The sequence below is a fragment of the Euprymna scolopes genome, unplaced genomic scaffold, assembly GCF_053919585.1.
Source record: "Euprymna scolopes isolate OS-2025 unplaced genomic scaffold, ASM5391958v1 sca18, whole genome shotgun sequence".
Taxonomy (NCBI): Eukaryota; Metazoa; Mollusca; class Cephalopoda; order Sepiida; family Sepiolidae; genus Euprymna; species Euprymna scolopes.
The window spans coordinates 135,732-238,231 of record NW_027633191.1 but is presented as its reverse complement, the minus strand read 5'-3'; the positions used below and the strand labels follow the sequence as shown (position 1 = coordinate 238,231).

The window sequence follows — 102,500 nt, the reverse complement described above, 5'->3', positions numbered from 1 at the left end:
GAATAATGTATGACCATTATTAAATCGGGCATGCTTTGACGAATTGATACCAAAAAAGAAAATTTATAAATATTGTGCCCTTTATGTTAAAAATAGCATCATTTTTTTTATCCCGTTTGAAAACCTTTGCCGCCTTTCGACTACGGTGGACCAAACCCGCTGAAATAATTTTTTTTTATTCTGCTTTAAATTGCCCCCCCCCCATTTTGAGGAGCCTGGCCCCACACACATACACATTAAAAACCAAACTCATACAAATGGTCACCCATCTGGTACTGGCCAGCCTCAGCTTAATAATACATTGAAATTTTCGTCACTGAAAAATAAGTTTTTTTGGCCTGTTTGGTCTTCCATAGTTTGTTTCTTATCAAACGCAAACGTAAACAGTGTCGATCTAGACTCTAGATTGACGCGAAATAACTGGTTACATATATGAATAAGTGGAATTATTTAAAATCCAGGTACTTATATTATAATATTTTTGCATATTCTCTTAGAAAATCATCCTAAATCTTAGTTAGACAATAAATAAATAAATTAATTATTTCAAAAACCTTTTTTTTTTAAATATTTATGTACGTTTTTTGTGCAAGACAAAAAATGTCAATTAACTTTTTGGGAAAATTTAACATTTAAAATTTAATTAAAAATAGTAGAAAAAGTTTTACATTATTCTGTTTTCTTTATGATAAAATTCAGGGTTTTATTTTTCTGGAAAAAAAAAGTTACTCAGAAATAATGGATTTTAATAAATGTAATTTCGTTTTAAAAAACAACAACTTGATTTTGCGGCCATTTTTGGCAGTGCCTAATATATATATATTTGTAGAACACCCCATGTTGCTCCTCCAACGACGACGTAACTGCAGAAATCAAGGCTGCATCATCTGGGAGATGCTTTTCTTTTAAAAACAACTTCATTGCTAGCAAGAGGTGAAGGTCAGAGGGTTCATGTCAGGAGAGTAGGGAAGATTGGGAAGGATTTCATAACCACACACCCGTGCTTCTGATCTGACGACATGCTAGTTGTGGACAGGAGTGTTGTCCCGCAGAAGGAGGGTACCTTTGCTGATCTTTCCCCGCCTCTTGATTTTGTTTGATTCCTGTAATTTGCTCAAAAGTGAAGCATAATAGGCTCCTGTAATTGTGGTACCCTTTGCTGTCGTCACTACTCCGTCCTTGTCCCAGGAGACTGTGAGCATGACCTTGCCAGCAGAAGGCTGCACCCTTGCCTTTGGAGGTGGTTAGTCAAAGTGATTGCACTGCATTGACTGGGCTTTGGTCTCTGGATCATAATGATTGACCCACGTGTCATCCTGTGTAATCAGTCTTTTGAAAAACTTTGACTCACTTCTTGGCACATCTCGAAATTCATCCTCGAGCACTCGACTCGTTCTCACTTTGTGAATGGGGTGAGCAATCTGGGAATCCATCTGGCAGACACGTTATGCATATACAAATGGTCATGAATGATAGTTTCCACAGCCTCTGTACTAATCTTGACATCTTGGGCTATTTGGCGAATAGTAATGCGCCAATCTTCCAAAGTGGCAGTCTCAATTGACGGATGGCAGAAGGGGGGTGGGACCAGGTCTGGGAGCTGTTTCCACAGACTTCCGGCCATGTTTGAATTCATGATGCCAGCGTTTTACAAGGTCATATGATGGGGCATTATCACTATAAGTTTCTTTCATTTCATCAAAAGTCTCCTGTGGTGTGCGTCCTTTCAAATACAAAAACTGGATCACTGCTCGACATTCAACAGGCTCCATTTCACACCTGACTTAGTTCAAGGACCTGTAATACAGAAACCACAATTAGTTCAGAGCTGTAATTTGCCACATAACCCATACAGATATAAATCATTGCACATGCAAAATTTCAGCTAGATCAGACAACTGGAACAACTTATTGCACGCCCCTTATAATAATTTTGTGCATATTTAGAACATTATTTGAGAATGATTTAAATAATTTTATATATAAATGTTTCATCTCCAACAGTGTAGGTCTTTTGTTTTTTGTTTTTCTTTATCTCATTAATACCCATTTCTAAGCTTTGTTTTTTGTGTTTTTTTTTTTTACATATTCTAAGCTTTTAATCTTAAATACCGAATTTTTCAGTACATGCATCGATTTGCTGCCTACTTTCAACAAGGCGATATGGAGAGCAATGGAAAATATGTTACTCGCAGTGGTGAACGTGTGCAGTATTCAACTGGACCGATTGTGTGGGGAGAACCTGGCACAAATGGACAACATGCTTTTTATCAACTCATCCATCAGGGTACTTATTACTTAACTATTTTATCGATGATACATAGGTGCAATTTTTAATCTAAACAATACTTTTCCCAAGAGATAGATAAAAAAAAGAACTAGAATCCTACCTAGTATTAATAAATCCTATTATGTTTTAACAATCGATTAAAATATTCACACATGTCAAATATTAGAAGTCAAACTTACCAATCAGTGCAGGCTCACATCAATGGTATGGATGAAACAATAACTGATTGCATGTTGTTTCTAACATATAGCGACAGAATTCATCTTGAAAAGAGAAACAATTGGTCACGTAGCTTGTTTGGATTAAATAAAACAATAAAAACAAAATGCCACTTGGAAAAGAAGAAAAATTAATCAAAACTTATATCGGAGGAATCTTCTAGAATGTTTTGATATAGCACTAAATTAACTGTCTTATCTGTAACATCTTGGATTATCCAACAACTTGACATCATTCTGTACTTGAATTCCATGAAGAAATTTACTCTTTCACATACCAAGACAAACTTCAGAACATCATGGATCTTAACTGCTTCAGCGTCTTCATAAATGGCTCAAGATTTATGAAGGCTGCATTCACAGTTCTACATAAACAGGAGATGCTTAGTGCTGAGGTTTGTGTTATTGATATGGCACTTAACATAATCTTGAAGAGCCAAAATTAAAATAAAATTCATTATACTCTGCGACTTCCTCTCATCTTATTATTTTTAAAAAGTAAGAAACTTGAACGTTTTCTGATACTTAAGTTATTAAATAAAATTACCTTCTTACAAACATCTAAAAGTGTTGGACACATTGTTATATGAGAATAAGAAGTAATGATTGAGCTGACAACTATGCTTTGTGACCTAGGATTATTTTTAAATATATACGCAGATCTAAAGATAAAGATCAATAATTTAACCCACAAAGATGGCAAGAATTTTGGAGTCACAACATAAGCAACAAGTTATTCTCTATTAAGTTCAACTGAGGATAATAGAAACAATGCTTAAAAAGTAATATTTTACATATACACCACACACAATAAACACATTCATTTAGCCTAAAATAAAAGGAACATATAGAGTGTCATGTCAAGTACTATAAACCATTAAGCGCTTAATGATAGAATGAAATGTGCTGATTTCAATCTGACTAGGCAACTATTTTTTTTTATGCTGATAGCATGAAAGATATATTTGAACTTTTAGTCAATATGGAGAAAATTTTATCATTCTTGAGAACTATCAGAATTATAAGTTGCAAATAAAAAAAATTTTGTCCTGTGGATGACATAAAATTGCATCCTATTTGGAGAGTGTGAAATTGTCACTTAGTTATCACTGTTCCTAGGTCTGTTCTAGCCCAGGGTCCCATCTATGGATTAACTATAACTAGTATCTGCTCAGAGAATGATGTGAAATTGTGATCAGCAATATAATATCCTAAATATATAATAAAATTGAACTCCATGAATATATATTTGGAAAAAAGAATTAAGCTGATTGAATTTGGCATTTAATAACTCTAGTTTGATAAACTGGTTATTAAAAGCATCAATAACACTGGCAAAACTTCAAAGATATGACTCTTCAATAAAATGTAACTTACACAATCTTGAAAGAATATATAATTAAAAATAATTCTTTCCCCTATACGATATTAGCTGTTAATTTGATTTGACTAATGGATCATGGATCTTAACTGCTTCAGTTATCCATATATATATATATATATATATATATATATATATATATATATATATATATTATTAAAACCCATTGATGTTTGATATACAATAAAATAAATTTTAAGCAGGTAAATTTTTTCAATTTATTTTTATAAAATTAACATTTGTAGTGTCCATAAAAATCAGTAATGTTGCAAAGATCAGATAATTCCAAATTCAATAATTATGAATTTGGAATTATCTGATCTTGACAACATTACTGTAGTCGTCGGTCACAATTTGAATTTGAAGAAAACTTTCCTTTAAGTGTAGACTTGAGGCATGTCACTTATGCCTTTTTCATCCTTTCTCGACTGATTGTACTAACCTTGTCTGCGAACTGCCATTTGATTTTCTCACACTTGCTTTTCTTGGTGTTTTGGAATAGAGGAAAACTGCATGTCTTTAAACAGATCTGTACCTAACATCCAAGCATGTTTGCTGCATAGACATATAGATATAGCACACATGATCCTGGGTTCTACAGACCTCATCCCTCAATAGAGTAATTGGGTTTATTTTATGTATTTTTTGTACTAAAAATTCTCTGAACTCAATGGATGCAAACTTCAAATTAGTGTCACGCAAATACCTTCTTACCAAATTCTATGCAATGTAATTTCCTCCAATCTGATCTTCATTTTAAGTTGGTGTTTAATGTAGATAACTGGATTCCAATTGGAAGTGGTTATTTCAAAGCATGAAATCTATGTCATCATTCTCACAATGACTAGAAAACAAAACATTCTTTTCTCCTTAGGCTACAGCAGGGCTATGTTGTGGATGACCAATGTTCATTTAGGACCATCAGGTGCTTGGCATCGATGCAAGATATTACCTTACTAACATACTCCTAAAGTTGCCGAAATTTGCAAAAGACATGCTTAGCTATTTCTCCTTATTACCCTCACAATGTTGGCAGTAAGAATCCATCCCCACTCCATCTCTGGTCAGCTGTTCCTAAAGGGAATGACACATTTCATTTGTTCCCCTCTCTGTCTATGGCTGGATTAGTTCTAAATGTGGGATAAACCTCACCCATACCAAATAATGAACCAAAAACATTAAAGTTACTTTTTTGTTGTTGTTTTCAATATTAGATGTGATCATGTCTTTTATTGTTTTTACTAAAGAATTGGATTCTGTTAACACTTTGATATAAAGTTAGTGGTAGGGAGAAGGGAGGTGTTGCCACCGGGATTTAGGGTTAAGCGAGATTTTTTTTAACCCCCACAAAATAAAAATTACAATATTTATTTCCCTTATCTACTTTTTGATGAAGATATAATTTTCTTTCTAATTTGATAAACTTATCAATGTTTTCCCATTTATCCAAAACCTTTCATTGTAAAATTTTCATTTATGTGTTTACAATTTTCTTGTGCTATTTTTACTTAAATTTGTTATTTTAGTTTCACTGATAGTTTTAAATCAATAAATATTATTTCCTCATTAGTATCAGCAATAAAAAATGTTTTTAAAAAAATTAAAAGAATTTATTCTTAAATCTGAAATTTGGCACCAATTTTAAGAATTTTCTAAAAAGTTCTGATTCACAATTCTCATTAATAATCCCAACACTAGTTTACTCTATAATTTTATTATACAAATATTTTTTATTAATGCTTGGTATGATAATGTCGTTTTTTGAAAACAAATTTTGAAAGCATATTTTTATTTTAACAGGAACCCGTTTGATTCCTTGTGACTTTTTAATGCCAGTAAAGACTCACAATCCAATTCAAAATGGTTTACATCATGAGGTAAAAAAAATTTAATTTCATCTTATTCCAAACAATGCTATCATATAATTGCCTACACATGTTGCTACATAAAATATATACTCATAATAATGAGACAGTGTGTGTATATATATATATATATATATACATGTTTATAAAAGTAAAAAGTATTTTCGTATGATCATTTTTTTTTTTTTTTTGTATTTGAAGATTCTTCAAGCAAACTTCTTGGCTCAAACAAAGGCTCTGATGAAAGGAAAAACCCAAGCTGAAGTTTTGGAAGAATTGAAAAAAAGTGGAACATCTGAAGAGAAGATGAATCAGATTTCACCTCATAAGGTTAGGGAATTCTTGATGTTTTCTAGAAATCTTTACAATCAGCAATGATTCAGTTTCTGACATTCTTGATTGATATTTTTTCCCACTTACCTGACTGTCAGTTTGATTAATTTTTCAGGTATTTGAAGGCAACAAACCAACCAACTCCTTTTTATTTACTCAACTAAATCCATTTATGCTGGGAGTTTTAATAGGTAAGACATGTTCTTTGTATCATTTTAAAACCTTAAATGTGATTAATTTTGAATTCAATTAAACTGATGATAAATGATCAAGAAAGTTGGAGAAAAAGCTTTTGAAGAGCATTTATAATAGTTAAATATATGAAAGGATTATCTCTCCAAGCCTTGAGACTGCAGCTGTTGATTTTTTTACCAAGGAGGGAAGTTTTTCATGTAAGCTTAGAAATAGAATTAATTTTTGCATGTAATCTTACACCATCTTACAAAGAATGTTAATTCTTCAGATAACTTTTCTGTTGGCATCAGAATCTCTGGTTTGACTACTAAAAATAGACTTCTATAGCATTTCAAAGTGGTCAAAAATCTATCAAAATTCCCCACTTAAGTCTTTTTATCAATAGCCTCCACCATCTTCCACTCTACAAAAATAGTGTAAATTTAAGTGGATCTAATTTATCACACAATTATTTCTTTATCTTCTACTCCTTTCATGGTCTTATATATATTATATATTAGCAGAGAGACTCAACAATGATCAAGGAATGTTACAAACATATTTTTATTATCATAAAAATCGGTGAAACCACCCATTTTTTCAATTAAATTAATTATATGCTCTTATTGGGGGCCCATCATGGTGTACCAGGAGTAAGCTTCACATGTCTTGCTGCAATGACTTAGTTCACAATACATTCCAATCTGTATTACACTGTAGAGAATCTACTGTTGATATTATAAAACAATTTTAAAATATGACAGATTGAATTCAAGTTTAAAATGCAAAAGTCAAGTATCATGGTTCAACTATGCTCTAACCAGAAACATCCATTTCAAATGCTGGCCTGTCATATCAAAGAACATATTGTTGATTCTATGTCTGACCATCTTCCTTATGTAGTAATAAAACTTCTGAAATGCACTGAGCAACTAAAATAATTATACAACCAAATAGATCTCAACCATAGAACATCGCTGGCACATGTTTGTGCATACAGTATCATTGGGAAATATCTATGCATACAGTATCATTGGGAAATATCTATGCATACAGTATCATTGGGAAATATCTATGCATACAGTATCATTGGGAAATATCTATGCATACAGTATCATTGTGCAATATCTATGCATACTGTAACACATGCGACAAAAGGTGGGGATTTAAGCAACAACTAAGCATAGGGGTATGATAAGATTTTCGGGAAAGCAAGCTCCCAGTATCTTATCGCACATGTGACACAGACAAAATAAAGGCATGAGACACTTGAACCGAAGACGACAACACACGAGAAGGAATGAAGCAACAACGCCAGTAGTGATATTTTTTAATTTAAATTTTATTATACAACAATGAACTAACTATGGTAGGGGAGGAATAATGTAATGAAATGAAAAGAAAAAAAAAACAAATTATAAACACGGGGAGGGGTATTTCATCTACTATTCGAAAATGCCAACGAGGAATATATCAAAACAAAAAGTGTATCCTTAGTGCAAACAAATGATGACAAAATTAATTCAATGTCTTAATACACGAGAGAGGGAAATATTCACGGAGATGACTTACTGAGTTTATTCCCTTTTTTTTTTATATTTTCTTTCTTTTCATTCCAAGCGGTTGGTCAAAATGTCTTTAATATCCGTCCCTCCAGATTAAAACGCACTTGTGTAAAGTTCGCCATTTATTTATCGCATCCTCTCGCTGCTGGTATGGAGTTTCTCTCAGGTATTACTTCATTTCTTTTGCCATTGGTGGAGTTTCTCCTTTTGCTGTTGACGGGGAGGGGGGGGGGGTCGATACCTTCTATCTCAACGGCATCGCTGCCTCTGTCGCTGGGGTGGGACTTCCGCACATTTGTCTGGCAGCGGAGACTGTTTTTGCCAAAAAGGCCTTTTCTCTTTTTTTTTCCTTTTCTCTCTCTCTCTCTGCCTCTTCTCAGTATCTTTCTCATCTCCTTTCTTTCCTTCATTTTTTGTTGCCTTGCAATCCGCACGGGTCGATGGGTTTCTGGTCAAATGACCCGGTTATCTCGCTAGCTTGTGTATTAAAAGGCTTTTCTCACCTCTCTCTCCTTCTTTCCTATATTCACTCTCTCTCTCTCTCTCTCTCTCTCTCTCTCTCTCTTGAAACTATGTTCATTTGCCTCGGTAATAAGATAAATAAAATAACAAAAAACGATACATTTCTCGTTGGCCCGAAATTAAATATTTCGATTTTTAATTAATTACGTAATTCAAGTCATGGATTACGTCACAATAGATATCATTGTGAAGTATCTATGCATACTGTAACACATGCGACAAAAGGTGGGGATTTAAGCAACAACTAAACATAGTGCATTCCGTATCATTGTGAAATATCTTTGCATATAGTATAATCTGGAAATAACTATGCATATAATATACTCAGGAAATATCTATGTATACAGTAACATTGGAAAATATCTATGCATACAGTAGCATTGTGAAATATCTATGCATACTGTATCATTGTGAAATATCTATGCATACCGTATCATTGTGAAATATCTATGCATACAGTATCATTGTAAAATAAATGCATACTGTATAATCAGGAAATATCTTTGCATACCATATCATTGTGAAATATTCGGCATACAGTATCATTGTGATATATCCAGCATACATATTGTTGTGATATATCTATGCATACAGAATCATTGGGAAATATCTAAGCATACAGTATTATTATGAAATATCTATGCATACAGTATTATTATGAAATATCTATGCATACAGTATTATTAGGAAATATCTATGCATACCGTATCATTGTGAAATATTCGGCATATATATCGTTGTGATATATCTATGCATACTGTATCATTGTGAAATATCTGTGCGTACAATATTATGAAATATCTATGCATAAAGTATCATTATGAAATATCTATGCATAAAGTATCATTATGAAATATCTATGCATACAGTATCATTATGAAATATCTATGCATAAAGTATCATTATGAAATATCTATGCATAAAGTATCATTATGAAATATCTATGCATACAGTATCATTATGAAATATCTATGCATACAGTATCATTATGAAATATCTATGCATACAGTATCATTATGAAATATCTATGCATACAGTATCATTATGAAATATCTATGCATACAGTATCATTATGAAATATCTATGCATACAGTATCATTATGAAATATCTATGCATACAGTGTCATTGTGAAATATCTATGTATACAGTATCATTGTGAAATATCTATGTATACAGTATCATTGTGAAATTTCTATGCGTACAGTTATCACAGTGATATATCTATGCGTACAGTATAATTGTGAAATATCTATGTATACAGTATCATTGTGAAATATCCATGCATACACTATCATTGTGATATTTCTATGCGTACAGTATCATAGTGATATATCTATGCATACAGTATCATTGTGAAATATCTATGCGTACAGTATCATTGTGATATGTCTACGCGTACAGTATCATTGTGATATATCTATGCGTACAGTATCATTGTGATATATCTATGCGTACAGTATGATTGTGAAATATCTATGCATTCAGTATGATTGTGAAATATCTATGCATTCAGTATGATTGTGAAATATCTATGCATTCAGTATGATTGTGAAATATCTATGCATTCAGTATGATTGTGAAATATCTATGCATTCAGTATGATTGTGAAATATCTATGCATTCAGTATGATTGTGAAATATCTATGCATTCAGTATGATTGTGAAATATCTATGCATTCAGTATGATTGTGAAATATCTATGCATTCAGTATGATTGTGAAATATCTATGCATTCAGTATCATTGTGAAATATCTATGCATGCAGTATCATTGTTAAATCTCTTTGCATACACTATCATTGTGAAATACCTATGTATACAGGATAATCTGATCATATATATGCATATAGTATCCTCAGGAAATATCTATGCATACAGTATCATTGTGAAATATCTATGCATTCAGTATCATCAGGAAATATGTATGCATACAGTATAATTGGGATATCTATGCATACTGTATAATTGGGATATCTATACATACAGTATAATTGGGATATCTATGCATACTGTATGATTGTGAAATACCTATGCATACAGTATCATTGTGAAACATCTATGCATACACTATCCTCGGGAAATGTCTACGCATGTATTATCATTGTGCAATATCTATGCATATAGTATCATTGTGCAATATCTATGCAGACAGTATCATTGTGCAATATCTATTCATACAGTATCATTGTGCAACTGTTATGTAACGGATGTCTGGGACCATCCGATACATAACGCTTAAAAAAAAACTTTTTAAGAAACTCGAAAGGAGGGCATCGAATATTGATTGTCCACCAGACAAAGTGACAAAAGTAATTACGGCGTAAACAGAAAAATCGGACGACGATTTTTTGTTTACAAAGTAAAGTGATTGTGGGGGAGATCGCATATTTTTCTGGAATGGGACATTCCTTTGCAAGAACAAAGAAAGATTGGAATGTCCTGGAAAAAACAATTATGGTCAAGGCTGGAACGTGTTGTAAAGACACGTGCAATAAATAAAAACAATAGTCGCCCGACTAAGAAAAAATGGGTTACTGGAGATTGTGGTCAAATGCAAGCAATGCATTTGTAAACAAAGCTAAAACTTGCCTGGGAATTGAAGAATCAATTAACGACAATAAATGAATTAACAAATCAAATGCAAGCCAGCGGAGACGGTAATAGTGAAAAAATACGGGAACAAAAAAATCCTGTGAATATAATGATGTGATTTTTGGAGTCAGAGAGCAGAAGTAGGTCTGAGGACCGCCGAAGGACGTGCGATTGTCGAAGTGAAATCGCGTTCTCCCCCCTCCGATTGCTCAATGAAAGGAAAGCTAAGCCGCAGAAATTAACTATTTGATAAAATGCATGTAAGGCTTTAGTTAAAAATACATTTTTATACGAAAAGCAATCGTGACTTACATCTTTCCTTTATGTTCTGAGTTACGCCTGATCGTTATGTGCATGTCAAAACTTTGTTTCAGATACCGTCATTGTTATGACAAAGCTGGACAATTGATAAGTCAGCTCGAATGAAAAATGCCCGGTCAAGGGGGAAATAACCATGCTGTCTTAGCAGTTGCCATGACAACCGTTTAGCTCGGATCGTAAACAAGTTACACTAGCGGACGATCAAGGAAATTGATGGCTACTACGTTTTTGTTACAAACCTACTAACTACGACCGTTCCCAACCTGGTGTCCTGCGCAACGTAATAAAAGCTAATTGGCGCCGTATGACCAGTTCACTCCTCAAGAGTGATAAGTAAGAACTTTTTTTTTTGTTTTTAAAAACAACAAAAAGAACTCTAACACAAAAGAACTTGGGTACCACACAAACAAAAACAACGTGAACTATTCGACGAAGAGGAAACGCGCACGCAGGCAGAAAGGAAGGAAGGACACGGGACCTGAAGAAAAGGCAAAGTCAGTTGATTTTCCAATATTTTTCTAAACCTCGGCTCTAAAAAGTTGTGTTGAAAAAAAAAAAAAAAAAAAACATTTTCTGGGGGTAACGAGTAAATATAATTTTAGAAGATGGAACAGCAGTTCTTCACAAATTTTGCTCAGATCCTAGGGGCTGAACTACACAACGTAGGTAAGGCCATTTTGAACTCTCTGAGGGGGGAGGCGTTATTAGCAAAGATAAGAACATTAGACTCTCGACAAGTGCACGAATATAGAAGATGGCTTAGCGATTTAGATAAATATACGAAAATAGTTAGACAAACAGATGAGGAAAAATGCCAAATAGCATTAATAACGACGGCTGGCCCAATAGCACAGTTTGTTTCAAGACTACTAGCCAACAATGCGAGTTTGCCATGGGTAGACTTGAAACGAGCTTTAGTTATTTTGGAGTCCAGGCAGATCCTACCAAGTTTGTTAGGGTAGGAGCGAAACTCTGCAGGACTACATGCAGAGGTTAGTGTGCTTGGTTGAAGATGCGTATGGTAGCTTAGATACGAACAATGTAGTAATAAAAAGCCAAGTGATAGGTTTCTTCATCGAAGGGCTATATGACAGAGAAGTCAAAATCACTGTCATAAGGGAGGAACCATCGGACCCTAATCGAGGAACGGTGGCAAACCCGTATAAGAGTCAATGATCAAGAAGAAGAACCTACGGAGATTAATTATAGTAGGCGCCAGAGAAACATAGAAGCAATAAGGAAAAAGAGATTCCCAGAGCCAGATAGGGGGCATGGGAATTATAGAGGATTTAATAGGGGACCCGACTTCAAGACAAGAGAAACAGAGGGCCCTTGGCCGGGGATTAAGTGTTTCAATTGCGGCAGAAAAGGCCATATAGCCAGGAACTGCACCTTCCCTAAGTCGGGAAATGAGCCGACCCCACTCGCAAGACGCCCAGCGAGAGGGAGAGGGGTGAACAGTCGAAGATAATAGGACATATGGGCGCCGCTAATTGCATCCCTATTAAAATAGAGAAAAACAAGTTTAGAGCATTAGTAGATACTGGCGCAGAAATTTCGGTAATAAAAAGAAGCCTGAGATAAAGAAAATAGAGATTAGTTTAAGGACTGCAAACGGGTCACCTCTCTTAGTGCAAGGAGTGGCGTGTTTGCGGATTATAGTAGGAAGCCAGTACATTCGACATGATTTTGTAGTGACGGAAAACCTTAATAGGAACGTCATATTGGGCCAAGACTTGCTCAAGCAAAATGGTGTTAGAATGTACTTTGATTTAGGAGCAATTCGATTAGGCGGCGAGTATATAGCACTGCAAGAAGAGGCTCATATTTCTAGTATAGTTAGATTAAGACACGATGTCACCCTAAAACCGCAGCATTTACATGTGTGCACAGCTCGTGCCGGAATGAGAAACGGTCAGGGTTTAGACTACAAAGTAGTACAGATAGATAAGGGCTTCCTAAGTGATTTAAGTGGTGTATCAGTAGCGAACACAGTAGTTAAAATAAAAGGTAGGAAAAGCTTTCCCTTGCTAATCATGAATAGCACAAACCAGACAGTGAAATTAAGGAAAGGTTACAAGATAGGTAGATGTAGAAGAACCGAGGTAGTAATGGCGATATCAAAGCCAAATAAACAAAGGAAGTCGGAAAACAAGAGTAACCTCAACGGCATAAAGGTGCCAGAGGAATTGAGGAAAGATTTAGATAAAGTCCTGCGACGAAATACGGATTTATTCGTCACAGAGGATAAATACTTAGGCCGGACTGACACAGTAGAGATGAGGATCGATACAGGAAAAAACGATCCCATAGAGAAAAACCCTTACAGAACACCTCTCAAGCAGCGGGAAGAAGTTAATGTAGCACTAGAGGAAATGCTACAGTCAGGGGTTATAGAGAGGTCAAACAGTCCGTGGAGTTTCCCGATAGTATTAGTAAAAAAGAAGGACAGAACGAAGAGGTTCTGCGTAGATTTTAGGGCCCTGAACAAGATAACAAAGAAGTATGCCCGAGCGCTACCAGTAATTGATGATATACTAGCCTCGCTTGGGTCAGCAAAATACTTCTCAAAGTTGGACTTGAAATCAGGGTATTGGCAGGTAAAGTTGAATGAAAAGGATAAAGAGAAAACTGCATTCACCTGTCATAGAGGACTGTTCCAATTTAATGTAATGCCATTCGGACTTGCTAACGCTCCAGGAGTGTTCCAGGAGCTAATGTCCGTAGTATTACAGGGACAGGAAGAATTCGCCATGCCTTATTTGGATGATATTTTAATATTCTCCAAAACAAAGGAGGAACATGTTAGGCATATAGAAAAGGTGCTAGGTAGCTTACGTAAGCATAACTTAAGGTTAAAGGCAGCGAAGTGTGAGTTTTTCAGCAAGGAAGTGCAATATCTGGGATTCCGAGTAGGTGAGAAAGGAATCCAGCCGGATGGGGACAAAGTTAAAGCGATTCAGGTAATTTCGACCCCAACCACTGTGAAGCAGGTTCGATCCTTTATAGGCATGACATCCTATTACAGGCGGTTTATCAAGAATTTTTCCGTAATCGCCGAACCGTTAATTCGGTTAACTAGGAAGCATGCACGTTTCTGTTGGGACGATGCATGTCAGTCTGCTTTTAATCGATTGAAATCGAAGCTTGCAGAGATGGTGACGCTGGCATACCCGGACACTAGCAAAGGATACAGATTATACACAGATGCCTCAGATTATGCGATCGGAGCATCCTTGTCTCAAATGGTCTACGACCCAGAGGAGGGTCGGGAGATAGAGAAACCCATTTATTTTCTATCTCATAAGTTGTCAGATACCCAGACTAGATGGTCAACGATAGAGAAGGAAGCATATGCGATTCACTATGCCTTAAACAAGTTGAATCACTACTTGCACAGTGCTACGTTCACCATCTACATGAATCACAGACCATTGGAGTACTTGCTGAAATCTCCGATACACAATAGAAAAATACAGGTGAGTATGGCTGGCTACGATTGCACCATACAGTACCTGAAAGGAAAGGATAACGTCTGTGCGGATCTCTTATCTCGTGCGGTAAATGCGAGTCAGGATGAAGACGATCCTCCAGTAGAGATAGACGATAGGAATTATACAGTGAGTGCGATAAACTCGAATCGTTTTGAACCAAGAGAGTTTGTATCACATAGGGATGACGAAGACTCACCAGTAGAAAGCGAGCGTCCTACACTATCAGGTTTGGATATGTGTAAAGAACAAAACGCCGATAGTCAGATCATTGAATTAAAGAAACGGATGAGGAGCGGTAAAACGTCCAAGATGGAAAAAAAAAAAGTACATCATAATGGACGATATCGTATATTATTTATTGCAACCCGACGACAATCCAGTAGTTAGATTATATATCCTGTCACATTTGAGGATGAAGGTACTGAATCAATACCATGATGAGAATGGTCATATGGTCGTGGAGAAAACGTTCCACGCCATTAAACAGAAGTATTTCTGGCCTGGTTTGTTCAAGAAGGTGAATGAACACATAGGGAAATGCGTCCCATGCCAGACCAGAAATTTGAGAAGGCAACAACCTCAAATGCAGGAGACCAACATGCCTTCTTTTCCTTTTGCTAAGATTACATTGGATATTTCCGGACCCTATCCGAGGACTTTGTCAGGCAGTCAATACATAGTCACGTTCATCGACATGTATAGTGGTTGGCCTGAGGCTTTTGCTGTGCCTAATAAAAAAGCAGAGACAGTGGTGCATCTCTTAATTGAGGAGATATTTCCCAGATTTGGTGCACCATTGCAGTTACTTACGGATAACGGACCGGAGAATGTTAATGGAATCATGAAAAGGGCTTTAGAAGAGCTTAATGTCGATCACGTGACCACCTCATTTTACCACCCGCAAAGTAACGGGAAAATAGAAAGATTCCATAGAACGATGCATGACGTACTAGCAAAGAAAATAGGGGACAATGACCGTTTGTGGGACATGTACTTGAACCAGATGCTGGCTTCTGTAAGGTTTCATGTCAACGAAACAACGAAGTACTCCCCCTATTACTTGCTTTATAATAGAGACGTTGTCTTGCCGTTAGACAACATACTGAGGCCTCGTAGAATTTACTACGGGGAAGAGGATCACGAGATCGCTCTGCAGGATATGCATCGGACCTTTACATTAGTCAGAAACAATGTAAAGAGAGCTAGGAAGAAAATAGTAGATAGGGCCAACGAGAAAACAAAAGCAGTTGATTTTCAAGTTGGCGATTTAGTTTATTGTAGAAATCATAGGAAAAAGGGAAAGCTAGACGTAAGATGGTCTCCATATTATGTAGTAATAGAGAAGACGGGGCCAGTCTCGTATAGGATTAGAAGTCAACTAACAGGGGCAGTAACAAAAGCCCATGGGGAGCACCTTCAAAAAGCAGAACTGGAGGAATGGAATATCCCCAACGAGCAAGAGGGCTGTAGAAAAACTACCCTGTCAGCACCGGTAGAGGAAAGTAGTTCTGATACTGAATCCTCTAGTGGGAAGGAAGAAAATTATCGCCAACAGAGCTGTCGCCATCAACGGAAATCCCCAAGTCAGGAAAACAGGGTCCCGTTGATGGAACGGAAAATAATAACACGCACCATGACGGCTGAAAGGGCTAAGGAAGTTAACGAAATATCTAAGGATGATATATTAAACTTGGTGCCCAGGTCGTGCGGTGTTGATTATGATAATAGGGACCAGCCAACCGTAGCTAGGGCTAGCACGGGGGTTGGGAACTCAGATTATAATCAGGCTGCGGGTCGGGAGCACAAAACAGGATGTTTAGACTGGGTAAGGAAGTTACTCTGTGGACTTCAGGCTAAATCCTTATTATTAACCTACTAACAGGGGGAGGGGGGGTTCTCGTTGCAGGAAAATGGGAAAAATTATAGGGTGGTTGGTGTGGCTTCCAATATTAGGGTGTTTGAAGTTGCTACCAACATTTAGGATCCTGGCGTTCTGGTCGAAATTTTGTACTATATGCTGCCCACATTTTAAAAAGGTAATTAAAATGTTAGACTCATATTTAATTAAGTAGTCATTATTAATTAAAGGGCCGAGGTAGTGAAGAATATTGGACAAATCGACCACTTCGATAAAATTCATAAATTTGCAGCGTATATTTCGCTGTTAAGTGCGGCCGATGCATTTATACCGAAGAAAGACCTTATGCTTTCTTGTATTGCTGTTTTATTATTATTTTTTTTTTTTTTTTCCCGTATGGAATCCATCGGAAAAATTTGTGACATTTGTAAAAGAATGTTGTATTGTGAAAAAAAAAAATTTAAAAAAAAAAAAATAAATAAATGATAATAAGGGAGGAATGTTATGTAACGGATGTCTGGGACCATCCGATACATAACGGTTAAAATAAACCTTTTTAAGAAACTCGAAAGGAGGGCATCGAATATCGATTGTCCACCAGACAAAGTGACAAAAGTAATTACGGCGTAAACAGAAAAATCGGACGACGATTTTTTGTTTACAAAGTAAAATGATTGTGGGGGAGATCGCATATTTTTCTGGAATGGGACATTCCTTTGCAAGAACAAAGAAAGATTGGAATGTCCTGGAAAAAAACAATTATGGTCAAGGCTGGAACATGTTGTAAAGACACATGCAATAAATAAAAACAATAGTCGCCCGACTAAGAAAAAATGGGTTACTGGAGATTGTGGTCAAATGCAAGCAATGCATTTGTAAACAAAGCTAAAACTTGCCTGGGAATTGAAGAATCACTTAACGACAATAAATGAATTAACCAATCAAATGCAAGCCAACGGAGACCGTAATAGTGGAAAAATACGGGAACAAAAAAATCCTGTGAATATAACGATGTGATTTTTGGAGTCAGAGAGCAGAAGTAGGTCTGAGGATCGCCGAAGGACGTGCGATTGTCGAAGTGAAATCACGTTCTCCCCGCTCCGATCGCTCAATGAAAGGAAAGCCAAGCCGCAGAAATTAACTATTTGATAAAATGCATGTAAGGCTTTAGTTAAAAATACATTTTTATACGAAAAGCAATCGTGACTTACATCTTTCCTTTATGTTCTGAGTTACGCCTGATCGTTATGTGCAAGTTCAGATCGTAAACAAGTTACACTAGCGGACGATCAAGGAAATTGACGGCTACTACGTTTTTGTTACAAACCTACTAACTACGACCGTTCCCAACCTGGGTTCCAGCACAACGTAACACAGCATCTATGCATAAAGTATCATTGTGAAATATCTATGCATACTGTAACACATGCGACAAAAGGTGGGGATTTAAGCAACAACTAAACATAGGGGTATGATAAGATTTTCGGGAAAGCAAGCTCCCAGTATTTTATCGCACATGTGACACAGACAAAATAAAGGCATGAGACACGGGAACCGAAGACGACAACACACGAGAAGGAATGAAGCAACAACACCAGTAGTGATATTTTTTAATTTAAATTTTATTATACAACAATGAACTAACTATGGTAGGGGAGGAATGATGTAATGAAGTGAAAACAAAAAAAAAAAACAAATTATAAAGACGGGGAGGGGTATTTCATCTACTATTCGAAAATGCCAACGAGGAATATATCAAAACAAAAAGCTGCCTGTGTCGCTGGGGTGGGACTGCTGCACATCTGTCTGGCAACATGGCCAGCGGAGACTGTTTTTGCCAAAAAGGCCTTTTCTCTTTTTTTTCCTTTTCTCTCTTTCTCCCTCTTCTCAGTATCTTTCTCATCCCCTTTCTTTCCTTCATTTTTTGTTGCCTAGCAATCCGCACGGGTTGATGGGTTTCTGGTCAAATGACCCGGTTATCTCGCTAGCTTGCGTATTAAAAGGCTTTTCTCACCTCTCTCTCCTTCTTTCCTATACTCACTGTCTCTCTCTCTCTCTCTCTTTAGGTTAAGCCTCTCCCTCTTTTTTTCCTATACTCTCTTTTTCTTTCTCTCTTGAAACTATGTTCATTTGCCTCGGTAACAAAAAAAAGGATACATTTTTCGTTGGCCCAAAATTAAATATTTCAATTTTTAATTAATTATGTAATTCAAGTCATGGATTACGTCACAATAGATATCATTGTGAAGTATCTATGCATACTGTAACACATGCAACGAAAAGTGGGGATTTAAGCAACAACTAAACATAGTGCATTCCGTATCATTGTGAAATATCTTTGCATACAGTATAATCTGGAAATAACTAAGCATATAATATACTCAGGAAATATCTATGTATACAGTAACATTGGAAAATATCTATGCATACAGTAAAATTGTGAAATATCTATGCATACCGTATCATTGTGAAATATCTATGCATAAAGTATCATTGTGAAAAATAAATGCAGACTGTATAATCAGGAAATATCTTTGCATACCGTATCACTGTGAAATATTCGGCATACTACTGTATTATTGTGATATATCCAGCATACATATCGTTGTGATATATCTATGCATACCATATCATTGGGAAATATATTGGGAATACAGTATCATTATGAAATATCTATGCATAAAGTATCATTATGAAATATCTATGCATAAAGTATCATTATGAAATATCTATGCATAAAGTATCATTATGAAATATCTATGCATAAAGTATCATTATGAAATATCTATGCATAAAGTATCATTATGAAATATCTATGCATAAAGTATCATTATGAAATATCTATGCATAAAGTATCATTATGAAATATCTATGCATAAAGTATCATTATGAAATATCTATGCATAAAGTATCATTATGAAATATCTATGCATAAAGTATCATTATGAAATATCTATGCATAAAGTATCATTATGAAATATCTATGCATAAAGTATCATTATGAAATATCTATGCATAAAGTATCATTATGAAATATCTATGCATAAAGTATCATTATGAAATATCTATGCATAAAGTATCATTGTGAAATATCTATGCCTACAGTATCATTGTGACATATCTATACATACATTATCATTGTGAAATATCTTTGCATACAGTATAATCTGGAAATATCTATGCATATAGTATACTCTGGAAATATCTATGTATAGAGTAACATTGGAAAATATCTATGCATACAGTAGCATTGTGAAATGTCTATGCATACAGTAGCATTGTGAAATATCTATGCATAACGTATTATAGTGCAATATCTATGCACACAGTATCATCGTGAAAAATAAATGCATACTGTATAATCAAGAAATATATATGCATACCGTATCATTGTGATATATCTATGCATACAGTATGATTAGGGAATATCTATGCATACAGTATCATTGTGCAATATCCATGCATAAAGTATCATTGTGCAATATCTATGCTGAAGCAAATTAGCAGTAGCCAAAATGAGAAATAGAGAGTTTACCTCGGATACGTCTGTTTTGGGCTGAGCAAAAGAGAGAGTTCCAAGATGGCGTCCATGGGCTTTTATTAGCTTTTACCCAATGTAATTATCGTTGAATCACGTCTGCTCTCACGCATTTATGCAAATATGTCGTTCCCGTCCGCTATAAAGGCAGGACACTGGAAAGGAGGGGGAGCGTTCTGCAGATTGTGGGTAGGTGATTCTGGCGAGTAGATTGTGCTTGTTACGACCCACGTGTCTTCGAGAAGCGAATTTTTGTTCCGTCTGTTTTTAGTTGTATTTGTTTTTGCTTGTTTTGCCTATTACATTGTTTTTCATATGCATAATGTATCATTGTGCAATATCTATGCATACAGTATCATTGTGCAATATCTATGCATACAGTATCATTGTGCAATATCTATGCATACAGTATCATTGTGAAATATCTATGCATACAGTATCATTGTGCAATATCTATGCATACAGTATCATTGTGCAATATCTATGCATACAGTATCATTGTGCAATATCTATGCATACAGTATCATTGTGCAATGTCTATGCATACAGTATCATTGTGCAATATCTATGCATACAGTATCATTGTGCAATATCTATGCATACAGTATCATTGTGCAATATCTATGCATACAGTATCATTGTGCAATATCTATGCATACAGTATCATTGTGCAATGTCTATGCATACAGTATCATTGTGCAATGTCTATGCATACAGTATCATTGTGCAATGTCTATGCATACAGTATCATTGTGCAATGTCTATGCATACAGTATCATTGTGCAATGTCTATGCATACAGTATCATTGTGCAATGTCTATGCATACAGTATCATTGTGCAATGTCTATGCATACAGTATCATTGTGCAATGTCTATGCATACACTATAATTGTGCAATGTCTATGCATACACTATAATTGTGCAATGTCTATGCATACACTATAATTGTGCAATGTCTATGCATACACTATAATTGTGCAATGTCTATGCATACACTATAATTGTGCAATATCTATGCATACACTATAATTGTGCAATATCTATGTGTTATATAGTTCATTATTATTATTGTTGTTTGTTATTATCATTGTTCGTTGTTAAGTCTTATTAAAAGAGAGTCTTAGAGAGAGTTTTATTAAGTGGGATGTTGTGAGAGAGATTGTTTGTGTTATGATGTAATTCATATATATTAAATGTTCATACTTAGATGTGTTGAAGAAGGAAGCTCTTTGAGTGAGGAGACAGTCTTAGTGTTCATATTGTGTATGTAAGATGTGTATGTCAAGACATTTTATAACACAGATATATAGACATATAATAACAATTTTTACTTTACCTTTTGGTAGAATTACAACACAAAGTCGACGTTTATAAAAACACATGATGGGTTTATTTCTTCTCACGACCGGCCGTGGTTTTCTGAGTCAAGAATTCAAAGCTTCAAATTCTAAGTTTCAAAAGTGACCGTCTCGCTTCTAGACGTTCGAATGTCCATGTCTGGACTGTCATCTGTCGTCCTCAGATTCTCTCTGACTCTCCCCAGTTTCTCTCAGTTCTCTCAAGTTTCTACCTATATCTAGAACTTCCCATTTTCCATGATGTCATACGCATGTTAAAACATGTGTCTTCTTTCACGTGTTCTGGACATGCGTGTCCAAAACTTTTTCCTTTGTTTACAAAAGGAATTTTAACCTATATTCCCAGTAACCTATATTTCCAATATGTTAAAAACATGTTCATTAAATTATTCTATAGTTGCATTCCTCAATTGAATTTTCCATAACAGAATTAACAACGCACATTCTTTTCTTGAAACTATTTTATCTCTAAGCTAAACAATGGTTTGTTTTACATTCCATTTTCTAATTCTGTCGCGTAATCTATTTCTAAACCTAATTTACGAGGTTCAAATTTCGTCTATTCTATTTCATTTTCATTTTAACTAAATCTCTCTATTTTTATACTTACATGAAAAGGAGACAGCCCTTATCATGTAATATATGCATACACTATAATTGTGAAATATCTATGCATACAGTATAATTGTGAAATATCTATGCATACAGTATAATTGTGAAATATCTATGCATACAGTATAATTGTGAAATATCACTGTATACAGTATAATTGTGAAATATCTTTGTATACAGTATAATTGTGAAATATCTCTGTATACAGTATAATTGTGAAATATCTCTGTATACAGTATAATTGTGAAATATCTCTGTATACAGTATAATTGTGAAATATCTCTGTATACAGTATAATTGTGAAATATCTCTGTATACAGTATAATTGTGAAATATCTCTGTATACAGTATAATTGTCAAATATCTATGTATACACTATCATTGGGAAATATCTATGTATATATAAACATTGTGAACTATCTAGGCATAGAGTTATCATTGTTAAATATTTATGCATACATATCATTGTTAAATATCTGTGCATACATATCATTGTTAAATATCTGTTCATACAGTATCATTGTGAAATATCTTTGCATACAGTATAATCTGGAAATAACTATGCGTATAGTATACTCAGGAAATATCTATGTAAACAGTAACATAGGAAAATATCTATGCATAGAGTAGCATTGTGAAATATCTATGCATACCGTATCATTGTGATTTATCCAGCATACATATCGTTGTGATATATCTATGCATACAGTATCATTATGAAATATCTATGCATAAAGAATCATTTTGAAATATCTATGCATAAAGAATCATTTTGAAATATCTATGCATAAAGAATCATTTTGAAATATCTATGCATAAAGAATCATTTTGAAATATCTATGCATAAAGTATCATTGGGAAATATCTATGCATAATGTATAATTGTGAAATATCTTTGCATAGAGTATAATCTGGAAATATCTATGCACATAGTATACTCAGGAAATATCTATGTATAGAGTAACATTGGAAAACATCTACGCGTACAGTATCATTGGGAAATATCAATGCAAACAATATCATTGTGAAATATGTATGCATACAGTATCATGGTGAAATATCTATGCATACAGTATAATCGTGTAATATGTATGCATATAGTTTCCCCAGGAAATATCTATGCATCCAGTATCGTTGTGAAATATCTATGCATACAGTATCATTGTGAAATATCTATGCATACAGTATCATTGTGAAATATCTATGCATACAGTATCATTGTGAAATATCTATGCATACAGTATCATTGTGAAATATCTATGCATACAGTATCATTGTGAAATATCTATGCATACAGTATCATTGGGAAATATCTATGCATACAGTATCATTGTGAAATATCTATGCATACAGTATCATTGTGAAATATCTATGCATACAGTATCATTGTGAAATATCTATGCATACAGTATCATTGTGAAATATCTATGCATACAATATCATTGTGAAATATTTATCCATACAGTATAATCGTGTATGTACGCATATAGTTTCCCCAGGAAATATCTATGCATCCAGTATCGTTGTGAAATATCTATGCATCCAGTATCATTGTAAAATATCTATGCATACAGTATCATTGTGAAATATCTATGCATATAGTATCATTGTGAAATATCTATGCATACAGTATCTTTTTGAAATGTCTGTATACAGTATCATTGTTAAATGTCTATGTGTACGGTATCATTGTTAAATGTCTATGTATACGGTATCATTGTTAAATGTCTATGTGTACGGTATCATTGTTAAATGTCTATGTATACGGTATCATTGTTAAATGTCTATGTATACGGTATCATTGTTAAATGTCTATGTATACGGTATCATTGTTAAATGTCTATGTATACGGTATCATTGTTAAATGTCTATGTATACGGTATCATTGTTAAATGTCTATGTATACGGTATCATTGTTAAATGTCTATGTATACGGTATCATTGTTAAATGTCTATGTATACGGTATCATTGTTAAATGTCTATGTATACGGTATCATTGTTAAATGTCTATGTATACGGTATCATTGTTAAATGTCTATGTATACGGTATCATTGTTAAATGTCTATGTATACGGTATCATTGTTAATTGTCTATGTATACGGTATCATTGTTAAATGTCTATGTATACGGTATCATTGTTAAATGTCTATGTATACGGTATCATTGTTAAATGTCTATGTATACGGTATCATTGTTAAATGTCTATGTATACGGTATCATTGTTAAATGTCTATGTATACGGTATCATTGTTAAATGTCTATGTATACGGTATCATTGTTAAATGTCTATGTATACGGTATCATTGTTAAATGTCTATGTATACGGTATCATTGTTAAATGTCTATGTATACGGTATCATTGTTAAATGTCTATGTATACGGTATCATTGTTAAATGTCTATGTATACGGTATCATTGTTAAATGTCAATGTATACGATATCATTGTGATATATCTATGCGTGCAGTATCATTGTGATATATCTATGCGTACAGTATCATTGTGATATATCTATGCGTACAGTATCATTGTGATATATCTATGCGTACAGTATCATTGTGATATATCTTTGCGTACAGTATCATTGTGATATATCTATGCGTACAGTATCATTGTGATATACCTCTGCGTACAGTATCATTGTGATATACCTCTGCGTACAGTATCATTGTGATATACCTCTGCGTACAGTATCATTGTGATATACCTCTGCGTACAGTATCATTGTGATATACCTCTGCGTACAGTATCATTGTGATATACCTCTGCATACAGTATCATGGTGATATATCTCTGCATACAGTATCATGGTGATATATCTCTGCGTACAGTATCATTGTGATATATCTCTGCGTACAGTATCATTGTGATATATCTCTGCGTACAGTATCATTGTGATATATCTCTGCGTACAGTATCATTGTGATATATCTCTGCGTACAGTATCATTGTTATATATCTATGCATACGGTGATATTGCAAAATACCTGTGCATGCAGTATCATTGTGAAATATCTATGCATACAGTATCATTGTGAAATGTCTATGCATACGGTATCATTGTGAAATGTCTATGCATACGGTATCATTGTGAAATGTCTATGCATACGGTATCATTGTGAAATGTCTATGCATACGGTATCATTGTGAAATGTCTATGCATACGGTATCATTGTGAAATGTCTATGTATACGGTATCATTGTGAAATGTCTATGTATACGGTATCATTGTGAAATGTCTATGTATACGGTATCATTGTGAAGTGTCTATGTATACGGTATCATTGTGAAGTGTCTATGTATACGGTGTCATTGTGAAGTGTCTATGTATACGGTGTCATTGTGAAGTGTCTATGTATACGGTGTCATTGTGAAGTGTCTATGTATACGGTGTCATTGTGAAGTGTCTATGTATACGGTGTCATTGTGAAGTGTCTATGTATACGGTGTCATTGTGAAGTGTCTATGTATACGGTGTCATTGTGAAGTGTCTATGTATACGGTGTCATTGTGAAGTGTCTATGTATACGGTGTCATTGTGAAGTGTCTATGTATACGGTGTCATTGTGAAGTGTCTATGTATACGGTGTCATTGTGAAGTGTCTATGTTTACGGTGTCATTGTTTAATGTCTATGTATACGGTATCATTGTGAAGTGTCTATGTATACGGTATAATTGTGAAATATCTGTGTATACAGTATCATTGTGAAATATCTATGTATGCAGTATCATTGGGGAATATCTAATAATATAGTATCATTGTGCAATATCTATGCATACAATATCATTGGGAAATTTTAATGTATACAATATCATTGTGAAATATCTGTGTATACAATATCGTTGTGAAATATCTGTGTATACAATATCGTTGTGAAATATCTGTGTATACAGTATCGTTGTGAAATATCTGTGTATACAGTATCATTGTGAAATATCTGTGTATACAATATCGTTGTGAAATATCTGTGTATACAATATCGTTGTGAAATATCTGTGTATACAATATCGTTGTGAAATATTTCTGTATACATTATTTTTGTGAAACATCCATGACTACATTATCATTAGGAAATATCTATGTATGCATTATGATTTTGAAACATCTATGCATACATTATCATTGTGGAACATCTGTGCATACATTATCATTGTGAAACATCTATGCATACATTATCATTGTGAAACATCTATGCATACATTATCATTGTGAAATATCTAAGCATGCGGTATCATTGTGAAATATCAATGCATTCGGTATCATTTTGAAATATCTATGCTTTCAGTATCATTGTGAAATATCTATGCATACAGTATCATTGTGAAATATCTATGCATACAGTATAATCTTGTAATATCCATGCATACAGTATCATTATGAAATATCTGTGTATACAATATCATTGTGAAATATCTATGCATACAGTATCATTGTGAAATATGTTTGCATACAGTATAATTTTTAAATATGTATGCATACAGTATAATTGGGAAATATGTATGCATACAGTATCAGGAGGGTATGCTTCCGCTTATCCTCTGATCGGGGAAGGGCATTATGTATCCGGATCGACTATCATAGAGGTGGGGCGGAGGCGGGGATCTGCCTACACTATCATCGGCAGACAATGTATAGTATTTAGATAAGATAATATATAATTATGCTCAGGGTTGTTACATATTTTGCTGAATATTTGGAAGTTGCTTCAATTTGACTTATGGATGTTGACAAACTTTGTGTGAGTACTCACTCCTTATAACACAAGTAGTTTTCTTGCTGATTCATACAATTTACTTTAATCTGGTTTTGGTAAAATGAATGCAAAATATGGTTAAATAGAATAGTAAAAGTGTCAAAATTGCAATTGCTTGTTTTTAAGCAAATTGCTGCTAGCTTGAAATTGGTTTAATTCAATAATGTATCATTTTTCTCTAGTTTTCATCTGAAAATTTTGTTTCTTTCAGCTATGTATGAACACAAGATTTTTGTCCAAGGTACAATTTGGGATATTAACAGCTATGATCAGTGGGGGTAAGTATTTTTGTTGAAATTTGCATTTTACTTGAACTCCTGTTTTAAGACATATTTTTGAAGGCCAGTTCTTTGTTTGTTTGTTTTTTTTATATAACATGTTAGTTCTCTATTCATTTTTTAATTGTATGATTTGAATGGTCTTTTGTTTGTTGTTTTATGTTAATTTCAACAGATATTTCACCAAAAATTTTACTAAGAAATTAATATTTCTCATGTAGGCTTCATTATACAAAACAAACTTTTATTTGTTGTTCTTTCTTTTTTCAAGTATGCCTTCTTGTAACAATTTATTTTTTGCCAAATTTAAAAGAAGAAAAGATTTCAGCAATTAAATTAAATTATTAAAGTCACTAAATTATTTGAACTTAAATGTAATAAAATCTATATATCTATAAAAGTGAAAGTGTCTGGCTGTGTGTGTCTATCTGTGTACATTTCCCTACACAATAACTCTGCCAATTTTCAGTTTACAGACTCGAAATTTGATATACAGGGTAGTGAGATTTGGGAAAATCTTTGTAATCCATTTTCGGCCAGAAATTTGGCTATTAAGGGGTCAAAGTTCAACGATTTGACGTTTGAGAACTCTACTAAACTCCTGACAATTTTTGGTCTAAACACTTGAAATTTTAGATATAGGTTCCTTGGACATGGATCTAACTTTATAACTTGATTTGAGTCCAAAACAATAAATGTTAAAGGGTCATAATAGGGGTCAAAGTTTAAAAAAAATTTGACCTCTGCGGTCAAATTACTCAGACAATTTCTGGTCTAAACATTTGAAATTTTACATAAAGAGTATTCAGAGATAGGGAAAACTTTTTAATCAGTTTGGGTCGAAAATTTGAGCTACCAATATATAAATGTATGTATGTTTGCATGTCTGCCTAAAACTTTCGACAGAAGCAACAAATTTTCACAAGATTAGTATTGTTTTGAAGCTCAACCCTTCAGACAACAAATATCGAAAAATTGGCTAAAAACATTCATTTCTTCACCCTCAACTGGGCACTTTTCTACAGGGAGGGATCGCTTTTTTCACCAATATTTTCGAAAGTCATCCCCTCTTTTCGATTGTCTAGCCTTAATTAAAACCTATGTCACTTCTGGGTTGGTGGTGGTCGTAACAGCGAAGATGTCACGTTTTTTTCGCGTTCTTTTCCTCCTTTGCGGTATGGGTTCGAGCCTGCCTTCCTACTACCACTTTTTTTTTTTTTTTGCTCAACACATACCTCCAAACATTCGAGCAACGTCGGGCACCTATGCTAGTTATAAACTAATTTTGTGATGCCATGAGAATTTAAGAATTTGAAATCGGAAATTATTTACTTTTTAAATGTTTCCAAATTTCATTCATATTTCAAATGGTCATAAAGTAATTCAGTGTTTTTATTATTAACAAAAGATTAAAAAGCCTTGTTTACAAAGAAACCTAAATGTATTATGATGAATTAAATTTCATTTTTTTTATTTAAATATTTTTATAAATTTCTCTATTACATTATTAATTTCAATAAAAATATTTGATTAGTAGTGAACAAAAAATAATGTATAATGTTTTTATTGTTGACACCAAAAATACATACATGAGAAGTATTATTATAGAGATGATGTGACTACTCATGACTTAAGAAAGACCCTCAATAGAGCTGTGACTGCCACAAAGGCAGCCCACATTTAATTGACCTTGTGTAAAACTGTAGAAAGAAAACATGATAAAATTGAGGAACTTTGCATTTAAATATTTGATTAATATTCATCATACAATCTTTCTTTTTAATTAAATATTTAATATACTTAATAAGAAAATGCAGTAAAATTGGAATCTATTTGCCAAACCAATTTTAATATTTCCATTGTTTCATAGGCAAGTACACAATCACCAACATACAGCATTTTTTCATATAGGAAACGAAAGTCCTATCATCTACCTTGCCATGCTGTTTAAAATTGTGTTTTTATCACAATTTATATGCCTGAAAGAAAAAAAATAAATAGAGCACTTCCAACTCTTATAAGAGAAATCGATGATACAATTAAATAACTTTCAGAATTTATCAAATGACATTGTAAATGTTAGGCACAAAAAGGTTTATGTCATAGTGAAACTAGCATCAGCAGGTTTTCATTGCTTCTAATCAACTTGTTTTTAGTAAACACATTTAGTGACAGATTTAAGTAGGAGTATGTCAGGGTTATCTACTAAGTTTGTTTGTTGACTTTCATTTGTGTCTTAGTTGTCCAATAAGTTGTCCAATGGATTTTGAGAAAAAAAATGCTGTATGCTGGTGATTTTGTACTTGAAACAATGGAAATTCTACTCATGCTAGACTTCTAAGGTTCCTATCAGATGTTCATTTTTAAAATTTTGAATCTTTTCAGTTGACTTATACTTTAATAGCATTTGTATTTCCCTTTTGCTTAGAATAAAAAAAAGAACAGATCTGCAGGTTTTTCCAAAAAAAAAGCATTGATTTTACTGATAATTCAGTTCAAGTGTCAATTTGTAAACATTCTCATCACTTCTCACATGTTGAGTAATGTACTGATATTCATTTGTATGAATGGACGAAATGAAATTATTTGTTGCATGCAATGGTTAACATTAACTTTAGTGGAATCCTAAAAATGCTGCTCAGCATTTTTTAAAAACACCTTAAAGCATTATATTTAATGTTTTTTTGTGTAATGTAATGTTCATCCACTGCTTGTTAAAATGGCTATGATTATACAATTGTTCTGTGCGTTTGGAGATGGCTTGTTAGACCGATTTGAGTTCTGAAGTATCTTACGCGTGTGGAATATCTGTGGGATGATTCTGTAGCAGAGGTACTGCCGGCTCTGTATTTTCTGATTCTATGTTTTGTCTTGGGTTATTCAATGCATGCAGATACAGCATTTGTAGTCCCTTTGTGGCTTGCCATACACCAGAAACATCTGTCCTGGGTTAGTTTTTCCCATGAGTTAGAATAATAACCAAACTGTTTGAGGGAGACCTTCAGGCTGTTCTTGAATCTGACATATCAACATATACGACCTGCCCAACAAATCTGGCAGTTTTAACATAGTGTGTACTGACCAGGGTTGCGGTGTTGGAGTCGGAAGGAGTCAAAGGTTTTAGCTGGAGTCGGAGTCAAATTTCTAAAAGTACAAGGAGTCGGAGTCAGAATTTTTTTTTTTATCCGACTCCGACTCCAATGAATTTATTTTTTTACATGGTTTTCCTGTTCGGTTTTAGCAGTGTTTTTTTTTTTTTTTATTATTACATTTTCTAACCAAACAAGGCACATTGCCACTTTGTTGTAGGGGGCTACTATCAGGGATCTAAGTTTTCAAGGGTATTTTCATCGAGGGGGGTACAAGAGCTTGTAGTTCGTCAGAGCATCCACCATTAAAATACTTGTAAAACAAGCAGAGGTTTACAACATTTCATCGATGTGACAGGGGCTGAAGCTTAAATAACAGTTAAGGGCCTATCAGGTTGGCGACTCTCTTTAGAACACTGTCCAGGAGTGAGAGACTAGTAACAGATGCACCAGCCCAAATGTGACAGCAGTACTCGATACATGGGCGAATGGTAACTTTGTAGAGGTACAGGATACTTTCAGGCGTAAGTAACTTTCTAGCACGGTAGAAAGAGCCCACCTTCATCGCAGCAGCTTTGGCAATTATCTCAATGTATTTATTCCAACTCATGTTCCCTGTGAATGTTAAGCCGAGGAGTTTGAACGAAGTACTTTCAGGTAATGTATTATTAGCCATAGCTATTCGTGGTTGGTAAGGTTTCATGTAATTATTAAAGGAAACAAACTTTGTCTTGGCAGCTTTGAACGTTATCATCTACGTGCCTGCTATAGAGCGTGGTGTCATCAGCAAAGATATCCATGTCAGAGACAATTTTATCAGATAAGGATCGAGCCCTGAGGTACACCTACATTTATATCATATTGTTTGGACCTACGCCTATGGAGAAAAACCTGGATTCTTCTCTCATTTGAAAAGGATTTAATTATGTTAAGCATTCGTCCAGTAATACCATAGATTTTATTTTCCTGAGAAGACCATCATGCCATACCCTGTCAAAAGCCTTAGATATATATATATAGGACTACTGCCCTCCCCTGCCTTATCCAGTGCTTGGTATATACGTTCAGAGATTAGTTAGAATATCTGCAGTAGAACAGGCTTGCCTAAATCCATATTGATGGTCAAACAGAAGTTTAGCAGCTGTAAGGTAGTGGACTTGATTAATTAGACTAAAATATTTTGGTGAAAAGCGGGAGGAGGTTAATTGGGCAATAATTTAATGGGTCAGTTCGTTCGCCAGAGATTTTGTAAACTGGTACCACAGAAGCAGTATTCCAGCTGTCAGGAAAGCAAGATTCATTATACATTTGTTAAAGAGTTTAGAGAGAACTGGAGCAACCTCAGCGGAGCCTTTTTTAATAGCACAGCCGGGATGAGATCAGGTCCACATGCTTTTGAGGTGTTTAGGTTTTTTATGATATCATGTACTTAAGAAGGCATGATTTTCAAATCATCTAGTGTGGTTTCTGTCCACAGGGAGGGAATGGTTTGCTGAGTTCAAGGTAGAGTTTGAGGAAAAATAACAGGCAAACATGTTAGCTTTTTCAGTTGCTGTGCAGAAAACCTCATGATTGTTTGATAATGGGGATATTGTCGATTGCCCATTATTTATTACACCATTGTAGATTTTCCAGAAATCATGACTTCCTACTTTCTGCGTTTCAATGTGTTTCCTGGTGGTTTTGATATATTCAATCTTAGTTGTTGCTACTTCTTTCTTACAATTTTTTTTCTTCTTTTTTTTTTTTTTTTTTTTTTACATTTTCACCCCAAACAAAGCATGTTGCCACTTTGATGTAGACTGCTACTATCAGGGACATAAGTTACAGGGGTACTATGTAGGGAGTTGGGTAGCAAGATGTCGGTTCACGTTACACTTGAACTTCTGCATTTCAGTACAGTTGGGGAAGCAGGGACCCAGAAGGGAATTCCAAAGTCTAGCGGTTCTGGGGAAGAAACTACTGGAGTAGAAGGCTATCTTACATCTAGAGATTTCTACTGTCAGAAACATGATTGATTATAGTACAGTCCTGGGTTGATTGAGAGCAATAAAGAAAATACAGGTAGCTAACGCTAAGTTGTAAATTTAGTTTAAAGCACATGGAGGTTTGGTCACCTGATTTTAGTTTAGATTCCCTAGACAGGAGAGGGTGTTACAAATATAGATTCCAAGTCCATTCCTGTTAAAGTCCTTATGACAAAGTGAAAGATAACCAGATATGTTAAAGATGATGGAGGGGTGCAAGTCTTAGTGCTAAGATATCCAGGGAGTTTGCTAGGAGAAATGGTTCTTAATCATCTAAATTAGTTAGTCTTTGGATATGTGTAAATGCAAGCCTCAAGGGAGGAGGCGTGTGTCTGGTTTAAACGTTTTTTTTTTTGTTTTTTTCTTGGATTGAGCTGTCATTTCATTCTAGTTCGTAGTTTCAGATCTAGATTGAGTTGCTAGGCAAAACGGATATGCATAGCCACCATCATGCAACACGAGTAGACCATTAGCCGGCTCCTCATCCACAGGAATGTGGCCTCGGGAATGTCCACCAGAGATGAATGCAGGGTACCTTTCTATGTGCGACATGGCACTATAAATATCCCAATATTACACAACTGATGATAGAACAGCCGCTCTAAGTGCTATCAAAGAGTTAGGGCACCTGTACTGTCAGTTGGAAACAGCAACCAACAACTGTCAAACAGGTACCCTCAAACCTGTCCGACAGGAGTGGCCCAGTCCAATCACGTTAGCATATATGGTAAATAAGCACCCCCAAGATGCCCAGGAATAGGGGAAGGGAATAAGGCAAATGTGGGGGACAGCATTCATTGCTCTAGTCAGGAAACAAGGCTAAGCACTTGGCAGCTCTAATGAGTCCTTGTGGCCGCATGTCTGCTCCTGGCTAATAGGCAAAGAAGGAGTATGGAGTATAGATAGGCAGATTGATCAAGTTACCAGCTCTAGGAAGGTTGTCGTCCAGGAATGAGGAGGCCTTCCTCCTCTGTTTGATGCCAAGACGTATGAGATCAATGGCACAGGTTTACAAATCGGGAGTTTTCCTAGATGGATGACCTAACCAGATCTTATGGTCCATTATCACTGAGAGGGTTTTCCCTGCACCTGGTTCCAAAGCCAGGTATTTCTATGCTCCCGCATGGATAGTTAGGATTGATAGTTATTATCAAAGAATTAGTATCTGCTTTGAAGTTACACTTCTCAGAATAGGATTAAGATTGGTTACATTTTTAAAGAAGGTATGTATGAGTGTGGGGTGTAGATTAAAGGTGAATATCTACTATGGTTAAGAAAAGATCAAATATGGTTTATGGATTAATGACTAATTGGAAAATTATAGTATAAGGGTTAGGGTGTCAACACAGGAGATTTATTGGTCTGTACTGAGAGGAAGATAACCGATCACCTGAATTCTTAAATACAGGGTACACTGGTGAGGTTTTCCAGGGTGTTGGGAAACAATTCTCTTTAAGACAATGTTTAAACAGCTTTTTAAGTATGGGAACTAGTTCTGGTTGAAGCGTTTTCAGCACTATAATTGAAATGCCACCAGGGTCAGTTGCTTTACTGGAATCAAGGTTTTTGATTAGCATGGCAACATCACACACAGATATTTGTATATCACATAGTGTGTTTTCTGATAAAAGAGGAAATACGAGGGGTTGTCGGCCTTAGTCGCATAGGGTATAATTAGTTGCAAAATTCTTGTCAAAGAGTTTGATTTTGTCTGATGCTGACGAGATTAACTTAACTTTGATGATGGTTGGGATAGAGCACATGATTCTGTTCAGGGTCCTGTTTGCTATTTGCCAAAACTGGTGGCAATCAAGCTGCTGCTTAGCTAGCTACTTTGGACTTAATGGACTGAGCATATAACTCTCTCGCATTCTTTATTACTCTTTTACAGTCATTGCTAGCAGTCCTAGAATTGGCTTTAGTCTCAGTACAGCTCCATGTTTTTCCTTTGATCCTCTTTTCATAAAGGCAATAATATCTTTTTAAAAATTTCTCTCTATATGTGTCTTTACTCCCCTCTTCTGAAGAGAAGTGTTTGGCTTTGAAATATCATGGCCTAAAGAGGTTTTCCTATATCGAAATATTGTAGTCCCTTTTAAACTGAAATTTAGTTTGTGTTTTTAGATGTACTTATAGTGTATTTTAAACCACATTTCCAAACTCCTATTCTTATCTGAATTCATTTTAACTGGCGAGTCTATTCCCCATATTATACAATAAAATATAATGAAATTTTGTAAGATGGCTTTGCATTTAAAAAAAAGCTTTAAATCTATTTAAAATTTTAACCATTCCTTAATCTGCCTTTAAAATAGATATTGCTAAAAAATTTATTTATTTTATTGTATTATTTTATTTCCATTTCTATTTTCTGTACTATCTACCCACTTTAAACTATTTTCCCAGATTTTTCTCGCATGTCATTTGTTTGTAATATATTAGTAATAGTTAGTAATATATATGTACTAGCAAAAGTACCCATCGTTGACTGGGTTCAAAAACAGCCTACAGAAAATGGACTCTGATTTATGAAAGTACTAGCAGGGCTACCCGGCGTTGCTCGGGACCGTATAAACAATGAAAAGACAAAAGCAGATATTGAACATATGTTTTATTCTTAGGGGAGAGGAATCTTTCATCTCAAGTTTTAGCGTTACAAACAAACATTTGTCTTTTATATATATAGATAATGATAGGTTTTTTTTGGGGCCCCCCTTGAAGAAAACTGATCAGTTGACCCACTTCTAGTGGTCCGTTTGACGTGAAATTTCGATATTTGTCATCCGGATGATGGGGCTTCAATATGATACCAAATTTGTCAAGTTTGGTTTCGTCTTTCAAAAGTTTTAGCGTTACAAACAAACATACATACATACACACAGACGTTTGGCTTTTATATATATAGATGATAGGTTACGAAAAGGAAGGGTTGTAAAGAGATAGTTCCGAATTTGGGGGTATTAAAACCAAAGCAAAATATGATGAAAGTAAAAATAAAATAGATAAACTCCATAATTTATTATACCATACCTGTTCACGCGGAAACAATTATCACAATATTCTGTGGATCTATATTAAAAAACCTTGTTAAACTTTGTGACATATTTCCATTCTATGGAGGTCAGGTGCGAACGAACACCCATTAATTTTATTATACCATAAATCTTCAAACTGAAACATAATTATCAAAGTATACTTACACATATAGATATGAAAAGTCTTTATTAAATTTATACCTATTTCCATTCTATGGAGGCCAGGTGCGAACGCAGACCCCACAATTTTATTATACTATCCTTATTTAAGTTAAAACATACTAATCAAAGTATTATTATGTACATCTATATTGAAAACACTTGTAAACGTTTTTTTGTTTAATTTTTAAATTTTTTATTTCCATACTTTGTGGACCAGGTGCATACGCAGATCCCACAATTTTAATGAATCATCATTATGCCAGATCAAACATACCCATTCCTGTGTCTCAATAAATCTTCTATCATTATATTTGATCAGTTTTCTATAATAGTCAACCATATAGGAGCCTATTTGTGACCAGACACACATACAGACATTCAGCTTTGTATTGTAGATATACACAACAGAAAAATTGGAGATACACATCTCTTTTCTAGCATTCATCACCTTTGATAAATGAGTTTGTATGTTTTAAATTATTAATATAGAAATCGGAAATTATATTGTTTCAATTAAATAAAAGAATGATCTTAGGGTGTGATTTGGAAGATCATTGATGTAGATCAGTAAGAGAGTTGGGCCAAAGATGTATTAAAATCAAAGCACACATTTGGCTCTTAAGGCAGATTCTCCACCCACCCTCTTACTGCTCTAAAATAAATGCTAATCTTTGCACCCCAATTCATTCCACGTGGAGACACTGGTCTTTTAGCTCGACCAACATGGGTCACTCAAAGAACACCAAGTTAAGTGCATCTATATATCTGTGTTGTGTGGAATCTCTTTATGTAGATCTAGTCCCAGCATTTCTTTTGTTTTCTTTGCTTTATATTCTCTTACATATTCAAATAATTATTAATATCCTATTCATTCTTTTAAAACCAATTAGTTGCTAGAGCAGATTGGTTTTCTCACAGTATTTGAAAGATAAAATTTCTTATAAATGTTAGAGGAGAATCTATCTCCAATCTTGCGCTTATTTGTGAAGAATAGAGAAAAACTTTAAAGTAAGATACTCAATATCTTCATCCATGTGGGGGCTGGTGTAGAAACCAGGCGCATGGTTAAACCTCTCAGTGTGATGAACCTGTAGATCTTGTCAAATCATCCATCTAAGAGAAAGAAAATTCTGATAACAAAACTGAGAGAGGGAGGCCTCCTCAGTCATGGTTGACAACCTTCCTGAAGCTGGTGACTCGAACAAATTCCCGGCTTGCAAATGTAACTTGCTTAAGAAGTAGATAGGCTCTTCCTATTGCCGGCTTTCACATTCACAACGTCCTCCTTGATAATATTGTGTCCAAGATGGGTATATTTGCTGATGATACAATGCTCTATAACATGCATTAGGGAAGAAAAGATGTAAATAAATCTAAGACAATGGCAGAATCATTAGAAAATGGCCTCCAAACCATAGTTGAATGGGGAAGCAAATGGATGGTAACATTTAATGCTAGTAAAACTAAGCTCCTCTCCTTTAACAATTACAAGACCCCTCTTGAACAGCCTATATCGATGAAAAATAACACCCTACCTGAGAATTCTACCTTCAAACTCCTTTTTTGAGACTATTTCACCATATTTTACTTTGTGGGCAATATGAACTGGAACAAATACCTAGAGGGCATTGCAAAGACTGCTGCAAAGATGGTGGGTTCTCTCTATCAAGCTAGAAGACTACTCACACCTGAGAGTATCCCATATCTCTACAAGGCCACCATTCGCTCATGCATGGAGTATTGTAGCCACATCTAGGCTGGTGTATCTTGGATAGATTACAAAAAAGAGTTGTCAATCTAATCTGTCCCATTTTATCAACTAAGCTCCAGCTCTTGTCTTATCGTCACAATGTTACATCTCTGTGAATGTTTTAATGGAATGTGTTCTGGTGAACTCATTGCACTTGTACCCCATACATATCCCCGACAAATTCGTTTAGCAATAAGATCTCACCCCTTCACTGTTGAGATCCCTAAATGCCAAAAAGCTTTCTATTCTCTTCCCTTGAACAACTAGACTTTGGAATCCCCTTCCTGCTACCTGCTTTCCTGGTCATACTGATATGCAGAAGTTTAAGTGTAACATAAACCGGAATCTTGCTAATCTTTCCTAGACATGGTCCCAAAAAGTAGCCTTTTTCACGCAAGTGGTGATATGCCTTGTTATGAGTTAATGTTAAATAAATAAATAAATAGAGCTGGTAGAGTTAGCATTAAATAAATAGAGCTGGTAGAGTGTATATGTGAGTATATTTATCATATAAGTGAATGTTAAACATAAAAAATGATATACACGAAAAGTAATTATAAAATGCATGCTAAATAGGCATGGGAGGCTGGTATATGGATCTGCAGAATAGATTTTCACATAGAGGTCAAGGAGTTGGAGTCTAAGATATCAAAGTAGTCAGAGTCTAGGAATTCAAGGAGTTGGAGTCAGATGGTGAAAGTCCGATTTTCCCGACTGGTACTGACGGGAGGTTGGATACCTATGTCTGGTATCTTGTTTTGTCATTTGATTTTCAAGAGTCTATGAGGCAGGTCATGTGAAAATGGTTCAGTTTCTTGGCATGTCTGGCATATATGGTCCAGATTTCACAAGCATACATGAGGATGAGCAGAATCACAGCTCTGTATACTTGAAGTCTGGTCTGCAGCCAAATTTCTCTATGCTCTCACACAATGGATCAGAGATGTCCAAATCAGTGCTAGCTTTCACTATGCTGCAGTCAACTTCATCTATGTTTACTGTCCTTGGCAGGATACTGACCAAATAAATGAACTTGTCCATAGCTTCTAAGTTGGCTCAGAAAAACGATCAACAATATATTGCATGTTTGGCACAAAAGAGATCTCATGTGATGGTAGTTTACCCATCATTCATCATTACCCATCGTTCATCATTCCCAACATTCATCATTACCCATCGTTCATCATTCCCAACATTCATCATTATCCATCATTCATCATTTTCAGCACTCATCATTACCCATCATTCATCCTTACCCATCATTCATCCTTACCCATCATTCATCCTTACCCATCATTCATCTTTACCCATCATTCATCCTTACCCATCATTCATCCTTACCCATCATTAATTCTTACCCATCATTAATTCTTACCCATCATTAATTCTTACACATTATACATCCTTACACATTATACATCCTTACACATTATACATCCTTACACATTATACATCCTTACACATTATACATCCTTACACATGATTAATCCTTACACATGATTAATCCTTACACATGATTAATCCTTACACATGATTAATCCTTACACATGATTAATCCTTACACATGATTAATCCTTACACATGATTAATCCTTACACATCATTAATCCTTACACATCATTAATCCTTACACATCATTAATCCTTACACATCATTAATCCTTACACATTATACATCCTTACACATCATTAATCCTTACCCATCATTCATTATTACCATCATTCATTATTACACATCATTCATCATTACACATCATCATTACATCCTTACACATCATTACACACCATTCATCCTTACACATCATTACACACCATTCATCCTTACACATCATTACACATCATTCATCCTTACGATCATTCATCCGTACACAAAATTCATCGTTACGCATCATTCATCATTACACATCATTCATCGTTACACATCATTCATCATTACACATCATTAATCTTTAAACATCATTCATCCTTACACATCATTAATCTTTGCACATCATTAATCTTTGCACATCATTAATCTTTGCACATCATTAATTTTTACACATCATTAATCTTTGCACATCATTAATCTTTGCACATCATTAATCTTTACACATCATTAATTTTTACACATCATTCATTCTTACACATCATTCATTCTTACACATCATTCATTCTTACACATCATTCATCCTTACACATCATTCATCCTTACACATCATTCATCCTTACACATCATTCATCCTTACACATCATTAATCTTTACACATCATTCATCATTACCATTATTCATCATTACCCATCATTCATCCTGGTGCTACCAGATCAGGCTGTCTATTGGCTTCCTGAGACAATGCACCTACGTTGATTTTCTGTTTTTGTTTTCTATGCTCTTTTGTAAAACTTAAATATGTTCTGCAAAAACAAAAACAACAACCCCCTTCCCCTCTCCTTTCCTTTTCCTTCCCTACTTACCAACCCTGTCGCCCCCACCTTTTTTTTGCCCAGTTGATAGCGCACTAGAATAAGCCGACTGGATAAATATCCCTCAATGGGGCAACCAGTTAGCCGTGGGTTACCCGTAATGCCTTAGGACGTGATCCTAGTGATTCAGCTAACCTAGACCTGGGTGCATAAAAGTTTAGGCACTGCAACACATTACTTCGGCCTTTACTTTGGCTAGACGAGCAGTCGGAGAGGCCCGATCCGACCAATCGACCAGTTATGCCATTAGTACTTACATCCAAAGTACCAACTACCACAACAAAGAACGAAACTTAAAGGAACTCTCATTTTTTTTTTCTTCCCCCACTACAAAAAATAGGCAAACCAAGTAAGTGCTAGAAGGCGGTGGCAAGGATCATTCGATTGGAAAGACCAAAACTCAATAGTCCATCTGAGCAAATGTATTTTTGAGGACATATTGAACAGAAAATATAGTGCTTGAGAACTCCTTACAAAAAGAGTATATCCTCCATGTAGCTCCGACATGGTCAAGGCGAATGGGTTTCCCCCTTACTATGCCCCAATTTTGGACTCCGAGGTGGGTAGGGAGCGTGGTTGATGAAAAATAAATCCCAAAATCCATGGCTGATAAAAACAAATGCATCCCCCTCAAAGCCCTTAAAAGAAACCATTCCTCTGACTCTGACCTCAAGCTCAGAAGAAGAACAAAAATTCAAAACTAGAAAAACCGTTCCAACTATAAACGAAGGAAACTTCCCACGATTCTTGGTTATTTAATTAATCGAAAATAAAAGAATTGGAAATTTATCACCTTTCCTAATAGAAAAGATATTATCCACAAAAAGTAAACCAAAAATGATCAAAAAAAAAGATGGAAATCTACTAGTTGAGATAACCAATCTTAGAGATGCTCAATCTCTACTCAAAATGAAGAACTTCCATGAATACAAGTGCAAAGTCTTTCCCCATAAAACACTAAACACTTCGAAACGAGTAATTCGAAGTTATGAACTATCGTTAGCAACTGAAGAAGAAATAAAAACCGAATTAGAAAAACAAGGAGTAATCAACCACATCAACATAAACATAAAAAGAAACAACAAAATAATAACCACCAACACATACATACTAACGTTTAACAAACCAACAATACCTAAGGAAATAAAAATTGGCTACTTAAATGTAAAAGTAGACCAATATATCCCAGCTCCATTAAGATGTTTCCATTGCCAAAAATATGGACATCATAAAGAAACCTGTAAAGGAATAAAAATGTGGAAAATGCGGCAACAAAGAACCTGACCACACCGAAGAAAAATGCATAAATGAGGTGAAATGCACTAACTGCAAAGAAGATCACCCGGTCTTCTCTAAAATATGCAAAACATATAAAAAAGAAAGAGAAATTATAGAAGTAAAGTACAAAAAAAACACCTTTTCAGAAGCCAGAAAATAGTTGAGATGTACATGAAAGACAACACATATGTTGAGACAACAAAAAAGACAACTAAACCATACCAACATAATGAAATACATGATCAATATAGGGAACTGATAAACAAACTGATTACATTGAACATTAAAGAATGGCCAGAATTTCAAAATAGCCTAAAAGAAAAATACTCAAATCTGGGAAACAAAATAGAAATAACAAATCCAAACAAAGAAAGTAAGATTCCATCTACGAGAGAACCATTAAAAAAATTATCACAGAAACCAACAAAACAACCACCAGAAATTAATAAAAACATAAGCAATGATAAAACAGCAAATAAAGAACGTTCCAGAAAAGAAGAAAACCAAACAATAGATACTCAAAATAGATTCCAAATTCTAGAAAAGATGGAAACCGAAAACACCCTAGATAAACACAAGTAATCAAGAGGGAAAAAATGAACAAGAAGCCAAAACAGCAACATCTCAAGCAAGATTCAGATCGACGTCCAGATCCAAACAAACAAAAAAAAAGAAAAAACCCAGCAAAACACTTCAGCAAAGACACAAACTCCGACAAAAGATAAACCCTCTACTTCTAAAGAGATGGAAATAGAGGAAAACTAAACATCCTCATGGATAGAAATAAAACACAACAAATTATCCAATGGAATTGTCGTGGAATAAGATCTAACTATAATGAACTTCTTATACTCATCTCACTCTTCAACCCAGCCATTGTTTGCTTACAAGAAACCTTCCTACAAAACAATAACCATTTCAAAACACCAAACTATGAACAATACAACTATTTCCATAACACAGGTCTTCGTGCTAATGAAGGCACCTCAATTCTTGTAAGGAATGACATACCTCAAAGCAATTTCTCTGTCAAAACAAATCTCCAAGCAATTATAACTCAAGTCACATTTCACAAAACAATCACAATATGCTCAATATACCTCCTCCTCATGAACCAATAAATGAAAATGAACTAGAAAATTTAATAAAACAACTACCTTCACCATTCATTCTCCTAGGAGACTTTAACTGCTACAATATGTTATGGGGATGCGAAGTCACAAGCTCAAAAGGAAACAAAGTTGAACAATTAATAAAAATAACTTGTTCCTTCTCAATCAAAAAAAGCCCACATACTTAAATCCAACAAACGGATCAACTAGTGCCATTGATCTTACCACGTATGATCCATCAAGCTTCTTGGATTATACATGGAGCACTTACGAAGAACCCTGTGGAAGTGATCATTTCCCTATTTTAATCAATTATAGTAACTCCATCCAAAACCACATATCCAGGTGGAACACAAACAAAGCCAACTGGGCTGAATTTAAAGAACTTTGATCACTAAAACTAACAGAACATCAAATCCAAACAGTAGAAGTATTCACGGAATTACTCATAACAATAGCCAAAAAATGCATACCCAAAAATTCTCCTCCTGGAAAAAAAAACAAACCATGGTTCAATCCAGAATGTAAAACGGCCATTAGACAGAGAAAGGCAGCCTTAAGAAAATTTAAAAAACAACCCACAACCAACAACTTAATAGAATACAATCCAAAGAGCTAAAACTCGAAAAACAAAGAATCCAAAAGAACCTGCTGGCAACAATTTGTCAACAAAATCAATATCACCACTAAACCCAAAACCGTCTGGGAAATGATTAGGAAAATAAATAGGAAAATATAATCCGAATCCAATCAAACACCTTCTCACAAATAAACAGAAAATAACTGATAAAAAAGATATTGCTAACACACTAGCTAAAACCTTTGCTGAAAATTCACCATCAAAACACTACAATAAACAATTCCAAATACTTAAGAAACATGAAGAAAAGTACAAAATAAACTTTAACTCCAAAAACCAAGAGCCTTACAATGAAATCTTCTCACTCAATGAACTAGAAACCGCCATAGAAAAATCCCATAACTCAGCTGTAGGACCAGATGAAGTGTACTACAGCTTCCTTAAAGAAATTCCACCCGAATCATTAAAACTCTTTCTCAAAATTTATAACAAAATATGGGAAACAAAAGATTTCTCAACTTCATGGAAAAATGCAACAATAATACCAATACCCAAACTGAGAAAAGATACATCAAACCCAGAAAACTACAGACCAATAGCTCTCACAAACTGCCTATGCAAAACGTTTGAAAGAATGATTAACTACCGTCTTATATGGTATCTAGATGACAACAAAATAATTTCTGAAATCCAGTGTGGATACCAAAAAAATCGAGAATGTATAGACCACATCACTAACCTCAAAAATTATATTAGAGAAGCTTTTATCAATAAGGAACACGTAACATCTGGGGTTTTTTCAGTCTTGAGAAAGCATATGAAACTACCTGGAAACACGGTATCATAAAAGATCTCCACAACATCGGACTCAGAGGCAAATTATCTGAATTCATAAAAAACTTCCTAACAGAAAGATCTTTCCAAGTTCGCATAGACTCAACTTTATCAGACCCACAAAATCAAGAAGAAGGAGTGCCCCAAAGCAGCATATTATCAACAACTATCTTTAACATAAAAATCAATAACATTATAAAAGAACTCTCTCCTGATATACATAGCTCCTTATATGTAGATGACTGCTCAATCAGCTGCAGATCTAAATACACTCACACTATTGAAAGAAAACTACAACATAACATAAATAAAATTAGTAAATGGTAAAAATGGTTTCAAATTCTCCAAAACTAAAACAAAATGCATCCATTTCTGTAACCAACGCAAACTCCACCCTGACCCAACCTTACAGATTGAAGGCGAAAAAATTCCGTTCGTAAATGAACACAAGCAGCTGGGAATCATTTTTGACAAAAAACTAAATTTCATTCCACACATAAATTACATCAAAACCAAATGTAATAAAGCATTACAACTCTTACGAGTCATCGGCCATACAGATTGGGGAGCTGACAAGAACGCGCTACTCAAACTATATAGAGCATTAATTAGATCAAAAATAGATTATGGTAGCTTCATATATCAATCCACCAGAAAGTCATATCTAAAAACCCTCAACACAATATGCCACTCCAGACTAAGACTAGCACTAGGAGCATTTCCAACCTCCCCTGTAGAAAGCCTGTATGCAGGAGCACATGAAACTCTTCCAATGCTTAGAAATCAAAACCTTGGTCTAAAATACTACACAAAACTTACAGCCAACCCCACAAACCCAGCACACAATAGCATTTTAAATCCAAACCGTAAACACCTTTTCAACCAAAAAGAAAATGCAATCAAAACCTTTGGACTTAGAATAAAATCGATTTCCAAAGAAGCATAACCAAAATTCACAAACTGTCCTACTCAAAACCCCTCTCTAGAAAATCGTATTCCCTAACATCGACCTAAGTTTAAGTAAATATGAAAAGAAACATACTCATCCAATAATGTATGATGATCTCGATAAAATCAAAGAAAAGTATCCAGACCACACACACATCTATACAGATGGGTCTAAACAAAATAACACAACAGCCAGTGCAGCAATACTCAATAAATCAATCAAAAAACAATCAAACCTCCCAAAAGAAACTTCAATCTTCAGTGCTGAAATACATGCTCTAATCTTAGATCTCAAACTCGCCTCCAATAACAAAAAAAAACAAATTTATAATCCTTTCAGACTCCCAATCTACCCTAAAAACGATTAAAAATAAAAAGATGGACAACCCCCTAATCGCAAAATTACTCCAGAAATTAACTGAATAAAACAGTAAAAAAGAAATCATTTTCTGCTGGTATTAAAGGTAATGAATTAGCAGATTCAGCAGCAAAAAACGCCTTAAATCTCCCAATCAATGCAAATTTTAAAATTCCATACATAGATCTAAAAAGATGTATCAACGCATATACAACAGAGAAATGGTAAACCTACTGGAATGAACACCCTAACAACAAACTTCACGAAATCATGCCAAAAATCAAAAAAACAAGAACAAAATATGAAACTAAACAGAAAAGAAGTCAAACTAACAAGAATAAAAATATGCCATACTCACTTAAACCACTCATATCTCCTAAAAAAAAGAAAGTCAACCCATCTGTATACCTTGTCAAACATCACTCACAATCAAACACATATTAATTGAATGTACTGATTTTGTAACAGTAAGAAATCGATTCTACAAAGAAAACAATATTAAAGATAAAAACAATCCCCACACCATACTCTCATATCTTAAAAAAATTGGCCTTTATAAAAGAATTTAAAAAGAACTCTTAATACAACGGTCCTGGATATGACCTAAAACTATATCCGATGGTGAGGCCCCACCTTGCAGGCCTTGGGGAGTGTGGAGCCACCCTTTAATTGCCATTGCTCCCAAGTTCATTCTGACCCGGAGTGGTAGTACCTGTTAGGGTCCTAACTATGGGTTAAATAGAATCCGACTTAAAAACAAATATACTCAATTAAAAAATTGTTCTCAAAATAAATAGATTCGGCATTAAATAACCTGAAAAAGGTTGATATGCTGTAAAACAAAAACAACAAACCAACATCATTCATCCTTACACATCATTCATCATTACACATCATTCATCATTACACATCATTGTTACATATAATTCATCCTTACAAGCATTCATCATTACACATCATTCATTATTACACATCATTCATCCTTACACATCATTCATCATTGCACGTCATTCATCATTGCACGTCATTCATCATTACACATCATTCATCCTTACACATCATTCATCATTACACATCACTTATCATTACACATCACTTATCATTACACATCATTTATCATTACACATCATTCATCAGTACCCATCATTCATCCTAACAATCATTCATCATTACATATCATTCATCATTACATATCATTCATCCTTACAATCATTCATCATTACACATCATTCATCATTACACATCATTCATCATTACACATCATTCATCATTACACATCATTCATCATTACAATCATTCATCATTACACATAATTCATCCTTACAATCATTCATCCTTACACATCATTCATCATTACACATCATTCATCCTTACAATCATTCATCCTTACAATCATTCATCCTTACAATCATTCATCCTTACAATCGTTCATCCTTACAAATCATCATCATTACACATCATTCATCCTAACAATCATTCATCCTTACAATCATTCATCCTTACAATCATTCATCATTACACATCATTCATCATTACACATCATTCATCCTTACAATCATTCATCATTACCCATCATTCATCATTACCCATCGTTCATCCTTACACATCGTTCATCCTTACACATCGTTCATCCTTACACATCATTCATTATTACAATTATTCATTATTACAATAATTCATCATAACACATTATGCATCATTACATGTCATTAATCCTTACACATCATTCATCATTACCATTATTCATCATTACACATCATTCATCATTACCCGTCATTCATCATTACCCATCATTCATCATTACCATGATTCATCCTTACACAACACTCATTATTACACATCATTGTTCATTACACATCATTGTTCATTACACATCATTGTTCATTACACATCATTGTTCATTACACATCATTGTTCATTACACATCATTGTTCATTACACATCATTTTTCATTACACATCATTCGTCATTACACATCATTCGTCATTACACATCATTGTTCATTACACATCATTGTTCATTACACATCATTCTTCATTACACATCATTCTTCATTACACATCATTCATCTTTTCCATCATTCCCATCATTCATCATTACAATCATTCATCCTTACACGTTATTCATCATTACACATCATTCATCATTACCATGATTCATCCTTACACAACACTCATTATTACACATCATTGTTCATTACACATCATTGTTCAATACACATCATTTTTCATTACACATCATTCGTCATTACACATCATTGTTCATTACACATCATTCTTCATTACACATCATTCTTCATTACACATCATTCTTCATTACACATCATTCATCTTTTCCATCATTCCCATCATTCATCATTACAATCATTCATCCTTACACGTTATTCATCATTACACATCATTCATCATTACCATGATTCATCCTTACACAACACTCATTATTACACATCATTGTTCATTACACATCATTCTTCATTACACATCATTGTTCATTACACATCATTTTTCATTACACATCATTCGTCATTACACATCATTCTTCATTACACATCATTGTTCATTACACATCATTGTTCATTACACATCATTGTTCCTTACACATCATTGTTCCTTACACATCATTTTTCATTACACATCATTGTTCATTACACATCATTCTTCATTACACATCATTCATCTTTTCCATCATTCCCATCATTCATCATTACAATCATTCATCCTTACACGTTATTCATCATTACACATCATTCATCAGTACACATCATTCATCATTATGCATCATTATTACCCATCACTCATCATTCAATATGGTCGAATATGTTTTTTTGTTTGGAGACAAGTAAAACTAAATTATAATTTTATTTCTGGATTAAAAGTACCATTATATATATCTACAATTAATCTATATCACTATAAATTAAATATAAATAAATTAATTAAATCATTACTATCGTTCATCATTATGGATCGTTCATCATTACCCATCATTCATCATTGCCAACATTCATCATTATGTATCATTCATCATTCCCATAGTACATCATTCCCAACATTCATCATTCCCAACATTCATCATTCCTAACATTCATCATTCCCAACATTCATCATTACCATCATCCATAATTACCATCATCCATCATTGCCATCATCCATCATTATACATCATTCATCATTGCCATCATTCATCATTGCCATCATTCATCATTATACATCGTTCATCATTATACATCGTTCATCATTATACACCATTCATCATTATACATCATGCATCATTTCTATCATTCATCCTTATCCATCATTCATCCTTATCCATCATTCATCCTTATCCATCATTCATCCTTATCCATCATTCATCCTTACCCATCATTCATCCTTACCCATCATTCATCCTTACCCATCGTTCATCATTACCCATCGTTTATCAATTACAGATTATTCATCAATTACAGATCATTCATCATTATCCATCATTTATCATTTCCATCATTCATCGTTACCCATCATTCATCATTTCTATCATCATTCCCATCATTCATCATTCCCATCATTCATCATTCCCATCATTCATCCTTACCCATCATTCATCATTACCAATCATTTATCATTTCTATCATTCATCATTTCTATCATCATTCCTCAATTCCATCATTCATCATTTCTATCATCATTCTTCATTTCTATCATCATTCATCATTCCCATCATCATTCTTCATTTCTATCATCATTCATCATTCCCATCATTCATCATTCCCATCATCATTCCCATCATTCATCATTTCAATCATTCATCATTACCATCATTCATCATTACCCATCATTCATCATTACCCATCATTCATCATTACCCATCATTCATCATTACCCATCATTCATCATTACCCATCATTCATCATTACCCATCATTCATCATTACCCATCATTCATCATTACCCATCATTCATCATTACCCATCATTCATCATTTCAATCATTCATCATTAACATGATTCATCATTTCAGTCATTCATCATTCCCATCATTTCAATCATTCATCATTACTCATCATTCATCCTTACCTATCATTCGTCATTACCCATTACCCATCGGTCATCATTCAATAAGGTCGAATATGTTTCTTTTTGTTTGGAGACAATAAAACTAAATTACAATTTTATTTCTGGATTAAAAGTACCATTATATAGATCTACAATTAATCTATATCCCTATAAAGTTGAGATTTTTTTTTTGCACTAACATTGATATTAAAAGCCTACTTTTTCTATTGAAAAATTATTAAAATGAACTTAAACTTTAGGCATGGCCAAAATGAAAGGAGGGGGTAAGTATTTTTTGACGGAATCTGTCTTTAAAAATCTACGAAAAATCCAATAATTATCCAATCAATACGTAATTTTCACCGATTATATAGTGAAGAATAAACTTTATAAGTGTGTACTTTTTTCATAATTGATTTTTATGTATATATTTTTTTTTGCCTAAACCCACCCCCTTCTTTATTCGTGGTTACAAATATGTTTAAAATTATCAGACGAAATTGAATAAAATATATTGTATTGTGGAGAGTGAGGACTGTAGATAAAACAACTGCACATGTACCAGATTTTAAGGTTAAAATCCAAATTTTGAATGTGTTTAATTTTTCATTATGTTTTGAAGTGTGAAATTTGTATATGTTAATAATTATTCTTTCAGATTAGCAAAAAAAAAGATTTATTTTTTCATTATTTTTACAAAAAACACTACTTTAAAATCTTAAAAAAATAAATTAATGATTTTCTTTTAGTGAGCCTAATATTTCTAATATGCCATTAAATAGAAAATGTTTTGAAGAATACATACCAAAAAAGAAAAAATCGATAACTGCGCATTTTGTTAAAAATATGAGAAATTCTTTCAGCAATTTTTCGTTAGGTAATATTTTCTCACCTATGTTAGACCATAGAGATCTACAAACAGTTGTTATCTCCCCGTTTTCCTTTTTGCTGTGACTTGCGCTTCACTTTGTTTAAAGTGTTGGGGACTTTTGCATCTATCACACACTCTCATCTTGGTCCTCAAGGCAAGACAGGGTCAAGACGACCAAGCATTATACTAGATGCAGGAGTTGTCTCCAACACATACAGTGCCTAGCATTCCTAAAATGATCACCCATCTGGTACTGGCCAGCCTCATTGTTGCTTAACTTTAGGGGTTATGTGGGCAATAAATATATATCGCATGAAAAAAGAATTAAGTCCTTGATTCTTCACTTAATTGTAAAAACATTAAAAATGCATGGAAATTTACAAGACTAAATGACTTTATTTATTCAGGAAAAGACTACCATTGTTTCTTTGAAACTATCATTAAATTTTGGATTTTTTAATTTCACCACACGAAATCTATAGACTGAGATAAAAGATGGAATTATTTGAAATTCAGGTACTTATATTATAATATTTTTGCATATTCTTCTAGCAAATCATCCTAAATAGACAAAAAAAAATTGATTCTTAAATTCTATTAAAAATAGTAGAAAAAGTTTTATGCTTTTCATATGATAAAAATCAGGTTTTTATCTTCCTGGAAAAAATGTTGCTTAAGAATAATGGGTTTTAGTAGATTTTAATTCCATTTTTAAATAAAAACAACTTCTATTCTTTGGCTGTGGATATGTGAGCAACTTTATAAAGTTTAACTGATTTGCATATTCCTTTGAAAAATGAATGTTCTTAATTACTTAATTTTTTATAATTTCTTATTGGTTTGATTAAACTTTTACTATTTATGCATATTTTCTACATTAAAATGAACTTAATATACTTAGTCAAGGATATGCAAAGTTAACTAATTTGCAGATTCCTTTGAAAACTGGTGTGTTATGGTTTCTAATTAGATGATTAGTTTCATTTTGCTATGCACGGTTTATACATTTTGCATAAAATTTAAGATGAAAACATTTTAGTGCACAGTAATATATATATATATATATATATATATATATATATATATATATATATATATAGCACTTTAAAAATAATATGCTGAAAAATCCTAGGGGCCCCTTTCACCAACAAACTCATCAGGAGTTGATCATTGGTATAACACAGAAATACAAAAACAAATTAAATTATCACGAAAGAGCAAATACTGAAGCATATATGAGAAAAAGGAAAAAAAAAAACGTATGAGAATTCATGTAAAATATATACACACAATTATATAAAATGTATGTCCAAATAATATGGAGTGGGTATGGAAACGATTAAAATATATCTTCGAACAAAAGTCCAATGATTTAATAAATTCCTTCTGTCAACAGAGAGAGAGAGATCCTATGTGAAAATAATCGAAACTGACTCCAAAATTTTTAAATGATTTTGAGAATCAGCCTTGAGTAAGATTATAAACAATTCATTGTATATGCATTAGCACAAGCTGGATTTTCGATTAAGTGTTGGCCAATCGCAAATTCCAGGTTGAGAGCGATGTGGCTTGCCCAGTCTAATTTCTATTGGGATATACTGGTTAATGTGTGTCTGCAAATTTAAGGTGATTCAACCTACATACCAGTAGTACACTGGCAATTGAATTCATAAATAACATTGCTTTGTGTGATGTAAGGCAAACTATCCTTCATAACCAGGGAGAATACAGATTTTACAACAAAAAACAAACCTAATACAATTTGATACCTACTTAATGATCCGTCTGCCCAAATACTAACCAGCATCTCCAATCCAAGGAAGTTTTAAATAAATAGGGCACTTGGAGGGACCTAGAGCTATAGGAAAATTGTATTTTTTTACTTGATTATAATTAATCAAATTCTCAAGGTAACCATTCCTAACCAAAATGTCTTTTTCATTCATGTTCAAGTTTGTTCGAAGTTTGTTCAAATTTTAAGTCCTCTATTCACTAATGTCTGAATAAGCCCTATTTTCCTGGAAGTAAGTACAAATGAGTGCCAATCCATATAAAGACCGGTAAAGGATGTTTGTGATAAACTGTAGTAAGAAAAGAACTCTTACTACATTCAATCAAAACATCCAGGAAAGGTAAGCAACTATTATTCTTTTCTCCATAGTAAATGATAATTAAATGATAGTGAGAATTGAGATTGTTGAAAAAAATGATTTTTACTTCACTCTGAGAAGCAAAGGCACCAACGTGTGTAAAATATATTGAAGACTTCAATATATTACTAAACAGTACCGACATAGAAACCAATAAAAATATCCGCTTTTCAGATTTTTTGACATTCCCCCCTTCCTCCAGTTATTACTAGTAATAATCCTCATATTTCTATCATAAACAAAAACCCCTACTTACATATGGTCAGCTATCATAACACACAAGATATCTTCTACATGCTGAATCACTGAGATTTCCAAAGCTTTGAAAACCACAGCCCTCGGCACTGATCCACAAAAATGTCACACCCCTAACTAACCTTAATCCCATCAGATGCCTGGCAAATGGTGCCTATTATTGCCCTAACTATTGTTTCAAAGGACCATGTGTGATTTTACCTGCATCTAAAACCTGCCTCTTTTGGCCCATAGAAAATGCGAATACCAAATTTCCCGGCAACTATCTGTGGCAGGAGAAAATCACAAAACAAAACATAAAAAAAACATGCTATTCACCTCTGAAAATAATAAAATAAATCATGACTGTAATGCAACATTCAACCTATCATCTTAACCCATGTTGACATCTATATCTTAATTAGCCATCTTGTAATTTTTTTTTTTTCTTTATAATTATTTATATATTCCTTTCCATAACTCAACTAATTTAGGGTGCAATGGCCTCCCAAGGCAAAGTTTACAACCAATATTACAATCACATCAACATTTTTCGATCACAACAAAATCGATTTTACATAAAGTTCAACAATCATCGTAATGTACTGAAATACAACAAAAATGCACAATGACCTGAACAAAATCACAAAATAGTAAAAAAAAAATACAACAGTTCAATTAACTAGGTATTCAGAAACACAAAAACATTTTTTTTTTTTTTTTTTTTTTTCAAAGTTCTTTCGAGCCAAAACGAATTTATAGCTCACTTGCACTAAACAACTTTCATTCCTGGTTTATAACAATGAAAAATAACCTTATTCACGCTCTCTCTTTTTTTTCTTTCCATATAATTTTCTATGTCAACAATGCGAGAAACTTCCTCAACCAAAGGTTACACAATTACATAAACATTTTTTTTTCAAATACAAAATACATTAACGAAACACAAAATACAACTATAAGCAATAAGAATCAATCTTCAACCATTGTCCAACCAATTCAGTAAACTGCAAACAACAACAGCAAAAAAATACTCTTTCCAAAAGTCTCCCATAAAAAATGTCCCTGGAAAAAAAAATAGCATCATTTGTTTTTTTTCTTTTTCTTTTTCTTTTTTTTTTTTTCTTTCTTTCCGTATATCGACAGACCAAACAATGTGCACGGCGTTACATAACAAACAATTCAAAGCCTATGTATTCAACCTTGCTGCTTTCTTTTCTTTTTTTATCTACAATACAATTCAGCAAATCAACCCCTTTTTTACTTCAATTTGCAATTCAACCACTTTTTAACACAAAATTTTTTCATCTTATTATTACATATGTATGCATGGATATGGATATGGTTGTGTCACCTCTATGCCACTTCGGACTAATGTTATATTTTCTTATTAAAAGAGGTTCTTAGAGAGTCTTATTAAGAGGGATGTTGCTGTGTCTTAGAGAGATGTTGTAGAGACTTAGAGAGATTGTTCGTTTTATGACGCGATTCATATATATGAAAAGTTCATACTTAGAAGTGTAGAAGCTCTTTGAGTGAGGAAACAGTGTTCAGACAGTCTTAGTGTTCATATTGTGTATGTAAAGACATTTTAAACCACATGATATACATAAGACATATATAACAATTTTTATTTTACCTTTTGGTAGAATTACAACACAAAGACGACGTTTATAAAAACACATGATGGGTTTATTTCTTCTCCCGACCGGCCGTGGTTTTCTGAGTCAAGAATTCAATGCTTCACATTCTAAGTTTCAAAAGTGACCGTCTCGCTTCTAGACGTTCGAATCTCAACTGCAGACTATCGTCTGTCATCCTCAAACTCCCTCTGACTCTCTCTGTTTCTCCTTGCTTAACTCTAAAGTTTTCTAACTATATCGAGAACTTCCCATTTTCCATGACGTCATACACATGTTAAAACATGTGTCTTCTTTCACGTGTTCTGGAAATGCGTGTCCAAAACTTTTTCCTTTGTTTACAAAAGGAATTTTAACCTATATTCCCAGTAACCTATATTTCCAATATGTTAAAAACATGTTTATTAAATTATCTTGTAGTTGCATTCCTCAATTGAATTTTTCATAACAGAATTGACAACGCACATTCTTTTCTTGAAACTATTTTATCTCTAAGCTAAACAATGGTTTGTTTTCGCATTCCATTGCTAATTTTCTCTCGTAATTTATTTCTAAACCTAATTTACGAGGTTTGAATTTCGTCTATGCTATTTCATTTTCATTTTAACTAAATCTCTCTATTTTTATACTTACATGAAAAGGGGACAGCCCTTATCATGTAACACTAAGACCAGTACTGGGAGCATTTAGAACCTCCCCTAAAACCTATATGCAGAAGCGCATGAACCCTCTCCAATGCTTACAAACCAAATCCTTGGTCTAAAGTACTACACAAAATTAAGTCAACCCCACAAACCAAGCACACAATAACTCTTTAAACCCAATTGGACAAGTAAAGTGATATTAATTTAAATACATTTGTAGTCTTTAATCTCCTTGAGACACACTCAGTGTTTCCAATGAATGATGACCACTATGCACTCCTGTTGAAAATCTTGAATGTAATAAAATTTCTTTTCTCAATGTTTCAAACATTACATTTAATTTTCTTTGTTGTTATAAGAGTCTATCTCAAAAATCCTACTAGAAGTTTATGAACAAACGTTTGTTTGTTCATAAACTTCAAATACAAATGAAATCCAGTTTTATAAAGGTGGAACTCAGATTTTCGATTATGGGTAAGCTATTTATATTGGTTTTATTTTTAGTTTGTTAGTTTATTGTTTTTGTTTTTTTTTTTGTTTTTTTTTTTCATTTTTAGTGTTGAACTTGGCAAGACTTTTGCCAAAATGATTCAACCTGAACTTCGTACTGATGACAATATCACTTCACACGATGCTTCAACTAATGGACTCATTGGCTTTATCAAGATGAACCGAAAATAGATTGGTGACAATTGTTCAACTGTTACAGTAAGCAATTATTTTTCTGGGCAATTATCTGATAGTTAACCAGTCTGAGGGGAGGGAAGTAATTGTATATTATCAACTTTAAATGTATGTGATTGATTCCATGGTGACTGATTATTTGGAATGTTGAATTGTGCTCTGTGTTATGCTGTTCAATCACATGTTCGGAAAGAGGGTTTTTACCTGACCTGTCTTCTACCCTAAAATATGCCTCTCACATCATTTGAATGGTTAAGATTTAATCTTATTAGATTTTGGTTATTGCCCAATAGATTGGAATTTTTTCTTCTGTTTAAGATTGATGTTAGTTTTGAGCCTGCCCCTTCTTTTGAAACTTTGATGCATGTCAGTTTAAAATTTGCTGAACATGAAAACCTCTTCAAAGGATCATTTTTTTTTATCACCTTCACCCTAAACAAGGCATATCGCCACTTGGACATAGGAGCTACTAAGAAAGATTAACAAGATGCTGGTTTCTAGTACAGTCAGGGAAGCAGGTAGCAGGAAGGGAATTCCACAGTCTAGCTGTTCAAGGGAAGAAGCTATTAGAATAGAAAACTTCCTGGCATTTAAGGACCTCAACAGTAAAAGGGGTGTGATTTTGTTGCTAAGTAGGTTTATTGAGGATATGCATCGAAGAGGCACAAGTATAAGGAGTTCATCAGAGCACAAAATACTTGTAAAACAGACACAGGGATGCAACCTTGCGGCGATGGGGCAAGGGTTGGAGCCAAGTTGACAAAGCGGGACCTATTAGATTGGAGACTCTTTTTTGGGCTTTATCCAAGAGAGAGAGACTAGTGGCGGATGCACCAGTCCAAATGTGGCAGCAATACTCCATCCATAGGGGAATGGTGGCCTTGTTGAGATACAGAATACTCAGGTGTAAGTAGTTTTCAGCAGCTTTCACGTCTTCAATGTATTTGTTCCAATTCATATTTCCTGTGAATGTTAAGCCGAGGAATTTGAAGGAAGAATTCTCAGGTAAGGTGTTATTTGTCATGAATATTGGTGGTTTGAGAAACTTCTTGTAATCGTTTAAGGAGAACAGCTTAGTCTTACTAGCATTAAATGTTACCATCCATTTACGATCACATTCTACTACAGTCTGGAGGTCATTTTCTAAAGATTCAGACACTGTTTTAGATTTGTGTACATTCATACTTCCCTTGTGCATATTATAGTGCTGTATCATCAGCAAATATTCCCATTTCAGAATTATATTATCAGGGAGGTTGTTTACGAATATCAGGAATCTAAGGACCAATACTCTTGCATTAATTCTACGCTGTTTGGATGATCCTATTGTCTAAGAATGATCTAATTGTTGCCACAACAAAAGGACCTATAAATTCACCCTTGTCCGTTCATCTGTCCGCACTTTTCTCAATAACTACACCTTGGAATTTTTAGAAATTTTGCACAAACATTAAACATGATATGAGTAAAAATTTAGCAGAACAGATTTTCCAGGAAAACCCCTGTTGCCCCCTAAGAGTGCCTTTCGGGTTAAAATGGCTAAAATTGACACTTTTGTGCTTATTAAAAAAAATTGATGCCTTGGATTTTTATAAAACTTTCTGAAAAGTTGTAACTAACTGATTTCTATATAATTTTGTTTGTCTATACTTCGCGATAACTTTTGGGCAAGGCCACTTTTAGGGCTAATAAAAACACTCCATTTTTGGGACTATTTTACCATATTTGTCCAGTTTTGCATGGTGCTGAACTCAAATTTAAATATGTTAAAGCATTGAGGACTTTTGGGGCTAAATGGGGAGGGGGCGGGCAAATGATGGACTAAGTCATTTCTTTTTTTGCATGGTGCAGAACTCAAATTTACATATGTTAAGGCCTAAATCTGCACCGTTTATGAACAAACGGTGCAGATTTAGGCCTTAACATATGTAAATTTCAGCAAGATTTGACATCCCCTGGGGACTTTTGGGACTAAATGAGGCGGGGGGGGTGCTGAATCTAGGCATTTTTTTTATGCTCCATTTACTGTGCAATCATGGGGGACCATGCATGCTTCACTTGTTATATTTAGGATCCTCCTAACAAAGCCTCTGATGTCAGTCCCAGAACATCTGTCAGGTATCTTCATAAGCTGGGCTACTATTGTAGAGTTGCGAGAAGGAAACCTTCTTCATCCTTCCAATATCAAGCTCAGAAAAGATTGGGCTCATGAGATAGTGGAAAGACCTAGGACCTTTTGGACCAATGTCATTTTCTCTGACATGTTAGGATTTGTATTATTTTCCGACAGTGGAATATGGAGGCTCCCTCAACAAAAGTTTGACTGCAACCAATGCTGAAACATGGAGTGCAATTTGAAGTGATAGTCGCTCAAACCTGGTGGAGTGCAAAGGAAACATCAATTCTGCTAAATGTTTCAAAATTATATGAAGGATCCCTACCAATGTTTTCAAGTTGTAAAGTGAACCAAGTTAACTCCCTATTCATGGAAGACAGAGCTCCTTGTCACTCTCCTAACATTGGTTGAGCCAAAATAGGATTAATAAACTTTCATAGCCAAGTCAGTATGAACCCAATTGAAAACTTTTGAGGCATATTAGACCAGAACCTTCTCAAAAAGAAAAGGAAGTCCTCTTCTATACCTGAACTTTTAGCATTGTTGTCGGCAAGAAATTCCTCAATGATATTCATCAACTGATCAATACCATGTCTAGAAGGGTCTTAGCATTAAAAACAGCAAAGGGAATGTCAAGAAAGTATTAGTTATTAAATTTGTAACCATTTTATTTTTGATTTTGTGCTATAAATTATGTTTATTGAAATAAACTGTTTCTGTGGGTGTCTATTCTTTTCTGTCATGTGTGTGTGTAATATATAATATAAATGTGGGGTAATATATATATAGGGGAGTTATGGAAAAATGAGATCAATTCTTTAGAGGAGACTTATCGAGATAATGCAAAGCTCAACAAATTGTTATTTTATTTCTTTATTTACTGCTATATAAATAGCAGTAAATAAAGAAATAAAATAATGATATACTATATATATATACTAATATATATATATATATATATATATATATATATATATATATATATATATATATATATAGATTTATTCAATAAGTGTATACATAAATTAGGAGTGTAAGGTAATTGGGAACACCTTATATACTTATTTCAATGCCTAATGCTTCTCATGAGAAAAGGAGAGAAGATGCTAGGTAACATAATAGGGATGCGATGTCTAGCATTAGGAGTGAAATAAATATTAGATCTCGCAGAGATCAATTTAGTTTCCCCAAACAACATCAATGTTTTATTTTGCTCCCAGTGTAACTATTGCTAGACGTCACATCCCTATTATCTTATTTTCTCTCCTCTTCTAATGAGAAGCATTAGACATGGTATAAAGAGTTCCTTCCAACACCCTTAATTAATGTATGAATAAATCTATATATAGTTTTATGTCATCATTTTCTTTCTTTATTTATATATATATATATATATATATATATATATATATAAATTCATTCAGCGAAAGGGAATCGCTTCGTCAGGCCAAGGACATCTTACTGGGTTTTCGCTGAAACATGTATGCTTATGATGACATAAAACTATATATAGATTTATTCATTTATTCATACATTATTTGTAAACTAAATTCACTTATTTTGGCTCTGTCTAAACATTGAACACTCTTTTGGTAGACACATTTATATATTTTGTTTTGAACAAACAAATAATTACTACCAATACAATATATATATATATATATATAAAAAGAGTTTGAATGATCTATCCACTGGCAGTTGCTTTCGAAGACATCAAATCAATGTCACTATTAAAATCAATTTCATTTCCTTTTTTCAAATCAAATTCATTGACCTTTTAAAGGTGTGTGTGGGGGGGGTAATTGATTTGCAAGATGGTTTGCATTAATTTTACTCTACTAGTAGTTGTTTATTTCTGATGCAAGAAGTAACTTCTGAATGTCTCACTGGTGGTAATGCCACCATTATGACTGGTAAGAAGCATCCAAATAAAAATCTTCTGTCATTGCTATTAGTAATTTGTATTCTTATTTTTGTTAAATTCTAGAATTTAATATTGATTTGTTTCTTTGTGTTTTTCAGGTGGATGCCTCCGTTTCTGATTTTCTTTCTCATCACTCCTATTAAACTTTTTTATTTTCTTTTCAATGTTACTTTCAGTTTATCTATTAAAGAAAATTTGTAGTCTTCAAGTAGCCATTTTATAGCTTTTGATAAGGCTTCAATTGATGGCTACTGTAATGCTTGGATAATTTTAGGATTGTTTATTTTTTTTTTTGCTTTAATAAAATTTGACGAAAACTTTTCGTTTCTATTTTTTTTTTATTCACAAAATGGATTATTTTCAGCAAACTATCATTGGTTAATTGCATTTTTCAAGAGTTTTTCTTTTGCCATTATAATTATTATTGACTTTCAATGATTATAATTTTGTATAATCATTTTTTACTTGAAAGTATAATAATTATTTTGTTATTAAATTTCACTTTTGCTATCTTCCACTTGCAAATTTAAAGCCTCCAAATCCTAACCTCACAAGTATAGGAAATGCTAGTGTCAATGAAGAGAATGGTTTATTCTTACAAATTAGTAAAATAGGAGCTGGTGGCTACTGTTAAGTAAAAAAGAATCCAACTTTTAAAAATCTTCAGTAAGAACAACAACCTGATACCACCTGCAAAATATAGACAATGTGTCTATATTTTAGTTCAGCATTACAGTAGCCTTCCCAAATTTCACAAAGATTGATTCCATTGAGGCTTATTGTCAGCACCTAAGATTCAGCATGCCATCCATTGAGCCAATTCCTAGTAGATATAATCACCCCAATCATCCCCATCCCATGTTAAAGAATTCAGTTCACTTGGTGGAAAAATCAATGTCACATTCATGGTGCCGTTTAGATGCTGCGAGTCTGACAAGACTCTGACTTTGGTATGGGATAAGTTGACTTCTGGAACGCACTTGCATACCAATTTATAATAGAGATGTTGACTTTTTGCATAGAAATTACATACTTTGTTATATCAACAGGAAAAGATCAAGCTATGGAATCACCGTTAGTATTGGTCAATGTATACATGGGATACTTTGAGGAAATAGCATAAAACCAATATGATTCATACTCTGACCTCATCAGGAAATGCCATCCATTGAGCCAATTCCTGGGCGACACCAGGAATACCGTTCAGATAGATGAGATAAATTTTTCATGTATGGTAAGAGGGGCTATGTTGACACTCAGGAAAAACAGATGTCCAGGAAATTCAGTCCATCAAAAAATATGTTTCAATGAAAATAAAATATAAATATGATGATAGGATTCTTTGGAACAGGGGATTATTTTTCTAAAATGTTTGGTAAAAATGAATTTTAAATGAGGGAGACAATTACAATAACTTAGATTCAAAATGTCTGCTTTAGTGTCTAAGAAATCTAGATCTAGATCACGAAGTAAGTGATGGGGATTGATTTGAGTTGAAGAGAAAGAAAGAAAAGGGGAAAAAAGAATTAAAGGAGAGATATGGTTACGAAAGAGAAAGAAGAGATTCATAAGAAAAGAAAAAGAATCTGAAATAATGGGAAAGAAAAAGTAATCTTCAAATGACAGAAGGGGAAGAAACGATTGTGTTTTTAGAAATAGGAGATTTTGGCTGGTATTGGAGACAATGCACCGCTTTGGACCCCCAGAAAAGGTAAGTTGAAAAGCTGGGAGATTGTCTAAACAAACCTAGAGATAACGATCTGCATCAGAAGTCATTGAGAACACAAGGAACTTAGCTTTTCATGTACAAAATTTACCCTGAAGATCTTTTAAATTATTTTTGTTCATAAGAGTTATTTTTAAATTTGATTTGGAACACCGACGCCAAGAAGAAGAGCAGCGATTCATCAAAACATCTACGAAGGATCTGATGACGAACAGCCAGCAAAGTTGCCACATAGACTTAGGGTTATGCATGTTTTGTTTCAGAACAGTATTTTCCATTGACCAGTCACCCTTGGATGGTTGTGTAGTCCTGCTGGTCCTGTGAGCTGGGATCAATAAACACGGCCAGGGGTACACACAAACATAGTCCCTTGAACCAGGATTGCAACGAACTCAATCCACTAATCTATAAAGTTCATGATGGAAATATCCTTAGATTTGCTAACTTTTACTGATTTAGATGAATAAAAAATATAAACATAGATAAAAATGTAAAAAAAATTTTCTGTAGAAATTTGTTTTTATGAAAATAAAATTTGTCGCACTAAAATGGTGGATTGAAATCTGACGATCTGGCATCCCAAAAATGTCAAGAATATATAATATAATTATATATTTAGGAAAGCATTTCTAAAAGGGATTAAAAGGGATTTCTGGTAATGACAAATCATTAATGTTAATATTTTTTCTCGCGATTGATTTCTGTAAAAGAAATAAAAAATTAATTATAAGTTTCACTTATAATAATTATAAGTTTTCTTTCAAGTTGGCTTTTCGAAAATTCCACACTTTGCTTGCAAATTAAAAACTGTAAATCTTCAAAATAGAACTCTACTCTCCCAGCACTGGGGAAAGCGGCCATTCAAAAATGTTAAAATGGACTTTTTACTGTGTCGGAGAAATTTTAGCCTAGTAAGTAAAAACAAAAACTCATTCTTTATTTACTTTTTTTTTTCTTTTGCTGTTATTTTAAAGTGCCCAGAATACATTAAACCACATTAAAAATTAACACAAAAAATATGGCAAATCGCTGTGGGTGTTCTCAACTCATACTTTTGAGGGGTAAATGGACTGGGGAAAGAATATTTAGATAAATAGAATATTTAGATAGATAGAATATTTAGATAAATAGAATAAATAGATAGATAGAATAGAATATTTATATAAGTCCCTTTTAGACAAAAAAAATTTTTTCATGTATTTAGAAGTTTTAAGTTTCAGACCAGTTTCAGATGGTTCACTTTTACACACAAGTCCAACTTGTTCCACAGAAATAAATATTTAATTAATTAAACCCGGGAAAAGAACGTGAAATTGCTCCAGAAAAGGAAGTAATTCTGGAACGTGAATTAATTTGATTCGTCAGTTCTTAGCAGCATCGTTTATAAATAGAATCGTCCGACTATGTGGGATCAAACCCAATTGTGTGTGATGGGATGTCTCCTAGCAGCTTCGGCTGCATGGAGACAGCACCTGTTGGACTGAGGTACACAGCCTGGGCAATACCTAGGAGGTCCACCCTCCCAGGCCTTGCACCCGGGCAAATCCGGTGGAACAAGTTTATTGCTTGCTGCCTGAGGCGACAGGCAATTTTTTAAATTCTTTTTTTGGGAGCCTGCGGGGTTTCCCACTTTCGAGGCCTTCTGCCAAATAATGCTAAGGTTGGCAGCATTTAAATAACTACCCCATTATCACTCTGGTGTGATAGGATGTCTCCTACCTGGATGGTTACAAGTCAAGGATTCGTCACTTGACACTCAGCCCAACAGGCCGGGAACCAGCCCAGCACTGTTGGACTGGGTAATACCACCCTCCCAGGATTTCCGGTGGGGCAAGTTTATTGCTTGCTGCCTGAGGAACCCCGACGGGGTTACTCAGGCAATTTTTAAAAGGGGAGCCTGTGGGGTTCCCATTTTCCGGCCTTGTGGTTATCACTCGTTTATCTTTTTTATGTTATGATGTCGTTATGATATACATAAACTATCCACAATTCTTGGTCCGATGCTGCCACAAACAACACAACAGGAAAACTGGTGGTGGTGGGTGTCATAATCTCCCTCGGTAGCCAGCATGGGGGACCCAGTTGTCAAATGTTGGCTCACTTTATAATTTCAGAAACACAAATAACCTCAGGGATCAAAATGATTGTATCACCGCACAGATTTAAAAAAAAAGGAAAAACCCCAACAAAAAAGAATATAATCATAATGGAATTATTATAGATATGTCAGAAATTAATGAAAGATCTATGGGATAGAACAAAGACTTGCAGATCAAGCAAGCGGAAGGCTGGCTCTCAAAACTGAAATCTAACAGAAATACAACAAAAATGTAAATGATGAGGAAGCAGCCGCCACTGGAAGCGCACCAAACGAAGAACTTGCAAACGGGAAAACCGAGAACAATGAAGCCGAGAAGATCCTAAGTGCTTTCGAGTTGCACTTACTGTCTTTTTCTCACTAATCTAGATGAAAATGAAATCCTCAGACAGTATATGGGATAGCTACCTCTGCGTATCAGACCTGAAAAAGTTTCAGCAAAAACCAAGAATTTCTGCACAGAAATCACTTTTTCCATTGAGTATTGAGACAGTCCAAAGAAAAAACGAAAATAATCTCCTGAACGCAATATGGTTTTCATTTTCCTAGGATTAGCGAATCTCTCAATGGAGGCAACCTTTCCAGGATGATTGCTCCACCTATTAAATCATTTCTCTGGGCATCAGAAGCATCCTTGCCCAACCCATTTCCTGATCTACATTTTCCAAATCACATCCTTAGATGACCATTTATGCTGATTTATGATTCTTTTTCCCCTGATTTATGATTCTCTTTCCCCTGATTTGGCTGGTTACAAGCTTCATGTCGAAGTGCAACAATACTACTTGTTTTCATTTGTGTTTTCGTGAATATCTGAATAATGTCGTGAATATCTGAATAATATCTGAATAATGTTGGTTAGTCGTCTTTAAAGCGTTAAAGCTTTTTGGCAACTTTTTTAAAGCAATCGCATAGTTGCCGTTGGAGAAAGTTGCGTTACTGGAATTGCGTTTTTGATAAGCTTTCCTGAGTCTCCTTTTTTTTAAAGCATATGTTTCACTATGGTGAAGGCTTCAAAAAAGGGAGACTCCTGAGAGCTTATCAGAAACCTTCATTCCAACTTGCTCCAATATTCAGAAAACACCCCTGCAAATTAACAAGCTCCTCCACAAGCACAATTGTTCACGCAAGTTCAAATCGGAAAAACAGACAGGAAACGATGCACAGAACGATGCAAACCCAAATAAACAAACATAAAAAAGATGCCAAAACGACAAACGTCATTAAAACCAACGAAGGTCGTCGATTCTAATGCTTATCAGTCTTTTTTGGCATCTTTGATCTTGTGGGTCTTGTGAAACTAAAAAGAAAAAGTATTTATTTATTTAAAATTTGTTAAAAAGTTTGTTTTCTTGTGAAACTAAAACTTCATGCCGGATGAAGTTTTAGTTTTACAAGACCAATTGTAAAAACAAACTTTTTAAATTTTAAATAACTAAATAATAAGCAAACTTTGTCTTTTTTGCACAACTAAACTTGAGTAAGTCGATGGAGCATATCGGATTAATTAATTAACATTTCCGAGAATGCTTCGAAACAATCAGAATTAAATTGCCATATTTGACTTAAAAGGAATTTTTTGCGGCAAAACTGTAATGGCATGAACATAAAAATAAAGTATGTAGATACAATTTTTACTCCTCTTTAAAAAAGAAAAGGAAAATGTTAAGTAATAATAAAAATTTTATTTACAAAAATATCCTCGAATTCTGTATTTGTTTGGACAGCTTCTTCGTCTAGCTTGTTCGGCGTGCAATCACTTCTGCTTTCTGCTTTGGTGCAACCTTTTTAGCATCCTTGCGAAGAAGCTGTCCAAACAAATATTCGTTTCAGAATTGCTTCCAAAAAAAAAAAAAGCACACATTCCATGCATTTTCAGACTTTTGAACTTTCAGTTAAATCTTAACTTTCGAACTTAAAAAAAAAAACTTTGTAGACATGATATCATATCGGCAAGCTTTGTAGAGATGAGATCATATCGGCAATTTTGCCATGAAAGAAAGTTGAATCTTGAAAGATTCAACTTTCTTTCTTGGCAAAATTTCACTTGTCATGGTCAGAATAATCACTAAAGTCAACAGTCAATTACTTAAAAATTTCCGCAGCTGTGTCCCAGCAACGACCGGACCACCCCCAGAAAGGAAGAATTTCAGCACATGTTGTAACATGGAATTATCCAACTTTCTCCCGTATTCTTGAAATTTTCCGATTTGTAGAGATTCTGCTCTTAAATTCTCAAGCCACTAATATCGCCGAACAAGACCAAGAACGAACAATTAACGATGGACCAGCAACTTTTTTTTAGCTAAGCGAATTCGAGGGAATTGATGGCAATTTACGATTGGCGATTCAACACAGGCAGAAATTTTACAAGAACAGCATGATCACTTCTTTAAATTGCCAAGCATGAAGCACGCGGCAACAGGACTCACACAGCATTGAAAAATACCGGCAACACGGCAAAAAAAAATACCCGAACACACGGCAAAGAAAAAACCGAAACTGATATCAGTTTTCCAACATCTTCGCATTATCCGCGTGTAGCCGGATGACTTATCAAAATCCACAAAATCCACAGATGTTATGAAAACCGTTATTTTTGTGGGTTCTGCAAAATGTGTCAATGAAGTTTTGCACTAAAAAAAATGTTAAGAACTTCATAAAAAAGAACTGTGCAGTTCTCAATAATGTTACGTGTACGGAGAACATATTCGGCCACACAAAAGCGCAAAATCCTAACGAAATTACCACGAAATTACCATTCATCAAAATCCACTTAAATCGCAAAAATAGCCATTCGGAGGTTTGCTATTCCAATCGACTCTTTTTTCCAAATATCACCCATCCTTATTTGCTTTTCTGTAAAAAAAACTTCCTTTCTGAGAAAAGAAAAAAAAAACAAATCACACCAGCGGAGGTAGTTTCGGTTTAATTTTGATCAACACACGTTTGTCAAAATTCGTCTCGTCTAAATTCAACATGGTTGACGAGACGAATTTCGAGTTGTTACATAAAAGTTGAATCTTGGTACCGCTTGCTGCTTGTCGATACCATCTTGGTTGAATCTTGGTTGAATCTTGGTACCGATCTTGGTTTAATCTTGGTACCGCTTGGTCTAATAGACGATCTTTTACATCTCTACAAGTTTTGAGACAGACAGAAAACAAATTAGACAAGCGGAGGTAGTTTCGTTTTAATTTTGATCAACACATATTTCTGCCGCTAAAAATTCCTTAATTAATTCAAACTGGAGTCATTCTGATTGCTGTGTTCGGCCAAAAGCATGTCACCAGTTGAAATAGTCGACGCTCATTCAATTACTGCATGCGGAAAACTAGATTTAGGTTATCTTTGATAGTTTGATAGTGTTCCATTTCAAATGTAATTGGACAAGATCAAGAAACCGCCTGTAGCGTGGAAACGTGGACAGCCGTGAATGAAAATGTGCGTTAAGCAACATTTGGAGAAGTTGCACTGAAAATTGTTATGGCAGCTACCTTCAATTTTACAGTGCCAAATACTTGCTGATTTATTTTGGCGAATATATTCTTTGTGTGGGCACAAAGTGTGGGCGCGATTGTTCCGAAGCAGTCTCGGAAATGTTAATTATTAATCCGATCGACTCGACTAATTTATGCTTTATTATTATCTATGATTTGTTTAAAATTTGTTAAAAAGTTTGTTTTCAAATTCGTCTATAGCCAAAAATAGTCTTCATTATGGCCAAATATCAAAAATTCGTCTAAAACTTCATATGGCCAAGATCAAAAATCCCAAAAAGAAAAGCTGACAAGAAATAAAAAAATAGTGAAAACCAACAAACAAACCGCATTAGAATCCCGTGCTTTGACGATCTTTATTTATTACATGTGACGTTTTGGCATCTTTTTTATGTTTATTTCTACCCCGACTGTGTTATCGATTTGAACTTGCTTGTTAATTTGTAGGGGTGTTGGAACAAATTGGAATAAAGGTAAGCTTTTGGAGCCTTCATTTGGGGAAAAAGAGATTCCAGAAATCTTATCAAAAACGCAATTCCAGTGACGCAATGGCAACTATGCCATTTGAAACAAAACTAGGTAAAATGAGTGTTGGGATGTCGGATCGGAAATTCGTATTTTGGAAGCATCCACTAAAAAAGAAACGCGAAGATGCTGCATATTTGGGTTACAAATAGTGAAAGTTAAATTGGGCGGCACTTTTTTTTTTCTTTATAGTTCTTCTATTATCTAATTTAGCTAAATAGGGAATAAATAAAATGTCGATACTAAAAAAGAAAAATTTGTCATTAAATTATTTTAAAAGACGTGAATCAAGAATGGTCAAGATGTGTGAAAAATAAGATAAAATTGCACAAACGAAAAAAAAATAAATATAAACAAAATAAATAAGTAAAATAAAGTGTGCAGAAAAAAAAAATTAGATCATCGAGCTGTTTAGCTCTTCCTGGAAATGACGCTTTTAACACTTTTGCAGTATGCGCAATCCTTTCTTGGTGCATCTTGTCGCCATGTTGCACGTCTCTGCCAAAAAAATATTAAAATGATTTGTTCAAAACACGTTTAATTTGTCATTTAATTCACTTTTTTTCATAAAACAATAAATAAATCCAATAATCTAATATTTTTACGCAAACTTTTAAATTATTAGTTTTTTTTTTTAATTATTTGTTTTTTTTGACATTATATTCTTATACATATTATTATTTTGGTTTTCAAATATTTTACCTCCAAGACTAAAAAACAAAAAAAAAACTAACCTGAGTTTAGAGTGCTCAATTCTAATGTAGATCTGTTAATAACCCCTATCACTGCTTCCTTCCCACCAAACCGTCACTTGACTCCTACATTTCACACCGTTTTGTACTGTAATCTTCCAGCCCCTAACTGACTGACAGCTAATCATCACTAAACAATTCTTACCCTTTAGACATGCATTCCTATTCTCGTTGGTATTTAACAGCCAAAGCACACCGCACACAACTATGTCTCTTCTTAGCTTTGCTACGAAACTGAACCAATGCTCCTTGCTATGCTAAATGTCCATAACTCATCTTTTCTCAATAATAAAAACTATGTAACTTCAACTTTAAAACACACGATTCAAAACTTTATTTTATCGTATCGAGTATTATTGTACTCGAAATCTGCTGTAATCTAAAATATAGTTTGGGCACTAACTCGTAGTTCAATTCTTAAAACCTACTTCATGAAAAAAAAAAATTAAAAATAAAAATTATACCTTAAAAATTATAAAAAAAGTGAAGCCTTACACCACGCGCCTCGAAAATCATAGTTGCTTACACTGCATGAGCTCTACTCAACAATGAGGTTATCTGTTAAATAGTTCCACTCTTCAAAGTGAACTTGAAGAGTGTAACTAGATAACCCTTGCAAACTCACCCAATAACACTAACGTGGGGTCGCAGAAATACCTGGATTACCCAGGCGCGGAGAAAACCCTCTGTGGTGACGGACCCAGTAGATCTTTCTAAGGAAAACTCTGAAAAAGGCCTCTTCAGATCGTAGAGCTGATAACTCAAAAAATTACCTAAATTGCTTAAGGAGTACATCGTCAGGCTTCCATACTCCTTCTAATACTAAGCGCTGAGATAGAAACATCTTGTTTCAGAACTCCCGACACACTAAAGCTGGCCTGACGATCACCCCTGCTAACATAAAAACCTTGACACTTCAATTTTTATCCTATAAAAATAGTGCTCAGCTGCAGTGCTCTCCAAACAAATGTCTTAATGAATCTTACTTTCGGGGCTGTTAAAAAACTGCTTCTGTGAAAAGAACTAACCCATTAAATTATCGAAAGAACTGATCTATTAAATTATCGAAAGAACTGACCCATTAAACCCACTTTTTTCCAAAATATTTGAGACTTGGATTAACCATGCACCTTATAGATGCACCTTACAGATGACCGACCAACAATTTTGATTTAGACATGCGCGTTCCATTCACTGAACAAAGCGGGAGAGGGCAAAGCGGTAGCTCTAAATATATCTAAGCTTTTGACAAAAGATAAATATATTTCATAAAAGCTTTCATAAAAGATAAATCATACGGAAAACATAAACATAATTAAATCCTTCTGAGATAAAAGGGAAGTACACCTAAAAAATATGATATAAATGCGGGAATGCCCCAGGGATATATCCTTGGACCTCTGCTGTTCCTAATATTTATAAATGATCTTCCCGACAAAAATTCTGATGGTGATTGCGTTTCAATGCGTTTTTTAGTGGTTTTCGTAAATTCGCAGGCATGACAAATTAACACTAGAAGATGACCTCCAGACAAAGAAACACTAGAAGATGACCTCCAATGGAATAGGGACAAAATTGCCGCCAATACAAAACTAGTTTTATTCAATAATTACAAGAAAGCTTCTCTATAACAATGGCCAACGACTACCTCTCTCAAGCTGTTTCACAGGAAACATGCGTTGTAACAATTACATCGAGAGAATTGCAATGGCCGCTGCGAGAAAGGTGGGCTCTCCCTAGCGTGCTACAACTTCCAACACCCGAAACTATACTCCCATGTATTTGGGCTTGTGTATCCTTGACAAGGGTTCAAAAGAGAGTCGCCATGTTCCTTTACTTTTTCTGTAAGCTCCAACCAGGTAAAACGGTCGATATATTTTTGACAGAGCTTCTATTTTTGTTTCACTTGTTACGATCCTTTACGGGAGTTTCACGGAAAGCTGCACAAGTTACATGGTTACAGTGTTTCATCCAAATCGAATTCGATATTTATCGAAACGATTCATAAAGGCGAAAAACAGCTCATGCGTCAGACATAACAAGAAATATTTGTAGAAACATTGTAGCGGATTCTTTCGATTTAACCAGATCAGTGCCATTTAACCAGATTAGAAATCGCAATAGGGTCGTTTTTAACGTGGAGAAAGGTACAAAAATAAAAATTGTCGTTAAGACAACAAGAAATAGAAGGGTAGCATTATCGTTTCTCGAAGGTGCCCGGAAGACGGAAACCTCGTCGCGGGAATGTCGTCTAAGGAAAACTAGTCTCCGGGAAGCTCGTCCCCTTTAGGAAGGAAAACTGGTCCCGTATTTAAATAAATATCAATTGGAAACACAATTTATGATCGTTCTTAAAGGTGATATACTTTTGTAAAATAAACTACCCGTAATATTGAAATATACTACCCGTAAAATATTGGAAATTCTGTAGCAAGTTTATTTCAAAGGCAGCATGCATTTTGCAGGTTAACCCGACATAAACATACAGAAAAATATACATACACAAAAAATATTTTTACTTGTTTAATTTTTTTTTTTTTTTTAGTGGTTTCATTATAGAAAAAATACTATTAAACAGCCGCCGAATCAACGAGTTTTTAACAGTATTTTATCCGTTTTTTTTATTGATAACATCTTTTTACAAACTTTACCGTGTGAAAGACTCCATCTTAAATGTTCGGGAAACACTGTATGGTTTTCCAGCTGAATAAACATTTTACATTGAATAAAAACACGAACAATATATCAGAAAACACAAAAAATATCAGAAATTTAACTTTGATAACATTTATTTGTTATATATTTTTTTTTTGACAACTTTTTCGAATCCAAAACAAAAAAAAAAATTTCTTTTAAATAAGTTCAACCACTAAGTGAAACCACTAAGGAAATCAATGTTTTTGTTTTCTCTCCTACAAAATGCACTCATGCGTTTCTTGAAATTATATCAACATTTGTTTAAAATAGGTGCATCTGCATTTGGCAAAAAATGGGAAGAGGAAACAAGTGGGAAGAGGCAAAAAGTGTTCTTTCGCCAGTATTCTTTTCACAGAGGCAGTTTTCAAACAGAAGGTCAGGTCCACATGCTTTTGTCAAGGTTTTTTATGTAAGCATGCACCTGAGCAGGATATATATATATCAAGCGTGGCCTGTGTTTTCGCGTTTTGATGCGAGAGGTTTTCGTAAATTCGCTACTTTTTCTTAACGTCTTCTATGTACTTCTGTCTGTTTGAACTGTATGTTTATGTCGGGTTAACCTGCAAAATGCATGCTGCCTTTGGGCAGTTGAAGTAAACTTGCTACAAAATTTCCGCATGCGCTTCGATTGAAGTTTTGAATTATTCAGTGGTTTCGGTTGCAGAAAGAGAAAAATATTTTTTCATGATAAGATTTTCTGATAAGATCTCTGATGTTTTCCCAGTCAGCCTTTTGATAATAACTCGTTGTTTTGAGCACTGGCTCTTCAGTTTTGGGTCTAGAGTTTAAGGCCATTTTTATCACCGCATGATCAGCATTTCCAAGTTGGGGCTTTCGTAGGTTTTTGTGTGCAGAAGAAATTATCAACAAAGGAAACAAAATCTTAGAAAGTAACACAAATTTCTTCATTCTGCATGTTATGCTGTCAAATGTAAGACAATGATTGCCTAACAAGCAAGCAAATCAGACTTGCTCCGTCTAAGCCCAGACCCGAAATTTCCATTCCAACAAGTGGTGATTGACTTTTACAGAAAAGGAAATGTATTGTTTCCTGCCTGAAGTGAGGGTCAAAATTGTATGCGACACCTTCAGAAGTAAGCTTCTGAAAGAAGAAATCTCTTTTTGTAAACAAGTCATGCAGAGACTACAAGACTACAAAACTATGGACATCCGTGCCAGGTGCTGGCACATTACACAACACGATCTTGGCATGTCCACAGCTGTAGTAAAGTGAAGACTATATCATGTCCACGGCAACCACAGATGCAAAACCTTAAAAGATTTGATTCAAAATCACTTCAGCGACATTTCATCAAGGTGTGCATAATTAATTATGTACAAAGGAAACAAAATCCCCATACCTTGACAACTTCACACAAATTTCTTCATTCTGCACATCAAGGCATAAATGTTATGCTGGCGAATGTAAGACAATGATTGCTTCATATTGAGCAAACCAGGCCCTAGTGTCAGACTCGCAACACAATTGCACAATTACAGTTTTATATGGTTGATGTCACCCACAGACCCGAAATTTCCATTCCAACTTTGTGATTGACTTTTACAGATAAAATGAGGGTCAATTCTATACGACACCTTGAGTACAATCAAATGGAAATATACCCAGACAAAACCTCAAATCCGCCTACAAATCCTGAGTCTTCACACCCTCTTTCATTGTATGATGAAGAAAAATGGAAATTGATTATAGCACACATCTTTCTTAGATGTTGATTTACAACATTCCGACCAACTATTCCTTCTGGATAGGAACTTTGAATCTCTTAACTGCATCCTGCATGGTTGTTGTCGTCTCACCACGTTGTTTTCTGGCTAGCAACCGTAAAGATTCCACTGTGCCATCGGCGATCAAGGGTGGAAATTTTGGTCTTATAATGAAAGATCAGATAATAACTAATTGTCGTAATAAATTATTGAAATGAGTATTGAATTTCTCTCATAAAAAAATTTTTGGCATAAAATTTTTGCCAAAAAGTTTTTTATGAGAGAAATCTTAGAAATGTTTATTATTAAATCTGAGAAAACGAGAGACATGTCTCTCGTTCTCTCAGATTTAATAATCTTAAAAACACAAAATAGATGTTTAACTAATTATTTCATCAGTCCGTGTAAAATCTTCATTTGATGCATTGAAGAATTGATAGGTTCAAAAAATTAAAGTGAAAATCCTTATCTAATTACACAAATTATATTTCATTAAAAAAATTATCATTAATAAGAGTCGATGTTTTGAAATTTTCAAAAAAAATATTCTGCAGATGTTGACTGAAAGAGTTAAATATTCGTTATGTAAGTGCACAGGTCACCGATCCAAGATTGTTCTATTTTCGCTGACAACGAACATTTTTCTAAATTCGAAAATCTGATAGAACTAGAATGTTTTTATTTTGTGTGTGCAAATTTTGGATGTCGTCACTGCAAAATTTATTGGTTATGAAAAATATTTTCATTGATTCCAATCAATATCGATAAAAAATTGATTTCTAAATTCTGAAAATTGATTTCTAAATTTTTTTTATTCAAACAGAGATTTATCAAAACAATTAGATTTGTTTAAATATCAAAATCATCGACTTTAACTCCGTTGTTGGATATTAACAATTTCAATAAATAATTTAATGTTTATTCCGAAGCTCGCGAATGATGATAATTAATTGTCTCGCGCTGAAGTATGCATTCATTGCACTGGAGTCTTTCCAAGCATAAACGCTACCGATGCAAGAAACAGCCGAAATACAGGTACGCCCTACTCTCGTCATGTGCGTGTTAATGGAGCGATTCGGTAAGGTACTCGGCTGATAGAAAAAGTTGAATGGACACAAGTTCTCTGATGTAGTGGAGATGTCGGATTTTCTTGCTAATGACATCCGTCTCTTGACATGGTGAAGTTTGCGGTGTCGGCACTGTTGTTGATTCGACAATAAAAATAAAATAACCCGACTTTGATTCGACAATAAAATAAAATAACCCGACTTTGATTCGACAATTAAGACACATTAGAAATGGTCAGACACCTGATTTAGTTTGCAATTCTATTCTGGATAGATCGCAATACCCGAAGAAAAAGCTAGGTCCACTCAACATGAGTAGAGAAAAGTGTGGCCTAAAACGAAGCTAAACGAAGATGTGCGGACTGTTCGTCATAGTCATTTTAAAGTAGCCCAAATCCCATCCTAGTTTCATTGTGAAGCAGCCCAAATCCCATCCTAGTTTCTCCTACTTGTCAATTGGTGCGGCTCTGAATTATCCTTGCCCCAACATCAATTATCCTGCCAATTTTCCGTTTTCAGGTTTGATTGTCGCAGTCACCTCCGTTTCGTCCACTTCTGCACTCCACAATATGTTCGCGTTTCTCTATAATGATCACGTTCTTTTTTTCTCGAGCGTCTCATTTAATTTAATTTACACTTCCCGTTCATGGCACTTCCTTGCTATATGACCGTGTCGTGGACATGATACGTTTTCTTATAATTCAGACTAAGCAACAATTACTTGTTGCTAGGAATTTGCATGCACCAAACACTATCACGTCGACCGCAAATCGCAAACACTTTGAACAGATCCGCTTTGATTTTCTCGTTTGATTGCAACGCAAAGGCACCGCCGGACAAACATGTTCGAAGTTTTTTTTACGCCAGACAATTCCATTTTTTCCAATTGCTTGATCAATTGGTTGATCCATCAAAATCTTTTTTTTTTATATTTGAATTAACATTTTTCCCCCATTGCGTATGCATTCATTAATTGCGCTGGAGCCTTGTTATGGACGATCTTTACACACAATTTTCCTGGACATTCTGCCGAATTTTCTTGGGCATTCTATTTTTGCAGTATAGAATTTGTACACCGGGGTTTTGAGTTCCACTTTTTGAATAGATCTTACCTTTCTTGTCTAAATTTCACAACCCTGATGAACAAAGTTCGTGGAAAACCCATTTTGTCAAAATTATTCGGTTTCGGGACATGTCACTGTTTTTTTGTTTTTACAGCAGCAAGGTCGATGTTGATCATATAGGTCGGGTTTGCTTAAAAAGAGCTCGTGTGTCTGTCAATTTTTTGGACATGCACGTATTTTGGTCCTGATGTGAAATTATTGAAAAACTCGTCCTCTGTTGCGGAATAATTGTCAAGTTTGTGAAATTTGCTGGGGCATTTTTTCTTATAAATCGCCTGTCACATTGGGATTTTTCCTTGAGCTGTTATAAATCGGACTTGTCTTGGTGGTTTAAACGTTTATTTTTCGGTCATAAACGAGGTCATTTTTCCTAATTCGCACCACCATCACAAAAGCACCCGAACGCGAGACGATGTCCACAACAAACCGCAAGTCGGGCGAAAACGAACCGGCGAAAACGAACCGGCGATAATTTTTAAATTAAATGTTGCTTGCAAGACGCACGTTTTCGTTAATAAAGAAAAAAACTAACGTCGTAAGTGTTGTTCGGGTTTCTTTATTGTCATTGTTTTTTCGTTGAGGTAAAACAAATAGAGCCAAACTAACGAGCTGTCTGAGTTCCTGAACAAACTGCTGAGAATTGTAGATTTTCGAGAAATAACGAGTAATAACCGCCACAGAAAAATTTACTTCTTTGTTTTCAAACTTCTTTGTTTCAACTCGTCCTCTGTTGCGCAATAATTGTCAAGTTTGTGAAATTTGCTGGGGCATTTTTTCTTATAAATCGCCTACAAGAATAGGATTCTTTTCTTGTGCACTATTTTTAGAATTCCTGCTAGTGCTTATTTGAAAAGATTTTAAATTTCTAATTACCATGTCTTCGCCTGTGCAGGGAAATTACAATGTGAGATTTTTAGAAAAGTCGTACAGAGCGTTCAACTAATGTGCCGTATGTGTGTCTTGTGGTTTATGAAGTTTTCTTCGCTTGAGGTTGGCTAGAATTTTAGAGATTAAATGAATAAATGTCACATCTCCCAACATCTCGTAGAGAAGATTATTTTTTCGAATTTATTTGTGCAAGGTAAATGAGTGTAAAACGAAATAATTCCAAGAAAGCACGTTTGCAAGAAAAATTGCAAGAAAACACGTAAGTACAGTAAAAATAACCCTAAATTCGTGCTCAAGTTTTCCAACATCGAGACTGCAAAAATGAACGCAGATATTCGAAATTAATCGGACAGAATATTCTGCTGAATTGCTTTGGTCCAAATTTTGAATATTTTGATAAACTTACCAACTATTTTAAAAAAGTTTCGGTTGTTATCTCGTCTAAGTTTCACAACCACACGGAGAACAAATTCGTTCATGAAAAAGCCACATAAATAACTTAAAGAAAATAAAAGCACACATAAAAAACTTAAAGAAACCAAATGCTCCTATTTCTAACCGACGTGGGCGAAGATGTGCCAATATCGAGCGCACTACCAGGAATCATATTTACAATCGCAACGCTGGCAGGGAAATGGGGCAAATCAGAAAAAAAGAGGCCCAGTCGGATTCATATCAAATTGTTTGGACAACCTCTATTCTTAAATTCTTCCTTAATAACTGGTAATTGGATTTTGTTTTCACTTTATTACCTAATACCGATTACCTATACCGATTACCTGAAACTCAAATGAAATATGTTGGCGACAATCTCATTTTTAATTTTTACTTTAAAATTCTAAAATTAATAGAAAAAGTAATCACTGAATAAATTTAAAAATTGAATTTAATGAAAACTCCGCTATCGTTTCTGAAGAATCTTTTTAATTTCATTTTTTTTAGTTGTTTTTCGGAGTCGTTTTTTAGTAATTTTTTTAATTTTCTATTTTTTAGCGATTACCAGACATTATTTCTCGTTCTCACGTTTATTGTCTGTGTTTTTTCTTTTTCTAAACGATTCCAAATACAACAACAGTAAATTCTTAAAGAATAAACGATTTCAAATAAATTAAACAGAAAAAATTCATTTATCTATTTCAAAAAATATGCGGTTTCGTTTATAACGCTGTCCAAAAAACGCTAAAATTGATTTTATAAAAAAAAAACAAAAAAAAACATCATTAAACAAGAAAAAATATTTTAAAAAACCAGAAAAAATATTTTTAAAAAACAATATCTTCTTCTGAAGAACGATTGAACGATTTCAAACAGGAATCCTCAAGAAAGTAAAAGAAGAATCATAGTAGATTCTCAACAATTTTGAGAATTCCGAGTTTTGGCTCTAAATCTACGTTGGATTTAGGCACACTTCCTTATTTTGTCAGAAAATACGTTGAAGATGACGTGAAAAAAATGATCTCAGTCCATGCTTTTGCCAACTCTAGCTACAAAACTGACCTCGTCAACCCCCATGCCGCTTAATTCCTCTAAATTTGAAAACCATACAGCTTCTCAAGACGCGAATATCTCTGGAGACCAAATGCTTTATGAGATGAAATAAAAAAAAAAAAAAAGCACACTGGCTTTTCCACTTTCCGGAGATTGATTCTAATTTCCCTGCAATTTCAAAAGGAAGAAAGCAAAATGCTATTGAACGTTGCAATATTAATAAAAAATATTGAAACGTTTTCTAGCAATCTTGTGCAGGAATCCTATTTAAAATGAGTGTGAACAAAATAACAATAATCTGGAACCGCCACAGATAATTTAAAGACTTGTAAAGTGAGGTTTGCTCAGCAACTAAGATTAAGTTAGTTTCGCTCAAATTTTCCTCAGAAATAAGGTGATGTGCTCTGCTGTTCTTTCTCAGAAATTTTGCATTCCTGGCGACAAAACTAACTTCGCCAAATCCGACAAACTTTTCATATTGGTCTTCAGACCAATATGGATTTCTCTGTAAAATAAAATAAAATTCTATATAAATTCAGGGGTGCCTTTTTTTATTTTTTTATTATATTTTTTTATCAAATACATGTGAAAAAATTCTTATCCCATTTTAAAAGTAAAAGCTTGGTTTTATCAGGTTTGGGCATTTACCCAAACAAATATTGTTTTCTTGGCAAACGTCGCAAACAAATTTCAGTTTCAGTTTCAGAATATTTGTTAATTGGATAAAACGGAGAAGAAAATAAAAAATGAAAATAAAATTCAATTACAAAGTTGTCCAAAAAATTTGATAATGATCCGAGTGTGCCTTTTTTCTGATCCCGTTCCATGTAAAAAGCCCCGTTTTCCCGGTGTAAATAGGATTCCTGGTAGGCGTTAAAAAAACTTTCTCATGTCTACGTCGGTTAGAAATGGGAGCATTTTGTTTCTGTAAGTTTTCTTTGAAATTATAAACCTTTGTGGCTTTTCCATGAACGAATTCGTTCTCCGTGAAATTAGACGAGCCAACAAACGGAGCTTGTTTAAAATATTGGAAATATTTTGATATATATCAAAATATTTGAAATTTGGACCTCACACAAAGTTTGACCGAAGCAATTTAAAAATTCGAACATTCTGTCCGTCGTAATTATATGAACGAAATCTGCGTTTATATTTTTGGTCCTGATGTTGGAAAACTTGTTTTCAAAAGCTGAAGCACGAACTTTTGTCTTTTTTCTTGCAATTTTTCTTTCAAACGTGTTTTCTTGCAATTATTCAGATACTGGTATCATACACTTGCTAAGTGCTAATAAATTCGAAAAAATAATCTTCTTAAATCTCTAAGGGATGTGGCAATATCGATTAATGAGATTGGAGATTACTTTTACACGTATTTATTAGATGTTGTGTACAGGAATCCTATTTAAAAATGAGTGTGTACAGAAATAATTGCAAGTAAACATGGAATGGAAGCAGAAAAACTTGTGATTGAAGAAAAATGTTTGTTCAGCAACTTAGAATCCTTTGGCTCAAATACTACACAATGGTTGCTGATTTTCCTCAGAAAGTCAGATTACTTTTATAAGATAAATGCAGTATGGCTACCCACTGTCGATGATCGATGTTGATCGGGTGTGCATCTTTTTTAGATGACGTGAAAAATCTGATACTGGTATCAACTGAGGTCGCACCTGTTCTTTCTTACTTGTGAAAGCTCAAATTCTACAATGATTCCTGTAATGACATTGAAGAAAACTGCCGTGAAATACTGGTAAACAATCTGCTGAATCTATCGATTTCCAAATCGGTGTTGGTGAATGTGGATCGGACGTGCATTCCAATCTCCGCTGAGGTCGCACTCTCACAAATCTTACGAAAGACCTGCCGCCAAAGTTATCAACATTTCTTAGAAGACCGAGATGGACTTCGGAGATAATCGGAGATATTAGATATATATTTTTGACAATGAACCTCCCGATTTTGGCTTTGACAAGGTGATTTCTTAATTTCCGTAATTTTGCTGAGCGTCAACCAAAACGAACTGGCTCTGCTTTATAAATTTTTTGTTGTTACTCGGAATTGTCCTTTGACTACGTGATTGATTAATTTCTTAAACTTTGCTGAAAACGATATGGCTCTGCTTTATTCGATAATCTCGTTTTACGACCGAAAAATAATCATTGAAAGCTCCATTTCCAAGTCCGTCAATTTTGTAACAGGTGATTTATAAAATTAAAAGCTGCTCAAAAATGCCATAGATACAGATTTATAAAACTGGCGATTTATAACTTCACAAACCACAAGGCACACATACGGCACATTAGTTGAACGCTCTGTACACATAAAGCACACATTTTAATTTCCCCGCACATAATTTCAAAAGAGGAAATTTAATGGACACATGGTAATTAGAAATTTGACAAGATTTGAAATTAGCACTAGCAGGAATTCTATTTAAAAACAAGAAAGGAATAACCGCAACAGATAAAATAGGGACTCGTGATTTCTGGAAAATCTACAATTCTTAGCATGTTTGTTCAGCCCGTTAGTTTGACGAAACAATGACAATTACGAACAACAATTACGAAACTAGTCACTTTTTCTCCTTTGTTGAAAAATTAGTTTTATAAACGAAAACGCGCGTCTTGCTCAAAACATTTAATTTCAAAAAAAGGCAGGGTCGCTTGTCCATTTTCGCCCGACTTGCCCAAGTTTGTTGTGGACATATTTACTCGGAGATGAGAATCTTCGGGTGCTTTTGTGATGGTGGTGCGAATTAGGAAAAATAAATAAATTTGTCTTTCGTGAAACAAAAAAGTTTGGCGTGCGTTGTACGGGGTAACAGTTTATTTTTTTTGGCGGGGTCACCATATTTGTAAGATAGAAAATAATAAAACGAATTTGATGGATAAACGTCGAAAAAATGAACGTTTCGCTGGTAACAGGCGTTTGTCTGTTGCGGGGCTGGTGCTTTTGCGTACATTCCATAAAATAAAATATATATGTGGGAAACTTGAAAACTTTATGACCGAAAAATAACGTTGAAACTTCCATTGCTCATTTTTCCACAGCCCAATCTGACAATTGCGATTTATAACAGCTCAAGGAAAAATCCCAAGGTGATTTATAAGGAAAAATGCCCCAGCAAACTTGACAATAATAAAAAAAAAAAACTCAAAAAAAAAAAACTCGTCAGAGGACGAGTTTTTCAAAAATTTCACATCAGGACCGAAATATAAACTACGAAACTTGCATCTCCACAAAATTGACAGACACACGAGCTGTTTTTGAGCACACCCGATCCACATGATCCACATCGACTTGTTGAATGGATAAAAATCAAGTAAAACTTCCCTAATCACAAAATATTTTTATCAAACGATATGGGGGAAAAATGTGACCTAAAATATATAAAAAAAAGATTTTGATGGATCAACCACGGCAATTGGAAAAGGTGGAATTGTCTGGCGTAAAAAATACTTCGAACGTCGGTTGCAATCAAACGAGAAAATCAAGGCGGCGCTGGTACCAGGCGTTTGTGACTGCGGTCGACGTGATAGTGCAACTACTACGAGCCAGGACTGTAATGAACATCATTACAATGTTGCTGCTCAGTCTGAATTATAAGAAAACGTATCATGTCCACGACAAGGGCCGCCAACGGGAAGTGTAAGGAATCGTTGCTTAAATGAGATGCTCGAGAAAAAAAGAACGTCATTATGGAACATGTCGCGGAGTTGAGGAGTGGACGAAACGGAGGTAACTGCGACGATCAAACCTGAAAACGGAAACTTGATGTTGGGGCAAGGAAAATTCAGTGCTGCACCAATTGACAAGTAGGAGAGACTAGGATTTGGGCTACTTCACAACCAAGGCGGCGCTGACGTTTGCGGTCGACAGTGTTCGGTGCATGCAAATTCCTAGCAAGTAATTGTTGCTGCGACAGGGCCGCTTAGCAAGGAACTACCGCCAACAACCAACGGGAATCGTCGTGAGACTGTCCGGACGCTTAAATTAAATTAAATGAGACGCTTGAGAACGGATACGAAACGGAGGTGACTGCGACGATCAAACCTGAAAACCTGAAAACGGAAAATTGGCAGGAAAATTGGGGAAAGAAAAATTCAGTGCCGCACCGGTATATTTTCTCTTCCAATTGAGAGAGGAGAACATGGACATCGCAATTAGAAGTAGGAGAGACTAGGATGGGATTTGGGCTACTTCACAACCACGGTTTGAAATTGCCATGACGATGGTCGTTTAGCCTAGTCATGTTGAGTGGACCAAGCTTTTTCTTCGGGAATCAGAAGCTGTATAGAATTGCAAACCAAATCAGGTGTTTCTAATGTTTCTTAATTGTCGAATACGACATCAAGGTCAGGTTATTCAATTTTCACTGCAACAGCATGTATGAACACCGCTCAATTCATGTCATCAATTCCGAGCAAGAATATCCGACATCTCCACTACCACTTGTGTTCATTCCATTCTTTTTCACACCATCCGAGTACCTTACCGAATCACTCCGTTAACACGCACATGGCGAGAGTAGCGTTCACATATCGTCCCTGTATTGTGATTCGATGTGTCTCTCTTTCTGGCATTCGGTAGCATCAATCGTTTATGCTTGGAAAGATGATTGATGAATGCATACCTCAGCGTCTGGCTCCAGACTCCTCCGAACAATTAATTATCGTCATGCGCGAGCTTCGGAATAAACATGAAATTATTTATTGAAATTTTTAATATCCAACAACGGAGTTGAAGTCGATGATTTCGATTTTAAAACAAAACTAATTTTTTTGATAAATGTTTGAAAAATTGTTTTTTTTTTTCTGTATAAAATTGTTTTTTTGGCCAGTGGCGCACTTTTTGGCGAGCTGGCGTCCCAAAAAAGATTTACACATTAGCTAGGAATCTATCAATTTGCAACTTTATTTAATGAGAAATCAGCATTCACAAAAAAAACAACAAAAAAAAAAACACTAGAAATCAATTTCTATTTAAAAATAGTTAAAAATAAATGTTTCATTTACTTCTTGATTTCTTAGAAATTAATTTTTTATTGACAACAAATCAATTTTTAGCTAGCAATCAATTTTTTCAATTAATCAAATTTTAATAGCAAGCAATTTATAAAAAAATTTAATAGCAAACAATTTATAAAAAAAAAATAAAAAATAAATTGTTCGTCAATAAAATATTGATTTCTTGTCAATAAATGTTGATTTCTAGTCAATAAAATCTTGATAAAAATCAATTTGTCAATTTCTCGTCAATAATTTTGACTGGTTTTCTTGTCAATAAAAATAGATCTCTATTCAATAAAATATTGACAAAAAATTTAGAAAGCAAAGGAAACAAAATCCTGATACCTTGACAACTTCACACAAATTTCTTCATTCTGCACATCAAGGCATAAATGTTATGCTGGCGAATATGATTGCCTAACATCCAGAATATGATTGCCTAACATCCAGAATATGATTGCCTAGCAAACCAGGCCCTAGTGTCAGACAATTGCACAGGGAGCCTTTGATGTCACCAACAGACCCGAAATTTCCATTCCAACTTTGTGATTGACTTTTACAATTCTATGTGACACCTTGAAAGAAGAAATCTCTTTTTTAAAAGAGCTGGGGTGTATACGCAACAAGTCATGTTTTTAATGTTCATCAATATTTTAGAGTCCGTGTAAAATCTTCGTTAATCAATTTTTTTTCAATAATTTTTTCTTTTAATTATTTTAAGTTTTCCATTAAGTAAAAATCAATATTTACTGACTAGAAAATCCTTCTAAATATCCATTTTTTTTAAACTTTAAACTAATATTTCATTTACTACAATAAAATTTTTATTGACTTGAAATCAATATTTATGGACTAGGAATTACTTTTTATTAGTTAAAAATCAAACTTTTTATTGACTACAATATATATATAACTTTTTATTGACTACAATACAAAATAACTGAAAACTGAAAAATATAAAATAAATATATTTACTGACTATTTATTGATTAAATCAACTTTTATATACTAAAAACCATATTAAAATTACTTTTTTTTTTTTTTTTTTAATTCCATTTTCAAATGAATTTTTCATTGACTAGAAATCAATTTTTACAGACAAGAAATTACTTTTTATTGATTGAAATCAATATTTGCTGACTAGAAATTACATTTTATTGACTTAAAATCAATTTTTAATACTAGAAACTTATATTTCGTTCATTACAAATCAATTTTTCATTGACTAAAAATTAAATATTGATTTACTGACCAAAAATTACTTTTTATTGGCTAAAAATCATTTGTTTTACTAGAAACTAATATTTATTAATCAATTTTTCTTTTAGTAGAAATAAATATTTACTGACTAGTTATTTCTTTTTATATTTTTTTTATTATCTTTATTAGAAACTAATCAAAACAAATCAATTTATTTTACTAGAAACTAATTGATAAGAAATCAATATTTACTTTACATTTTCTTTGTTAAAATCAATATTTCATTGTCTAAAATAAATTTTTCATTGACTAAAAATCATTATTTACTGAAAATTCTCATTTACTAAATATCCATTTTTTTACTTGAAACACTGATTTCTAAGCAATAAATATTGATTTCTTGTCAATAAAAAACTGATTTTTAGTCAATAAAGCATAAATTTTTAACCAATAAATTTTAATTTCTTGTCAGTAAATAATAATTTCTTGTCAGTAAATATTTATTCCTAATCAATAAAAATTCATTTTTGTTTAAGAAAATATTGATTACTTACTAAAAATATTGATTTTTAGTAAATAAATAAACTCCCTTCCTGTTAAATTTCAAAGGGAGGGATGTACAGATAAATAAAGGTAAATAAATATTGATTTCTTACTAATAAATATTTATTTCTAGTCAATAAGACATTGATTTCTATTATTAAAATATTAAAATATTATTTTCTAATCAATAAATATTGATTTCTTGTCCATAAATATTTATTTCTCGTCAATAATAATGATTTCTAATAAATAAAAATTGATTTCTAACCAATAAATATTGATTTCTAGTCAATATAAAAGGGATTTCTAGTAAATAAAATACTGAGTTAGAACTCAGTATTTTATTTACTAGAAATCCCTTTTATATTGATAATAAACAATTTATTCCAAGTCAATATTGATTTCTAACCAATAAATATTAATTTCTTTCAATAAATAAAGAGTTATAGTCAATAAAAAGTTTCTTTCTAGTAAAAAAATATTGTTAACATTGATACAAAAAATGTTCATAAAATAATTCTTTAGTAATATTTATTGGAAAAATTTATTGGAATATTTATTGGAAAAAGATTCAATATTTTTGGTAAGAAATCAATATTTTGTTGACAATGTTTTTGACTAGAAATCGATATTTATTTACCAATAAAAAAAAGATTCAATATTTTTGGTAAGAAATCAATATTTTGTTGACTAACAAAATATTGATTTCTTACCAAAAATATTGAATCTTTTTCCAATAAATATTCATTTCTGTCCTAAAGAATTATTTCTGTCCTAAAGAATTATTTTATGAACAAAAATATCGCTTTGGTACTGATAAAAAAAAATATTGCTTTCTGGTACTGATAAAAAAAAAAGTCGATAAAAGATTTATTTCTAACCAATAAATATAAATTTAAGTCAGTAAACATTGATTTCTAATAAAAAAGAAATTCTAAAAATGATCTATTAATTTTTTGTCAAGTAAAGAAAATTTATTTTTAGTCAACAAATAAATAAATTTAGTAATTTCTAGTCAGTCTTGATTTACAAAATTGATTTGTAGTCAATAAAATATTAGTTACCAGTAAAAAAATGCTTTTAGTTAATAAGTATTTTATAGTCAATAAGTATTGATTGTGTCTAGTAAAAAAAATCGATTTTTTAAACTGAAAAATATATTAATTATATTATTAATTATAAAAAAATAATTTCTAGAAAGTAAATATTTATTCGATGAAGAATTAATAGATTTTTCAGTTTAAATTTGATTTCTACTCAATTAATGGATTTTTCAGTTTAAAAACGTCATTTCTAGTCAGTAAATATTAATTTCTAGTTGATGAAAAATTGACTTATAGTTTTAATTTCCAATTGCAAAAGAATTAAATTTTAGTCAATAAAAAGTATATCAGTCAGTAAACATTGATTTCTAATAAAAAAAAATTCTAGTCAGTATATTCTAGTCAGTATATTCTAGTCAGTCTAATAAAAAAAAGAAATAAATTTTTCATTGACAAAAAAATCAATATATACTGATATATTGATTTTTTGTCAATGAAAAATTTATTTGTAGTAAAGAGAATTGATTTTTACTCAGTGAAAAATTGATTTGCTATCAGTTTCTAGTTAAAAAAAATTTGATTTGCTATCAGTTTCTAGTTAAAAAAAATTTGATTTTTAGTAAATAGAAAGTAATTTCTAGTCATTAAATATTGATTAAAAAAAAGAAAAGATTTTGAGTCAATAAAAAGTTATTTGTAGCCAATGAAATATTTGGTTCTAGTAAAAAAAAAAAAAAGATTTTTTAAACTGAATTTTAGTCAGTAAATATTGATTCTAGTCATTGAAAAATTGATTTGTTAAATAGTTTCTGTTAAAATAAATTGATTTTTGGTCAATGAAAAGTAATTTGAAAAGTATATATTGAAATTATTATTTACTGACAAGAAATTAAAATTTATTGGTTAAAAATTTATGCTTTATTGACTAAAAATCAGTTTTTTATTGACAAGAAATCAATATTTATTGCTTAGAAATCAATGTTTTATTTGTTAGAAATCAATATTATTAGCTAGAAATCAATATTTTATTCACAAAAAATATGAATATTTTATTTACTAGAAATCAATATTTTATTTACTAGAAATAATTTTTTATCGATTGAAATCGATAGCTATGTTTTTTGACTAGATATCAATTTTTTTTTATTAGAAATCAAAATTTATGGGTTTAGAAATCAATATTTTCTTGACTAGAAATCAAAATTTACAAGTAAGAAATAAATATTTTATTTACTTGAGATCTATTTTTATTAAGTAGTTATTGATTAGAATGAATATGAAGGCAGTTTTGACTGCAATGTCAATCATTTGGTCATGGTTTTTTGGAAAGGTACCTGCTGAGTATCAGGATGCTTTTCCAGGAGAATGTATCTGGAATCTGTACATCAGTACCCTCCCTTTGAAATTTAACAGGAAGGGAGTTTTAATATTTTCCAAGGCCTGGATTGGAAATATTTTTTATTAATGGCAGGTGATCCACTGTTACCAGCAAATCTGAACATCCATCAGGATTCCAGTCTGTACCTCTGTATGATAATGATAAAATTGTCGTCCTAAATAAGATGACATGATTCCATTTCCATTTGATGAAAACCGGTTTTCTTTTTTTGTTGCAGTTGGCCTAATAGCTATAAGAGCCTTCTACCATGTCTGAAATGTTCAACGAGCGAGATTGGAGATGCACTGCTATACAACTCATGCTCTCTACCAAATCAAGTTATCACAACAGAACCATTGCCAGCACCCTCAAAATGCAAATCTGGATGGTTCAACTCTTGAGGGCACAGCTCACTGAAGTTTCCGGCCACAGTTATAGTCTTTGGTGTGGTTTCAAATGAGGGCCACATCATGCCACCTCATATCTTCGAAGTCAGTTTGAAAGTTAACATCAAAGTGTATCTGGATGTGCTGGAGAATCTAGTGATCTCTTCGTGCAATCAGGTGGACGCTGGCAGACCCGACGTGTGGCAGCAGGACTTGGCACTAGCCCACAAATCTAAAGAGACCCAGGCGTGGCTTCAGAAGGAGTCATACAACTTTTATCACTGCCATCCCTCCTCTCTCAACCTGAACCTGCTGGACTACTTCATTTGAGAACATCACCAACATGACCTCTCACAACACCAAAGCCAACCTGATCACTGCCATCGGTTGACATGACCACCATCCTTGAACACTAAGTATTTACTGTGCTTGTGGAAATGGCAAATAGTTTTGGACCTGCATTGAGGCTGAAGGCAGCTACATTGAATAAGATACCTGAATTGAAACAATGCACATTCTCCGTCAGTAACAGGAACTTTTTTTTTTTGACCCATGACATGTTGAGACAACTGGGAAGCACTTCTTTTCTTAGCTTGATATTTTCCTTCTGAAGCTCGAGAAGTTGATTCAATAGATGCACATGGTGTTTGGTAGTGAATTTTACAAATTTTCATACTTTACAATGTTGATCCTGTTTGCCATGTTCAGTGAGAAATGTGTCCTTCCAACTTGTTTAAAAGATCCATACAAAAAGCAAATAGTCCATCTGTTCTCTATCAGGGGAGATTACTCCTTTCTTTTATTAGGAGCAAATGACTTTTACCTATGCAATCATTATATGAGATCAAAATATAGAATATGTTATAGATTTATAGTGTTAGATAGAAAAAGCAAAAAACAGTGAAAGAAAAAAAACAAAGAGGAAAAGTGAAAAGGACTGGAGATAAGAGATCACTAGCAGGAGTCTTGACTGGGAGTAAATAAGGAACTGTGTGCGATCACTCCTAACCATATACTACTATATGGCTGTCCAGCTGTTGTCTGGTCGTACAAACATGATATTTTAATTTATGCAGATTGCATACGTATTATTATAGAATCAGTCCTCTATTGATTATTATTTATTACAAGGAATAATTTGCCCAGTGGACTAATTCACAAAAAAGTAATAATAATAATAATGATTCATCAAATTCCGTCTGTGTTTTTTTTTATAATATCACATCAGCTGATATTTGGGCATCACGATGAAAAGTCACTTCTGATTAATGTTTAGTTTTAAAATATGCAAACATGGAAATAAAATTAAATATAACTTACATTTGTATCCCTTATGCTTAGAAGCAAGAACCTAAAATTTCATAATTATCAATTAGGAATATATGTATACAAATATATAAACATAAGATAGAGAGATTGGAGTTTACCATAACTAAAAGAAAGTTTAAAACATAAATGCTTGTTCAGCTTCGATCTGAAAAAGAAAAAAAACAAACAAACAAAAAAAAAATCAACTATTATTATAATAGTAATAATAAAATGTATTTGTTGAAGAATATAAAAAAGAATATAAATGTTTTGTTTTATATATATATATATATATATATATATATATACACACACACACACACACACACATGTATACAAGCGTCCTTTCTTCACATATAACGGACTAAAATCAACAGTTTCAATCCTTTTTTGTAGATCCATTTGAGGGAGCACCTCTAGAAAATTTTCAGGATTTGTTTAGAATTGTGGTCCCTTCAGGAATACAGAGTAGGTAAAACAGATTTCCAGTGGTTATCTCCCTTGGCAGATGTCTTCAGAATTAAACGATGTTGAAAAGAATTTTTAAATATTGCATTTGTTGGTTTTACAAACATTGTTTAAATAAGTACCATATTAACGTCTTTATTTTTATTTCTGAAAAATGAACTAAAATGATCACATTTGTAACTCGACGAACGAATTAGGCAGCAAAAGTCATCTGGTTCTTTTGCCAAATCCTACCACTCAACAGAATGTATCCTTGATCCAATACAATTATCCTTTTTTTCTGGCTGGCTGTGGTAGATGTTTTGTTCAGTTCTAATTACCCCCCCCCCTCTTCCAGGCCTTGCATTGAGGAGGAGTTCATTGATAACTGCTTAAGATGGAATGCTGACACAGCTGCTTGGGCAATTCTTAAAGGGCCAGAATACACCACATTGTGTGCTGGCCTCCATCTTCTGGCCTGGTGCTACAACTTTCTACAATAAGAAGGAAGTAATTATAAATTGCCAAACGTGCACCAATGTCTTGAAAAAATATATATGAGTAGTTGCAAATATATATTGCTCTTTGGACACAAAAAGATAGTGTCAGGAAGGCATATAAAGAGACTACAGTTTCTCCTCCACTTTTCTTAAAGACTTCATCATAAAATGAATACACAAGGTTGGTGTTTATATGTATAACCTAAAATAATAAAATTAGAAAATGAAAAATACCGGGTAATTATTCATAAAATTTTTTTTTTTTTTTTAATCAGTATGAAAATTAGAAATCATTTGGTTATTTGGAGCATGAGGCACACAGTAAATAAACATCAGATCCAGTTTTGGAAAACAGGCCTTTGAACACTGTGCCAAAGCAAAGTCAGTATCATTCTCTGATGTTTGTGGTACCTGAAGTGGAGGAGCATCAAGGTTATATTTCTTTAGTGGAAATGGAACTTATGGTTTTTGCAAGGTACTAATCAACACATTTTTAATCTTGTATTTTTCAATGGTATCCATTAGGTTAGTCACACACACCTTTACTCTCTTGGAGAAATGAACACAAGAGTCTGAAAAGAGTTCATCCACAAGATCATTCCCAACTTCCTTCTCTAACTGATTGTTGCCAACATTCTAGTAGGAGCTGGAGACCTGAACGGCAATAATCAGATGCAACCTACTTCTTCAACATTATGTCAAAAAGTGTTCAGGACCATTCTCTGACGTGCCTTAAGTAGAAGTGTACCAAGATCATATTTTTTAGTGGGAGGGAAACTTTTCTTGGTCATTGTAAGTGATTTTAATTAATATTGTATCAAATTAGTTCTTGTGAACATTTTGCTTGGGATTCCTATTTTATGGCATACGTTTCTAGGGTGAAACAATACTGCAAATGAAATAATACTGCAAATGATTCAGTGTATATGATTAATTAAAGTTGATATTTTTTACTCATCACTATATTTTTACTGTATTAGTGAATAATTGATCAAAATCGATACAATTGACTATACCGAGTTGAGCCCCTACCTTACAGTTTTTCAATGGTAGGTCACACATACCTTTTTTTGTGGAGAGATGAGTATAACAAGAGCACAGATGTGCTTATCCATAAGTTCCTATTTTCTTTTCTTCTACCCATTTGGTGCAAATGTGCTGCTAGTATGCAGCTGAAAACCTGAGCAGCAACAATCAGAGGCGACCTAACAGTACTATTATGTCCACAAGTAGTTAGTCTTTGACTATGGAGTTGGGATTGGTTGGCCATATCATGTGACCTTGATCAGAGATGGTTAGAGACACTGTACTTTCTTGGGAGGAAGACAGCTCAGCCAGAATGGGATGATAGCTCTTACAAGGACAAGTAACATACAGAGAGAATGGGGGAGATGGGATAGTGGTTCCAAGCATGGAACTTACGGAACAACCAATTATATTCAAACTATCCCACTTTCTCAGTACTAAAATTATACTTGAGTCTTCAATCAAGTTGGCCTTGGGCATAATCAGTGCACTATCAGACCTCTGTACACCACTGCAACAGTAAATATTTTAACGATTTTAAGAAGGTAAGAGAGTAACAACTGTTGTACAAGTTGGTAACAGAGATTATTTAGATCCATTTATTCCAGGAGAGACCACAATTTTAAAATGTGCCTTTTTCTTTTACTTTATCGATAGGGATATTAAATTTCTTGGTCAGTTTGTTTTGTTAGTTTTCCTTCAACAGACTTTTTTTGGCAAACCAGAAGAATATATGACTCAAAGTCAAAAGTAAATGGTGTTCAGTTAGGTTCAGTTCTTGATATTAAAATTCAACTGTAATATAACTCGTGATGAGAGCTTCAGTTTCCCAAATGTATTAATTTATCAAATTTTTAGGTGAAAATACAGAATAATTTAAAAGCTCCCTCCACCCCATGTTAAGAATGGCTTTCTAATCCTTTTTGTAAATGAAATTATTTAAAATAAAAATAAACACATTTATATTTTTTTAGAAAGCCATTTTTAATGTGGAAAGAAGGACTTTCTTAATTATTCTGAACTTTCATCCAACAATTTAATAAGTTAGCAAATAAAAATTAGCACAAAATTTGGCAAGCCAGAAGAATAAGCAACCCAGAAGAGAAAGTTCTTAATATCATAAACTGAATCTGAGAGAACACCATTTGCTGCTTATTGAGTCAATTATTCTTACGATTTGCTGTCTTTTTTCTACAAATGTGTTCATTAAAAAACAGTTTTTTGGTGTTATTTTGTTTGTTTGTCTGGCCATGTGTCCTGCCAGTCAGCACACCCTATAGAATTGTACAACGTTTCTTTTTATTGTGGTGGAAATCGTCTCCAGCCGGCACAAGCATGAAGCCGCCACTGGACATACGGTCAGCCTTGATATCATGCATAACCCGGGCTATGTCCTCAAATGTATCGAGAATGGTCTTGTTGTCCTTAATTGACGCCTTGTAGACGCCTGACAGCATGCCGTCACATTCCTCTTTGAAGTTCTCTACATCAGCGTCTGTCACTGCACTCTCCGATTCATCATCACACTCAATGCCACAGAGAAAGATCTTAGCACCTTCTGCGTTCATGACGACATCCAGGATGTACTGTGAGAGGATTGTGAAAGTCTCCCGTTTCTCGCAGCTGTAACAGAGAAGGGCAGCATCGGCACCTCGGTAATAGCTTGAACCAATAAAACTCATTCTTTCCATACCACCTGTGTCCCAGAGGGTCAACTAAAAAAATAAAAAACAAAAACAAACAAGATAAGTATCAATCACAAATATGCATTGTATGTGTGTTTTAACATTTATCCATCTAGATGATGATGATAATAAAAATAATAAAAATAAGTAAAGAAAAGTTACAGCAGATCGAAAAAGGGACAGAGAATGAAATCAGCAAAGAAACCCTAAAAAAAAACTATAAAAATTGACAAACTGGAGAGCACCAGGTCACATGCATATTGGTTAAGAACATTCACAGCACTAAATGAAAAGCTAATTCAAAACCTGAAAAGATGTATTCGCAAAACAGACATGCCAGAATGGATGACAAAGGGTAGAACCACACTGGTACAAAAAGACACAGTAAAAGGAACCATCCTCAGCAACTATAGGCCTATAACGTGCTTACCTACAATATGGAAAATATTTACAGCACAACTGAGAACACATTTACCATTTCTTTAATAATTGTGGACTGAGGAACAGAAAAATACCCCCCCCCCAAAAAAAAAGGGAAAAAGAAAAAGAGGAACACATGATCTACTATACGTAGACCAAAAGATCATGAAGGAAATTAAATATATAAAAAAAGAATATAGCCATGGCATGGATCTATGACAAGAAAGTGTGTGACAGGATCTATCAAGCATGGTTTTGAATGCCTGAAAAATACCAAGCAAGATTATCAATTTGATTTAGAATGCAAAAAAAACCATGGAGACTTGAACTGACAGTTGATGGATACATAACAGTGATTAAAATACAAAGATGTTTTCCAAGATTCCCTAACACCATTACTGATTATCATAGCTATGATGGCCCTTAACAATATATTATGATAGTGCCAAGCTGGATACAAGTTCACTAATAAAGATTTAAGAATGAACTACCCGATGGATGAATGTTGTAAACATTAATCCATTCGCACAATCTGAAACTTTTTGCAGGAACCAAAAAGGAACTAGAAACATTAATAAACATAACCACAATCTTCAGTCAGAATATCCGAATGGAATTCAGTATGGAAAAGTGCGCCTGCTAGTTATAAGAAGGGGAAAACTGGAGACAACGGAAGCCATGGAACTACCAAACCAAGCAGAGATGAGGGCTCTAGATGAACATCACACCTACAAATATTTGCGATTTCTGGAAGCAGACACCATCAAAACAACAAAAATAAAATAGAAAATTGGAAAGGAATACATCAGAAAAACAAAAAACTCATAGAAACTAAACTATGAAGTAAAAATCTAATAAAAGGTATAAACACATGGGCAGTGTCACTAGTAAGATACTATAAACTGTTTATAGGTTGGACCAAAGAAAAACTGAGGTATCTTGATCAGAAGACTAGGAACTTATGACCATGCAAAATGCACTGCATCTAAAGGATGATGCCTACTGACTATGTGAAAAGGAAAGTGGAGGAAGAGCACTGATTTGTATAGAAGACTGTGTGAATGATATGAAAAAAGAATTAGGAAAATATATAGTGCAGAACACTGACAGGATAATTAGCACAGCAAGATATACTGAAAAAAATGAACAAAACAGAAAACAGAGAGATAAGGGATAAGACGAGAACAGAAAAATGGGAAGAGAAACAGCCACAGCTATTAGGATGACAAAAATTGAGACGAATAAAAACACTTGGACATGGCTACAAAAAGGAAACTTAAATGACGAAACTGAATCCTTAATAACAGCGGAACAAGATAGCACAATAAGAATCAAACATCAAAGCAAAAATTGACAGAACATAGAAAACAGCAAATGCAAACTCCATGAACAAAGAGACAAAAAGATAAACCATATAAGCTAAAGCAGAAGATAAAAAAAGACATGATCAAGTGAAGAAGGAAGTATACTGGCAATTATGCAAGAAACTGCATCTTGACCCAGACAAATGGTCAAAACACAAACTGGCAGCAGTACTTGAAAACGAAAATCATAAAATCTTATGGGACATGAACGTACAAACAGATACACCCGTCCAAGCAAGAAGATAGGATGTCATACTTAACAAGGCTAAGTTCTGCCAAATTGTAGATTTTGCGGTTTCACAGCACACCGAAGACGAAAAGCAGAGTCAATACACAGATCACAAGATGAATATCAAGAAGATGAAAAGCAGAGTAAATACACACACCACAAGATGAATATCAAGAAGATGAAAAGCAGGGTAAATACACAGATCACAAGATGAATATCAAGAAGATGAAAAGCAGAGTAAATACACAGACCACAAGATGAATATCAAGAAGATGCACAGCATAGTAAATACACAGACAACAAGATGAATATCCAGAAGATGAAGAGCAGAGTAAATACACAGACCACAAGATCAATATCAAGAAGTTGAAGAGCAGAGCAAATACACAGACCACAAGATGAATATTAAGAAGATGAAGAGCAGAGTAAATACACAGACCACAAGATCAATATCAAGAAGATGAAGAGCAGGGTAAATACACAGACCACAAGATGAATATCAAGAAGATGAAGAGCAGAGGAAATACACAGATCACAAGATGAATATTAAGAAGATGAAGAGCAGAGTAAATACACAGACCACAAGATGAATATTAAGAAGATGAAGAGCAGAGTAAATACACAGACCACAAGATGAATATCCAGAAGATGAAGAGCAGAGTAAATACACAGACCACAAGATCAATATTAAGAAGATGAACAGCAGAGTAAATACACAGACCACAAGATGAATATTAAGAAGATGAAAAGCAGAGTAAATACACAGACCACAAGATGAATATTAAGAAGATGAAGAGCATAGTAAATACACAGACCACAAGATGAATATTAAGAAGATGAAGAGCAGAGTAAATACACAGACCACAAGATGAATATCCAGAAGATGAAAAGCAGAGTAAATACACAGACCACAAGATGAATATCAAGAAGATGAACAGCAGAGTAAATACACAGACCACAAGATGAATATTAAGATGAAGAGCAGAGTAAATACACAGACCACAAGATGAATATTAAGAAGATGAAAAGCAGAGTAAATACACAGACCACAAGATGAATATCAAGAAGATGAAGAGCAGAGTAAATACACAGACCACAAGATGAATATTAAGAAGATGAAAAGCAGAGTAAATACACAGACCACAAGATGAATATCAAGAAGATGAACAGCAGAGTACATACACAGACCACAAGATGAATATTAAGAAGATGAAGAGCAGAATAAATACACAGACCACAAGATGAATATTAAGAAGATGAAGAGCAGAGTAAATACACAGACCACAAGATGAATATCAAGAAGATGAACAGCAGAGTAAATACACAGACCACAAGATGAATATCCAGAAGATGAAGAGCAGAGTAAATACACAGACCACAAGATGAATATCAAGAAGATGAACAGCAGAGTAAATACACAGACCACAAGATGAATATTAAGAAGATGAAGAGCAGAGTAAATACACAGACCACAAGATGAATATTAAGAAGATGAAGAGCAGAGTAAATACACAGACCACAAGATGAATATCAAGAAGATGAACAGCAGAGTAAATACACAGACCACAAGATGAATATTAAGAAGATGAAGAGCAGAGTAAATACACAGACCACAAGATGAATATTAAGAAGATGAAGAGCAGAGTAAATACACAGACCACAAGATGAATATCCAGATGAAGAGCAGAGTAAATACACAGACCACAAGATGAATATCCAGAAGATGAAGAGCAGAGTAAATACACAGACCACAAGATGAATATCAAGAAGATGAACAGCAGAGTAAATACACAGACCACAAGATGAATATTAAGAAGATGAAGAGCAGAGTAAATACACAGACCAGAAGATGAAGAGCAGAGTAAATACACAGACCACAAGATGAATATTAAGAAGATGAAGAGCAGAGTAAATACACAGACCACAAGATGAATATCAAGAAGATTAACAGCAGAGTAAATACACAGACCACAAGATGAATATTAAGAAGATGAAGAGCAGAGTAAATACACAGACCACAAGATGAATATCCAGAAGATGAAGAGCAGAGCAAATACACAGACCACAAGATGAATATCAAGAAGATGAACAGCAGAGTAAATACACAGACCACAAGATGAATATTAAGAAGATGAAGAGCAGAGTAAATACACAGACCACAAGATGAATATGCAGAAGATGAAGAGCAGAGCAAATACACAGACCACAAGATGAATATCAAGAAGATGAATAGCAGAGTAAATACACAGACCACAAGATGAATATTAAGAAGATGAAGAGCAGAGTAAATACACAGACCACAAGATGAATATCCAGAAGATTAAGAGCAGAGTAAATACACAGACCACAAGATGAATATCAAGAAGATGAAGAGCAGAGCAAATACACAGATCACAAGATGAATATCAAGAAGATGAACAGCAGAGTAAATACACAGACCACAAGATGAATATCAAGAAGATACACAGCAGAGTAAATACACAGACCACAAGATGAATATCAAGAAGATGAAGAGCAGAGCAAATACACAGACCACAAGATGAATATCAAGAAGATGAAGAGCAGAGCAAATACACAGACCACAAGATGAATATCAAGAAGATGAAGAGCAGAGTAAATACACAGACCACAAGATGAACATCAAGAAGATGAAAAGCAGAGCAAATACACAGATCACAAGATGAATATCTAGAAGATGAAGAGCAGAGTAAATACACAGACCACAAGATGAATATCAAGAAGATGAAAAGCAGAGTAAATACACAGACCACAAGATGAATATCAAGATGAAAAGCAGAGTAAATACACAGATCACAAGATGAATATCAAGAAGATGAAAAGTAGAGTAAATACACAGACCACAAGATGAATATCAAGAAGATAAAGGGCAGAGTAAATACACAGATCACAAGATGAATATCAAGAAAATGAGGAGCAGAGCAAATACACAGACCACAAGATGAATATCAAGAAGATGAAGAGCAGAGCAAATACACAGATCACAAGATGAATATCAAGAAGATGAGGAGCAGAGCAAATACACAGACCACAAGATGAATATCAAGAAGATGAAGAGCAGAGCAAATACACAGACCACAAGATGAATATCAAGAAGATGAAGAGAAGAGTAAATATACAGACCACAAGATGAATATCAAGATGAAAAGTAGAGTAAATACACAGATCACAAGATGAATATCAAGAAAATGAAGAGCAGAGCAAATAAACAGATCACAAGATGAATATCAAGAAGATGAAAAGTAGAGTAAATACACAGATCACAAGATGAATATCAAGAAAATGAAGAGCAGAGCAAATACACAGACCACAAGATGAATATCAAGAAGATGAAGAGCAGAGCAAATACACAGATCACAAGATGAATATCAAGAAGATGAAAAGCAGAGTAAATACACAGACCACAAGATGAATATCAAGAAGATGAAAAGCAGAGCAAATACACAGACCACAAGATGAATATCAAGAAGATGAAAAGCAGAGCAAATACACAGATCACAAGATTAATATCAAGAAGATGAAGAGCAGAGTAAATACACAGACCACAAGATGAATATCAAGAAGATGAAGAGCAGAGTAAATACACAGACCACAAGATGAATATCAAGAAGATGAAAAGCAGAGCAAATACACAGACAACAAGATGAATATCAAGAAGATGAAGAGCAGAGCAAATACACAGATCACAAGATGAATATCCAGAAGATGAAGAGCAGAGTAAATACACAGAGCACAAGATGAATATCAAGAAGATGAAAAGCAGAGCAAATACACAGATCACAAGATGAATATCAAGAAGATGAAAAGCAGAGTAAATACACAGACCACAAGATGAATATCCAGAAGATGAAGAGCAGAGTAAATACACAGACCACAAGATGAATATCAAGAAAATGAAAAGCAGAGTAAATACACAGAGCACAAGATGAATATCAAGAAGATGAAAAGTAGAGTAAATACACAGATCACAAGATGAATATCAAGAAAATGAAGAGCAGAGCAAATACACAGACCACAAGATGAATATCAAGCAGCTGAAGAGCAGAGCAAATACACAGATCACAAGATGAATATCAAGAAGATGAAAAGCAGAGTAAATACACAGACCACAAGATGAATATCAAGAAGATGAAGAGCAGAGTAAATACACAGACCACAAGATGAATATCAAGATGAAAAGCAGAGTAAATACACAGACCACAAGATGAATATTAAGAAGATGAAAAGCAGAGTAAATACACAGACCACAAGATGAATATCAAGAAGATGAAGAGCAGAGTAAATACACAGACCACAAGATGAATATTAAGAAGATGAAAAGCAGAGTAAATACACAGACCACAAGATGAATATCAAGAAGATGAACAGCAGAGTACATACACAGACCACAAGATGAATATTAAGAAGATGAAGAGCAGAGTAAATACACAGACCACAAGATGAATATTAAGAAGATGAAGAGCAGAGTAAATACACAGACCACAAGATGAATATCAAGAAGATGAACAGCAGAGTAAATACACAGACCACAAGATGAATATCCAGAAGATGAAGAGCAGAGTAAATACACAGACCACAAGATGAATATCAAGAAGATGAACAGCAGAGTAAATACACAGACCACAAGATGAATATTAAGAAGATGAAGAGCAGAGTAAATACACAGACCACAAGATGAATATTAAGAAGATGAAGAGCAGAGTAAATACACAGACCACAAGATGAATATCAAGAAGATGAACAGCAGAGTAAATACACAGACCACAAGATGAATATTAAGAAGATGAAGAGCAGAGTAAATACACAGACCACAAGATGAATATTAAGAAGATGAAGAGCAGAGTAAATACACAGACCACAAGATGAATATCCAGATGAAGAGCAGAGTAAATACACAGACCACAAGATGAATATCCAGAAGATGAAGAGCAGAGTAAATACACAGACCACAAGATGAATATCAAGAAGATGAACAGCAGAGTAAATACACAGACCACAAGATGAATATTAAGAAGATGAAGAGCAGAGTAAATACACAGACCAGAAGATGAAGAGCAGAGTAAATACACAGACCACAAGATGAATATTAAGAAGATGAAGAGCAGAGTAAATACACAGACCACAAGATGAATATCAAGAAGATTAACAGCAGAGTAAATACACAGACCACAAGATGAATATTAAGAAGATGAAGAGCAGAGTAAATACACAGACCACAAGATGAATATCCAGAAGATGAAGAGCAGAGCAAATACACAGACCACAAGATGAATATCAAGAAGATGAACAGCAGAGTAAATACACAGACCACAAGATGAATATTAAGAAGATGAAGAGCAGAGTAAATACACAGACCACAAGATGAATATGCAGAAGATGAAGAGCAGAGCAAATACACAGACCACAAGATGAATATCAAGAAGATGAATAGCAGAGTAAATACACAGACCACAAGATGAATATTAAGAAGATGAAGAGCAGAGTAAATACACAGACCACAAGATGAATATCCAGAAGATTAAGAGCAGAGTAAATACACAGACCACAAGATGAATATCAAGAAGATGAAGAGCAGAGCAAATACACAGATCACAAGATGAATATCAAGAAGATGAACAGCAGAGTAAATACACAGACCACAAGATGAATATCAAGAAGATACACAGCAGAGTAAATACACAGACCACAAGATGAATATCAAGAAGATGAAGAGCAGAGCAAATACACAGACCACAAGATGAATATCAAGAAGATGAAGAGCAGAGCAAATACACAGACCACAAGATGAATATCAAGAAGATGAAGAGCAGAGTAAATACACAGACCACAAGATGAACATCAAGAAGATGAAAAGCAGAGCAAATACACAGATCACAAGATGAATATCTAGAAGATGAAGAGCAGAGTAAATACACAGACCACAAGATGAATATCAAGAAGATGAAAAGCAGAGTAAATACACAGACCACAAGATGAATATCAAGATGAAAAGCAGAGTAAATACACAGATCACAAGATGAATATCAAGAAGATGAAAAGTAGAGTAAATACACAGACCACAAGATGAATATCAAGAAGATAAAGGGCAGAGTAAATACACAGATCACAAGATGAATATCAAGAAAATGAGGAGCAGAGCAAATACACAGACCACAAGATGAATATCAAGAAGATGAAGAGCAGAGCAAATACACAGATCACAAGATGAATATCAAGAAGATGAGGAGCAGAGCAAATACACAGACCACAAGATGAATATCAAGAAGATGAAGAGCAGAGCAAATACACAGACCACAAGATGAATATCAAGAAGATGAAGAGAAGAGTAAATATACAGACCACAAGATGAATATCAAGATGAAAAGTAGAGTAAATACACAGATCACAAGATGAATATCAAGAAAATGAAGAGCAGAGCAAATAAACAGATCACAAGATGAATATCAAGAAGATGAAAAGTAGAGTAAATACACAGATCACAAGATGAATATCAAGAAAATGAAGAGCAGAGCAAATACACAGACCACAAGATGAATATCAAGAAGATGAAGAGCAGAGCAAATACACAGATCACAAGATGAATATCAAGAAGATGAAAAGCAGAGTAAATACACAGACCACAAGATGAATATCAAGAAGATGAAAAGCAGAGCAAATACACAGACCACAAGATGAATATCAAGAAGATGAAAAGCAGAGCAAATACACAGATCACAAGATTAATATCAAGAAGATGAAGAGCAGAGTAAATACACAGACCACAAGATGAATATCAAGAAGATGAAGAGCAGAGTAAATACACAGACCACAAGATGAATATCAAGAAGATGAAAAGCAGAGCAAATACACAGACAACAAGATGAATATCAAGAAGATGAAGAGCAGAGCAAATACACAGATCACAAGATGAATATCCAGAAGATGAAGAGCAGAGTAAATACACAGAGCACAAGATGAATATCAAGAAGATGAAAAGCAGAGCAAATACACAGATCACAAGATGAATATCAAGAAGATGAAAAGCAGAGTAAATACACAGACCACAAGATGAATATCCAGAAGATGAAGAGCAGAGTAAATACACAGACCACAAGATGAATATCAAGAAAATGAAAAGCAGAGTAAATACACAGAGCACAAGATGAATATCAAGAAGATGAAAAGTAGAGTAAATACACAGATCACAAGATGAATATCAAGAAAATGAAGAGCAGAGCAAATACACAGACCACAAGATGAATATCAAGCAGCTGAAGAGCAGAGCAAATACACAGATCACAAGATGAATATCAAGAAGATGAAAAGCAGAGTAAATACACAGACCACAAGATGAATATCAAGAAGATGAAGAGCAGAGTAAATACACAGACCACAAGATGAATATCAAGATGAAAAGCAGAGTAAATACACAGATCACAAGATGAATATCAAAAAGATGAAGAGCAGAGGAAATACACAGACCACAAGATGAATATCAAGAAGATGAAGAGCAGAGCAAATACACAGATCACAAGATGAATATCAAGAAGATGAAAAGCAGAGTAAATACACAGACCACAAGATGAATATCAAGATGAAAAGCAGAGTAAATACACAGATCACAAGATGAATATCAAGAAGATGAAAAGTAGAGTAAATACACAGACCACAAGATGAATATCAAGAAAATGAAGAGCAGAGAAAATACACAGAGCACAAGATGAATATCAAGAAGATGAAGAGCAGAGTAAATACACAGATCACAAGATGAATATCAAGAAAATGAAGAGCAGAGCAAATACACAGACCACAAGATGAATATCAAGAAGATGAAGAGAAGAGCAAATACACAGATCACAAGATGAATATCAAGAAGATGAAAAGCAGAGTAAATACACAGACCACAAGATGAATATCAAGAAGATGAAGAGAAGAGTAAATATACAGACCACAAGATGAATATCAAGATGAAAAGTAGAGTAAATACACAGATCACAAGATGAATATCAAGAAAATGAAGAGCAGAGTAAATACACAGATCACAAGATGAATATCAAAAAGATGAAAAGTAGAGTAAATACACAGACCACAAGATGAATATCAAGAAAATGAAGAGCAGAGAAAATACACAGAGCACAAGATGAATATCAAGAAGATGAAGAGCAGAGCAAATACACAGATCACAAGATGAATATCAAGAAGATGAAAAGCAGAGTAAATACACAGACCACAAGATGAATATCAAGAAGATGAAGAGAAGAGTAAATATACAGACCACAAGATGAATATCAAGATGAAAAGTAGAGTAAATACACAGATCACAAGATGAATATCAAGAAAATGAAGAGCAGAGCAAATACACAGATCACAAGATGAATATCAAGAAGATGAAGAGCAGAGCAAATACACAGATCACAAGATGAATATCAAGAAAATGAAGAGCAGAGCAAATACACAGACCACAAGATGAATATCAAGAAGATGAAGAGCAGAGCAAATACACAGATCACAAGATGAATATCAAGAAGATGAAAAGCAGAGTAAATACACAGACCACAAGATGAATATCAAGAAGATGAAGAGAAGAGTAAATATACAGACCACAAGATGAATATCAAGATGAAAATCAGAGTAAATACACAGACCACAAGATGAATATCAAGAAAATGAAGAGCAGAGCAAATACACAGATCACAAGATGAATATCAAGAAGATGAAAAGCAGAGTAAATACACAGACCACAAGATGAATATCAAGAAAATGAAGAGCAGAGTAAATACACAGACCACAAGATGAATATCAAGATGAAAAGCAGAGTAAATACACAGATCACAAGATGAATATCAAGAAAATGAAGAGCAGAGCAAATACACAGATCACAAGATGAATATCAAAAAGATGAAAAGTAGAGTAAATACACAGACCACAAGATGAATATCAAGAAAATGAAGAGCAGAGCAAATACACAGACCACAAGATGAATATCAAGAAGATGAAGAGCAGAGCAAATACACAGATCACAAGATGAATATCAAGAAGATGAAAAGTAGAGTAAATACACAGACCACAAGATGAATATAAAGAAAATGAAGAGCAGAGAAAATACACAGAGCACAAGATGAATATCAAGAAGATGAATAGCAGAGTAAATACACAGATCACAAGATGAATATCAAGAAAATGAAGAGCAGAGCAAATACACAGACCACAAGATGAATATCAAGAAGATGAAGAGCAAAGCAAATACACAGATCACAAGATGAATATCAAGAAGATGAAAAGCAGAGTAAATA

At 34.0% G+C, this 102,500-nt stretch overlaps 2 protein-coding genes across 2 annotated transcripts; one reads left to right on the top strand and one right to left on the bottom strand.

Annotated features, from left to right (window-relative positions):
• Window positions 1-2,095: 2,095 nt before the first annotated feature.
• Window positions 2,096-59,404, top strand: LOC145273799 (glucose-6-phosphate isomerase-like). Its single transcript, XM_080127133.1, has 7 exons — window positions 2,096-2,287; window positions 5,690-5,766; window positions 5,956-6,084; window positions 6,203-6,278; window positions 27,090-27,156; window positions 54,916-55,066; window positions 59,181-59,404. Exons 1-6 carry the CDS (start codon window positions 2,128-2,130, stop codon window positions 55,037-55,039), a joined length of 633 nt encoding a protein of 210 aa, XP_079983259.1. The 5' UTR covers window positions 2,096-2,127; the 3' UTR covers window positions 55,040-55,066; window positions 59,181-59,404.
• A 30,684-nt stretch (window positions 59,405-90,088) lies between these two features.
• On the bottom strand, window positions 90,089-91,252 carry LOC145273800 (ras-related protein Rab-4A-like). Its single transcript, XM_080127134.1, has one exon. It carries the CDS (start codon window positions 91,201-91,203, stop codon window positions 90,787-90,789), a length of 417 nt encoding a protein of 138 aa, XP_079983260.1. The 5' UTR covers window positions 91,204-91,252; the 3' UTR covers window positions 90,089-90,786.
• Between the last annotated feature and the right edge of the window lie 11,248 nt (window positions 91,253-102,500).

Excerpts from the sequence above, each read along its gene's own strand:
- LOC145273799 (XM_080127133.1), top strand. The coding sequence starts at position 2,128 with ATGCATCGATTTGCTGCCTACTTTCAACAAGGCGATATGGAGAGCAAT. Across the intron at positions 2,288-5,689 it reads TTATCAACTCATCCATCAGG|GAACCCGTTTGATTCCTTGT; the intron begins GTACTTATTACT and ends TTATTTTAACAG. Across the intron at positions 6,085-6,202 it reads ATCAGATTTCACCTCATAAG|GTATTTGAAGGCAACAAACC; the intron begins GTTAGGGAATTC and ends TTAATTTTTCAG.
- LOC145273800 (XM_080127134.1), bottom strand. The coding sequence starts at position 91,203 with ATGGAAAGAATGAGTTTTATTGGTTCAAGCTATTACCGAGGTGCCGAT.